General features: G+C 38.6%; 2 protein-coding genes across 2 annotated transcripts; both read left to right on the top strand.

Moving 5' to 3' along the window:
- Window positions 1–17,761: 17,761 nt before the first annotated feature.
- Window positions 17,762–89,097, top strand: MYZAP (myocardial zonula adherens protein). Its single transcript, XM_075208059.1, has 16 exons — window positions 17,762–18,284; window positions 46,188–46,277; window positions 67,213–67,296; window positions 69,069–69,230; window positions 69,539–69,631; window positions 70,102–70,215; window positions 71,952–72,104; window positions 73,122–73,247; window positions 75,143–75,271; window positions 75,417–75,511; window positions 75,996–76,101; window positions 77,196–77,279; window positions 84,218–84,318; window positions 85,813–85,902; window positions 86,731–86,769; window positions 88,632–89,097. The coding sequence occupies exons 1-16, from the start codon at window positions 18,222–18,224 to the stop codon at window positions 88,735–88,737; spliced, it is 1,635 nt and encodes a 544-aa protein (XP_075064160.1). The 5' UTR covers window positions 17,762–18,221; the 3' UTR covers window positions 88,738–89,097.
- A 15,977-nt stretch (window positions 89,098–105,074) lies between these two features.
- POLR2M (RNA polymerase II subunit M) lies at window positions 105,075–115,531 on the top strand. The gene is made up of 4 exons (XM_075208060.1): window positions 105,075–105,270; window positions 109,251–109,811; window positions 110,437–110,647; window positions 112,784–115,531. Exons 1-4 carry the CDS (start codon window positions 105,158–105,160, stop codon window positions 112,919–112,921), a joined length of 1,023 nt encoding a protein of 340 aa, XP_075064161.1. The 5' UTR covers window positions 105,075–105,157; the 3' UTR covers window positions 112,922–115,531.
- The last annotated feature ends 15,730 nt before the right edge of the window (window positions 115,532–131,261 follow it).

The following is a 131,261-nucleotide window of genomic DNA, read 5'->3' on the forward strand; positions in this document are numbered from 1 at the left end:
GCTGACCTCCCTACCATCGCCTAGGAGGTGGCGTTTCCTGGTCTCTTGGGGCATAGAAAAAGAAGGTGTCCAGGCTCACCACAATAGAGACATAGCCGATTCTTCATGCATCTATCCCGTTCTTCAGGAGACAAGCGTGAACGGGCAATTTACAAGGGTTCTTCAGTGGGGAGTACAGAAGGTTGAAATTGAGGTACCAGATGAGGAAAAGAGCGGCAACCACAATCTCATTCCTGTGTGCGTTCATGGTGACGAATATCCACTTTAATACATAAAGAAATCAAGTTGTCCGGATTGGAAGGGAGATCACGTGACGCTAAATCATCATTAATTCGGTCGTTCAAGCCCTGCCAGAAGGTAGCGCTAAGCGCCTCATCATTCCAATGGAGTTTAGATGCCAAAGTCCGGAATTGTACCTCATACTGGCCCGCTGAGAGGGTACATTGGTGTAGGCTTAAAAGACCAGTGGCTGCAGAGGACACACGACCAGGCTCGTCGATTACCTTATGGAAACTTTCAATAAAAGCTGCAGAATTCTGGAGCAGCGGGTCATCACGTTCCCACAAAGGAGATGCCCAGGCGAAGACTTGACCCGAAAGGAGGGAAATAATGTATCCCACCTTAGTTCTGTGTGATGAAAAGTTCTCTGGTGCCAGTTCAAATTGTATGGCACACTGGTTGATGAACCCACTGTACCTTTTAGGATCTCCATTATATTTCTCCAGAGGAAGTATGCACAACCCTCGGGTGCTGGTAGAGCTGGTAGGAATGGTGGCAGCAGTGGTGGTTACTGTTCCAGTAGGAGCAATAGAACGTACTGATAGTGACCCCTTAAGAGAGTCCAGGCAGGAGACCACACCCTGAATACACTGCAAGAGCTGAGCCTCATTCATCTCTTGTTGGTCTACATGATGGGCCAGCTGTAGAAGAAGGTCCCGGGCCGAAGACTCATCCTGTGTACTCATGGCCAGAGTATTCTGCTACGTTAATGACACTATAGAAGCTACTGACTGGTGTTGGCGCAATGAAACAGGGAGGTGCGGAGTCTAACGTATGGACTTGGCTGCGTGAGGTGCGCAGGTCACGGTTAGTTACCAGTGCAATGGATGAAGTACAGGGATGGTCATATAGTCCAGGTCAGATACCAAACGATGGTGCGTTACTCAGAGAGGATCCAGAAGAATGGTCAGAGACAAGCCAGAGGTCAGAATCCAGACAGTGAGCAGTACCAAAAAAGCAGGGCACAAGAATGGTCAGGAACACGCCAGAAGTCAGAACCAAACAACGGTAACAGGAACAGGGAGCAGGAGGCAGGAACGCTGGAGCTGGTGAACCAATACTCTGGCACCAGACTGGTGTAAGGAAAAGCCTAATATAATGTTGGCCAGCCTCTGATAGGACACCGTTATTTTCGGCGGTCAGATGCACCTGACCGTCGATAACAGAAGAGGAGAGCGTCCCGTTGCCCAGCAATGGGACGCGACTTCACCGCGCATAATGGAATACAGACGTCCGTCCCCGGCACCTACGGACAGTGCGGGGACGGCACCTGACATCTACTCTGTGAAAATCCTTTTTGACATTTGATGATGTGAAATAGATGGGGTAGTTTAATGTGAAGCTTCAAGTCGATGTCCTTTGTAGTATTATCGCCTCAGGCACAATACCCACCTGGTCAGTGTGCACAAGACTTGATAAGACCAGTTTCAACTGGTTTGCAAGAAGTTTAACATATAAAGTATCACAACCACATTGAATAATGATATTGGCCTCTAACTGGGACACTGGGACAGATTCTTCCCTTCTTTATATGTGATGATGAGGTGTGCCTCTAGGGACTGTCTTGAGAAGCTTGGTCAGACATTGAATTGAAGGCTTTGAGCATCAAAGGTGCTAGTTTATCTTTAAAAGTTTTACAACAGAGGTGTTCAAACCCAGTCCTCAAGAGTTACTGACGGGTCACGCTTTTCAGGATTTCTGTCTGTAGATACAGATAGGATGATTACTGACTCAGAAAAATAAATGAACTCTCTTGTGCATGATTAAAGAAATCCTGAAAACATGAACTGTTGGTAGCTCTTGAGGAATGAGTTTGAGCACGAATGCTTTTTAGTATTAGGCATGCACTTAGGTGAGTTTTCCAATTGCCCAGGAACCTCCTATGCTCGGTTCACCACCTCCTGATGCTAGCTGCCAGGGGAATTTTTTTTAATGAAAAGGATGGCCCCTTTAGTCACTTCCCCTTCAGTCACTGCTGTGAAGATAAGGGGCTGTCATGAAGCCTACTACTGCAGTACCCAGTCCTGCTACTGACAGGTAGTGGAGGAACCACCATTTCCTCCGTAACAAGGAGCTGCCTGTATTCAATTATTGCAGAAACCAGTGACTGGAGATTATGATACGGGAGAGCAATTGAGTGGCAGCTGCATTAGGTGTACCGCTTTGGCAGCATAAGCGATCAGAATGATCCTGTAGAACACAAAGCATCAATTATGCTTTTGTTCCATTTATTTTTACTACTTTGCTATTCCTTAAATGTCCTAACTTATTAAAAAATATATATTAATAATAAGTTTCCATATTTTGCAAAAAATTTAGTTGGCAATAGTTTTTATTAAAGGAGAGTAGAGTATCAGAAGTATCTGTACCTCCTCCCCTTCTCTGGTTTCTTGTCTAGAAGCCCCCAGCTTCTGGCTTATTTAGCTATTTCTACTCATTCACAGGGGCACACCGAGGGTTTCCTCAGTAGGCTGGTGGCCCCCATGATGGTATCGGACCACTTAATGAGGTTTACTGTTATGTCTTCAGATTAATTTGCAATGCATACACTTTAGCTTGTACTAAACCATAATTAATGTAAACCAGGCGGTAACTCAATATGAAAATAAATATATTGTGTTTGACTAGTTGTACCAAGTCAATAATGGATGTACAAATATACACATCCTTTCATTTAATTCAGACCATGCATACTCATTTTCGGGTCTTAAGGACACATGAAGGGCCTGAGTCATTAAGGAGAGTAAGGAAAAAAAAAGGAGTAAATTTGATCCTGGACAAACCATGACCTTTTTGTCATGTAGCACACAAATACTTGATAACTTTATTTTTACACTGAAAGATAAAGTTGATCTAGGACATGCCCTACCCCAACTATAATTCTATCCCCACATTTTAAATTTACCTCCCCCTTTAAAGCAACATAGTTTTGCCAAGGTGCAAAGTTACTCCTTTTGCTTGCTTCGCTCTCCATACCTAATGTTGGTAAAACAAATATACAGGTCAAAAATTACAGAAACAGTATCAGTGGAATCAGAATTTATATTAATAGTAGGTATACGATATTATGTTTGTTATTTACTTCAAAGAAAAGAAAACAATCATCATTACTTTTACAAAAGTAATTGCAAGTGTAAAATAATAACATGCCTTTCTGAATCAACCTTATTACTGAATGAACATATGGATCCCTCCACAGAAAATAGCATTATTAGGGCTGTATTACAGTAGGGGGTAAATTTATCAAGCTGCGGGTTTCAAAAAGCAGAGATGTTGCCTATAGCAACCAATCAGATTCAAGTTATCATTTCTTTAGTACATTCTACAAAATGACAGCTAGAATCTGATTGGTTGCTATAGGCAACATCTCCACTTTTTCAAACCCACAGCTTGATAAATTTACCACAAGGTCTGTACTGGATACTTTTTTTTTGTTCCCATTGAATACCACGAGGAACCATGAGAAACCAGGTATAGGCACCCATGTTTTAAAATGTTTGGAGTGCTCATTTTACGCGCTCCCCCTCCCTCACTCCGATCCCCATGTGACTGAAAAATGGCTAGTGGCTGAGGCAGCTGACTCCTATGGTGCCTGGTACTTTCATTAAAGTAAAAGGGGGTATGAGTTGAGTGCAGATAGAAATTTCTTAAATGAATTTATTCTGTGAGGAGTGGTAGCCTAACCCACCAAGCTTCCTCTGTTTCTGTGGCCAGGTGCAAGAGGCCGTGAGGTGGTTCTTTTTCTGCAGTGGATGTCTTATGGTTTATCATGAGGAAGTGGTGAAAAGAAGTTGCTGCTCTTGGGCCTGTATGAGGTAATTGGACATAGTATAGCTTAGGCTTTATCGATTTAAACCTGCCCCTGCAGGTTAGCAAAGAGAGGAAGTTGGGATGGAATAAAAGTGACAGAAACAAACATTCTTGCTGGAACAATTCTTGGTTAACATTACAAATTCTGAAATCATGCAATACCCAAATCCTACCTTGGATTTTATGTTTCAATATGAAGTAATTTCTTTAAAAACAGATCTGCATTAGAAAAGGTGAGGAACTTGTACTCACCATTGTTTAAATAATTTAAGTTTACAGTTTGTAAATGGTCCTTAACTGTACCTTTAATGGTGTTTCTATTTTTGTGGGAATGAAACTTGAAACAGAACTCTTTTATATATGTGTTATATACATCAACTGGGTGCCCGGTTGATGTATATAACACATATATAAAAAAGTTATTTTCTAACAGTCGGGAACAGTGAAACCCCACATATATATTACAGACTGCCATGCTGATTATAGAGCACTCTAAAGTAATTTTTCCTCTTGGTCTGAACTATGGAAACAGCAAAGTACAACTTTGCAGACAAGATCTTTGGATCTATTGAATTATCTTCTCCTTTATCATGTCATATATATATATATATATATATATATATATACATATATATATATATATATATATATATATATATATATATATATAATATAAATGCCTAGTGGCGTGTGTTAGTCTGTCTGTGTGTGTGTGTGTGTAAAAAATAAAACCAAGCTGCAGCGCCACCTGCTGGGCGGAGTTATACACTGACCTACTAAATTCTTAGTGTGTGTGGAAAAAAAACCTCAGAAAGGGCTGAAATTTGGTATACTAAGATGTTTTTAATTTGTTAATTTAATTTGTTAATTGTTAAAAGTGTTTATAAAGATTTAAAAAAAAAATATATATATTTCTTGAAGGAGAAGTGACAGTTGGGAGTGGTTGGTGGTTGCCGGGGGTGACAGTGGGGAGTGGTTGGTGGTTGCCGGGGTTGACAGAGTGAGAGGAGTGTGATACTCAGGACCGCTGAGAGAGATCCCTGTGTCTGGATAGACATCTGGATAGATGTGGCGATGAAAATGAAGGATGAGGTGATGGAGAAGAATGATGAGGTGGTGACATGTGGACAAAACCACGTTAAAAAAGGGCGCTTGCGTCGGGAAGTAACGCTCTTCCCCTGAGGAGGCCTGGGCTAGGCCCAAATGCATGACAAGAACCTTTTTAACACCTTAAGTAGCTTGATTTGACTAGAATGCATGAGTATCATGCACGGGTTAACTTGTCTACTATATAAATCCCTAGTGGCGTGTGTGAAAAAAAAAAACAAGCTGCAGCGCCACCTGCTGGGCAGAGTTATACACTGACCTATATATTTCTTGAAGGAGAAGTTACAGTTGGGAGTGGTTGGTGGTTGCCAGGGGTGACAGTGGGGAGTTTTTAACACCTTAAGTAGCTTGATGAAGGATGTGGCGATGAAGATGAAGGATGAGGTGATGGAGAAAAATGATGAGGTGGTGACATGTGGACAAAACCACGTTAAAAAAGGGCGCTTGCGTCGAGAAGTAACGCTCTTCCCCTGAGGAGGCCTGGGCTAGGCCCAAATGCATGACAAGAAGCTTTTTAACACCTTAAGTAGCTTGATTTGACTAGAATGCATGAGTATCATGCACGGGTTAACTTGTGTATATATATATATATATATATATATATAGTGACAAAGGGAGTGGTCTAAGAGAGGAATTAGATACAGTGCACCTAGTTCAGTGAAACACAGGTGGAGGACATACGTTGAAGCATCTTTTCCACAGTCAACGACAAGCTAACAAGGTATGTCTGCAGTGAGAGTAATTAAGCAGAACTTCTGCAGAGAACTCGTTTTTAAAGGCAAAGTGGGAGTGTCACCTGTCCATCTGTAAGGGACTTACCTGCTCCACGCTCCTCCTCCTGTCTCGCTTGTGCTCATGCTGCCTGACTTCCGGGCAAACAGCTCTCCTGTGCTGCAGTTGTGTGACCACTAGTTGGGATTTCAAATGCCTTTGCTATTTAATGCAGCTCTGACACAGAATACTTGTCAGAGCACCATGTTTTTCTAGGCGTCTGACTCCAATTGTACCCTTACTTGTTCCCAGTGAATTCATTGTGCCTGGTGCTATTACTAGTCCTCCTGTGGATGACCTTCGCTGCCTGACTACGTTTTTGGATTATCCTTGATACCGTGCCTTATTGTTTGACCTCCTTCATTTGACCTTGGCCATTCTTCCTGACTCTGGCTCCTGATATCCCTTCTTGTACTGTGCAGTCCAATAGTAAACCAGACCATGGCTACTCTGACTACGGCTTTGGATTTCCCTTCTGTACTGCACTGCCAGAAAATATCCAACACATTGCCAAAATAATCATCAAATCCGCATAGCTCTGCATTGCACAGCTCTTACTTTACTGCTGTGTCCAGCGGAGGAGGATTCTAAGGGCTACTCACAGTCTTTTCACAGTAGCTCACACAGGTACTGCATCCACAATCGCTCAGACCTCTTTACATGCCCATCGGATCTCCCCATGTGCCACTTAAATGCACATCAGCTTCTCCACATGCCATCAAATCTAACCGCATGCCCAAGAAATGCTGGTCTGATATTCCTATATGCCCGTCAGACCACTCCAAATGCTCATCAGATCTCTCCACATGCCACCAGACCTCCCCACATGTCCCGTACATGCCCATCACACCTCCCCACCTGCCACCCGATTTCACCACATTCCCCTTACATGCCATCAGACTTTCCCACATAACCCTTATATGCCATCAAACCTCCCATATGCCTCTCCACATGCCCCTTAAATGCCATCATATCACCCCACATGCAAATCAAACTCTTCACATGCTAACAGATCTCACATGCCCCTTAGTTACCTCTACCACCTCCCACCTGGAGCCCACACAAAGGAGGAAGAGCACACTACACTCTCTTCTCCCCATTCCCTGATTTGATTGTCTGTGACACTGTGACCTCCCTGCATTGTGCAAAGGAGGTGAAAAGACGTGGCTGTATTCGGTCAGTCGAGCAACAGAATGTTTTCCACTCTGCTCCTTCCGATTCCTGGGGCACTATATTTCATTAATGCTCTTGGCCAGGAGCCACATTTCAAAGCTCAAAGAGCTGCATGTAGTTCTAGAGCAAAGTGTAGACCACCACAGCTCTAGTGTCTACATTCTGGCAAGGTCTCTCTGACTGAATTAAAGATAAACTAGCTGCCCGAGAACTACCAGCTTCTTGGATGCTCTCATTTCCATTTGTAATCAGATTGACATTTGTTTCAGGGAGTCGAAAAAGAGCACTCCCGTTGGACTGGTCCTTGTCTGGCTCCTCAGTTTCAAAATCCCATGATTCCCGCAGATAAACCCATTCAACTGGGCCCATCTCGTCTCTCCTCGGAAGAAAAGGAGAGACGGTTCATGAATAATCTTTGTCTATACTGTGGAGAATGGGTCAAATCCTTGTAAACTGCCTTAAATGGCCAGGAAATTGCAAAGCTTAACTGGCTGTGGAGAGGCCAGGTTAGGTGCTGCTGCTTCATCTCCGTTCAACTCTAATTTTTCTATCAATGTGCTCCTCCAGCATTCCAAGTATCAGACCCTTCTCGATTCAGGTGCAGCCAGGAATTTTATTTCTGCTGCCACAGTAGCGAGGTTCTCTTTACCAACTGTTCCTCTGGACCAGCCCATTGCCATCACAGCCATTGATGGTAGTAAGATTGATGGTAGATCCATCAAGAATCGCACCATGTACCTATCATTATAGACTGGGTTCTACATAGAGAAACCATCTCCCTTCTGGAAATTCCCTTCCAGAGGCCGTAAATCCCTTAGTCCTGTGATTTCCTGGCTCAGAGTCCACTCTCCAGGTCTGGACTGGCATACAACACAAGTTCTCCCCTGGGGACCGAACTGCCATCTTCACTGCCTACAGAAAGTTCCCTTGTCTAGGAGGGATCCCCCTTCCGCTTCCATGGTGTCCTTTGACATTCCTACCTAGTACACTACCTTCGCTGACGTATTTTCCGAACAGGAGGCCTCCAAGTTATTTCCTCATCGAGCCTGGAATTGTGGCATTAAGCTGCTTCCTCGGGGACAAGTCTATTCCTTATCTCTACCCGAGACACAGAACATGGCATCTTACATAGATTACAATTTAAAACGTGGATTCATCAGAAAGTCTTCCTCCCCCACTGGCACAGTTTTCATCTAATTAGATTTCAGAAGCGCATATAATCAGATCCGTATCAAGAAGGGGGAAGAATGGAAAACAGCCTTTAATACACGGGATGGGCACTTTGAGTATTTGGTTATGCCCCTTGGGCTATGTAATGCCACAGCTGTTTTTCAAAACTTCAATGACGTTTTCCAAGACATCCTTTATCAATTTGTAATCATTTATTTGGATGATATTCTTATATTTTCCCATGATCTCCCCTCTCATCAGGAACATGTATCTGTAGGCCTTACTTGACTTCGGTACCATTAATTATACTGTAAATTGGAAAAATGTCTCTTTGTGAAGAGCCAACTTCTCTTTCTAGGTTATGTGATATTGGGACAATGTTGAAATCACTTTAAGACAAAGCTGTTTATATATATATATATATATATATATATATATATATATATATATATATTTGTATTTGCTTCATCACAACTGTATTTCTATATTAAGTGTATATATGTTTAAATGACTCATACTGATATTGGTGTGCAACTTTAAGTTGGTTATATTAGTCAAACAAATGTTTTAGTAGCGTAAAAGAGGTGCCTCTTAGCTGTAGGATACTAGAGAGACTGGAAGACATCTGTATGGATAGGTGTATCTGTATAGGTGTTGGATAGGATTGTTTATCTATTATATGAAATTGTCCGCTGAAAATACAAAATATTTTTGATACAAAATACCAGAAAATCCCTTTAGACGCTTAAGCCTCATCAATAAATGTGCCAATGTAGCTTTTAAAAATCAGTTCCATGTAATACTACTAATTTGTGTCTGCTTGTGGTCCAGTGAAGGGGAGCAGAGGGTTCCTTGGTGTTGCTACAAACATGATATCACACAACAAAGACCCTTCAGTAACCAGACCAAGGTGGATGCTCCACGCGACTCGAAATACAAAGTACTGGTTCTTGTATTGTCCTGGTAATGAATTCATTTGAAGCCCGCACACACAAATTGATACCAACATCCTTACCTGGAAAAGGGGTGTTACATGTATATATTGAGGTAATCAGACCTGGGTTACTGTCTTCTGGGGTAGATGGCTGCACATCAGACAGACCAGCCAAGGATATCGCTCCAGTCAATTGTCTTGGTTTGACTAGCCACGCTAGTTTTAGCTTCCAGTAATAAAAATCAACAAACAGAAACAAAATCCCTGCCTGTCCGACACAAAATAAACATATAAGAACACTCTCTCACAAATGAGGGACCTGGGGTTTTAGAGCATACAAGACAGAAAGCCTAGGGCCCATACCTGTGCCATTCACTACTTGCCCAGTGCAATATATATATTGTGGAAAAAAGGGTGGTGTGTCACAGGCTGTTACGGAAGATACATCTTTTCTCTGGGAGTCTGCAGGCTCATGTCGAAGACAGGGATAATTTTCCAGACTTCTCTACACACAGAACACAGGTTCTCAGGTGGAGCACATAGGTTTGATTGATTTGTAATATAGCTAGTTAGTGCTGGGGAGGAAGCATAAATAGCTGGGTTTGTGTTGTGAGCAGGCAGCCGAGGTCAGATAGTGAGCACTGTCCATTGAGGAAACTGGATGTTTAGCCAGAAGCAGGGTCGCGGGAAACTCAAAAATACTTTTGATTACATCAGTGAATATAGTGCAGCAAAGTGGTTCAGCAAAACCTGTGTAAGCATCATCTGTTACTGTACATGTCACAAGTCGTGACTAATATTTCGTCACGACCTGTGACATGCATGGTAACAGATGATGCTTACACAGGTTTTGCTGAACGATGTTTTGTTTTCCATATACACACACACACACACACACACACATATATATATATATAGTCATGGCCAAAAGTTTTGAAAATGGCACAAATGTTAGGTTTCACAAAATTTGCTGCTTCAGCGTATTTAGACCTTATTGTCAGATGTTGCTGTGGTATACTGAAGTAAAATTACAAGCATTTCATAAGTGTCAAAGGCTTTCATTGACAATTACTTTAAGTTTATGCAAAGAGTTAATATTTGCAGTGTTGGCCCTTTTTTTTTGAAGACCTCTACAATTAGCCCTGGCATGCTGTCAATCAACTTCTGGACCACATACTGACTGAAGACCACCCATTCTTGCCTAATCAATGCTCAGAGTTTGTCAGAATTCGTGGTTTTTGTTTGTCCACCCGCCTCTTGAGGATTGACCACAAGTTCTTAATGGGATTAAAGTCTGGGGAGTTTCCTGGCCATGGACCCAAAATGTCGATGTTTTGACCACTGAGCCACTTAGTTATCACTTTTGCCTTATGGCAAGGTGCTCCATCATGCTGGAAAATGCATTGTTCATCACCAAACTGTTCTTGGATGATTGGGAGAAGTTGCTCTTGGTGGATGTTTTGGTACCATTCTTAATTCATGGCTGTGTTCTTAGGCAAAATTGTGAGTGAGCCCACTCCCTTGGCTGAGAAGCAACCCCACACATGAATGGTCTCAGGATGCTTTACTGTTGGCATGACACAGATGGAAATTAATTAACATCACAAAAGGTTTTCGTAACCATTGCATCCATTATCGTTTAGGCTTCCCTTTTCCCCTCCAAGTAACCCAGGAAGGTACAAGGCACAGGATAAGGACCCCAGAGGACGGCCTCACCATGCTTGAAATTGGGAGTCCCCCTGTTTCACCCAGCTTCATCAGAGTTTCTTTCCGCACCAACTCGCCTCCTACTCCTGATTGATCCAATGCTTAGTAACCAGGTTGGGCTCCTTGCCATCTCTTCTCTGGTGCTACCAGAAGCCTCTACACATCAACATTATTTATATATTTATATATATTTATATAGCGCCACTAATTCCACAGCGCTGTACAGAGAACTCACGCACATCAGTCTCTGCCCCGTTGGAGCTTACAGTCTAAATTCCCTGCCCTATTGGAGCTTACAGTCTAAATTCCCTAACACACACACAGACAGAGAGTGGCTAGGGTCAAATTGAGAGCAGCCAATTAATCTACTGTTTTTGAAGTGTGGAAGGAAATGGAGCACTCAGAGAAAATCCATTCAAACACGAGGAGAACACACAGATAAGGCCATGGTTGGGAACTAAACTCATTACCCCAGTGCTGAGACAGAAGTGCTAACCACTAGGCCACCGTGCTGCCACTACAGTGATAGTCTCTTTCAGACAGTAACCTCCCAATCTAACTCTAACCTTCACTTGTTACAAAATGTTTTTGTTAGACTCTATTACAATATATTATAGGAACATTTCCACCCCCCTCCCTTGGTGCGGACCCTGCCCTCCCCTTCCCCTTCTACTCAATGCTATGACATCTTATTTCAATTGCTTAATGTGTTTTAAAAGGTAGGTGACCTTGCTCTTGGACTTCATATTTACGCCCCCACTTGGTCCATGAATTGGCTGTTAGTAACGTCCATTGCAGCCCCCTGACACACAGGATGTGCCACTCCAAATGCTTTGGACTTGAGTACTGCTCGCTGGTCTCTTGTCCTCTACTCACCCCTTCAGTCCACCCATACTAACATTCCCAACCCCCCCCCCCCCCCCCCCCCCGATCTCTTTGGCAATCACTATCTCAATCCACAAGTTCACTGGCATCCCGGGATTGGACACCAACCCCACTGTCCCTCAACGTGAATGGGCTTAACAATCCACAGAAGCGTACAATAGCGTTACAGCTCTTTTGACGCCTAAAAAGCCCATGTAGTCTTATTACAAGAAGCCCATTCATACCCGGGTCTCACTAATAAAACCTACACACAAGCTTTTATTCCACCTCAGCCAGCAAAACATGTGGTATGACCATCCTAACATACCACTCAGTTCCCCTCACTGTGTGCTCCCCAATCTTAGATGATCAGGGAAGGGTCGTAATTATGACAGGTACTCTATCCCAGACCCCAGTCACTGTAGCCACGCTTTACACTTCAAACAGAGGACAAGGTTCCTTTTTTGACAATTTCTTTTCTAAGCTTTTTCAGTCTGCCAGGGGACACATTGTACTTGATGGGGATATCAATGCCATTTCAGATGTGAAATTGCACCAATCCCTTTCTCCCCAAAATCTTGTGAGGCCCTATACGGAATCACGTAAGCTCTCTTCACTGCTTAAATTGCATGACTTTTATGACACCTGGAGAGTCCTAAACTTTTCCCCATCAGCTTACACATATTTCTCCCCCCCCTGCACTACACCATCTAAAGTATTGACATGATACTGGTCAATAGATTGGCCACTTCCTCCCTATGCTCTTCTGATATTCTGGCCCACCTCCAGGTCAGACCACTCTGCAGTCTTGCTACATCTAGACCTAGGAACAATTACTCCTCCCCCCCTCGCTTCTCCTGGCACCTTAGTGATAGCCTCCTCTCTAAAAAGGACTATTAAAGTAATTCTATCATTTTCAAATAAGCATTGCCCAAGTGATTGTATTGTTTCCAACGCACAAAGTAATTTATTTTAGCAGATGCAAAGTTTAACAGTTCAATACATTATAATATAATACAGTACAGCCAATACCAAAAGATACATACATACCGCGCTCGCATTGCACTCGCTGCGCTCCCACGGGTACCAGTAAACAGTAGTTCACTCTAGAATACTGTGGTGAGAGAATGACTGACTCTAGTGGGAGCACAGCTATGATTATATAAATTCAGTGTTACAGAGAGAACAATACAGATTACGTGGCTTGCTTCTATAGGTCCAGACTTCAGGTGGGTCCAGTGTAAACAGGTCATAGGCTAGTTCAAACAACCCCCTCAAAGGCTGAGGGTCAACATTCCAGATTCTCCCGCCCAGAAACCAGTTACAACTAGTCCATTAGCATATTACAGTTGGTATCACTCTGACTATTTATTCCCTAACATCAATAACTAGAGTATGCAATATGCGATCTCTTCGGCAAATGAACCGGACAGCTGCTGATGAATAGAGGATTAAAATGATATCAGACATGACACATTTCCTATAACCTGAACCTTAAATAACACTGAAGTGTACATAGAATCATAATATATAAACTAATAATAAACTAAATACTATCTGCTCATAAATCACTGTGGAATGGAATCAATATAAATATGAAATATATAAATAACTAAATGTAATGTGAGTGTGTGCGTGCGTATTTTATTAAATTAGGCCTCACTCCAGTCCCAACATTAAAATAATAGTATTCCCATTTAATAAATAAATCTATTTCCCTCCCTCTGAACAACCTCAGCAAGAAATTAAATAGCTTTTATGTTTAATAAAAATAACCATTTCCCACAACCATCCCAGGCATTAAATAATTCATAATCACATTTAATAAATATACCTAATTTTCCCCAAACAGCCCCACATTCACTTAATAGCACACATTATAGTTATATACTGTCCCCCACACACATTGGGCATTTTTATTTTCCCCCTCCTACAGCCATTGCCCCCCCCGCAGACATTTTCAATCACCCCCTCTTCCCCCTGCAGACATTTTCAATCACCCCCTCTTCCCCCTGCACACATATTCCGTTTATCTCCCCCCGCCGACCGAAAAAACCGAAAACAAAAAAACGAGAGAGAGCTGCTGCATCGTCAGCTCTGTCCTATACAGCAGCCGCGGCGCTAAGAAGCGTCCGCGGCGGTGCTGTATACAATACAGCACCGCCGCGGACGCTTCTTTGTCAGCGCCGCGGCTGCTGTATAGGACAGTGGCCACTTAGTTAGCGCAGGGGGGGGGGGGTTCTAGAGACTCAGAAACCCCCCCTGCGTGCGCCACTGCCCTCCCTGCACACATATTCCGTTTATCTGCCCCCCTCCCTGCACACATATTCCGTTTATCTGCCCCCCCCTCCCTGCACACATATTCTGTTTATCTGACCCCCCTCCCTGCACACATATTCCGTTTATCTGCCCCCCATCCCTGCTCACATATTCCATTTATCTGCCCCCCCTCCCTGCACACATATTCCGTTTATCTGCCCCCCTCCCTGCACACATATTCCGTTTATCTGCCCCCCCCCTCCCTGCACACATATTCTGTTTATCTGACCCCCTCCCTGCACACATATTCCGTTTATCTGCCCCCCATCTCTGCTCACATATTCCATTTATCTGCCCCCCCTCCCTGCACACATATTCCGTTTATCTGCCCCCCCCCTGCACACATATTCCGTTTATCTGCCACCCTCCCTGCACACATATTCCGTTTATCTGCCCGCCCCCTCCCTGCACACATATTCTGCTTATCTGACCCCCCTCCCTGCACACATATTCCGTTTATCTGCCCCCCTCCCTGCACACATATTCCGTTTATCTGCCCCCCTCCCTGCACACATATTAACTTTTTCTACACTTACCTCAGCACTGACAGCAGCCTCCACTGCAGCTAGCCCTACGTGGCCGGGAACTTGAAGCACGGGAACCGGGCCGGGGCACAGAGCCGTCATGACGTGTGACTTCATGACGGCTACATACAAAAAAAATAAAAATATTTTTTATTCAATCGGGGGATCGCAGGGAACCGGACCGGCCCACACTGCCATCGGCCCTTCCGGCATTTGCCAGAAGTGCCAGATGGCCAGTCCGGCCCTGCTGTATAGTCTACTGTTTGTACGGTGTACAGCGCCGCGGAAAACTTGTGGCGCCTAACAAATAAATGATGATACTAATAATAATAATAATAATCTTTTCGGAGTTTCTTAAATTGATGAGGACCTCGGACCCCATAGAAAATGATGGGGACTGCGATACACAACGGTAATTGCCTTAATGGAGGAGATTCCTGCGATATATTTATATATACATTTTTACATTAGACAGGTGATGCATACATTTCCAGCATGTTTCTGCATTAATTCGGGAGAGACATGCTGGAAATTACACCATCCTGTGATATATTAGCACAACAAAAGATATACCAACATGGTTTGCTCTGCGAACAAACCACCTGATGGAGCACATTGTAGTCTGTCACTTATTGTCACTATCATCATCATCATCATCAGTTATTTATATAGCGCCAACATATTCCGTAGCGCTTTACAATTGGGGACAAACGTAATAAACTAATAAACAAACTGGGTAAAACAGACAAAGAGGTGAGAAGGCCCTGCTCGCAAGCTTACAATCTATGGGACAATGGGAGATTGACACAAGAGGTTAAGTATACATTTTGCATCTTGGCCCAGCCAGACTGCAAAGGTAGGGTGACTCATAAGCTAAATGATCCTGTCACACAATAATGTTGGTCCGGGGGTAGTTGTCTTGTGTGAAATTGTGTAACAGGCTAAAGGTAGTGAGGTTAAGATGGTGGTTGAGGAATATTATACGCTTGTCTGAATAGGTAGGTTTTCAGAGAACGCTTGAAAGTTTGTAGAACAGAGGAGAGTCTTATTGTGCGAGGGAGAGAGTTCCATAGAGTGGGTGCAGCCCGAAAAAAGTCCTGTAACCGGGAATGGGAGGATGTAATGAGGGTGGATGAGAGACGCAGATCTTTTGCAGAACGGAGTTGCCGAGTTGGGAGATATTTTGAGACAAGAGAGGAGATGTATGTTGGTGCAGCTTTGTTGATGGCCTTGAAGGTTAGTAAAAGTATTTTATATTGGATTCGGTAGAAGACAGGCAGCCAGTGTAGAGACATACAGAGTGATTCAACAGAGGAATAGCTATTTGCAAGAAAAATCAGTCTTGCCGAAGCATGCAAAATAGATTTTAGGGGTTTGAGTCTGTTTTTGGGAAGACCAGTAAGGAGGGAATTGCAATAGTCAATGCGGGAGATGATTAGTGCATGAATTAAGGTTTTAGCAGTGTCTTGTGTGAGATATGTGCGGATTCTGGAAATGTTCTTTAGATGTATGTAACATGATTTAGATATAGAGTCAATGTGGGGAACAAAGGATAGGCGTGAATCAAGGATTACACCTAGGCAGCGAGCTTGTGGGGTGGGATTTATGGTCATGTTATCAACAGAGATAGAAATGTCAGGTATGCTCTTGTTGGCGGGTGGGAATATTATTAACTCTGTTTTAGAAAGATTAAGTTTGAGTTGACGAGAGGACATCCAAGATGAAATGGCAGAAAGACAGTCAGTTACACGGGACAACACAGATGTCGAGATATCAGGAGAGGATAGATAGATTTGGGTATCATCCGCATAGAGATGATACTGAAAGCCAAAGGAACTTATTAGATTTCCAAGAGAAGCGGTATAGATAGAGAACAGCAGAGGACCTAGCACCGAGCCTTGTGGTACTCCAACTGATAGGGGAAGCGGAGCAGATGTGGCTCCAGAGAAATTAACAGTGAAAGAGCGATTAGAGAGGTAAGATGAGAACCAGGATAGAACTGTGTCTTGAAGACCTAGGGATTGCAGCGTTTGTATGAGAAGAGAGTGGTCAACTGTGTCAAATGCAGCCGAGAGATCAAGGAGAATTAGGAGAGAGTAATGGCGTTCAGTCTTAGCAGTGATCAGATCATTAACAACCTTGGTCAGCGCAGTCTCTGTGGAGTGTTGAGAACGAAAGCCTGACTGAAGAGGATCCAACAGGTTGTTTGCGGAAAGAAAGCGTGATATTATTATGTAATGTATGTCATTACAATAAGTGCTCTGTTTCCTTATTTGGTGAAACATCTCTTCTTCTTAAGTACATTGTTAATTATGCCAGGAATTCAACAATTAAATAGGAATGACATAAGCTATACAATGCTCTGGTTTCTGCCAGATGAAGGGATTACTGCTTCCCTGTGTCAGCTATGGTGAACACTCCTCCCTGTGTGGAGAGGAAGGGCGCAGTAACAGGAGCTGACTGCACTATCAGCTGTCAATGTGTATTGTTTTGTGTTTGCTCTTTAGTGCTGCATGCATGCTCAGTATCCTATGTCAATAACTTCTATAAGGGTGTGTATGTTTAACCTGTTGCCTATTAGAGGGAGCATGTGATGCTTCAAAAGATAGTTTTGTTGATACACCTTAACCAATTTGATATAGATTAACCAAGTTAACATATAATATTAAAAATATTGAAAAAATAATATTATATAATAAAAAAAATACTTTGTGTTTTAGGTTATTTCCGGCAAATAATATACATTTGTTTAATAAATATATAGAGGTATGTATATAACAGATTCATATTCATATATACACACAATAAATCCATATTCTTTGCTGTAAACAGCCAGTTTCCAAATATATAGACGCATAAAATGACCTTGAGAAATGACTGACCAATACTGATAATAAATTAGAATCGCAGAGGTATACCCAATATTGGTTTCCTACGCTTGCTGGGACTTTTAGGTTCATCACAGCTATAAAGCTCACTTTTGATTAAACCTAGATTAGACTTTCAAACAGACAGTATATGGCACTGAAAGTGTTAATAAATATGAACGATCTACATGGCATGGTCCCACCCTCATACTAGGCGGGTGTTGTCTGACTTCTCCTTGCGTTTGTTCAGGTAAGCGGCGAAACATCTGCCATGAATGCCGTCTGACAAGTCGAGTGGGAAACTACACGTGAGATGACCTGGGGAATAAAAGAACACATACATGTTTCTCGGCAACACTTAAGTGGTCAGTGCAGCCACTCACAAGTCACTGTCCTGTAGCTGTCAAAGGAATTGTATGTCAGGCATTACGTGGGTTAAAGGGCAGACACTTGTGTACTGAGGATTACTTGTCGAGGACATCTGAAGCAGCAGGAAAGGGGTGGGGAAGAATTAACAGGACTTCCACTGATCAGTGCTAAAGCCTTTTCTCAGCCTGGATGTGGAACTCTTGGACATGCTTACAAATGTGGAATCTTGTCTGAAGATCACTTTGCTTCAAGACACTGAGTACTTGTGTTGAACAACAGGAGCAGACATTTGTGTAATATTTTTTTGTCTATCGGGTGCCAAACAAGATGATGAGATACACAACAGGATCGACTGTCACAAGCTCAGAGACTGCCACTTCCCAGAAATCTGTGAGTATAAGGTGGAAAACTGCTGTTATATTCCCAAATTGTATGGGACTAACGTTAAGTACCATCTAAAATAATCACAGAGCATTAGGATGCAGCCAGTAGCCAGATATTCAATTTTATTTATTCACATTTAAGTTTCTAATCATGTCTGCAGATTAAAAAACTATTTATGTGATTACTTATTTATTTAATTTGTGTTGCTTTTAAAGGGGCAGTATATTAGTGTATTATTTCTAAAACAATACGTTTTTTGCAAATATCTTCTAAGTAAATTATACATTTATATCTGGGAAATGTTTAATTCAAAAGTTATTGCGTTGTAGTTTTACTATTGTTTTGGATACTGCTGTCCTATTTAGGCATATAACCAAAATTTAGTCTCTTTTGCATTTTCCATTATAGATGTGATCACACAAAACTATGTTGAAATGTTGGTGTCCATAAAAAATATTGATTCATAGGATCACTATACTGAAACCAGACTTCCTGTTTCCACTTCAATGTGGCTTAAATGAACCATAAGTTAAATAGCAAATGCTAAATTTTCAGTGTGATTTTGTTTCACCTAATATAATGTGCATAGACGTGGGCTTTAAGCCAGCATTGCCTCTGTGCTGCAGTTCAAGTTTTGTTGAACAAAACAATGCCACTAAAATAGAAATTTAGGACTTGTTACACACTGGCGTTGTGTTAATGCCAATGACTCCGCTTGTCAAACGCAGTCCCGTTTGCGATGCGGTGGTAATGAGTGCTAGTACTTATGGCTAGGATGTCAGTGTTGGTCACCCCAATGCATTTATTTGCAGTGAATGTAAGTATATGGAGCATGCAGTGTATAAAAGGCCTCTGCATGAGTGCAAATGCATTTCACACCTGTGGATAAGGGAGCTAAATTGCGATCACAGATCTCTAATGGTGTTTGCACGTCCATTCACATTGCCAATTGGGCTACACAAAGTTAATGCTTGTCAAAGCATAGATACAAAAAAGACTGCATAGTGGAAATAGTCCCTATGATCAACTCAGGGATCTATGATCCATTATTGAAGTCTAAAGATTATCTTCCCTGAGCTCTGTGCCCTGCTCTGTTAGTCTGTCTGGCAGCTTCTGTTCACCCACTCCATTTCTCACCAGACAGGCTTAGTATAAGGAGGAGCTAGCAGTAAGTCCATTCTCAAAATCAAATACAATTATACTAACGTGCACTCAAATATAGTGCACGCTTGCCAACTTTTTTGACTTGTCATCAAGGAGACCCAAGAGGACAGGTTATGTGACAGGGGTAGACACCACGCCTCCCCCCCTCCTCCACAAGGATCCAGGAGATTGCCTAATCTCCTGGGAGTTCCGGGAGGACTCCCCTAAATTCAGGAGAGTAGGCAACTATGATATAGTGTGAGGTATACTCCATACCTGCCAATTTAGACTCCCGGATTCTGGGTATGTTTCCCAGACTTCTGGAAGAGTATGGCAGCCTCCCTCATCTGCCCACTTCGTAGTGAAATGGGCCAGAATTAGATCCAAAATACCGCGATTCTCTGGGAATCGCAGCATTTGACCCTGCCCCCCGCTGTAAAATGACGCATTTGCGTCATGTTGCGGGGGAGGGTCAAAATGAACAATTTTCTGAGCCCCGCCCCCGTACGCCCACCACTGCGTGGGAGCACCCGGATGCCTACCTCGAGAAGTCGGCAAGTATGGTATACTCTAATAATTTTACTGATCATCATATCAGTAGGCATTTTAAACAAGAGTTACAAGCTATAACAAACAAATAAGACAATAAAGCAGGAATGTGCTAAGGGCCACAGATCAAGGCTCGGAGGGCCACCTGTTGCCCATCACTGTGTACTACAAATATATCATCACACAAACTTAGAACATAAAATTGAGTATTAACTGGCCCTCCGACCCTGTACAAAAGTGTATCCCTAAATACTGAGCACATGTAACATCATGCAGTTTGCACTACATTAACATAAACATAGACATTTGCATACACTTACAGAGGCAGGAACACAGAACTGCACACACAAACAATGAAAGATTCTTTCAATTTTATCAATAAAAATGTCATACCAAACATTGCCTGGGTCATTAGCAATAGCAGCATCAACAGTCTAAAAATGAAGAGTGCAAAGAAAATGGTGTGTTTTGTTTTTTTTGTTTGGAATATGTTGACAGTGGTATTGAAAGAACGAGAACAAAGGATATGGGTACTTGGGTCTTAATGTTGGAATGTCTCTCAAATAGAGATTGAATTAAGGTTGATTTCAGCAACCAATTACCTATCTGCATCGGGCAGGTATTTGGATGTAAAGGAATGAGTGTTGTAGTTTCTGCAATTTCAGGAGTTTATAGTTGCAGGGCTTTTACTGAGAATTTAGAGTGAACTTTTCACACCTTTACAAAGGTCTCACTAACATTGCTTTGTAAACCTCTTCTCAAGAGGCAACAGTTGAAACACAGATTAGTTCCCCTGTGCTCTACCGAGGATATTGACAAAACATGTGCCTAAGGAAAGTATGATAACCAGTTTTATTAGTGGCCACACATACTGAATATGTTGACAATTTGACCACACATGTAAAGGTAATATTTTCGCAGATCTTATTGCTCTTTGGGAAGACCACATGACAAGATCAAAAGTGACACAATTTTATCAGCCATTTGCGGCGCAGACACTGACCGTTGCTGTCATTGTCAGACCAGATTAACCATTCTTCATAAGCAAACTCGCATTTGATCTTTTTCACACTCTAAACAGACCACATAATTGTTTTGGGCCTACTCACATGGTGGTTTTAAACTAATTTGGTCTAAATTTATGCTACCTAAGGGTCAAATTGGATAAATAATCTGTTTAAAATCTCCAAGTAACATATACACTTTTACACTATGCATGTATACTCTCCCACCATTCTGTCTGTATATTGCTTTGAAATTATACAGTATCGGTTGGTTTGCATAAATCTTTTAGCTATCTTTATTTACTTAACGCTTTGAAGCTGAACCTTTAATATCTTAACTGTGGCCCATGTGCATTACAGGGTCGACAGATCTAAAGTAATATACACATGTGGAATGATTCCTATTTAATCCAGAATACTGCAATTCATTTACTGTAAATTCATCCGATCAACTCTTGTAACTTTCTAGACAGAATTAACCAACACAGTAATCCTTTGTCTTGTACCATTAGTTTTCAAATGAGTTCAAGGACAATGTTAGATAATTTGTAATGTTATTCATGCTAGGGGAATATTCAAATGTCTGCAAGAGGAGAAGAGACAACTGGGAAATTGCATTTACATTTCTTGGAGAGGCTTGTTTGAATATTTTTTGTTGGGGAGTATTGCCTGGAAAGCTTTGTATCATCATTGTTCATTGTTCTTGTGAGGCTGCTTTTTCAGCTCTTAACACTGCTAATGAGAGCTAACTGCCCTGCACTGAGAAGGCCAAAGCACTCAAAATCGATGTCTGCAGGTGAATGGTCTTTGTGATTTGCTATCATGCTCTAAAATGGGTGAGCCAGTGACTCGCTGAGATAGAAAGATAGAATTTGACAGCATATAATGGGTTTCCTGCCGGTGCTCCGGTTTCCTCCCACACTCCAAAAAACATACTAGTAGGTTAATTGGCTGCTATCAAAATTGACCCTAGTCTGTCTCTCTCTCTCTCTCTGTGTCTCTGTGTCTCTGTGTCTCTGTGTCTCTGTCTCTCTGTCTCTCTGTCTCTCTGTCTCTCTGTCTCTCTGTCTCTCTGTGTATGTTAGGGAATTTAGACTGTAAGCTCCAATGGGGCAGGGACTGATGTGAGTGAGTTCTCTGTACAGCGCTGCGGAATTAGTGGTGCTATATAAATAAATGGTGGTGATGATGATATAAGAACACTTGGCCCATCTAATATGCCCGTTTTTTAACCTATGGTAACTTAAAATCCTATTTGATCCTTTATTCTTTCTAAGAATCTCCTTATGTCTATCCCAAGCATGTTTAAATTGTATTAGCCTCTACCACCTCTGATGGGAGATATTCCACTTATCCACCACCCTTTCTGTGAAGTAATTTTTCCTCAATTTTCTCTGAAACTACTTCCCTCCAGTGTCAGTTCATGTCCTTGTTTTCTAATACTTCTCTTCCTTTGAAGAATGTTTCCCTTCTTTACCTTGTTAAAACCCAAGATATATTTAAAAGTTTCTATCATGTCCCTCTTTCCCTTCTCTGCTCTAAATGATACATATTAAGATCTTTTAGGGCTGCCATGCAAATGCCATTTTCTCCTTTTGGAAAGGCTTATTTGAATATTTTTCCCAAAGTGCATTGCCTAAAAGTCTAGCTATTTCTACTCATTGTTCTAGTGAGGCCCATGTAGGGAGAAAATTTAAAGGGACGGTATTAATATAATTATATATATATATATATATATATATATATATATATATAATGTGTATTTTATAGAGTCTGGATGGTACAAATACCACAGGAAACAGGAGTTACTATTATCAGGAGATCCCAGTTTAATTTTTATCTCATATTTCTTTTTTTTTTTTTTTTACTTTTACAATGGATAAAAGATGTATGGTTGTATTCCGGAGACAAAACAAAGGTATAGAATTCCTGTTGCTGGGATTAGTGTCAGAGTGCATACCTTTGTATACTATGTGTTTTATCCAATCGGATCATTGGAATGTTCACATCAGCAGGAGATGAGTGTGCTTAACTTGTTAAAGCCAACTATTAAGTCATAGAGAGTCAATACAATAATATGCAGGAATATAAATTAAAAGGATATGACATACAATTATTTGTTTCTTTGGTTTGGATACCAATAAACAGAATCACAACAGTAATGCTGCAAACCACGTCAATGGGGAAGTTGTGTATTAAGTTACCCTAATATAGCTCATGAAAGATGTATAAATGACAGTTGGGGGAAATTGTTGGGTAAAGAGCTCAAATCCAATTTCAAGAACTATGTAATATTGTTGAATAAGATAAAGGGTTTGTAAATGGAGTAGCGGAAGAATAGGAAAGATGTATAAAAGTCCACCACCAAGCCTACCCTCACCAACACCTACATTGTTGGGCTCTTAACGAGCCTGGGACAACCACGGTGCCCACACTACTTGGTATTGCCATACCTCTTGTGATAGGAAGTCCTGTATGCCGTTCATTGACGCCATCCATCAAATTTAAGCTTGTATTTCCTCCATATCAAGTAGAGTTGCGTTTTTGGGCCAAATGGTATGTAATGACAAGGCATATTTGGAATATTAGTTTAAATGTACTTCTTGCCATTACACATGGTTCGCAGTTGAGGAGAGTGGGCCAGATATTTTACTAATAAACATCTCTGCCTCTTTCTAAAGGGATTGAACCTGCATTACCAGAATATATGATATAAATTTCCAATTTCTCTACAGTCTTTTCTGCACTTGCATTATACACAGTTAAATACAAATCCATCATCCATTTATATGCATTTACTTTATCTGTGATATAAATAGAGGACTTGCCAATAATTCCAAGTAACAAAGTCTGTTCTTCAGTACTAAGTTTTGCTGCTAACCTCCGCACCTTGAGTTTATCACATGAATGAACTGTGTTTGTTCCTTGTGTGTGAGTGAAAGTAAGGCTATAAAGGGGAAATAAGGGCTCTTCCTCCTGATGCATAATATGTAATAGCCCCTCCATGTATGCTCTTGGCATAAAGGAGTATTTATTTATGTAGTACAAATATTGTCTTGTTGTCTGGATTGAAAAAAATAGGAGTCAAATGGTGTTCTGGAGATTTAAGTCCATGCTGTGTGAGAGGAAAGTCCCAGACCAAGAGGAAATGCTGGATGGAGTGTAGGGTTTGTTTGCCAACTAGAGGTTTTCATTTCCACCCAACAATAGTCCATGGGTCATTCATGCCATCGTGTGCAGTGGAAGTATCCAATCATCTAAGGCACTAACAATCCTTAATTTTATATGCACCTAAACATGACTCGTATTTTATTCCATGGTGTTTCTCTACCTATATAAAGTTCAAAATACAGCAGTGAAATGTTATATTATATTAATAAATTGATAATCCACACACATGTGAATTCACCATAAAAGTTACACAAGACAATAGCATCATACATCATGTTTCTATCTGTTATTGGTATGAGGAAATTAAGCTAATTACACCATAATCATATTAGTTTTTTTATTTGGGTTCACTAGAACAGATGAGGAGGATTGGTGTAAAAGGTGTAGGATTAGTTTATCTGTGAAGTGATTAGGGGAAGCCATAGATTTGTTGAGAAGGAAAACATAAGGATCCACCAATATGCTTACTCTTGTTTAACCTTGGGACAGGCCTACCATATTTTTAAATGGTATGCCCCCAATTTTTCCAACAGGTATTTGGGTACATAAGCATGTAGGGTATTAGGCACCAAATACCATCTGGTGTATATTGTGTAGGCATTCTGTTTTTTTTTTGTTTTTTTTTTAATCTTCTTTTTTTTTTTATTATAAATACTGACTGAGAGGCACGTCCAAAAATAGTCAAACATTTTTATATTTTTTTTTTTTTTAAGCGTGGCAAATCGTGGTGTATATTTTGCTTCATGAACTGGTGGTGTTAGATTTAACTCCCAGATATTTAAAATGTGAATGCTTCCACTTACAGTTTACATTAATTCCAAAAGCTGTGCCTCATGTTTCAAGGTGTGGACAGCTGAGGGCTTCTAATTTACTGACATTGTATCATTCTAAATGACCATGCTTAACTAGCACTTTAATTGGTTAAGAACAAAGAGACAACGTTATTAAATAGAACTTTTAAAATGGCAGACTAGCCACAATGCTTAACAATATACAAAGGATATCAAAACGATCATGTCAAACTGTTTCTTAAAATAAAGGGATAAAATGCAGGAGCAGAAGAGCGTATTCCATTTCTTATCTCTGTTGCAGGAGAACGCAAAAATATGGTTCATAACTCCAATTGGATTGGTCTCTGGTTAAAATGAACAAAGATGTTTAGCCCTCGTTGTGGTTTTAATATTTCATTGTCCTCCTTTCAAGCCCCTTACCTCCTAAGATCACTCAGAAAGCCAGTTTATAAGCTAACAGGAGGGAACTGTACACCTGGTCGTGAAGCACAGTATATTCATGAATAGTTGGACATTTTTATACAGATCATAAGTTTCCTCTCAAACATCACAGAATCGTAATGCATGCAATCAACAGAGCATACATGTACGTGTAGATATGAAAAGTCACTATATCATATAAATCTATCATGGAGATATCAGTTTACTGTGGCTTCCCTTGTAGCATCTCGTATGCATTTGACATATGGGCTGTGCCTTGTTACACTGATCATGCAGTTGTATAGTGACTTTCACAAATGCGAAGGATAAAAGAAATTGCTTTGATGTATACATTTCCTTACTAATAAATAGTAAAGCCTTCTGGCCATGTGTTCTGAAGACAAATACACTCTTATCTGGGAGAGCTGGTGCTGAATCTGGGGTCTTCTAAACAAATACCCCTGATGTTCCTGCACCAAGTTACTTCATGGCTGTCCCTCTCATGAGGGAGTGAACATTTTTCTATTAACTGGTGGTTAGACCATAATCGCAATAAGAGGGAATATTGGACTCTCCTGTTTCGTTCCATTGGCTGCACAAAAAGAGGCAGAAGCATATCCACTTGAAATTGCTCTTGTTGTAGATTCTTTATATTGGGTAGTCATTGCCCAGACAAATGGTGTTGGGAGCCCAAGTTGATTGAGAGTAGTGTCCATACACCTCCAATTAAAACTGTCATATGCTTTCTCAGCATCTAGAGTCGGAACCATAAAAGGTACTATATAGATATCTTCTTGCATGCTCCTTTGAGGTATAAATTGGAAACCTAGACTAGATTGAGAAGATTAGACAAGAATTTTGAATTGATCTTAATATCATAATTGATCAATGAAATAGGGCAATGGAACATGTGGTGTATGTGTGTGTGTTTTTTGTTTTTTTTTGTTTTGTTTTTTACCTGGCTTGGGTAAGGCTCTAATATAAATCTAGGGTGTAAAGTGGAAGAGGCAGAAAGGATTAAGTGAAGTGGGGTATTAGTTGAGTGTTAGCATTAAAGCTAACTATCTTGGTGCTTTTTAAGTTATGACCATCTTTGGGAGCAACCAAGGTCTGACTGAGACTGTGGTGGGTGGTTAGGTTTATGTTTTAGTTAAATCTCATAAGTCTAGTACTAACTTGCTGGCAGAACGTCACGGCCAGATGTTTTACATTATTTAAGGGTTTGAGTAACCTCCTGGGGGTATATTTACTAAACTGTGGGTAGTAGAGATGCTGCCTATAGCAACTAATCAGATTCTAGTTGTCATTTTGTAGAATGTACTAAATAAATGACGGCTAGAATCTGATTGGTTGCTATAGGCAACATCTCCACTTTTTCAAATCCGCAGTTTAGTAAATATACCCCTAGGTCTTCTTGAGAGATTTCCTTGGTCGAAAAGAAACTTTTTTTTTTGTTAAGAAAGTCTGTGACATGAGTCATGATAGTCTATTTTCTGTCCATTGTACAATTTGGTATTATACTTGGCAAAACATGCCATGATTTCTTTTGAGAATTGAATGTATTATCTGGAGGGTAATCAGACCGAAGAAATCATGGTCATTTGTGATCTGGGGTTAATCTTTCTAACAAGCGTTGTATCAGGTTTATTGCAATAAGATTTTAGTAAATCTCATACTCTTCTCTGTTTTATTCCTTAGCAGCAGGGTGAGTTGACCTCTGAGGGTTGTAAATTCTAGAAGTAAGTTAGGATGGAATGTGGTTCTATGTTTCCATCACTGCAATCCGACTGGCAAGGTCTGTTGTTTGTTGTAATCGTGTTTTTTTCACATGTGCCCCAGAGTTGTTGCATTAGTAGTCTATGGTTGCAGTTGTATATGCTGTCTAGATTATTGTGATATGGACCTCTTTATTTGAATTGGTTTCAAAGTATTTTTCAATTTATTTAATGTCCATAATCTTCAGGGGACTAGAGGGTAATTTCTACCATCCAATGATCTCACCATATCATCATCATCAGGTATTTATATAGCACTATATGATAGGGTGAATTGTGTTCTTTTGGGGCAAAGATATTCCAGCTGTGTTAGTAGTCTATACGTAGTCTATACGAGTCATATGGATATGAAAAGTAAACTCTCGTGTCCTGGTGCTGAACTGTTATCGTGGATGGGGCAAGAGGATCTATCCAGTAGTAGATTAAGATGTTAGATTAAATCGCTCCACACCCCTAGAACTAGAGGAGCTGTTGGTTTTAGATCCACCCTGAGTTGTAGGAGAGCACCTTATGATGTATGAGTGAGTGTCACACCTTTAGCTGCATAGAGAGACAGTTTGTGGAGCCTTTGTGTACAGAAAATGTCACTCGCATGATAAATGCAAATTGCACTCTGATGGATTGTCATACAGAAGCCAACTGTCCAATCAGCTTTATTCCGACACTATGGAAGAGTGCAGTTTGCATTTATAATCCTTCCTGTAGATAAAACCATTTCATGCCAGCTAGGGTGATGGGTGTTTAGCACTAAAACTTATTCTCTGCCTTGGGATCCTTTTTTTTTAAGTTTTGACCATCCTTAGGAACAATCAAGGTGTGACCGAGACTGTGTTGAGTTGTTGAATTTATGTTTTACTTAAACCTTTGAATCGCAGGACAAATTCTATAAATTATCTCATTCAGCCAAGAATGTATTAGGTTTTCACTGTATTTCAGTGGTTATGGTTGGTAATTTTATGTAGAGTTGCCAGCTTCGTTAATGACTGTATATCATCTTGTTTACAATCATAACTAATGGAGTAATTACAAGCGATCTCTCATTAAAATATATACTTCAAAAGGCACCAATTACCGATAATCAAACTGTGTAAATGTTCTTGGAAATTTAAACTTTAGGTTTTGAACGTGCAAAACATCAAACCACATCTGTTAAATATAAACAGAACAAGACTTGTTATTGTTGATCAAATGATTTGAAAGTCAGCTGCTGTGATCATTTGGTCTGTACTTTCTCTATTTCAATTTTTTTTTTTTTTTTTAGGCAGACAGAGTTCCATTTAGCTTAATGAGTGCCTCGATTGTCTGCAAATTGTTTCTTGAAGTAATTCATGACGCTTATTCAATCTTGTGATGGAAATGACATTAAGACAGCAATTGAAATATTTAGGTCAGTTTGCTGTTTCTTACATCAACTAGGACACCCATGATTTTATTTGTCTAGGTTGCGAAGCTTTACATGTTATATAACTTATATACTACAATAAACCTTGCAAGCTGTGTCTTTATCTATATTGATATCATCATTACAATGGCTCCTGTCAAGGAATAGGATATATTGGGCAACAAGTGAGCATTCAGTTCTTGAAGTTGATGTGTTGGGAGCAGGAAAAATGGGCTAGTGTAAGGATCTGAGAAATTTTGACAAGAGCCAAATTGTGATGGCTAGATGACTGGGTCAGACACATCTCCAAAACAGCAATTCTTGTGGGGTGTTCCCGGTATTCAGTGGTTAGTACCTACCAAAGGTGGTCCAAGGAAGGACAACCAATAAACTGGCGACAGGGCCATGAGCACCCAAGGCTTATTGATGCGCGTGGGAAGCAAAGGCTAGCAGGTCTGTTCCAGTCCCACAGAAGAGCTATTGTAGCACAAATTGCTGAAAAAGTTAATGCTGGCTATGATAGAAAGGTGTCGGAACACACAGTGCATCGCAGCTGGCTGCCTAACTGCAGACAGGTCAGCTTGCCCATGCTGACCCGCTTCCACTGCCGAAAGCACCTGCAATGGGCACGAGAGCACGTGCCTTCTTGGTGACAGCAGCTGCCTACTAACATGGAGAACAACTCTCCTGGCTCTTTTTCCAGAAGGGAGCATAACACACCGTTACCCCAAACTGATAGATAACCACAGGAGAATAGAGGGGAAAAAAGCAAAAGTGTCCTCCTAGAATCAGTAGGGGAACGATGCTCGGTTAAATAAATAGTAAAGGGGTTTTTCCAATAGCTTATAAGATTTCTACAGTGACTGGTTCATATTTCTTGTCTCCACCTTCTGCTGTCTCCTTGCTCCAATTGTAGACCACCGGTAGGTACACAAATGCCCACCACCAATGGCTGCTTTATTATTGGAGCCTGATAATACTGCCTAATAATCTTTGCAAATCATTCACTGTGCGATCTAGTTGGACATAATAACAGTATTCTTAATTTCTCTAGTAATGTAAAAATTGCTGCAAGGCTGATATAAATATATACAGCATATAGAAAATTATTATCAAAATATCCATTATTAAAATAAATGGTTGATGTATGATCATCCCCCCTCCCCTTGGAGCAGCGTGGTGGCCTGGGTGATTGAGGGGAGGGTGGTCAGTTGAATAATATTGTGAGAATGAGAAGAGTTTAATGGCAAATTATGATGAAATGGGGCTATTGATAAATATTGGAGGGTTAGTGATGGAGGATGAGGGTGTAAAAGATTGATGAATGAAGGTCCGGCTTAAATTTGGTGCACACCAGAATGAAATGTACTGCACGGATTTCTGGTTTAAGTACAGACAGAGCGCTATGTGTGACCCCAAAGGCAGGGGTCACACTTGGGAGAGCAGAGCAATTACAGCTTTGCTTTAACGTGCAGCCATGTTTCTGTGCTTGGGATAGGAGCCCTTTCGACATCAGATGATCCAGTAATTGATCTAAACTCCCTGCTGAAACTTGTAGTTGCTCACCAAGCTCAGACCTTCTATGCAACAGTAAACCCAGGTAAGTGAATCTTTAGAAAACTAGTTGAGAACCAAACACAGAGTACATGCTTAATCTGCATATAAACACCTCTCCTGCAGCCCCCAGTATAACTGAAATCCTTCCCAAACTCTTCACCTCACTACAAGGCTTCACCTATTTCCTGTGCCACTGACTGAATGCTCTATATGTACCAGAATCCTCCAACTTCCCCTTAACATCGCACATCCAGCCTCCCTCATCTCTGTTCTTCTCACAGTCTCCTCATGCTTACGTGTGTGCTGTGTAAGATGAGAAAGACACTAATGTTGCTATTGGTCTCTCCCTTTGCTCACATCACAGGCACAGCAAACAACCCACTCCGTATACCAGTGTACATATGTAGGCTGGAACTGAGTAAGCAGGCAACAGCATCTGCTATGTGAGCAGTGGAGAAGGACTGATATCATACTTGCCAACTTGTAGATTCTGCCCTCTGGGAGATCCCGGAGTCGAGGTCAGGTGGAAAGTGTAAGAGGGGGTGCGATGACGCCATTGTGTGTCAGTTGTCCCATCCCCTGTTGTGATTTGTATTTTTGCTCTGCCATTAAGCCCTGTCTCCCTCAGGATCCGGAAGGGTGCCTGCTCTGCCCTCCATGAAATTCGGGAAGCCTCACGGAAATTCCGGAAGAGTAGACAAGAATGATTAATATTGATATTACTCTGCCTCCACTCTCACAGCAGACGACAACATGCTGTCTGGGGGTCTCTATGTGGGCTGTAACTAGTCTCTGTGCTCAGTGTGCTAGCATTAATCTCTGTGGCTGTCTGTAGTATTCCATCACACAACTAAAGAAAAACATGGATGAACTTATTAGTACATACTGTATGCAGAATATATATATATATATATATATATATATATATATATATATATATATATATATATATATAATTAGAATATATGTATTGCAGTGTAAGGCAAAAATGGACTTTAAAGGAGCAGAATTTGATCCAGGAACATTTGCGCAACTGTGTTTACGTATTGGCAGATGTGACAATAGTCACCCAGCATGTATGTGTTTGTTTCATAACTGTGATGTATGTGTACTGTCCTCATGGAAGTGTACAAGGGAAGTAGGCACTGGGATTTCCTGTATGTAAACAGCACAAAGGATCAAAGTAAGAGAGATTGTGTGGTAAGCTAATGATCACAGGCATTATGTTACGATAAGCACATGTTTATGGCTAAATAAACATTTATATTAAAATAAAATACTATTTTTAAATCCTGCCTGCCCTACTGTTTAATATGGAAATTTTGTATTATCTATAGTGAACACTTAAAGCACTTGTCGTAAAGGAACTTACAATACAAGCTACTTGTAATATAACCATCTACCAAGAAGTAGAGGTATTGCATATTGTGCCCATACAGTTAAATGCCTAATGGGAAGGGAAGACTGATCTAAAGTTTCTTAATAGGGTGTTTGGTCACCTTGAACCACCAGAACAGCTTTACTAGGCATAGAGCTAGGAAAATCCCGGACAATTCCACTCCCATCAAAATATACATATTTAACCATAGGATGAAGGTGTAAATAATTTGCAAATAATTTTGCTTTTATTTGCCTTTACCTAGCCCACTAATTGAATAGCTAAATCTACTCCACAATATAATAGGGCCACCAAAGCCCCTTCCCATGGACCAAAAAAAAAAAAAAGCACTAAAGTCTATTGGCTTCTTTTGGCATATGCCAAACATGTACTCATTTCATTGTTGAGAACAGGATGAAGTGATGACTAGAACAGATCTCCAATATTTAGTAGACCACTGCCTGTGTCCATTAGCAAAAGTATAGTTTGAGTGTATTAAATGTTTTATGCACTGCAATCAAACAATAGTATGTGTCTCAGAAGTTCTAGACTGATTGTACTTGATGATTCTGCTTCCTCACCAATTATACTGACGTGTGTATTTAACTCATTCAGAGTTGCTCATTGTTTTGCCTTTTAAGTCAAACTAGTGCATGGACATCATTATTGGGGAATATGCACTTGTATCCACTAGTTGACACCAACATCTCCATAGCAAGTGACATGTTAGCAAATCGAACCTTCTTCACTGTAGCTTCAGCCAACATGTCACAATCGCCTATTTTCTCACAGTCACTGAGGTCTCTTTCTCTACCCTTGGCAGTCGATATATTGGGCAACTGGAACTGCTTAGCATACATGACTCTATGAATGATGGAATGTTAATTGCTTAATTAACTCAACCACACATACATGGAGGAACATGTTTTATATATAATGTGTGTCCATTACTTATTGAAATATTTCATCTATTATTTGGCAGTGTGCTACAAATTGTCACCTTTTCGGAGGGACTGTCGCGGTTTTGTTCCAAATAATCCAGGACCGTTTTTTCCTAAAATTGTCCTTCTATACTAAATATATTGCTCCTATATAAACTCCCAAAAATATTTTGGCACATTATTTTTTTTTTTAAAATGTTGCTTACAAATAAAAGTTAATAGATATTAATGAACAATATTTATTACATTATTAAAAGTTAACTTGCAGTCGCTTGGTGATCTCTACTATTGGTGTGACCCATAATTGCTGTGGATTTTCACAGAAGTGCTTGTTAACTACCAGACAACATCAACAGCACTGAGTAGTAGTGATGCTCATTAATGTAAAAGACAGTAGTTGAAATGGCCAAAAATATGTACAACATTAGTAGTAATGCTTAGTAATATATTAACAGTAAGAGTAATGCCCATTAGTAAGCTTTCTGTAGTAGTTAAGGTCAATAATATGTCAATAGCAATAGTAAATCACATCATACAGTAATATTAATCATGAGTTTGAGTTCTGTGGTGCTGTTGAATTGGTGTTTGTTTTAGTATTTTTTGGTGCAAGATGCTTCTTAGTGCAGTCTGTAGAATATATATTTCTAAAATGTCAGTAGTGTGCTCATAGTTCTTATATAGAAATGGGGGTGGAAATATAATGAATAACAATTTATATATAATATCCCTATTGGGTACATCTGTGCTCACTTGTGCTCTTGTAGGGGTGGGGATGGCATTGTATGTGGAAGCTGTCCTGTATTGAGAATGTATACTGCTAGAACTAGGGAAGGCGCAAATAAAATGTGTATGTATGTGTGTATATATATATATATATATATCAGCAGATATAATAAATAATGGCGCTCAGACACCAAATAAGTGAGTAGAAAACAATATAGTCCAATAGAAATAAACACTTGTTTCATAAAAAAGGCAGCCTTCCTCCCAAATATCGGATGGTACTCTGATCAATAGATCATCAATATTGGGCTACATGTCAGAAGGACTCTGCTTTGAAATACTGTTTGCCCTTTTTAAAGATGGCCGTCGCTATCTATTATCATTACAAGTATTTGCCCTCTTCCATCACTGACAAAAACAAACAAAGAGGAAGAAAAGGCGGCTGGCGGCGCTGTGTGCATGCGCGGTGACGTCATTTGCCCGCAAGTTTAGCGCAAAATGGCGCTACACACCCCTATATAAAGGGGCAGAATTTTTAATATCACCTAATCCCTCCTGATGAAGTTCAAACTGAACGAAACGCGTTGAGGCTGTTCACTATCACCCACTCCTGGTACATTTGAGGCTATACTGTCTTCCTGATCTTTGAGAGTGATCCCTTTGAGAACTTCTGTGTGGAGCCCATTGGTGTTTACCTCATGAAATATCCAGAGATCTACACTGTTAAGCAGTATTCCCTTTATCCCAGGATTACAGATAAGCTTTTAAACTTTATATACATTGTGAGTGTGCATTTTTTATATGCTGAATAAATTATTTGTATATAAATACTACACTATATGGCTCTTTCCTCTTATAATACATCGGCTGAGTGGAGTTTGTGAGCTGTGACTGTGCTGTGACCGTTGATCCAGTTATATCCACGCAAGCTATCTATACATCTGTTCCTGACCTACTAGGCTGTTTGGAGGCCACGTTCAGGCATTCCAGATACAGATAAGCTGTTTATTTATACCTGTTTGGTACGCTGCCACCTATTACTTTTTATTATATTTCACGGGTGCCTTTGACATTCTTTCTTTTGCTTTTCTCTGTCTCGGTTTCGGTATATGGTTGGAATCTATTGGAAACTGGACGATATTGATCTTGCCAGCTAGACATATATTGAAGTCTGCATTTCCGTTATACTACAGTACTTATTGTCTGTCTGGGTGATTTATACCAGCTAACACTGCTCTATTTGGTGCCACTATTCCTCCTACCTTTGTGTGTGTATATGTATATATGTATATATATATATATATATATATATATATATATATATATATATATATATATATATATATATATATATTAGTGTGTGGATATATATTTAGAAAGTTGCCAGTGACTGTATGTGTATGATATACTTATATCTTTTATATACACACACTCACAAGCAACTTTCTAACTGTCACGCATGGTTACAAAAAATATCCTCTTTATTTAGACTTCGCAAAGACAGGGGGGGGGATTGTATTTTAATATATACAAAACATACTGAAGAACATGATTCTGTTTCAAACTATGAGTTGTCACTTGCAGATTTGCAAGTCAAAGTATAATGTCCAGGATCGAATTACCAGTGCAGAAATAGTTTTTTATTCAACATGGGTAAATCATTCAATGATAACTAACTGAAAGCGAGGTATGACCCAATTCCTGGTGCTATATAAATTGATGATGATGATGGGTTGATAATTAAAGATACGAATCTCCACACTGCACAGCAAATACAATGCTATTCCCAAATAGTTTTACACTTCTAGACACAGGCCCCTTTTTTTTTTTTTTAACCACACAGCCTGTGGCTGTCACATACGAAGTGGAAAACGACAAAGGTGCATTAAAAAAAAAGTATTTGGAGCTGTGTACCTTGGTTTGCCCAGACGTGCCTAGATTTCTGCCAAAGCGCATTGCATTGAAGAGCACGATGGAGTTGTCAGAGGAGCAGACGTTTGCACCAGATGGTGGGTGGATTGAGTACATTCCTTGCTACAGGGTAGATGCTCTTGTGCACCTAGCTTTATAACCATGCAAAAAGAAGTTTTCATTTTGTGGCGTGAGATTATTGAACAGAGATAAAGGGGTGGCGAGGGTGCATTTTTCTGGGCATTCCTTGCTATGTGAAAGGAGATGCAGCCATTTCCGTTTCACAAACTTACTCAGACCTATAGGAGCCTGAGTCTTTGTGTCCCTGTTTCAATTCTAAGCCACTTTGCACCTTCCAGTTACACTTAGGCAGAGAAGCTGATTTATAGGCACATTTTGCCGCAAAAGAAAAAATAATTTCAGACACACACAAGTACCATGTGCTAAAGACCGTCCCGATAGCTTCTCTCCATTTATTTTAAGCCTTAACTGGGGCTAAATTGAGCAGTATTTGGGGGGGGGGGGGGAGGGGGGCTGTGACGAAAACCATTTAGTTAATGAAAGAAGATGGTAGGAGATTAGACTTTGTTATATTTACATGTTTGGATAGTGCTTTGTCACATTAATTAAACATTTCCAATTTGAAACACAAGATTATATAATTACACAGAAATAGTTAATGGAGGCTACGTTATTTCCCGTTAAAGAACATGTTGTTCAACACCCGCTGCTTCGACTACAATATATCCATATCTATTTGCTGCAAATATTTGAAAACTTTGAAAGACTATGAAAGGAATGAAAAGCTAAGCAGCTTTTTCTGTATGAATGTGCCAGAGCCTGTGGCTTAGTAAGGTTACCCTGTCTGCTCTCGGACAAAGTGTACTGTTATCCTGACATTTTCCTGTGAGATCTGGGTTGGATGAATATCCTGTAATGATTCGATAGACTTGAAAAATACAAAATCTGCAGTCAAGCAAAATACATGAGCCATACTGTGTTTCAAACAAATATATTGTTTTATTTTCTGTCGCCTACAATAAGCCATTAATAATCATTACTATAACTGTGACTCTCCCCCTAATACAGTGGAGAATACAGCAACATGGGTTCTGGGTGTTCCTCAAGTCCTACACTTCATTTCTGTCCCTGATCAGTCACTGAAATATCATAATTCTTTAATATTCACTGTGGATCACATATTAATATGCTCAGTAAATCTCCATATCCTACCTTGTTACACTATAAACGGCAATCACATCTACCCTTGTTCATTGGAATATAAAAAATCTCCTCACACCAAGCTAGCTCTTGTCAATTATACTTATGGCAGAACATGCGGTTAGAATGGGAAAGATCTGGGTTCTGAGCTGCCTCCCATATAATCCTCCACTGGGATAGGGGGCACCATTATCATGCGAAAGTCCTGTATGTAATATGTGCCATCAATACAGTCAAGTCTAATGAAGCCACGTACAAGTTTAGCCCTTTTTTAAGCGTTTACCATCAAAAGTGAATGTGAGCAATCAAAACGCGTTCACTACAATGTGAAAGCTAAAAATGAACGAAAACACAGCAACATTTTTCACAAATCGAGTTTTGGTGCTGAATTCATGAATTCACAGTTTTGCTGTGGTATGTGAAGTTCTGGTGTTAGAATCGTCATGTTTATCTTTTAGTTTGTGCTGCATGAAATGTCATGCCACATTGTGTTTGTAGATTTGTATTTTGACACAATAGAATATGAGTACAGCTAGGGCGACAACTGTCAATTATTTCTGCTGTGTGATGTGGTTGGCGTTGGACTGTGTACACTTACAGCCAAATTCTGACAGCAATATGTGTGAAATTTTGCTACCAAGTGCTGAATGAGGTAAATATTTAGCAAAACACAGATTAATATTTAAACCATTAATGTTCTTTTAAAACACAGGGAACTATGTATTAAAATAACTCTTATTGTGGAGATAAGTGTGATACAATTTATAGTTACTGGTCAGGAGGCCCCCACATTGGTCTACTGAGCATGTGCAGAGGTCTAGTGCATGTGTTCAACTGGAAGCCCAGATTTGAGCTTCCAATTCCAGTGCTATTAAACATTTAAAAAAATGTAATAAAAATGTGTTCTTCAACTGTCTCCTTGCTTTAACAGAATAGACAATGCAGAGGTACATGCACTTTACATTGGTGGGTTATTTGTTATTGCTGTAATGCTATAACTTTTATATAAAGTGAATTGAGAACAAGCGCTATCTCTATTGTCGGATGAAGCACCTCTATTCGACCTGTTGATAAATTGGCTCCAAAGTGTGTTAAAAAATAATATATATATTAATATAACATGGGAGATTTTCACTTTTTTATATTTCTTTAAATGTGTGTTCCCACGTTTGACATGGGTTGATATAAAAAGGTGTACTGACTGAATCAGGCTATAAGAATGTTTTCAGCAGCACAGAGTATTTCTGCAGCTGAGTGAGCTGACCTTGTGGGAGGAAGTGACCTGTTCACTCCTGTAATTGTAGAGACATGCATCTGGTGGGCAGTGTACAAAGCATACAAAACACACCTTGAAATGAAACAAAGTTCATACATCGTACATATTATTTCTTTGGAATGGCCAAAAAGAAATGCTTGTGCTGGTTTCCGCCTCTGACTAAAGTTTAATTATTAGAAACCCATCCTTTGTAATGGACGTATGTGAATAGAGCCATTCTGGCAACATGAAAACATGCTCATTACTAGAAAAAGGCTCATAGGAACATCCCTTATAAATGGGGACTTAAATAATGATATTGTGATTCTTATCCCTTTAAGAATGTTGAATAAATACTGGGATTTTATTGGCTGTGATGTCACAGCAGTCTGCATGACCTAATAAAAGGCAGAAAAATTCCTGCAGTCACTGACTAAAGTTAGTTTGCAGTTTGGTTAATTGCTAAACCTACAATACAAACTTCTCTATAAAAAGAGCTACTAACAGCAGTCACAAACATACGTAAAAATTCTCATACCTTGAAAGTACTTGGTATAATTGACATACTATTATAATTTATTCTGCAGCTATATACACACTAGTATTCACTGTTATGGACCATGTACCTACTCAAATAGCCTGTTATGTCCTCCATAGGTACCCTGAAAGAAAGAGAAACAAAAGATAAGGAAGTGTTCCCCAGCAGTGACAACATTATCTCAAGTATATTAATTTTTAATAAGCTCATGGAAATTTAATATATGTATTTCTGAATGTGATATGCAGCATTTATATATAAGGCAAGGTGAATATTAGGTATTTGGTCTTTTGCGATCCAATCCCTCTAACATTAAGCAATTTTCTAGGCTTCAAAAGTGCGGGTGAAACCTAACCGAAAGGGAAAATAGAATAATACGTAGTTAGAAAGCATAGTTACCACAAATGTTAACAATGACTTGCAGTGTATTGGTGAATGTGAATAACAGACAGCCTAGTTTATTGTAGTCTTGAGTATAGCACATTCCAGCTTATGCATTTTTTTTCCTTTAAACATACCTGTCCTAATCTGTATTAATCATCTGTGGCATGCTGCACTTGGAACTCCCTTCACACCCTGGAATGTCCCTGTTACATAAGACTTGTGGCAGACTACATTTCTTCTTTCGATCTCCAAGTTGTACGTGATCTGTTTACAGAGGTTTAGGGGTTTAAGTCGCCACCAGTAAAATGGTTGTGAGAATTATATTCTTATAATCGTGTTTGTTTGAAAAGCTAATAATGGGTGCCCAGTTCCAATTTGAAATGAATATACTTATTTGTTAACATTAATATTTGCTTTAGTGTTAAGCTACTGTACAATAGACAGTGAACTATGTAAATGTACAAAGATATTGGTTACACAATGTGAATCTATGAGCAAGGTATTTATATAGAAGTGCGCAATTGATTTTGAAACTACAAGATTGTGCTCTTTTTTTACATTATAGAATCTCAAGATGACACCATATGTCAAAAGTTGTCTTAATGACAAATTTGGACTTTTGTGGTATAACAAATTTAAAGTAAAAATGTACTCATACATTTGCACCACTCCTCATGTATCGTAGAGAATGTGTTTGTCTGAGTTGCAGATTTTTTGTTCTTTTTCTAGAACTGATAAGATTGTCACTGTGAGAGGAGGTTCTGCAATAAGTCTGCACCAGTTATTATATGGGTTGAACGGCTAAAGTAAGAGGGCTGTACCTATGAATTGCTGGTTTGCAGTGTTGGCCTTTGTTGCAAGACGATCTGTGCTGAAAATGCCCTATTAATTTTTAATGTGAGATATACGCCAATAAAAACAATATATGAAACTACAAGGCTCTGCCTTAGCATACAACCGTTTCATTGCATGCACTTGCCCAGGTCTGTAACTTTGAGGGTGAGGCTGCAAGACTTCTGCAATGTCCACCCCCTACTCCAAGTCACTGTATAAATAAATTAATACGTACTTGGATACACACATGCAGTGAGGAATAAAAACAATAGTACAAAGTATTATAAATTCCTGAGTTGTTAGCAGTGAACCATTGCAATTCAGTTCGGGTCATTTTATAAATAATTAATGAACATGGGCCCACACTGTTTTACTTGTAAATATGAGGGTCTAAATGTTCCCCCAAGCACATGTTAATGTACATGCCTAACTCCCAATCTTTGCTAACATCTCTCTAAAATGGGGATACACATACTTAGACACATGACCTCACAAAAGAGCATTCGCCCTGCACTTCTATAAATTACCCTCTTGGTCAAAGTCAATATAAAGTAATTTTTGTAAGTGTATTTTTACTTTAAAGGCAGTTACTGCAGATATTCTGCTTGCATATCATGAACAAAAAAGTATCCTAAATTAGGGCCTAACTATATGGTGTGTGGCGGCTACTGGGCCTGGAGGTGAGAGGGCCCAGCAAAGCCAGGTTGACTCGCCCCGATTTGCTCTCAAAAGCGCAAAGCGGAGACCTCTTCTGACCGCACGTGCTTAGAGGAGGACCTCCGCTCTGCTCTACTGAGAGCAGGTAAGTGGCCCAGGAGGCGAGAGCCGCATTCCCAGCCCCATAGCAAAATTTTTTACTACTGTCTAAAATCCTTGTTTTTAACAATAAATATTAACTTAAACTTAGAAAGTAAACAGATGTTGTTGTTGTTAATACTTTTTATTTATTTTATTTTTTTGCAAAATAAACACTTTCAGGAATAAGTATTGTAACATTTTGATTAACATTGTCTGTCATTTTGTATTAAGAGTTATTATTAGTATTATTAGTTGGATATAGTATTATTCTACTATTACTTTCCTCATGTTTGAGGTCCTTTCCAATTATGTTTCGAAGAAGATCATAACATTTATTTTAAACTTTGTATCCCCCAGTTGATTTGCAAACCATTGTTATTATTTTCACGGCATCCTGGTGTTTGAAAAACAGCATCTGAAATTCTTGGCAGCATTAATGGTTAACTGATTCAATAATGTTTTTTGTTGGTTGGGAAAGGGATCGCTGCCTACCAAGGTCTGTTGTAGTGAATGACCCAGAGATAAAATACCCATAAATGGCACAATTATTTCTATAAATATGACAGATTTCCGATTGTTTCTGATAATATTGTCCATGTCGCATTTTGTACAGTTAATTAACGAACAATAATCTGTTGCCATCTGTTTGTCCCATGTTAGAGTGAGATTATATTGTAAGTGAGCAATATTCATAAAGTACACACTTCTATATCTCAGTTGTTTATAGTGTGTTTTTCTTTTTTTTTTTTTTTTTTTTTTAAAAATGATCATATAAACTTTGGTGAAATTGGGTTTCATACCCTTCAATAATCTGCCCTGTTCTTGATTTGTAATTTAGATTAAAAATGACCATTTTGTATTGTATGCGTGCACAGGAAGACGTCTAGACTCATTTCAGGCCAGCTAATTCATGCTTCATTATCCTCATCAGCTATTTTTATAGCGCCACTAATTCTGCAGTGCTGTACAGAGAACTCACTCACATCATTCCCTGCCCAAGTGGAGCTTACATTCCATTAATTCCATTTCATGTATTCCAAATAATTCAGTTACATATGTGTATTATGTGCTTTATTTCCACCATTAAGGCAGAATAATAATAATTGCAGGAATTTAAATACAGGGGTTCCACAGGACCTAGGCAATGGTGAATTCTTGCTGGATTGTCCAGGATTAAAGTAGATGCAGATGTAGGTGAAACAAGAGGTTGAAGAGGAATTTGTGCACAGTGTCCCAGAATTGGAACACAACTGAATTATACCATTTTATTTATAAGATATTTTTGCACATCACAATTAAGCATAGGTCATAATAAACAGAAAGGGGCATATTCAATTGTTGGTGGTTTCCGTTGGGGAAAAAGTATTACCGTTATTATGGTAATACTAAGCCGGATTTCAGCTCGCAGCTACCTGAGCCGCGAGCTGAAATCCAGCGAAAAAAGTACCGTAATGACGGTAATAGTGCGCGGGGCGCGTTACTTTAGGCAGTAACGCCAACAATTGAATATGCCCCAAAATATGTGAATAGCATACAAATCTAGTAGTCAGAGTTACATACTAAGGCACAAATGGAAATATATAGGGCTTCATGTACCTAATGAGGTGAAAATAAAGTGTATAGAAATGCCTTCCAATAATGTGAACGTATGGTGTGAAATCAGTTTATTGTAAGACTTTTCAACTGACCTAAACAGATGGCAAAGATGTATAATCAAAGGGTCTTTGGGTAGCTGTATGTTCGTAATCTGGATGATCAACTGTTATACATCATCCCTAAATCACTATATTATTGTACAATCCCGCCACATATTCAAGAAGGTTTCAATTTGCCCAAAATTCCTTCATCTATATATATATATATATATATATATATATATATATAGCTGGCAGTTTGGTTGTGGCCATATACCATTAGGTATACATTTTGTAAGTATTTTCTTTGACAGCTGTGTTAATTGATGACTTCGCTACGTTTTGGCAAATGAGCGACCATCCTTCCTGATCTTGAATGAAGCTTTTCAATTGAATGTAGTAGAACTAAAGTGTGTTTGAGAGATTATATATTTCACACATGTCAGCAAAGGAGTTTGGGGCAAATTCACGCATATGATTGAAGCCGTATAAGCCTTTTGAAATCCAAGTTCGTTGAAAGGCTGTCGTACAACCCAGGGGGAAGAGTGGATGCTTCTAGAGGGAAGTTAGTGGAGATGGGTATGGTGCTAACTGTAGTTGTTTATTGAGTTTGTCCCAGACCTCCAGTGTGAAGTGAACCGATGGGATAGTGTAGGCTGAGCCTGGGTTAAGTCTGCTAGGGAGCAAAAAGTGAACCCCCTGGCCCTAAGACAAGGTGTCCTCAATGTCAACTCACTTGTTAACACCCAGGCCAAATTGCCAGGAAAGACTGACTCAGTTGGATGGTGTGGTAGTATTTTTTTGAAAATTGGGATGCAGAGTCCTCCAATATGGAGGGGTTTGGCAAGACTGACTTTTTTCTATTTCTTGTTGTGTGTTTTTTTTTTTTTTTTTGCTTTTGTTTTTACCGTTCCAGATAAATGTACCACTTAATGACTGGAGGTAGTGAAGGGAATGGATTGAGACTTTTACTGGGAGGGTTTTAAATAAATAGAATAGCCTGGATAAAACATTCATTTTTATAGTATTGATCCTCCCGAACCATGAGATGTACAAGGTCCCCAATTGGCCTAATCATATTTAATGGTGGAGCATAGAGGAGGATAGTTGGCCTGAAAAAGTTGACTATAATTTTTGATGAGTGATGCCTAAGTACCACATGGCCAGGGGATGCCATTGGAAGTTGAAGTTTAGCTTCTAACCGTTTCTCAGTCTGTGGGGGGGAAGGTGAAAAGAGCAAGAGCTTCAGATGTAGAGCTGTTTACTTAGCTTTGGATCCTGGTACTGTGCCATACTTGTCGAGTTCCACAAATAAATTGGAAAGCGAAGATTGGGGTGAGATCAAGAGAACATTGTAGAGATTATTCCAAATTTGAATCCCCTTTACACCTGGCTTCTGTCTGACTCTTGTGACATGGGGCCCGATACATAAGGCATAGTTTAGAGTAAAAAGAGGACAGTCTGTGATTTTTTTATTTTTTTTTACATTTTAATTTTTTTGTTATGTTTAGTAGTTGTTGATAAGCAACTAGGAAGTTGCTATAAAGTGTATACTGGCTTCCAAGTGGTGTTGACCTAGGGAGGGTTGTGAGACACAAGAAGTTTCATATATTAGAAAATGCATAAAAGATTGGATCTGATAGAGCTAGGTTAACTTTGGGAGTTAGGCAGTTACAGCATTTAAATATGCTCTTTAAAAATAAATAAATAGCTGTTTGTTGATTGGAAGGTGTGGGGCTGAGGGTGATTTGAACTGGAGGACCGTCAGATAAACTACCATCATAGTCAACCAATTCTGACACTGTAATGCTGCCAAAACATTAATTATTACAATTATAATGGATCCCCTGGCTCCCGACATAGCAGTCTCAGTTGCGCCAGTTTTACATATAATAGTATGATGACAGTGAGTGACTGTCATGCCCAAGGCTAGCCTTTGGAAATGCGAGGACCTGTGTGATACCCATTATTGCTCCCCCATACCACTGGAGGAGTATTATGAATTCTCGCATTTTCGTTATCGCTCTTGTTTTTACGTTGTTTCCCTTTCTTTATTTTCTTTTTTACTTAAATGTTACATCTCTCCCTCTCTACAGTTTAAGTTAGTGTTTGTTTTGATGTTATCTCTTTGAGAATTTCTTTCTCTCTTCTCTGAGAAGTCCAAAGCATAGGCAAGTATGTTTCAACATTTTCTGATAGTTCAGAGCATAGAGGTAGCAGCACTAACACACAGAGTGCAGTGTAGAACTGGATTGCAGTCGTCTTTCAGGCAGTGTTGCTAGCTGTTCAGCCTGGAAGGGGGAGGAGTAGGGTGAGAAAGGAAGTGATGCCACTAACCATTTTCTCATTCACTCCAATTATCCACAGCTCTATGACTGGTGGGGTTTAATTCTGAATTTGATTTTAGGGAAGGGAGGGTTGGACAATGGGGTGTTTAGATGAAGCAGAACATTTATGTTTCTGCTTTTTTAACTCCATTTTTTTAACGTTCTCTTTGTACTCAACCCCTACATAATGTCTTTTTTTTTTTTTTTTTTACACATTTTACAGTGCTCTCCCTCTATTGTAATTGAGATGGGCGTTTTCTTCAAAAGATGAGAAATTAGATGATTGGCCACTTTAACTCTCTTCTGGGATCCTCTCTTTCTGCAGCCTTTGTATTCTTCTCGACCATTTCTTCCCTTCCCTTGGTATAGGAAGCTGTTGCGTGCAATCATTCAACACAAAACCTCTTCTTGGCTTGTGATTACCACTATTGGCAGGGTTGAGCAAGCTTTGGGGGGACCACAGGGCAGCTCAAAATTACTCCCTAGGCTTTCGGATTACCACTATCTGCAAATCGGAAAGTGGTTATCTTCTGAGCATTGCACGCAACCACTTCCTATACTGAAGCCATGAGGGCAGTACAGAAGGCCCTGGGGTCACAAAATTTAAATTTAGAGAGCTGCCGATGTTTCCAATAGTCTAGCCTCCTAACGTCTTCAAGGTTTGAAGAAAGCACACCACCCTTAATTACAGTAGAAGAGGGGCACTGTGAAAACTGCTGCACATAGAGCTAGGAGCTTTAAAGACAAATCGCATACATTCTACTGGTGAGGTGCCCCTGTAGAATCTAATTGGGGGAGCTGAAAGTGTCAAAGCAGCGTTGGTGCAGGGCAAGAGATGGGTTGGAGTTAACAGTTTGTTCTGTCTTGTATTACTAAAAGACTGTACTAAACTTTGCGGGGATTTTCATTAGATCCCAGTGAGTGATTGCTTTCCCCTAAGTTTGGTTGAGTGCCTCTTGATTTCTATATAGTTTATCTTCCCTGAGATTTAGACCTATTCCTTTTAAATCACTTTAACCTCCTTCTTTTATAATCAAGAAATTACCATGAAAAAATGCTACATTATTTATATAGCACAGGTAAAAGTATCGGTCAAGGGCACCATCTATGGGGAAGATTATTATTTACTGTAAAATCTAATATTTTGTGTTACAAATATATGTGAGTGCTGATATATACGGTCACTGTAGAGGTGCAGAGGTGCATGAAAATACTAAAAACTGTTTAATGCAGCAATCCCACATAGAAGTTATTTTTTTCTAATAGCAAGTTAAGTATCCTTTTAAGCATGAATCATACCTGTCCTACAAATCATTACCTCCTGTTCAAAGTTTTCTAGAGGGCAGACTAACATGGCTGTGAGTCATACACCTATAGACACGCAGCTCTCAGCATATCATGTGAGGGGAGAGGATTTTACAGTGCAGGAGCAGACTGAGCTCAAAAAGGCGCTCCAAAGCCCCTCTGCTCACTACATCGTGTGCAGTAATCGCATGACACTGTGGGAACTCTGCAGAGTTATAAATCAGTAACAGCACATTTACCAGCTTTGTAGGTGAAGAGTGAGGGCGGGGTGGGGCAAATCGATATTTATGTATGTGTGTGTGTGTATATAAATATATATATATATATAAATACAAGTTTACCCGTGCATGACACTCATGCATTCTAGTCAAATCAAGCTACTTAAGGTGTTAAAAAAGTTCTTGTCATGCATTTGGGCCTAGCCCAGGCCTCCTCAGGGGAAGAGCGTTACTTCCCGACGCAAGTGCCCTTTTTTAACGTGGTTTTTTCCACATGTCACCACCTCATCATTTTTCTCCATCACCTCATCCATCATCTTCATCGCCACATCCTTCATCATGCTACTTTAGGTGTTAAAAACTCCCCACTGTCACCCCCGGCAACCACCAACCGCTCCCAACTGTCACTTCTCCTTCAAGAAATATATAGGTCAGGTGGCGCTGCAGCTTGGTTTTTGTTTTTTTTTCACACACGCCACTAGGCATTTATATAGTAGATATATATATATATATATATATAAATATATGTGTGTGTATATGTATATATTGTGTATATTATCATTACATTTTAACAATATATCTGTCAAAAGCAGCTTCAGCTCTGCTCTCAGATGCATGGTGTTATAACGTATTATTCTCTGTGATTGACAGGGTAACATTTGCCGACTGCGTCTCACTTTACCTGCAGATCGCACTTCACGTTCGGAGCAGAAAGACTTCAAGAATGAAAAACAAATTAATGTAAGTAAATAAATAACACAGTAAAACATTTCTTTAACCAATCACCTAGGAGTGCTGGATTGTTTGTTGTAGAATTCTTCAACCAATATTTAGGACTGGACACCAGTTTGCATTATAGCTACTGCTGGAAACCATCTCCTGTATTAGTAAGGGGCACAGAGGGTAGAGGTATTGGTTTCACAATACTTTGCTTTCCCAAAAGTACGGTTGTGGAGTTTCTAGGTGTATCATAGTGGTCATGGCTCTTAACCCTTTAAGTTATTATTTGACTACTTTGGAAACATTTACTGACTGCTACCAATTTTTACTTATACACTATTGATGTCTGTGTGAAAGAGCATTGAGAGCACAGTGTACTTGATAAGCGTTCCCATACAACTCCATTATATTCTACTGAGCATGAACACCTATGATCACTGCAGACACAAGAAGAAGCGGTCGATTGTCAGAAACTGTGTGTACAGATCCATTCACTTGTATCTTTTTAGTTTTTTTTTTGACCATCAGCCTTTAAGAACTTGCATTGAATATATGAACACATCCTAAAAAATACATTTTTGAAAAAAAGTACATGGAGAATCAGAAATTGAAAATAGTGGATAAATAATTCTACTCGGTCCCATGTCACTTGTTTGGTGCATCCCAAGTGTAATTTTGTAGTGTCGGAAGGATATTATATTTTTATTACAGATGGACAAAATAAGATCTAGGGGTATATTTACTAAACTGCGGGTTTGAAAAAGTGGAGATGTTGCCTGTAGCAACCAATCAGATTCTACCTGTCATTTTGCGGAGTGCACTAAATAAATGACAGCTAGAATCTGATTGGTTGCTATAGGCAACATCTCCACCCTTTTCAAACCCGCAGTTTAGTAAATCTAGTCTTTATTGACAGTGGGTAAATGATGATAGATATATAATACCATCTATTTTCAGTGCAGAATAACAATATATATGCTCTAAGACAGTGATGAGCAACATCATATACTACTTCCTCCAACTTCCAAAAGGGCAGCACATTATCCTTAATTTTAAATAACATTGGCACCCCTACATCACTCATCCCAAAATGCACCTTCATGCCCACCTTGTCACAAAATGCCCCCAGAGACCTCTTCACACATCCCCACAGATCCATGGGCTGCCTGTTATCCACCACTGCTGCTGTTAAACCTTCAGATGTGTATACTAGACATTGCACCTCTATTCACCTGCTCTTTGTATAGGTTTTCATCTAGTGTAAATGGAAGTCATCAGTTATCATGAAATATGCACATTAAGTCACAGTTTTACAATGGAATTATGACAAACAGGCATTTAACTGATGGTTAAGCTAAGTGCAAGGTGAAACTCAACCGCAAAACAGTCCGATCTCATAGATCAAATATGCAGTTTAGCCTGGTTGTAATTATACCGCTTTTCAATATGTGTCAGCATATACTGTAAAATAATTACTAAACGCATTCCTTTATGTTGTCAGCTCTTTTATTGAAATATAAAATTTTGTATATACAATAAAGAGGTTTGTTGAATCATATGTTGCTGATGGTTCTCTAAATAATATAATTAGTACATTTCAAAATTAAAAGTAACAAAAGTGCAAAAATAGAAACCCAGTAAAAAGTCTGACACATTTCTAATAAACAAAGCTATAAAATATGAAAGTTTATTTTTTCATTTTCTTATTAGCACAGTTTTGCCAATTCCATTTTTCTGCTATATTTTGTTACTTAGTTTAGGTTATACTGAGTTTCAGCTTGATCTTGTGAACACACTAGTCATGGGTGACTGAGCGTCTTAAGTTCCTCTAATAACGATTGGGCTTTGTGTTTGAAATGTGTATAAATTGCATGTTAGTGTTTCAGTTGTCATTCCTGATAAAGGTAGATTGTCACCTCCAAAACGTCAGAGAACAAAAGCATATTGCTTAAACTAGCCCTGTGAGTATTTCATATTCTCTGGTTATCGCTTTCACTCGTTTTTATCTATCTTATTATAAATTACTTGCATTCAATAAAATATACTGGTTGTTATTTATCCTACATTTTTTAGCATGTATTAAATAGTCCCTAAATATTTTCTGGATTACTTAGACTGGCATTGTGTAACTGAACTTTATTATGCAAAAAGAGCTGCATACAAATAACCCTTTGTTTAATTTTTGGCTCCATGCTAAATGTTTGTTATTCTACACCGTTTTCTTCCTGTGAAATATTTACGTGTCCTTGCAGTGTTGTTTTATTATTGCCATTTATTATGTTTGATACATTACTACAAAGGGAGTAGAACAGACACAGATTTCCCTAAATAAGTAGGCTAGGGGGTATATTTACTATGCGGCGGTTACTCAGATCCGCCGATTCCCAGCGATTTGGAGTCATTTTCTTCAAACGGCAATTTTAAAAGCATCAAAATGACTTAAAAGCGCCGGATATCAGCGGTTCTATGGAACCGTCGCAAAGTACATATATATATAACCCTAAATCTCTTTAGGTTAACTAGCACAGTTTATAGAATTAACATCAAACCATAGGTTAGCATAGGGTATACATGAAAAATATTATGCTGTACTAAATGTAACATTTAATACAACGTAAAAATGTTATGTATATATGAGTAACACTTTTTGATAGTGCCTTTGCCACTTGGATAGTAATAGACTGTCTGTATTGATGTTCTTGAGTGAAATCATTCAGTATATCGCCACTATTTGTCTGTGAGATATGAACTGCGACAAATCTTGGGAAAGAAAACATATAATATATTATAATGCGTCACTACTATTGATTCGAAAGGCTTATCAGCATATTTGTGTGAAGAAATGTAACTGCTAGTTCAAGGAAATGAAATATAAATGTTTATCAGAAAGTTAAAGATCTGGTTCTTTCCAGTGTGGAAACTCAGCTTTGGCCATGAAATGATGTGAAAGGAAAACACACACTAGTTCTATTACTCCAACAGCTGTCACTTCCTGAAACCAGTAGTTAATGCTCCAGCCATGCTACATAGAGAAGCAGTGTTGTTCTTGGAAGCAGTTCAGATTATTTATGTATTCAGTGTCCCACATGTTATATACTATTTTTGTATTAATTATCACAGAAGTGCTGTGAATTGTTAGCGCACAATGTCCCTAATTTAGAAAGACTCCTGTATCTGCTAACCACTGTCACAAAGAGAGGGAGCTTTACAATTAGAAGTCCTGAGTCCTCCCAACATATGGGGGTAACCGTGATGTCTTCAGAGACCCTGGGCCCTGGTGTGGATTATAGCGCTGATACTTTTATCACTTCGCCACTGAATATGCTGCAAAGTAAAAGTATATTGTCCATGATAAAAAGTCTTCATACAGACTGCTGGGTTGGATTCTGGTGCAGCCACACCATAAATTCTTCATTCCACTGTCATCTACAATTGCATAATGGAGTTATGATCAGGAAACTGTGGATTCCTCTGGACTAATTATTAATTCGCTCTCATGCTCTAGGAATGATTCCTAAGGTGACCATTTTTCTTTGATATCATACATTGTCCATTGGATATCAGGGGTATTTCATGAATTTAGTGGGTGGGCCTGAGTGCAAAAGTAGTGCTTGGGCCCATATATGACATGAGTGAAAATACATTATCCACTCGTTACATGTGTCCCAAGCCTCCCGTCTCGGAGGTTCCTACCAGCTTCTCTAGTCTTCACCACCAGTGTTGCTCTATGTGAAAAAGAATTCTGAATAAAGCGCTAGTGACTTCCACTGATGTCACTAGCACTCTGCATAAAACATTGACATCGTGGAGCAGTAGCGAGAGCTGTGTAATACAGAGCAGCTTTCTGACCCATCCTTCACTTGACACCACAGCAGGGTAAGAGCTGCTGACAGTCAGTTTGGGAGAGCAGCATGAAACAAAACATACCTCCAGGCTGTCCCTGCAGTTGGGTGGGTGGAAGTCCCGATTTGTGAGGGCAGTTCACAAATATCCAGACCACCCCACCAGGATCGGGACATTTGGCAGACTCAGCTGCTGTTTGGTGTCTTCAGCTTTATTCATGCCCCACTGGGTCCTGGAATGTTGTTGTCCTAAATACCTTCAAGAAAGCCAAACCCTCTAGGCTTCCCTCTCCCTACCAGCCCAAACATTAGATCAATTATTAGGCCTCCTGCCCCCTCCCCCCCCCCCCCACACACACTATCTCCATCATTAAATAATTAATAACAACTGTTAATACCCCACATTGTATTTTTTAGCCCTTAAAATATTTAATTGCCAGACATCAATCCCGCATTGCATTAGTAGTCCCCACATTTAATAAAGAGACACCACTGTGATTCATTAAATGTGTAGCCCTCACACGACATAAATAGCCCCTACTAGCACTGATGTTACATTAATACCCCCTTAGCGTACATTTATAGCCCAACTATATAACCTAAATTGCACCCACTACATTATAGTAATCGCCACCACCAGCTACCACATTACATTAATAGCTCCTGCTCTTGGCTGACAGTTATGGAGTTGAACCAGTGAGGACAAGGGGCTGATACCTGCTGTAAGCAGGAATACATTTAATACTCTGACTGGTCCCTAGGGAGGACCAGTGTGTTTATTTTTAGACCTTCTTTTGTATCTGACATTAGTCACGTGACTAGTTGTTAGACCACAATATTCCCTAGTAGTTGAGTGTGACAACCACAGTTCACAAATTTGGTCTGTCACACTTGCTGGTCTACTTATCACTCAGACCGTGTGTGCACTCAGTGTATTGCAAACTAGTAGTCAGATGAAGACAGTTATATATATATATATATATATATATATATATATATATATATATATATATATATATATATATATATTCATACAATTTGATCTTTATTTTATTTACCAAAGGAATTACTATACTGGTTAGTAATTGTTGCCTACTGACTACCACACGTATTTATTACTGTGATAATTGCTCTGCCCGTCCCTTGTTCATGCAAATTTTATTATCTATTTTGTAATTCTAAATTGTGTGAAATTGGACAGTCCATGCTCACTGTTTCAGCAACATCTTCCAAAATATATTTGTATGCTCCCTTTTATGTGGGTTTCGTTCGAGTGCCCAAATTACCCCCCACTGTCCAAAAACATATTGGTAGGTTAATATTAGTGTGTGGTAGAGAATTTAGTCTGTACGCTCCACTTGATCAGGGGTTGATGTGAATGATTATAAAACATTTCTTGAAAAGTGCTTTATAATATGTTGACACTATATAAATAAAGGTTACTAATTAATAATAATATATCCTTTTGTTCTATTAATCATTTTAATTAAACAAGCCAAAAAAGTGAGAGAGTGCATAACATAGCTATTAGTGCAGCACTAACCTCTATTGTTAAATTTTATTAATCTTACCCTTATATTCCTTAAATGTAGTAGTTTTTCCCTCTGTTCTTTTCACAGCTCCAGCCCAAAAGTAAGCATGTTACTAAAATTTTACAGTAAGTGGTAGTGGAGTTTAAGGCAAGTACTTCCAAATAACTATCAAAATCAACATGCTACATAGCAAGTCACCTTGTGCGGGTGCCATGGACAGATTGGAATTACATCTTATTTTTTTCACACTATTATTCATGTAGATTTAGAATATTTATGATTTGCTAATATATCAGTAGTGCTCTTCTGAAAATGCATTAGTAAGGCTATATTAAATACCTATTTATTATTGTTAGTACTCTGTCCTATTTGGTATTAGGCCTACATTACCTCTGTGTCACAAGAGGTGCTGCTGTTATGACCTTGAACATTTTCACTTCACCTGTAGGAGTTAATCTTCTGCCCCTGATGGATCACCTGCACCTGCTTCCCTGACTATTTCTTCTGGCCCCTCACCATGCGCCTTGCTGGTCATTGTTGTTTTCCATATCCTGTGCCTTAGACATTCTGCATTCCAGTGTTTGGCTCTACGTGCTACTGCTATTCCTAACTCAGTTTACCTGCATTCCTCCTGCGTTTTGTTCTCAGCATTCCCGTCTAGTAATTATCTGCATTGTAAGTGTCGTCAGTCTTTTATTGCATTTACCTGCTGTTCAGTAAACATTCCAGAGACTGTACTTATCCAGCCACACTCGGTTGTGTTTTGTTTATATCCTGCAATACATGGACTGTGTATTGCTTATACCTTGTTATTTCTGGACTGTATTTTGTTTATTCATGCTCCATCTTTAACCTCAAGGCTCCATTATTTTTTACAACTGAATGTTTGTGCTTCAGTAAAACAGATATATCCTTCATTTACTGCTGACTCCTTTTGCATCACTCTAGGCACCCAGTTAATCATATTGGGCCAGATTCATTAAGGAACTTAGGCCATACTTGTCTACCTTTAAAAAATGAATTCTGGGAGACCCCGGCAGGGGTCGTGGTCGGAGGGAGGGAAAAGGCGGGGTGCGGTGAATCGCATCATTTTGGCCCCGCCCCACAACAAAATTATGTTTTTTGCTGTGGGATAGTAAGTTCCAGTATGTGGGATACTGGCCTGCTCTCCCGAGAGTCCGGGAGACCTACCCGAATTTCGGCAGTCTCCCGGACATTCCGGGAGAGTTTGCAAGTATGACTTAGGCAAGAAATTTCTTACTTCAGTCTCCTGGACAAAACCATGTTAAATTGCAAGGGGTGAAAATTTGTTTTCTATTTTGCACATAAGTTAAATACTGGCTGTTTTTTCATGTAGCACACAAATACATGATAGCTTATTTGCACACTGACATTTAAAGTTGATATTTGTGTGCTAAAAACATTTGAATTATTTTTTTAATTACATTGTAGAGATTGTGATATGATAATGGATCGGGTTATTTTTAAATCTTCTCCCAACTTGTTATTCCTAAGATATTCTCCCCTGTTCCCTAAGCATACAGTGATTCTCAAGTGGAAAGCATTTTTGGAGCTGGCATGCAGCTTCCGCTCTCAATACACTGGCACACAAGCCAACTTTGTATATATCACATACACTTATGTAAGGAATTTTCCATTACACAAGTTGGTAAAGCATGTCTCCACTCCCCACCAATCCAGGCTGCCAAATGGGACTTACAGGCATTGATTCAAATGTAGTTTTGCTGACTGTTTACAAGATCACTGCACTTTTTTAAAATTTTAAATCAATAGTTAGTGTTATATTTTACATTCCTAATAGGACATGGCAATTGGCAAACTAGTAGGTTTAGACTGAGAAAGAACTTTGATTTCACACCAGATAGTGTAACAGAGGCAGACGAGAGCAAATGTGGTGGCAGCATGCTGAAACTAGCTAGAACAAAGCGATTGTGTAACATCCAACACAAGATTATAATATAATGATGCACATCACGCTACAATCCCAAACAAAAAAAAAAAAAGAGGTACCAAATTTGCAGACTTGCCAGTGGTATAATTGTATCAACAGACTCACAATTATGAACTCCTGACAGTCCCCCAGTGATAGCCGAATCAGGGAGGGAAACCAAGAAAAGGACAGAGTTTAAATGGTGGCCAAGTCTAATGTCATCCAAAGTGAATCTCAATTGGATGAATAATCTTCAGATTCAGTAACAGTAGATGCAGACACAAAGCTACTCTGGTGCTTTTTAGAGGCCTTCAGGTGACCACCTGTGACTCCAACTGGTAGGGTTTGTCAGAGTGGTATACACACTAATGCCGGACAAAGTGGTACACATCCAGTTGCTTGAGACCTTTTGTATGATACTTTTACACAGATGTAACAACCAGTCGATGCCAGTACATACAAAGCATTGTTCATTCACCTGTCCGTCCAGGGCAAACGCACTATTCTCTCTATGATTCTTACTGTTGCTTCCTATCCCTCTTTGGTTATGTGCTCTCTCTGCTTGTGGTGGTGATCACTGTGGCATCTTTTGACATAGGACCCAGTTCACCACATCGGCACCTACGTCTAATGCGAAGTTGGGCATGTTGGGAGCTCATGCTCCTCTGACGTGTGGCTCATGCTCCTCTGACGTGAGCCTCTGATAAAGCAAAGGTGTCAAGGCCATTATAATACGACTCGACTGCATGTCAGCATGCATCCTGTAAAATTGTGGAAGATATTGGTACATCAATGTCCTTCCAAAGACCTGACCAGCAATAACTTGATTAATAAATACCAAGGTTTTCTTTACTTATGGATGTTCAGCAAACTTGGAGCTGTGGTCCCTAGAGTAGTTTAATATAAAATGTGGGAAGTGGCATAAGCAAGAATCCAGGTAGGGTCAGCACTCTTGGATTCATTACTGCCAAATGAATGAGAAAAGGCATCTGCTTTGTTTTTGGAACCAGGAAGTCCGCAAAAAATCAGACTGAAAAAAAGAAAAGTGTTTGTTGTGTTGCTTGGAGGCATTACAGATTCTTGTTAACTGTATAAATAGTGACAGGAAATACTATTGCTCTTTCTAACAGATGCCTCCATTCTTCTAATCGAATTTGAGAGTTGAGAGCTTCCGATCGCCGATGGCATAATTTTTCTCTGCAGTATGAATATTTTTTTAAAGAACAAGCCACCAGTATGGTATTCCAAGAGTTATGTGGAGACAATACTGCCTACCCCTAAGAAGAAGGGTCAAGAGGGATCTGTGTGATGTAGTACTGGGGCTGAAGAAACATCTGTTTTTATGAAAAGTAATGCAGAGTTGACTTTTGTGCGCCATCGGTTGGAGTTTGCACCTTTCTTGGTGAGAATGTTAATGGAAACAATCAAATAGGTTTTTGTTTTTGATGAATCGACAGCGATAATAATTGTCAGAGACAATGTTTTAGAGGCTGACTTACAGGCACATGGCAATTCAGCCAATTCAGGATAGCTGAAACCTTTTCAGGACAAATTTGAAGTCACGTTTTTTCTTATTTTGCATAAAGGTTGTTGACGTCGGCATTGTAGAACCTTCTCATTGTTTACAATAAGAGTAAAATCTGAGGCGAAAAGTTATTACATTGTTCAAGGAAACTATGACAATGAAAAATGTTGTTTAAGGTAATGTTAACAAAATTGAGACACTGCTATTGGGTTACAGAGGTAGAAGAGGTATCAACAGTGACAGGTCCAAGTATTGGAAGCGGTTTCCCACTCATCTTCTTACGTTATTCAGATTAAATTAAAATTGTAAGGTCCTCATTCCGCTTCACGGATTTGATCAAAAAGTTCAGATACCATGAGAAGGGGATAACTGTTTTTGATGGTGATTTTGTTGAGGCCTTGTTAGTCAATACAGTATCTAACAGTGGCAAAAGTCTGCACTGGTAGCAGAGAAAGATTTTCAGGTTTTGTTTCATATATGTAGACATTGCCTTGGTTTCAGGATGGAAAGGGTATAAACTTAGCCCCGAGATGGATAGGTAGTGGGAAGGAGATTGAAGGCATAAGTAAAGACAGTGAGATGATATGGTTGATGCATGTGTTTGGAAAATACATGATCTAATAATCGGGTCCTGTTAAACATTAAGGTAAAGAAAAAATAAGGTAATCAACAGGCGCTGGCTGAAATGAAAGGCTAATGCCTGTGAGCTTCAAGCTTATAGTTCAGTATCCTTAGAGGTGTCTGTTAAGGTAATGTATCGAGTCAGATGAACATGCTGTAATGCTCCACCTTTTTAAATGGCCCTTTTCTCTTGTGTTAATCTGTTTGGTTCTGTACTATGTACTGATTTGATGAGTTACTTTCATGGGTAACTGTTCTTTTCTTTATAGATTCTTGTTTTTAGTTGTAAGACTTTCATACTATAATTTGTGTTTTATTATTATTGAAAATTGCTATGATTTAAACTGAGAGACTGTATCTATGGAAGTTTGGATAATCCCTCCGTGCAATAATTCTCTGTCCTATCATTAGAACCCTATGTTCTTGTCTTTTTCCATCATTCTCTGTGTTGGGAATTATATCTTAGCACCACTGGGGCAGAAATCGATGTGAATTAATAAATGATCTGTACAGTATTACTTGTAAGTTGCTATTAGATCTGCATAACAAAATACCTAATAGTGTTAGGCTGGATACACACTACAGGGTTTTAAGCCGATTATCTGGCCAATCAAACGATAAACGACCGTTCGGCATGATATCTGATTAGTGTGTACGCTCCTATGATGACTGATTATCGTTCCAAAACACACTGTATCGTTTCATTTGATTTTAAACCGGACTAAAAATCTTGTTCAATTATGAAACGATGTTGTTCCAATTCTGCATTATGTATGCATTCATAACCAGCAGTGTCCAAAGATCTCTCTGGAGTGTGCAGTCACAATCTTTTCAGCCGATGGTTATGATAGCACAGATCTGAAGGTAGATCTTGTAAAACATGCTTACTGTGTACACATGAATCGACATGCTGATTGGGACCCCCCCTCCCTTTACCCCCCAGTTGTTGGTAAAATTGTTAATGATATTGCATCAGGGGAAATTTTGTGTAGTGTGCAGGGCCGCCGAGAGGGGGGGGGAGCGGGTACTAATTACCCGGGCCCGGCATGTCAGGGGGCCCGGCCCGGGCCCTTGCGCTGCTGATTTTTTTTAATGTTTTAATTTTTTTTTAAAACGTTTTTTTTTCCTTTCCTTTTTTTTTTTTTTTTTTTTTTGGCGGGGGGGGGGCTCGGTCGTTGGTGGGGGGAGCAGGCTAGTTTAAAAAAAAAAAAAAACATACTCACCTGATCGCGGAGCCGGCATCCCTCCTCTCTGCTGCTCTGTGCTCTATTCAGACTGTCTGAATGCTGGGTGTGATGTCATCATGTCATGCCCAGCATTCAGTCAGTCTGGAACAATGGAGCACAGAGCAGCAGAGAAGACCAAGAGAGGAGAAAAGGTAAGTGAAGGGAGGAAAACGAGGGGGGCACAGAGGGGTTAAAAAACGGGGGGGGGGCAGCATGACAGAGGGGTTAAAAAATGAGGGGGCACAAAGGGGTTAAAAAACGGGGGGGCAGCATGACAGAGGGGTTAAAAAATAAGGGGGGGCACAGAGGGGTTAAAAAACGGGGAAGCAGCATGTCAGAGGGGTTAAAAAATTAGGGGGAGCACAGAGGGGTTAAAAAACGGGAAAGCAGCATGTCAAAGGGGTTAAAAACGGGGAAGCAGCATGTCAGAGGGGTTAAAAAATGAGGGGGAGCACAGAGGGGTTAAAAAATGGGAAAGCAGCATGTCAGAGGGGTTAAAAAATGAGTGGGGGCACAGAGGGGTTAAAAAATGGGAAAGCAGCATGTCAGAGGGGTTAAAAATTGAGGGGGGAGCACAGAGGGGTTAAAAAACGGGAAAGCAGCATGTCAGAGGGGTTAAAAAATGAGAGGGGCACAGATGGGTTAAAAAATGGGAAAGCAGCATGTCAGAGGGGTTAAAAATTGAGGGGGGAGCACAGAGGGGTTAAAAAATGGGAAAGCAGCATGACAGAGGGGGTGAAAAAATGAGAGGGGCACAGATGGGTTAAAAAACGGGGCAGTATGGCACAGTGGGGTTAATAAACAGGGGTCAGCATGGCACAGTGGGGTTAAAAAATGGTGGGCAGCATGACACAGTGGGGTTACAAAGGGGGGGGGGAGGCATGGCACAGTGGGATTGAAAAAGGGGGGGAGCAGCATAGTATAGTCTGATGAAGGGGAGCCAGATGAAGGGGGCAAAAACAGCATGGAGGGCACAGTGTGATCATAAGGCATGGCGATGATGAAGGGGCACATTATTGTAATATTGGAGCTGGAGGAAGGCCTAATTATTAATCGTGGGTGCTATTGATTTAACGCTGGGGCTGGCTGTAATTTTCTAAATGTAGCCATTTTTTTTTCAAAATAGGTCCTTCAACATTTCTGGATCCGGACAAGCCACAACTAAAGAAAGCAGCAGCCACAGGTGGAGAAAGTGGAGAAGAACAGGTAGGAGAGAGCAGCACAGTGTGTGAAATGTTGTGATTCTAGTAGGGACAATACCAATTTTTGGTGAATGTTGTGTCCAATGTAAGGTGTAGGCCAAGACTGAACTGTTTGTGTACACACTGCATTGTTTGTATACTACCCTGTGGTGGTAGATGTCCTGAAAGTCAGGAGTGCTTAAACATATGTGACGCTCCGGCGAATTGAGAGCCTAGTGGTTTTTATGTTAGCCACGCCCCAATGGCACGTTTGCCACGCCCCCAAATGCATGACCGCACCTCCCAAAATTTTTGCACTGCCGTTTGGCTAGCCACGCCCCTGAATATATGACCATATACCTAATCTTTTTTGCGCCGCCGTAAGGCGGCGCAAAAAAATTTTGGGGCTTACTTCACTATGAGGGGGGCCCCATGAATTTGTTGTACCCGGGCCCTGAATTCTTCTTGGCAGCCCTGGTAGTGTGTACCCAGCCTTAGTTTGCAGTGGAGATTCACCAGACCCTCCTCTCACTTTATTATAAAATGTACTTAAGTGGATTAAGAAATAACTTTTATTTCCTGTGAAACAGACACATCAACAAAATATGAACATTGGTCTGTTTTTGCTGGTGGGGGAACCATCCTGTCATGAAGTAAAATAGTAATTTGGGATTTCTCAGTTAAAATAATAATCTCACCAGTTTTATTTCTCTGTGGTTCTATTGCCCCATGTTTTAAATAGTATGACAAAGTGTGTAGCTATCCAGTGCAGGTTAAGTGAAGATTTTCTAAACTTTCTGTTTACCAATGGCTGGCTTGTCCTTTCATATCTTATCACTGAGCAAACAAAGTAAGTTCCCTATAATGCAGTAATACAGCAAAGTAATGGAGTCCACCCTGATCTTGGTCATATATCAATAAAAACGTCAGTGTGATTTAAAGGAGCACTGTTTATTTTTTTGCAATTTATATACAATGTGGTATCTTCCAGTAATAGAATGTCTACAAAATGCTTGTCCCAGTCTTTATTAATTTAGAATCCAGCGTTCCTGGTTGGTAAAGCAGGACATTCTAGGCTACACTCGTGACTCACCCAGGTGCAGCCACATCCACACCAATTATAACTCCATCTTATGGGACAGCTTCCCTCAACTTATGAGACCCTAACCCATTTTAAACAAAAAGAAACTAACCTGTTCCAAGCAGGACTGCTGGGGTATGTGCCAGACATACTAACAAAGTAAAGGCCTTGCACATCGGTCCGATACCATTTCTTCTTTATTTTCTTCACAATTGGTCTGCAAATACAATTGTTTCTTTGGCACTCTTGCTTGGGTTTGAAAACTTTAATTGGAGTTCTCCTACTTAACATGTACCACAATGGCAGGCTATGTTAACTCTACTTGCCTACTGTTTGGAACACCCCTACGGAAAATCCTGGAGAGTAGGTCCCAAAGCCATCACCGCCTTGCTCCCAGCTGTGCAATTTTGCGATTTGGTAATTGTGCAGTGAGGGGCGGGGCCATGATGGTGCAAATTCAGTAATTCAGGCCCCACTGTCTCTTTACAGTGTTAGCCTACTCTTCCAGAAGTCTTGTAGAACTCCCCGAAGTTCAATTATGATATTAACTAGATAGTATTATTTGATAAAGAGTCTGCAGAGCTCTACTTGTGGACACTGGAATATTTATCAGTAGGTCCTGAATATGCTGATAAGTAGGAAATCTCTTCTCTCCTGTATTTATCAAAAAATCATCAACAAGGCATCCGAGTGATATACAGCTGCATTGGCGATACTGGACCAAAAGTTGAGTTTACTTACCCCTTCGTTGGGCTAGTCTCTGAGTGTGTGAGCCAGCATTTATTTGCCAGGCAATGACTTTATTTGTAAATGCCAAGATATTGTAGAGGTCCAAATTGGGACAAAATGTGTGCTTTTCAGTGGTGTGCAAATAAAGAGGTGTGGTTACACCATGATTGGGGCGTGTCATGTCCTCAGGGTATATGTGTAGTGCTATACCGACCCCATCTCCTCTTCCCTCTCTAAATAGACATTGAGGTAGTTGCACATGGCACCAATGTGTGCAGGGACATACCTGCCAACTTCCTGACAGTGGTGGGGGGGCAAAGGTTCCTACTAGTGGGACAGAGGGACAATTCCAGTTTTAGGGACAGTTGGAAGTGTCAGATCACAATCCAAGCTCCTATCACTACAAGGCCACCACTTTAAGTGACTAAAACTTGTGTTTTTTTTCTCCTAAAATACTACTTGTTTTAATCTTCATTCATTTTATTTTTTTATTATTAATGATGAGTGAGGCGACAACAGGATGGTTTTTATTACATGTGACTTTTCTGTGTGTGCCTGTAAAGCATATTACTTGGCGTGCACCTAGATATGTGCAATATGGAGCCCATTAAAAATGTATGCGGAAAATCTAAATTGGTAGAAATGTACTTTGCAGAGTGGAAATGGTTTTGTGCCCTTCTACACATCAAGGAACACTTTTCTAAAAATGCACCTTTTTATCTTATTTCAAGAAATAAAAGTGCGGTGCCTTCTCCAAGCTTAGCATAAAATATCCTTACTGTGATCAACTCCTCCCCTCTGTTATGCAAACCTCTGGGCCTGTTCAAACACCACCATTGTCCATACCTATGTGCTTGGAAGGAAATCTAGGAGCAACTCGTAAACCATACTTCTCAACTGTCCTGATTTTGGCACGACGCCCAGCTTTGCAAACTGCAAACGGGGTTTGGCTTAATAAAAACTGGATGGGGTTTACCAAACTTTTAATATTTTTGGAACAGGGGCGGGATCTAATTTTGGCCCAAATGATATTAAATGTTCCAAAGTATGCACAAACCAAGGCACATGGTGTTTCGTAAGTAACCACCACTTTGTTTAATTTAACTGTAGCTTTTTCACAAGAAATCAGAACCCCCTTATGTACATACATGTAGAATGTGCCTAAGATCTGCAGATATGTTTGATAGTTTTGAATAAGTTAATCATGTTAAGTTGCTATAAGTAAAATAATCCTGAGCCTTTTTATAGGGAAGAACTGCGTGGACTGGTAAAACAGGTTGTCGAATTATATAAATAGGAGAGCGATTTACCACTTAGAAGTACTGGGTTCATCATCTATAAATGTTGTATGACTGTAATTATCTCATTTTAGACATCCAAAGGTAATCCCAGACAACTATATACAAGCTTGTATTGCGGTACAGCAGTTCTGTGATGGAAGTTTGGGAATTGAGAAACAGACAACTGCTTTCTTCCTGGTGTTCTAGCTTGTTGTTCCTAAAACATCTCTCTACCCAAATATTCTATTTCTCTCCATTCCAGGAGACTCTATGTCCTTTGGACCTCATTTTCTAAATTGCCACATTAAGAACCCAATTTCCATTACATTAGGTGGACGACCCTGCAGGGGTTGGAGCAACAATTTACACTTCTACTGAAACCCCCTTAGAGTTTTGGTTCCGTAGACTGGAGGAATAAAAAAATGTCTGGGTCTCTCTGGAGTATATACCAGAGGAGGGGGTATGGGAATGTGTCACTGTCTTAAGAGGTGAGGACGTCCTAAAGTGGTATCGCCTTAAAGAGAGCTATGTGCTTTCCAGTGTAATAAACCATCCAGTAACTGTGTCATGAAAAACATTCTTGTTAAACTTTGAAACATCCTTAACATGCCTTTCATACCAAAGAGTGAGACTTGTTTGTGTAAACTGCCATACTTTCGACAGCGTTTGCGAACACGCTCATGTACCTCTGCAGCCTTTGTATACAACTTGACATAATAAGTGGATGCTCTTGCAATGCATTTAGATTCCAGAAAGACATTTTATTGGAACCAGTGGAAGAGATTATAGGTTATATGTACATGTCTAATTTTCTATGTATCCGATACAGAAGAGGGGAAAAGTAAATGGGAGGAGTGCCACAAGCTGTATCGCTGCCTGACACTCTGTGTAGTGTTGTGACACTACTCAGGAAAAGACGGATTATACTCTTATCCAGCATATTACAGCATTACTAATAATAGATGTATAACCAGGGCATGCACTTGGCTTGGTCGTTAAATTCAGTTTCACCGAGATGGAAATCTGGTATTAGGTCTATAAATAGTACATAGATTACTGTAATTAGAGTATTACATAACATTATATAATACAATAGGTTCATTTTGTTTTATTATGTGTTGTGGTTTTTTTTTTTAAACTATTTCTTCCTAGTATTTATGTACCATGATTCAAGCGTATATTCAGGTGTTTCTGAAACATCAAAATGTATGAGTGAGTGGCAATTATCATTGTCACTTATGTTGCATCAGTAATATTATTACTACTATTAAGTCTGCGTCTAATGCTTGTTGACTAATGCTGTTTCTATGAAAATACTGGAAGACCTGCCAACTGGAACATATTTTTCACAGTATGATTCTTGTGCATAAATCAACATGATTATGTAAAATGAGTTACATGAATGAGTTGCATCATAGAAATTGTTGCCTAGTACACTCATGCTGTGGCAAAATGGTTATGCTTTTTGATGTGCATGCATAGTACAGTGAAAACATACAGTATATACCTGACATGCTTGGTATGGCAAAAAAATATCTATTTAAAGAATAGTTCCACTTTTTTGGACTTATGGGTAAAAGTGCGAAATATACAAAATGTCTATTTTAAAAATGCATCCCCTATCTTATGTGTAATCATTTGCTAGATGCATGCTCTGTAAGATGGAACCTAACCAGATTCTAAAGGTGTGGAGTAATGTACCTTAATGATCAGAATCTCTAAAGCGTGCTGGAAAGGCAACGCGTGAACGTTTTTTTGTTTTGTTTTGTTGTTTTTTTTGTCGTTCCCAAACCCCCCCCCATTTTCCCTTCTAAATGCATTGGTGTAAAATACCAGTGGAGTAGACTCTTTCTACACAGATTACCGCATCATTCCAAAGACTTTTCCTAGTTGTCTCAGATAGTATTATTTGTAGATCCACCCCCAGCTATCCACGTATGGATATCTTAAAGTGGTGTTTGGCCTAGATAAAGGAAGGTGTATACTAGGAGAGGTGGCATGGCATAGTGATTCAGAATATGTAAGGATAGCTCCATTTATGTGATAAAATTGAAGAAGTACTGTGAGTTGGGAAAGGGGAGCAGTTTATAGTAACATGAGAAAAGGATAAGTCAGAAATGGTTTAAATATAATGGAAAACAAATGTCTGTCATGAGTGGTGAATAAAGGTAAGAGATTAACTTCCTGTGGAGAGTAACAGAATTCCAAAAGGTGATCGCCTGGTTTGACGTTAAAAGAACACTCCTCTTAGAATGGTAATATCAAGAGGCCGTGCCCCATCAAAGTAATTTGAACTGAGCGGGCATTGTATACACTATAAATGCCTGTGAAAAAAGCTATTTAGGAGGTTTAGTACCTTCAACAGTGGGACATATAAAGCCAGCTTAGATAATAACATGCCCTTTGGGCATCAAGAGAAATCAGCATCAACAGTATTTTTGTGGAATTGATGACTGATCAGATTAATAACCTTCCTAGCATTATCAGAGGACTGATGGCCGCGGACAAAGCCTTCTAGACCTGGATGACTAAATATAGGTAGAATAGGAGGAGCCAAATCATGTTTGCTGCTTAAACAGAAAAAAAGCAAAACCTTTTTTTATTTAAATGACTAAACACCCTATGATTATTATAAAACTACCTTCATTGCCCATGCAACTTTCTTTGACTATAGGTTAAGATACTACCACTTTCTTTCTAGTAGACAAAATAATGCTAATCCTTTCTTTAATTCCACCAGCAGTGGCTAGACACATGAAACACCTTTCCCATTGGCAGGGATAACCTCCTGCATATTTTAAAACAGGCCTGTCCAACCTGCGGCCCTCCAGGTGTTGTGAAACTACAAGCCCCAGCATGCCTTGCCAATAGACAACCTGTTGATAGCTGGAGGGGCATGCTGGGACTTGTAGTTTCACAACATCTGGAGGGCCGCAGGTTGGACAGGCCTGTTCTAAAACATAATGCTTTACATTTTAAAGATGTTTAGTTAAATATTTTGAAATAACCAATAGACATAAGATATTTTCCCATGTATTCCTCGTGCCAAACAGGTTTCTGGAACCTAAATAGGCTTCCGCCCACTAGTAGAATGTCTTTAATAGCCAGTCCAAGTCTGCCTTAGATACTCTTAAAAGTCTATCTTACTGCTACAGTGTGCAGCCAGTTGATACACAATATAAACCTCTTACGTGTCTCTGCATAACTTCGGATGAAAGTTTTTAATTATAAACTTCAGTGATCTTAAAACTGCAGCTCCACAGTACAATTAAAACTACCGCTCTGCTGTTTAATTTTAATATGTTCTCTGTGTTTTGCTTCATTTATGGTATGTCTCATTCTCCTTGCATGAATTATTCCATTGTACCACCCCGAATTAGATGTTTTTCATAGTTACTAATGCTCTGACAAAGTGGTCAAACAGATAAAAAAAAGGTAACTTACTAACTGTAGTAGAATATGCACAAATCCATTTCTTTGAAGGACAAGGACATCACAACTAGCCCTCGTGTGACCATGTGTGTGTCCAGATGTGGGTAAGTACCAGGAAGAGACAGTACACCACAAAGTCCTTCTTAAAAATTTAGGTGGGACAGCCCTGATTTGAGGGGCCTGTTCCATCATTGGGCATATTTGTCCGAACTCACAGGAAGTTGAGAAGTGAGTGGGTGCTACGCACACCAGAGGCATGGTAGTTCAAGGGTGTTTTTGGGGGGAGAGAAGGGGATGGGGTTTGGAGGTGGAATAGCACCTAGTAGAATATAGAGAGATCAGGACAATATCTTGTGGTATTTATAGTTTGTGTATATACCAAGAACTGGGATTGTAATAAAAAATGTAGCCAGGTTGGTGAGATTGCATTGGAGGCCAAGTCTGACATTACTTACAGGTCATGCCAAACTAAGCAGCATATTCTATATCTGGAAACGTTCAGCCTTCTGCTGGCTCTGGTTCTTAGGGCATTGTTATGACATATGGCTACTGCTATTTAATGTGTGCACATTTTGCTTACGTTGAATTTCAGGGCTGCAAAGTGTCTTGGAGATGATTGTATAATTGAGGTCATCAATATGCCAGATAAATATATATGCATAGTTGCAATATTTTAATATATTTTCCAGCGACACTTTGCTGCTGAGTCAGTGCATCCAAGCAGGTTACATGTCATACTGTTACAGCGGAGCTTACAATCCCCATCACGTCATGTTTATTATTTGATAATATTGTTTTTTTTGTGTATTTTAAATACAACTTCTCAGAAAGTATGAACTTATTAAATCTTGAGAGTAAGAATACATGGTAAGAAGTACATCTAATGTACAGGATGCAAGGGATGTTATTGTGCAGTTGGTCAATAATGGAAACTAGGGGCATTCCAAGGAACAAACATTTCCCAGGACAACTTGGGACTATCCACAGAAATAAGGAACAATTGGCAACTATGTGCATGTTGTAGCATGCGATATGGGACATAGAAAGCTGTCTAGTTTATTAGAAGTTACTAAGGATCCCTATGACCATAGGCTGAGTGCTTTTATACAAGTAACGGAACGCCAATGTAACTGCTGATATGCGTAATAATAAAGTAGAGAGTATTAGTCTTTAGAAATAACAACACGGACATAGTGTGAGCCTAAGTGTCAGACCTAACAAGAATAAATATCTCAGATGTTGATTTGCAATGTATTTTTCTACAAGTTTCAGACTAGTAGAAAAAAAAAAAAAATCACCTATAAATACTTCTAAATACCTCCTGCTTTATGTGTAATATAAATATACTGAACTGTTTATTTGACCTCCTGAAACGTGGTATATTGGAAAAGAGGCGGGTGAACGTTTACTCGGTGCACTTAGGACAATGTAAGACAAAAAAATAATGCTTCTATTGGGAGAACTACGCTCTATAAAACCTTTGCTTTATCTTTTTACACAATGAAGTATTTGGTAAATGTTAAACATCAAAACACAGACACTCCTTGTCTTTCACATCACTATTCTTTGTTCAGCGTTATTTTATGTCAACACAAATGAGCATTTAACTGTATTTTCAGTCAATGCACCATATACAAGTCTGGGAGCTGTTTAAAGCATCACTTCTGGTATTTAGCAAATGCTCTATATTCTAGTTAAACATATCCTTTGTAAAGAATGGAGTAGGCGCGCAGGGCTATTATAGTCACTGTTCCACAGGATGCAGCAGAAAAGACTAGGTGGATCGCAAAGCCTGAATTAGTCACACACCCATTGTGAGGAACAGGGCTATCAACTTGGAAGAGGAACATATTGTACAGTGACTGAGCAATGTGAAATCAAGTTTCTCCAACTGTTTTGCTTTTTAGGCTGTGTGTTTACATCTTAGTAGTCAGAACCATCAGTTATATGACCAGTTTGGGAGCCCTCTCTTGCTTACATGAAATGTCAATGTTTTATGGTGGAGTACATAATAGCCACAAATGGACGTAAACACCACTTTCACATCGCAAATTCTAAATAAACCTACCCATTCAAAGTTCATTGAGTGGCACTGACTTCCTTACAGCAATGTTGATGAAGTTAACCATTGCAGGAAATAACATACCATAGACCATGTTTTTATTAAAATCTAAATCCAAACTTCAGCCACCAAACTAATGACTTTAAGCCCTGGACTATTCTTATTGAGCTAAAAAAAACACAATTTGTCTTTGGTGTTAAAAATAACAACCCACCACACCTGGAAAATGTAGATAAGAATGATATAGTTAATGCTGTTAATCTTTATTGTTCATTTATTGGTTGTTCTGTCTGGTCTCAAAAAAAGACAGTGGTGGATAACAGTTTGCACATGTGCAGTAACACACAGCAACAAATCACATCTGCTTTGATTGTCTAAACTGCACGACATCAGCCAAAGTTAATTGTGTTATTAAACTTCCAATGCCTGATAACTAATTTTGCAGTCTGCATTTCTTAATAAAGATATTTTTTCACCTTTTTCTTTTTCTTAAGGTTGATACGAAAAATACACAAGAAAGGAGAAGGAAAAGAAATGGCTTTATTTCTGAAAAAGACACATCGGAGCCACCAACTCTTGTAAGACTTCTAACGTTGAACTGTATAGTTCAACGCTATTTCAGCAATTAATTGCACAACCTTTAGTTATGATACTGCAATAAGCATAACATAGTAGCCATATATAGGACAGCTATATTCTAATAATTGATAGTCGTTGGTACAAACATACCATGCAGAATTATGAAAATAAAAGTGTACCACAATAAAAAATATTGCCAAACTGCCACATGACAGGGTTCCTGCTCCATCAAGCTTAAACGTGTATTAATAGTTTACCATTTTTAATCTTTTAATCATAAATTTGTGTAACGATAAATACAGCTTTGTATTCAGGCCCACACATGAGGCCTGACATATAGTGAACTGCGGCTTATTTGTCCTGCAGTGGTGGCACTTGAGTGGAAACAACATTATTGGTTTAAGAGAAGGAAGGATCTAGTGCATTATAGGGAGACAACCTTTACAAAGTGAGTCAACAGTATCAAACAGGCTAGTTAAAGAAAAGACTTGAGGGTACTGGCCTTGTTAAAACTAGCAGTTGACTTCTGGTGTAGCTCATTAGCTTTAAAATAGTGTTTAGTAATGATTCCACTAATTGTGTGTTATTGTAGAATGTGAAGAATTGCCCAAAAATATATATTATTGTCTACCTTTTTTGTTTTTTCTTTTATAGTTAAACAGAGCTTTTCTCTCCAGCTCTAGCTTTAGATAGGCTTGCTCCAAAAGTGGATCCGGATAGCTATGTTCTCTGAATCTCTGTAGGAAATTGATTATAGCTTAAACATATCAAATTCTGTGCAATTCCTGTCTCTTGTGAAAATCGAATATTACACTTCCAGCTATCCTGATGACAACACTTAAATTTCAGATGGCTATTGCTATCCACCACCTTCAAAATAAAAATAGATAATATATATATAGCTATCTATCTATCTATCTATCTATCTATCCATGATATTCGTTTTAGAAATAGCCGATTAAAGATAATTTTTCGTACCATTCTAACTAATATCATCAAAATATCACTTATACAAAATAACATTTTGTCTAAATGGATTGTTATCATAAATATGGGGTTTTCTCCCAGTTTGCCCATATATACATTTGTATGATATGGCACAAAAATACTGCCCATTGCTGTGCTACATATTTGATAATGAAATATAAGCATTATAAAGTAATAGTGCCCCAGCAAAAAGTATATTTTCTAAAATAAAATAAAAAAAATTCTTTAATGGGGCAATTTTGAATCATTCTTTAAAAATACACCAATTTCCTCAATTCCCTTTTCTTGAGGAATTGAGGTATAAAGGGATTGTGCATCAATTGTACACCACACATAGCTCCCTTTCCGTTAAAAAAAATATTCTAAAATTTGTAAAACCTATGTAGAATCTTTTTTTTTTTTTTGTTTATATTTTGTTTAACATTGTGCAATGAAAAACTTAACTAGCAATTAAATAGCTGTGACACATTCACCTATTCCTCCTCTGATTGGTCAGAGCAGGGGTGCTTTGACTATACTTGCTATTGATCTGTTTGAAGTCCTCTAAGTTCTTACAGCTGGTGTAAATGTCAGGGTGATGGTGTACAAAGCTGTTTTGATACTATTATCTACTACAAAACTTTACATACAAAGAAGGGTTGTTAATAAAGCATTGTATGACCTGTATATAATATTTCACCTATAAGTGGGATAACTTGAAGGAAAGGAGAGGAGGGACAGTTAGGAGGTATGTAAAGTATTCCTCTTTGTTGGGCTTAATTATGTCTTATCATGTTTTTTACAGCACCTCTATTCTGTACCCAAAGACAATCCACCATCAGGAGTGAGTTCCCATGGAGTGGTTTATGGTGTTGTGCAAAGGGCTGAAAACAGCCATAAGAATGAGGTTGTTGTATATGAATGGTCATCTCATCAACTGAAGGAAGAAATGAATTATATTAAAGATGTAAGTAAATTATACATGGTTGTGTCAACATTTTGTACTCTGTTTAGTGTAACAAATGCTAGGTCGTGCTGGTATTGTTCTAGTATTAAAACTAGACCCAATGTCTAAACCACGACAATGGTAATATCTAATAATGTCTGTCTGCATTGTTTCATGTACAGTGCAGAAAAACCTCCCAATGATGTGGTAATAGTGGCATGGATAAGCATCCTTAACCAATAGATGTTGAGGATAGATAGAACATACAAATTCAGGAATAAAAATTCTACTATTGCTGACATGTATATACAATTCTTGTCACTCTACAGGTAAGAGTAACATTGGAAAAAATAAGAGAGAGAATGTTTGGAGAATATGATGATATGAAAGAGAAAATAAAACATCTAACACAAGAAATGAAAGTAAGTATTTGTTTTATTTACTGATTAGTTTCTCTTAAAGGAAAGTGGTTAATTAGTAAATTAGCATTGACTCATTAAAGCATTATATCAAGAATATATGTCAAATGAAGGTGTAAATGTGATTCATTTATTGGACAATCAAGTGTCAAACTTTCTAACTCTGTTTTCTCCACTCAAATTGAATATTAAATATTCAGTTCTCCTATATAAAATACAAAATTAATAAACCTTTCTCCACACAATAACGGCAGATGTAAATGTTCTTCCATATGCCATAATGTCTTTTAGCCATGTTATTGCATGCATATGTAGAAAGTATATTTTAATGACTTTCTCCTGCAACGTTTTAGCAATCCCACCCAAGCAAGTGTCATATTTTCTACAATATCCCCCCAATATATCTCTATCTAACACATGCCGATGAGCAACAAACTAGCATATTTTTAAATCGCCGTTTTACCTGTTTTCAGGTTTCATCTGCGCAGCAAGAGTATTTGGAGAACCACTCCCAGGCACAAGCTTCAGCCTTGGACAGCTTTGGAGCAATTAATAGTTCTCTGAATGCTGCATCAATAGAAACACAGGTATGGAATGTTAATGTAAGAGGTAGTATAACCATTCCAGCATATATGAAAGAAGGTGATATGTACTATGACTATAGTGTAAACTATATGGTATGACTGCTGTGTGTCTCTGTTTTTGCAAGTCCATCTCAGGTTTGTAATGCTAATAATCTTTAACTAAAATTTAAATATTCCCTTAAGAGACGTACCCAATTCCATAGATATTGACAGCTTTAATGATATATAGACCCCTTTTCAGACTACCTTGCAATATATATGGAATAAGTTAGCCATTAAAAAATGTTCGTTATAATTATATTCATCTTTTGTGGCTTCTTCTGTGAAATTAATGCACTGCCCAACATGGTCGCCTAATGGTAGTGTAAATTGGCTAGTGGGAGCCTAAACCACTGAATGAGTGACACTCGGCGTCATTATAACTTTGCCCCCAAAAGGCCTGGTATTTGTATTAGGAGCATGGCCACTCCATTTGGCTTGGTCAGAGATGGTGTCTAGATAGGTCATGGATGGGCCATAGTTTGTTCATTATTTTTTTTATTTTTGATTGTTGGAATTATAGGGGTTTTTATGTTTCAGATGACTCTGTCAAGTTTACTAGATATATAAATCTAGTAAAGGAGTTGGAAAATAAATGAACAAACACTTCATATACTGAATAGGGTGTCTGCTTGCCATGAAAATGTTCTGCAGTTACAGAACATCTAAATGGCATTATATACTGTAGTAATGTAGTTACAAAAGTTTCAAGTACTAAAACTACGGATCTCCTTTTTGTTTATATATATATATATATATATATATATATATATATATATATATATATATATATATATATATATATATATATATATATATATATATATATTTCACTGACTAATACAGCATCAAAGTTCAACCTAATAAAAGTTATAAATGGGAATATATAATGTGGCAAAATGCATACGCTACAGTGCAAGCCCTCTTTAGATGACAGGACATTCTTATGTTTCCCAGAAAGCTTGAAATGAAGGTAATGTTTTATGCCAACTGATGGAGACTACAAAGGCTGAAACGGGTGTATATGGGTAGAAATAATGGTTTCTAATTACTTCTGTAGTGTTCCTATAGTTTGCATGAAATACACCATGAAGCTAAAGGCAGAATGTGTTCATTTTCAGGTCCCCGCTCTACCCCATAGTTTAAGGTTTCTCCTATATACAAGTTTTATGTGGGAACAACTTTCTATCTTGCTGGGAAATATTTGCACTTTTTAAAATGCTGAAGGTGCCAAAATAATTTATATCGCCTCCTAGCTATAAATAGGGGTTATTTTCCATTTAAACAGAAACTAATAAAAATGAACAGAAATATTTAGCACAATGTGTCAGGGCACCTTCTTGTTATATGTATCACAAGAATTTAGGTGTTCTATGAGAAATGTTTTAAAAACTGAAATATGTAATGGCATACCTGCCTACTTTTTGGATTAGCCCTCCAGGAGACCTCAGAGGGGTGGTCCAAGGCACAAGTGTGGGGCTTGAATGACAATGTGATTTGCATCATAACTGGCTATCCACAATAACAATTGTGTCATCAGGAAGAGTGGGCCAGGTCATCATGACGCCACTTACACTGCAACATTTCAGGACTAAGTAAGCGGGATCCAGGAGGACTACTGTCACAACATCAATAACGTTAGCTGTATGATTAGTCTTAAGTCCCAGCAGAATTATTGCCTGTCTTCATTTCTGTTCTAGAAAACACTAGTGGATATGACCCTGGAACACTGCAACATGAAGGATGAAGTGAAGAACTTGCAAAATTCCTACAGCGAGTCCTTGGATAAATTGAAAGAAAAACAGTGTTTGTTGGAAGCTGCACAAGCTGAAAACCAGTCATTAAAAATTAAGGTAAATACAGGTGCCTGCTGGGTAATAAACTTTAATGTGTGGTGTAGGTGCTCTAGTAAAATATGCTGAAGTTTACTTTATCCCTGTGAACATCAAAGAGGTTTCCTTATGATTGCGGAGACATTGATATATTGTAAGCATAACCTATCCAAACTGAAACCAGTTGCACAAACAGGGTTCCCTCTGGTCACCATTTTCAAGCCTGAAAAACAATACACAGGAATCGCTTCACATAAGGCTAACACTGCATATGAATACAATTAATCAGTTATCACCCATATTAGTGATCTCTTGATAATATTTTGCAGTTCACTTTTGAAATTTCCACTGCGGAATTATCCCTATTATTTTTATTCTGCATGATCTACTCCCTTATTATAACCTAACCACACCACAGAGTGAAATGAATTAACTCCACAATCGCCTGAACATTTCATTGAGCGTGTGTGTATGTCTGAGTGTGTGTGTGTGTCTGTATGTGTATATATAATGTATTTAATGTATCTTTGCAAACATATGTATAGCTGTTTTTGTTTTTTACACGTGTTATAATATGCTATGTATATCGCACTTATATGTTTGAGATGATTGCTATACTATTTTATTTAAAGCTGCCCAACCATGCACAAGTAATTGGCTCCTTCCCCTCCATGGAACCCAGGGGTTGCTTCTAGCAACTGTTTTTCACAGGGCTCCGTGGTTAGTGTCTCAGCCTCCACTGAAAAAACAGGGCTGTGTGATGCTGCATATGGGTGGAGAGGAGTGGGTAGGAGGACCAATGAGAAGATACAATCACAGATATTGAGGCTTCTGATTGGTGGTTCTTCTTGCGCCTACTTTCTGCAGCCATTTTAAAGTGGTGAACAGAATGTTTCACTTTATGTTGCTATAGAGCTTTCATCTCTCCTCATATTCTCCTCATAATAGCGAAGTTTAAAGCATCCAGGAGTCCTTTTCCTGAGAATTTAGAAATGATCCTAATGGGGTTTTTTTTCTCCTTTTAATTTTCCTTATTAGATCGAATCTTCTCAGGAGGCCAACGCTAATGTCATGAGAGAGATGACACGAAAACTCTACAGTCAGTACGAAGAGAAAATACAGCAAGAGGAGCTTAAATATACTGCAGAAAAAGAAGTTCTCATTGTATGAATCTTAATAAGCAATTAAATATGTCTGTATTTAACTGTTTCTTCATTGCTAGAAACATGTTTTCCTGATATCACCAATAGGAAAGTTTTTCGCACTATGTAGTCTAATTAAAAATTCCTTTTGCACCGAAAAGTATAATTTCATGTAATTAAAAAATAGCTTTTTTACTGCAATTAACAAAGCAGGTATTGCAGCAGTATAAGTCACTTGTGATACTTGATAAATAAGCTCCCCCATGCAAAATAATTCAGATATTTAACAATAGCAAGGTTATTGCTGTCGATAATGGGTTATATGAGGTGTAACTTTGTATATATGTATGTATATTTGATACATTGGTCCCTATATTCTTCTGTTTATTTCATTACAGTAACATTGTTCTATACTTATTCCAATTGTGAGTGAAATGTGTTAAACGCCACATATATATGTAGATATATAGTGACTCTGACAAGACCTCTGGCATGCCTTGTATAAAACAACCAAGGCAAAAATCGCAAATAGTGTGAGGTTGAGACCGAGATCGAGGAAGAATAACTGTGAGTGTAATATAGGTAGAGGCCTCTCATAAGAAGTATTGTTCTCATTTACCCTGTGTCACGAAAGTCCAGCCTGTCCCAGAAACAGCAATCTGAACAGCTGTCCGTGATTGGCGTCACCTTAGTCACTTAGCAATGAATACACCTTTTCTGCCACCATGAAGGATTTACTATGGTGTCCTTATGTTCACCAAAACCACTTATTAATGTTTCACACTTAAATCACATACACATGTAGCATGAGCCTCACTGGGCTTCATAAGTTCACAGAGAACACACTAGATTAAATGTATTTAATCTGAAATATGTTTCCAAGGCTTAGTTACAAAAAAGTTAATAAGACATACAATAAGTTGCACAAATGAGTTTCAGAAATAAAATAGCAAATAAAACCAGTCACTCCTTATTAGTTAAGACTTGGTGTGTGTGTGTGTGTGTGGGAGCACAATTGAGAAATATGGGACATTTCAGTTTTTATAGACCCCCTTATGAAAATGCACAATGTAATGTCTAAAGCAGAATATTTTAACCCCTTCCCACATAGCTCTTCATCACCACCTTAGGAATGACATTTTCAATTAAATCAGATTGATCAGAAAATGACACAGAGCTTTCAAAGTAAATTATCTATCACGAAGATATATGTTGGCACCTCAGAGGATCTTTCACCTCTGCTTCTGCTTGAGTGGCTAGATGGTTTACAACTTTGGGGCTTCAAAACTCCTCCGAGATGCTTAACTATCCATAGGCCTGGCTAATTTCAAAAGACTCTTGGTCAATTGCACAGGTCACTTAGGTCAGTCAGCAAAGCATTCTTCGAGAGGTAACATAAAATATTCACATTGTCATACATGCATTCAACAGAAAATAATTAGTCATTAGATATACTACATAATCGTCATTTCTGGTGTCATTTCATTCATACTTGCCTACATTCTGGTAGGCTCCTAAACTTTGGGTATTTCTCCCAGACTGCTGGCAGAGCATACCATTCTCCTGAATCCTGCCTAGTGAAGTGGGTGGAACTGGGGCTTCAATGAAGCATTTACGCCATTTTGGCTACTCTCCCGCATTTCAGGTTTTTGGCTCAGGTGTGGGGCCAATGTGACTCAATTTACAGTGCCATGTCCCCATACACTTGCTTCATGATCTCCCAGAGGGGAGATAATAAAAGTTGGCAAATATTATTTTATTGCTATGCATAGATCCACTTGGGCAGCCAGATTAAACTAAGTCTATATTTCCTAGACCACACTCCCAAAGGACACATTCAATTTTCCACACCTGTGTGTTTCCAGTCTGTGTATGTTACCCATTATAAAACATCATTGATATGTTGTTTATTTAAAGGGACAAACACAACAGTACCTGAAAGCTATTGAAGATGCTAGTGAGACGGTTCGAATTGCAGAAACTAAGATAGAAGAAAGAGATGCAAAGATTGTAGAACTTGACAACCTGGTCCAGCGGATGCAACAGGTACCAGCATTAATATTCCTAAACCCTATTCACATACTGCATACATTTCACTGTGTTTGTCATGCTTTTATATGTACATACATAAATGATATGTACTGTGAAGTGTATACTGCAAACAAATGTCACAATATAGTATTGTTTGCAGGAACGAGAACAACTTCAAGTACAACTAACAAGACATGAAGAGCGAATACAGAGACTTGATGCAAAGATGGAGATAACCTCATCTGAGAGGGCAAGGTAAATATTTGTACTTCTATATTGTCATTTAGGGTAAATTCAGTTAATTTGTGTCAGCATGTTTTTCCAGTTATATAGCTCTTTTTTTATTTTTTAGTACAGCAGTGTATTCTGTATGTTTGCCCTAATTTTGGATTGTTTCCTTTTTGTACACTATTTAGACTGGGAAAACCAAACCATGCATCATGTAACGACCGCTTAAGTTCCACATTAATAATAGAGTGCGATTTATTCTCCAAGAAAATGTATTATTGTATTACACAATATATACCAATTGTCATGGTACCTTGTGCATATCAAGTGTCCTAAAGAGAAATGCTGTATATAAAATGTGTGTTTGCAATAGATACATATTGTAGCCAGAAACATTAATAACAGAAATACCTAGTCACTGTATAAATGTATAGATCTGAAAACACCTAGATAATACCTGGTTATTTTATTCTCATTTAAGTATTTAATTTGTTCTTCTTGCTTCTCTCAGGACCCAGAATTTAGAGGAAACTGCAAACAATTTACGAGAGCGCATTAAGCATCTAGATGATATGGTTCATTGCCAGCAGAAGAAGGTGAAGCATATGATTGAAGAGGTGAGAGTTACCAGAATACAAGTATATGAGACACATCTGAGATAAAGAGAATCTAGTTGGAGGGTTGTCAGCCTTTTGGTTATTGGGGACTTGATTTTGATGCTCTGACAAACAGGGTGCTATTCTGCACTTCAATATTTCTTGTGACCATTCGTGTAGATTATTGGTTAAAATGTTGTTGGAAAGTCTCTGCTACCTATAGGACACTGATCTCTTACATTCAGCAGACTTCATACCTATATGGTGATCAATGCCAGGGAAGGCCCGGTTTAACATTTGTGGTATCTGTATAAAAGCATGTAGCAAATAAAATGGATAATGTATATTCTCTGCTGCCAAGTTTGTGTACTCCAGGAGAAGAGCAAGCACACAAAACATTAGAACATTAAAAATCTTAGATGATGCACTGCTGTCAGGAACTTAATGGCGGCATACTGCCTGAAGCCCAAGGCTGTGTAATCTTTCCACCAGTTGACAGAGTGCAGTAATATGGAGTATAGAATACATGGCTAAGATTATACCACATTTCATGTTGGCGTTGCAGCAAAAGTGAATTTCCACCCATATGAAGAGCCCTATACATCTTAAGATACATCCGCCCCAGCATCAGAGGAATATGTGCATGGTTTTCAACAAGTCATCAGCGAGTATTTGCACCTGCCCTATAGCAGGTACAAAGATGTACCTCCTAACAGGCGTATATGAATGTTTCTTGTGTAAACACTTCTTTACTGTACTTGAGCAACATTAGAATGTTGACGGGCTTAAGTTCCAGAACTGAGTAAGTCTACATAAGGGCATAGCTCGCGCCTCCATTCTGGGTATGCCCAGAGCAATTTCACTTAAGATATTCTACACAAACTGGCGTATGTTCCACTCTCCATCAGCTCCAATATGCGCATATGAAGCGCCATTGGAAAAGTCATCGTTCTCCACATCAACAACAAAACTGAACCCGCTAAACAAGAAACATTGTACTGTAACATCTATTGTGAATATATTAATAAGATTTTCTATTGGGCAATGCTGTTAAGGGGTTTTATAAAACAAAGCAGAAAACATCAAGTTATCAAAGTCTGTTTCTTTTATTTTAGATTGAGCTTTTAAGGAAAAAGGTCCACTACAAGGACTTACTTATTCAACAGCTTCTGGAAAGGACAGCGATTCTGGAAGGAGAGGTAAGAAGAAAACTACCTTTCATATGCAACGTGTACATATTAATAGAATGTGGATGGTAAATATACCCTAAATGTGTAGAGAATATGAAAGCTATTCTTTATATTGTTTGGCAAAATGTATTCATTTTTTATTTTATTGCATCTTAAAATATGCATAGCAATAAAAACAAGTAAACGGAGTTAATACCCCTATTCTGAACATTTTACTCCTAGTCCCTGTTACCAATTTGCTCATTTATGAATGCAATGCAAGCTGTATTTTATGTATTAACATAAGTTATTGCATCTAACAAAGTGATTAATGTCACCCTCAGTAATGATTTATAATGTATACTAGAAAAGTATGACTTTGTGTTATCAATCACCCCCTCCTCCGATTTCTACTCGCTGATCTGACGTTCAGCCTTGAAAGTATTGAGGAAGTAAATGTTATCAGTGGGAAAAGCGCTGTTTACATTGGCGATGTTCAGGGCCGGTGCTAGGGTTCTCAGCGCCCTAGGCAAAATTTCAAAATTTAATTTTCAAGCTATGTGGGAGAAAAATTAATATTATTTGTAACTTCATGCTCTATCTTTGATTTAAAAACTATGGTGGATAAAATAATTATTTTATTGGTACGTCATGCTCTATTATTGACTTGAAGCAAGTCAAATATAGAGCATGAGGTGCAATAAAATAATTATTTTATGCACCATAGTTTTTAAGTCAAACATAAGGCATTAAGTGCAAAAAAAATCAAATACCACCCCCAACATTTTTTTTTACTCCACACTTGGGCTTTGGGTACCCCATTTTTTAGAAAATAAAATTAATAATACCCAAAAAAAAATAAAATTAAATATACTTACCGTTTTTGATGCTGAAGGCTGGTCAGATGCAGGGAGCCTCTTCCTTAATGGCTGCCCACCGCTCCTCGTCGTCTTTACAGCAAAGGAGAGGGGTGGAGCAGCCGGGTGCATGCTGGGAAGGGAGGGAGGTGTTGGGTAAACTTTATTCACACTGTCTGTCTGTGACAGACAGTGTGATACTACAGCACAGCAGGCGCCGCCGGGTAAACACATGTCACCTGATCACTGACGTCAGTGATCAGGTGTACAGCCCGGGCGCCTCTTAAAATAAAAATTGACAGTCGCGGCGGCCATTGAAAAAACAGCGGCGGCACCCCGCCGCCGCTGTACCTCTCGCCCACTTCTCTCCGCTGACTAGATTTTCAAATCTAGTCAGCGGCGTCCTGCAGGACCCGGCGCCCTAGGCAACTGCCTAAGGTTGCCTAATGGGAGCGCCGGGCCTGGTGATATTACAAGGCAAAATTACACAAATGGACACACATCCTATTCAGATTCTAGAACGTGAACATCCCAGTTTCATTAGTGTAACTTGTAAACAAATCAGAACTCCTTTTTTTTTTATAATTCTGTTCATTTCTGTTATACACTTCTATGTTTGCATACTTCTTTAACACTTTTAATACAGTTTTTTGTTTGTTAAATCTTTGGCTTTGTCCTTTGCATTTGGCTCAGCAATGTGGGTGAGCAAACACAAGTCTCAGTTCTAGATCCCAGTGTGTAATCAAATAATGAGTAAAATACTACAATAAAGTCATATTTGATTATGGCTAAAGCATGCACATCTGTTTAGCTTATATATGATACCAAAACATTAAATACGTATGTCCCCGTTCTCTGAGATTTTTAGATACTGGCACTTTCTCATAGTAGCTAAGAATTAGCAAAACTATAAATTCTCTGAAATTTGCTTTATTTAGATTGCATTGCTCGGCCTTTCCAATATAGGTAGCATTGTATGTTTAGGTTTGTCACAGTCCATCTACACTTTTATCTAACAATTAGTCATCTAGACGACCGAAAGGTTGTATCTTGTACTACAGAACACAAGGACATCTTAGCGATGACTGTGATTTATATCATATGAGCTAACGGGTCATTTAGCAGTATTTGAATCGTTGTAAAGATGGTTATTAACTTTTCTTTACAATTATTAACCCCACTTAATTTGTTCCTGAGATTCCTTCCGTTACTAACCCCAATAAGGTACTAAACCCACAAGAAGTGTGGTTATAAGTTGTAGAGGATTCTGATCTCTACGTTGTGGTTTACCTTCAATGTCACAATTGTTCTGTACTTACCAAATCTTTCTCTGTTAAAATTTGTGAGACCACATCTTAAGCCACTGACTTGCAGGAATATATAATCTGCCCTTTTAGCGCCAGTGTATGTTATCACCAAACTTTATAAAACCTCCTTTGCCTGTGTAATTCTCACACTGTCCAAAAAAAAAGACATAGGGAAAAGCATTCCCATCATCAAAGAACTTTCCTGATATTCCGCAGATATAATACAGTGCTACCGCTTGCTATACTAGAAAGGTGAAAATTGTTGTAATTCAGTATTTCACTTATATGTATAAGTGCCTTGTACATTGTTTACTTCAACTGTATATTAAGACTTTATGCATCAGGCCAGGTGACTGAACCACCAGTCATACTAATTGAAAGAGAGAGGGAAGTGGTTTCATTTTCCAATACAAAGGGTCTTTTCAGCTTGTCCAATCCTCAAGGAGAGCGTGCTACTGATGACTGGCCTAAGTGCAAGCAAATAGTGCTGGATATAAGAATTCCACTTGACTGCATCCCTTTCCCATAACCCATCACTGAAGTCAGCCAATACTCTCACTGCAGATTCATTATCCTACAGTGAGGGGTGCTGGCTGATATTGGTCTCTGCCATCATGGAGGAGAAAGGTTTTGAATAAAGTGAGAGCCATGTGCGCCAGGTACTGTGCTGCACTCCATGGTAAACAGAGGGTGGTACAGGAAAGGATTAGTATTGAATTGGTGGATTTCAGCTATGGTCCAAGAGAGAAACCAGAGATTTCTTTTAATTTTTTTTTTTTTTTTTAGTTTCTAGGGAGCAATTTTACACTGATGATCCCAAGGGCAACGGAGGCCATTGATATATGCAATGTGTTTTTATTAAGCAATGAAATCATTATGGATATGGATAAGGAAATAGAGCAAGCTGAAATCATAGACACTGACCGTCCTACATTTATAATCCACCAACATCCAATGTTCCTCATGTTCCCTACAGCTGTTATAATAATCATCATGTATCCAATTATTAGTGAGACATTGATTAGGTCTTAGGTGTTGCACAGCAGGATATTAAATGGCTCTAGAGAGCTAATTAGGATACTATTAAAGGGATACATACATCTCGTATGCTTACATTCACAAGGTATAATTTAGGTTTTTCGAGCCATTTCTAGCTTTTAAAAATACCGGCGAGTGACCCATCACAACTCAAAACTAGGCTGTATTTTACATTCCCCTTTCCCCTTCCCCACAGCACAAATGGCAAATTTTAGAGTTTGACAAATTTTGCGCACAAATTTAGGCATAAAAATATAGTCATAAAAGTTTCATTACCCTATTCATACACAAAATAACGTACTGAAGTGGCACATACATGAGACAGTGTTATTAATGAATACAAGTTGCATTTCCCATATGAAATGTATTGAAATACAACCCCCCCCCCCCCCCTCCACCCACATCTGCGGCAGTCCAAATGTAACAAGGCTGTGACTGTAATGAATGAAGTATTTTGAGCTGAGGGGTCAAAGCAGCCAGTCATAAGTGGCTTGATAGCGCCAGTGCTGTCATTATCATCAGCACGTATCATTACACCAGGCCTCCAGTACCCCCAATAGATCCACTTCCTAAGAAGAGTACCTGGGAATGTATCCACAGAAATGGACCCCTGTCCAACTCTATATGGGGCACAAAATGTTTTTCCAAGATGCACATTTTGCACATGGTAGCTGGAATTGCTTCTAACTCTAAATTGGCCTCAATGAGAGTACAAAACCGTAATCTCTCACATGATGGACCTTGACACCGTTTTGTACTACTGGATTTTGTCTTCTGTGCCAGTCTTGACCAATATAAAAAATATTTGTTCTGTAGTGTTGATGTACACACACAAGCTAGGTTTTGGAGATGAATCGCCTCTCTAAATCCAAGAACTGCAAAAGACTGCTGTGACTCTTCCAGTCAGCTTTATTAGCAGAACTGCATGGGTCCCAGACATGTCAGACAGAGACTTTTCTAACAGGTTTAAAGGCTAACAAAAAACAAAATTGAAATGTATATACATGTAAATAATGGACGCTATTCACACTTGACTAGCCATCGGAGGTTTTTTTTTTTTTTAAATAAATTAAATTACTATGGAGTATTTTCTCCTCATTTATTACAAATGAAAAAACACCACAGCTCTTAGCTCAGTGATGGCTAACCTGTGACACTCCAGGTGTTGTGCAACTAAAAGTCCCAGCATGCTTTGCAAATAGATAACTAGTTGATAGCTGGCAAAGCATGCTGGGGCTTGTAGTTTCACAACATCTGGAGTGTCACAGGTTAGCCATCACTGTCTTAGCCGATGTACAAGATGTCCAAATAGCAAAAGGATGTTGGCTTTTTTTTTTCTATGAAACAGATATGATAATTGCTCTAGGGTCACATGTTTTTAGTGGAAGAGAGGGACTTAATTTGGCAATTCATTATTATCAGGCCCATATTTACATTTGTTTGCTCACTAAAGCCACTATTTGTGCCACCTCACATCCTCAACCCCTCTCAGGTATAGTTAGCCATAGTTACCTCAACTGTATCCTATGTGAATGACTAAATAAAAACATTTATTCAGATCATAGTTAAATATTTATAATATGGAAATAATATTCATATATACACAGTAGTGATGTGCAAGTGGGCAGAGTGCGGCTCGTGCTGCCCTAAGCACGTGGCCTATACAGTCTTTCCACAAATCCGGCACTGATTTATCATGTTATTTTTAGAACACCACTAATTCCGCAGCGCTGTACAGAGAACTCGCACCAGTCTCTGCCCCATTGGAGCTTACAGTCTAAATTCACCACACACACAGACTAGGGTCAATTTGATTGCAGCCAATTAACCTACCAGTATGTTTTTGGAGTGTGGGAGGAAACCGGAGCACCCGGAGGAAACCCACGCAAACACGGAGAGAACATACAAACTCCAGACGGATATGGCCATGGTTTATGTATTAATATTTGTATGTATAAGATTTATGTATTAAATGGTCACTATGAATATATAACCTGTGCAGCTGGTGACTGTAATTAGGTCTCTGAGTCCCTTACCAGCAGTCACACAAAAGATTTCCAGGGGAGGAAATTCCAGATTTTCTTTAGACAGGAATTGGGCACAGCATGACTATCCTGGAGGAGTACATAGCTAGCAGCTTAATTGCTACATCTGCTTTTGTTCAGATATATTCCTGTTAACGTATATATGTGTGAATATGGCAGCTGCATTCTAGGCCACTGACTTGTGACATTACCAATCATCCACCAATCATTGGGTATACTTCTTTGTACGAATTCAACAGTCCTCTACATGGCAAATATGTTAACTGGGGGACTGCAAGCACTTAGAATCAGGCAGCTGAATTGCCCATGAATGATGTAAAATAAATAAATGACTCATTCTTGCCTAATCAGCATTTTTGAAGCTGAAAGCTGTGCATAGACAAATATGATATTAGATTTTGCACGTATAAACACTAAAATTATTTATCTGCACTTCCACTGCAACCTGCAAAATAAACTATTCTTGTAACTGCAACTTTTACAGTCTAAAGTGATGCAAATATAGGACAAAAAGCTCAAATGACAAAGCATACCACACCAATTATATTTTATGCCACACATTGTGTGTGAATCTACCAATCTGCACTGTATGCAGAATATTTCTGTAAGCATAATAATGAATGGTAGACTCTGGCAGCAGGTTTAGTAATACTTTTATAAAAACACATAAAGACCAACCATATTTATTTGTTGAAACAAAAGATTACCACTGCACAAGGTAATTGCTACTCCAAATTATCGACTATGATTGGAAGGATAGCTATCGCCTAAATAATATTTGTCAGACAGTGCACCCACACATTGTAATACAATTGTATATAATGATAAAAAGAAGAAAGAAATAAAAATGTCCTTAATTGGGGCACTCAGTGATTCCAATTATATTTCTTTATTGTTCAAATTAAAAATAAAACCTACATATTTCCTACCTGCATAGCCAATTGTTAGCGAAATATTTAAAATAAATATACAGTGACTAAAGTGCATAAGTGAATTAAAATAGCAATAGAGAATTTCTATGCCTCGCTACTATGTATGAAATACATTACTCCAATATAATACAATATTGTGTCTCTCGTTGATCGCATTTATAATGAACTACTCCAATATTAACTGACTTCCTTATTATTCATAAACGTGAAAGATTATCATATAATAGCTTTTTATTGCGGGTATAGTTCTATAATACGGCAATAAACCTCTAATACTGGGGACATAGTAACGGAGTACTGAATTACTGTATTAGAATTATTTTAAAGAATACATATCCACTCTCCCAGAACTTGGATTAATATACATCCAGCCCACCTTGATAATAGGTATCACTTCTAGTATAATGCTTTGATAACATTTTTTTTGTAATATAATACTAATCCTTTTATACAGGTTTTAAAAAAAGTAAAGGATTAGTATTGAATTGCTGGATTTCAGCTATGGTCCAAGAGAGAAGCCAGAGGTTTTATTGCTGCTGGACCCGAAAAGCCCTGGCAGTGAGTGGCTGGAATCTAATGACAATTGGGGTCCCCAAGATGCACATAGGGAAGTGTTACAAAGTAGCAGGAAATAAATAGAACTGCACGTATAGTAGAATACATTACTTGTGCAATCAGAATAATAACGTGTACTTCATATTATTTTCAATATCAGATAATGTACTGTATGTAAGTTTTAAAATAAAAAAAAATGGATCCCATCCTGAACTGTTTGACATTCCTTTTCAGAATACAGAATTACAAGACAAGATGGACTACTTGATGGCAAACCAGCCAAAGGATAGCACAGAAACTAAAGATGTTGCAACATCATATGAACTTCCACATGAGTATGTGACGTGTTTCTTAAATGTTCCGTAAAGCTTACTATCCATTTACAACCTAGTTAACTAGAATAAACCACTGCTTCATATCAGAAAAGTAGATATAGGTTGACACTATCAATGATTATATTGGCTGCCTGGCTAATTGCCTAGGTTAAGTGAGTATGCACTTCTAAATAAGTCTTAGGAGCATATTCAATTGTTGGCATTACAGCCAAAATTAACGCGCCCTGCGCACTATTACCGTCATTACGGTAATATTGCGTGTAAATACCGGTATTACGGTACTTTTCTCGCTGGATTCCAGCTCGCGGCTCAGGGAGCTGTGAGCTGAAATCCAGCTTACTATTACCGTAATACCGGTAATAGTTTTTCCGCAGCGGAAACCGCAGACAATTGAATATGCACCTTAATGTGCTAAAGTTCCAGATTGGTTGCAGTGTGTTATTAATCCATATAATGATCGCATTTTGCACTGTAATTAAGGTTAGCAGCCCCACAAGAACAATGAGAAAAGATAAGGCATGTAGTCTGAAAATATATCTAAGAACTACATGTAAAAAAGTATCCAAAAATAAAAAGGGCATCTGGGTAGTTGCATACATATGGCAACCCTGTAAGACAATGCACACACTCTAGGTGCTTAGAACATCCACTTACAGTTGCATATAGACCCATATAAGTAACCTCACTAGAACAATAAAGGAGTACGGTTAGCTGAAACTGGTCATACTGGCTTTACATAGAACTGAAATATGTTATCTGTTTATTGCATTCCTTTCATTTTACAATTGAGTGTTATGCCAGTAAACAATTATAAATAGCATTTATTTTATTGCAGATGTCATATTTGATTAGAACAGACCTGGAAAAGCATGCTCAACCAGAGAGTTCGGAGTGGCACAAAAAAGTGCCTCTAGTGTACGAACAAATGTGTAGCTCATCAGTGTGCGCTAGAGGCCATTGATATATACTGTATATTTTAGTTTTCAGTAAAGACTAGGGGCCTGATTCATTAAGGAAAGGAAAGCAAAAAAATGAGTAACTTTGCACCTTGGCAAAACCATGTTGCGTTGAAGGGGGAGGTAAATTTAAAATGTAGGGACAGATTTATAGTTGGGGTAAGGCATGTCCTAGATCAACTTTAAATGTCAGTGTAAAAATAAAGCTATCAAGTATTTGTATGCTACATGAAAAAACAGGCAGTATTCAACTTATGTGCAAAATAATAAACTAATTTGCAGCCCATTGCATTGCATTTTTTTTGCTTTACTTTCCTTAATGAATCAGGCCCCAGATCTAATATTACTATTTATATAACAATGGTAACAAATAACACTTAAGAGGTGATATCAACATCTGTGTTACATAAAATGAAAATATTATTACTAAACACTTCCTATATTTTATTATTTCTCTGCAACTTAATTTGCAGGCTTTTAAAAAATGTTTGTGTTGTAAATGCCACTGATTTGAACCTCTTTTTACCTTGTTGCACAGGGAAAATGTCCAGCCCCAACAACCATGGATATTATTGGCAAGTACTCAGTGCAGTAAGAGACTGTATAACTTCAATCCTGGGGTAGGCAGGTAAGGATTACCATGGTTCAAACACTATACTACCTGCATAGGATGCATTGTTTGAAAATGCTGAGGTGGACATGCTATTAGATTTAAATCTAATCTTAGAAGTATAGTATTTTAAGTTATTAACGATTAGTTCAGTTTTAGCACACAGATGTGTGAATGCATGTTTTTGTGTGCCATGTTCTAGGAGTGCTCTGAAAAAGGTTTTAGACTACTACCTATATAATACTAGCTGTTACTAAACCCACCCTTAAGTGTTATTCATTACCATCAGTTTGGTTTTTTAGATGTATGCAGCAGTACTGGTAAAGTTATTAATGTTTTAGTTAGTGACGGTCAAAAGAACACAGCATAAGGGTAATTCTGGGGGTGTATAAACCTTATTGTCTTACACCTTAGCACAGTTCCTGTATGTAAACCATGCATATGTGAACCCTTTGTTTCAGGACCCCTGGGTATTGTTGTACAGTAAGAACAACATCCTGTTCACTTTACTCTAGTAAGCAACATTAACAAAGGTTCCACCCAAAACTGCTTTACATGTGTTTCCTTCTTCAGATTGCTAATGCATGTTTTCCCTTTCATTGGTGAAAGTAAGCGAAGAGAACATGTACTATGTTGTGTGTGTGTATATATAAGAAATAAAATTGGCTTGATTTGTTAGTTCTTTAATCCAATTTCTAAACATTTATTTTAGAAATGAGGATCATATGTTTCAATGTGTGTTAGAACTATATAAATGCAAATGGTGATCTGTGTGTCAGTACCTATCCAGTCTATATGTATGGAAAAATCTGATATTTTTCATTGACCAGTGCTCTTTCTTCACAGTGAACCAACAGATGCAACCTCAAGTCCAGCCACATCAGAGTAAGTTTATTTAGATAAGCTACATAAAAGGCGTCTCTGCAGCGCTGAGACGTCAAGCACCTACTTTTGCACAGTCCATTTTTCTGTTGCTAGCTATTTTGGCATTCCCACCTTGGGCCTAGTTCTAAAGACAATGGCTGTGCTACTTACTGTGTGCTTGGTGGTCAAAATTAAATCTGATGTGCCTTTTGCAAGTTTTGTGATTAGTAAATATCCAAAAAGTGTAGTCATAACCAATATTAGTTTGTCTCCATTTCAAAAGGGATTACAGTGTTCAAGATTCACCCCTAATTAAAACCCATAACATTTTGCACTGGTCTCGGACCTGGTGATGATGATCACATTATATTATTTAGACTATTTGAATTGGATTGCGTACGAGTAGTTGTCGTTGCAAATACATTGAATATATTAAATCTGTCGGTATATGCTATATTTATAAATTAGCTATATATTTATATGTGGTGGATGTGTTAACCCTCAGTATTAGACTGTAAATAATTAACAGTATTTGAATGGATTAATCAGTCCTCTGGAATTTAAATAATAAAAATCTAAAGCTACTTCCTGAGAACTAAATCATAATGAAATTGTGACTTATTTCAGGGATCAGTAGTGTCTTATTGCAAATGATGTCATTATTTTCATTTATATATTTGATATATTTTACATTTACATCATATTCCTAGTAAGAGGAAAAAAGTAAAAAGAAAAATCTGAAATTAATTTCAATTTAGCCAAATTGGATTTAGTTTTTTACATTGAATGTTAGATTTTTTTATTTATTTATAGTATTGTGTTTCTGAAGGAATCATTTGTTAATATCTAACACACAGTAGGAGGGCCATCAAGAGAAATCTGGGGCCTGGTGTGCCACTACCTTGTACCTGCCCTGCCGCCTTCTTCTTAGTGCCGCTGCACAGTATGGCTAATTCATTCTGTGCAGGAGGAAGATACACCAACATTGCTCAGATGTGCAAGTCTGCACTCAGAGCATAGCAACCAATGAGACATTTGCTTTCATTGTCTAACTGGCACAAGACTGCTAAAAGCAAACTGCTGGTTTGATGCTTAGAGTTTGTGTCTAGTACGCGTTAAAATTAAATTGCAAAAATTGCGAACTTCCATGTGTACATTCAAATTAAACATTGTGGTTTTTCAATGTCCGCCATACAAATGCTTATACTTGCGCCACATTATAGCGTAGACATGCTGTTTTGAAAGTTGTTAGTAAATGTGAGAGGCATTTACTAATACTACTTACAAAAGAGTCATTACCCTATTGTACAATATATAATAATTTAGTGGAATGTCATATACAAAGTTTCTTGACCGTGTTTTTAATAAATGTAAAAGACGCATTTTCCATATAAAATGTAATGAAATACTAATGTTAATGATTGAAGTATTGTTAGCTGAAGAAGTCAATACTCAAACAGCCAATCAGGAGTGGCTAAATAATGTTGCTGGTATAAATTATGGTGATTACCTTTACACCAGTCCTCAGGTACCCAAAAGTACGTTTGTAAGAAGTGTATCTGGGGATGTCTAAATCTAATGAAGTCGCATCTACAGGGCAGTGTACAACACCTACTGTACTTAAGCTTGCCCGTCCCCATACCGCCTCTCCAGGTTTAACCACAGATCTAAGACACACACAAATCTAAATACAAGTGCATTTTGGTATGAATGTGCTGTATGCAATAGTGAATATATATGCCACAAAATTGGACTTATCTTGAACGCCAAATGAGCCCCTATGTTTTAATGGTAATTTGCACCTATTGAGTGATGTTAGTAAGTTTGTGTCTATGGCCCATGTAAAATAATAGTGAACTAACAACCATTCTCTATTTTAATAGTACTACTGATTGCGGAGAAAACAGCCATGAAAGTGACACCAAACGACCTGCTCAGAGATCATATACCCCTTACATGAGAGTCTTACAATTAAATACGAATAATTAGATGTCCTAAACTGGAGACCACTGAAGATGAAAAACATTACTCTGCAAATCACTTACCTTCTTTCAAAAAGGACTGTTTCATAAGACGCAACAAATAATTCAGGTGTATCGCTGATGGAGAAACTTCCAAAAAGAAAAAGGCTTTAAAGTCCACAGTATAATAGGCTGTGGTTTGCATCATGGTGCCAAATTCAAATGGAAAACCTTGAAACATTCAAAGCTTCTAAGCTTATTACCTATTGGTTTGTATATTGCCAGACATAGTTTAACAACCATGGAACACCGCTATGCCACATCTTAGGTGATACATCTGTCAACACTGATTTATGCAAATAAAAGCACCTCATTATGAGACACATTATCTATTGCTGCACTATATATTATTTTTCTATACTTCTGCTTTATAGGTCCTAATAAGGTAGCTCTCTGGCTTACCGCACATCTGTCCCCAAATCAAGAGAAAGCGCCACGTCTTCCTCTCTGTGTGACATAAGAACATGGAATATTGTATGTCATTGCTGCTGGTTGGGATTCATTGATTGAAATGTATACAAAATGTCTATACTGGTTTTGAATATTTCTCTCTCCAACACTTTTTTGGATGTTTTGTTGTCATGGAAGAGTCAGATGTGCCTTATTGATGCTGACATTTTAATGGTGTAGTGTAAGATTATGCAATAGTATTGATTCCTGACTTATGAGAGTCCTAAACATAAAACACTGACAGAAAAAGTATTGTTTGCTGCCTGAAATCTTCTAATAACACAGCACTTGCATTTATGAAAGACGCAATGACTCGGGCTACACAGATGTCTTATTCTGGTTTACAAAGTATGACGAAGATAACCGTGGACTCCTGGCGATTTCCCCCTATGCACCACCGGATAGGGGAAGAATCTAGAGGGCATATTCAACTAGTGCCTCCGTAACGGGCGTGAAGGCACTCCGCGTTACCGCAACATCGCAGATTTCCCTTTGCCTCCCCCTCATGGGGTTGCGAAGGGAAATTGCGGTACTGTATTACCATAGAAAATGCACAGCCACGATGTTCATCCAAACATCGCAGCTAATTGAATATGCTCCTAGGACTTTTCTGCTTCTAAGTAGCAAGTTCCCTGGGCAGCTACTTTACTCTCAGTAAATCAATAGATCACAAGTGTCCAAAGATAAAGATATGTTCGCAGGCTCTCAGAACTGATGTGACCAGCATACAAGAGAGCTTGATGTACACTGAATCTACCACTGCCCCTAAGAGGAGTGTATAGGCAGGTGCAGGAGAGCCTGGTGGCAGAGTAGGAGCTTGCACTGTGCAGTGTCCCTGTCCAGTGTATGTGAGCACTGGCAGTGTACTTTGTATAAGTAGCCCACCTCAAGCACACAATGGCAGAGATTGTAATATGAACTCTGGTATCCCACAGTTTCCAATTAAAAAATAGGCTACAGTACAGTGTTGTCAAATTGCGAATGATAGCTAATGATCAATGATTAATGAAGCAGTATATTAAGAAATGTTAGCAACTGTCTATTGGTGGTGTATAATGTAATCTATAACTACCAATGTGTATATAATGATACATGGAAAAGACTACTGGTACACAACACAGCAAATAATTGCTACAAAGAGTTTTATATATACATATTCTAAAGGGGTTTGTGAACTTTTACTAAGTATTGTGTATGTATGTGTCCAAGCTTCCTTCCAGGGTTTCCTGCCTCCCTAGTACACTAATGTGCTAACTTGATCACACATTATAGTGTAGTTAACTGAACTACTATCTAATATAGCAGATTACTGTTTATTAAGAGATAGACTCATCACATCCATGCAGCTGGAGGGCTGAGCAATGTACAGTGTATTTATACTGCTCAATCAAAACGTATAATTTAATAGGAGAAATCCTTTCATTAATAAACTGTAACAAAAAATGTTTTAAGCAAGATAAGACAACATTGGCTCAGAAGTTTATATTTTCAGGAATCCTAAGTAAATCAAAACTGGGTTACCTCTGGGTGCTCCGGTTTCCTCCCACACTCCAAAAACATACTGGTAGGTTCATTGGCAGCTATTTAATTGCCCTTAGTCTCTCTCGGTCTGTGTGTATGTATGTTAGGGGATTTAGATTGTAAGCTCCATTGGGGCAGGGACTGATGTGAATGAGTTCTATGTGCAGCGCTGCGGAATTAGTGGTGCTATATATATAAATAAATAAATAGATGATGATGATAAACTGTTTTCACACAAATTAAAACTTGCTTTTGGAGTGTTGCCTGAAAGCCTGAGCAGTTTGTCCCATTGTTGTTTAACCTGTCCCAATCAGTTTGTCTCTCGCTGTAACTTACTTTAGCAGAAGCTGGGTGAGCTGAAATGTAATGCAGTTTAAAGTGTACCTATTGCCCACAAAGTGAGTCATGCACCAGCAATGTCACTAGCTCATTGATAGACTACATTATTATAACTTTGATTCAACTAACTAAATGGCTGCCTCCACTGAGCATAGGCGATGGGTACAATTGAAGTATTACTGTTATGCTTCTCAATTAGTTGTCTGCTGATTACCAGGAATTTTAGTTGCTATTAAGTGCAATGACAAGTGTATGTTGTAAAACTGGTAAGGGTAGTAGAACTTTACCCTTCTTTATTGTTTACTAATTGTTTTTGAGCCATAGATGACTAAAATGACTGGTCAAGTTGGTCTTGTCACCCTACATTCATTAGGGTGATGCCACATGTGAGTGGAGCTATATACAGAATAAACCTGTATGTGTGTGGAGTTGTATAAACTGACTGGCAGATGTGTGTTTTGCTTTCTGACTGACATTCATGTTATGTCATATGAGAGATCATGCAGAATATACTTAACACAAAATGTCAATGTAAAAAAGTATTTTTTTATAAACATTATGAGCTTAAATACTGCTTCTGTACAATGATTGCAATATGTCTATTCTGCCATGGCAATGATATTCATGATCTGTGAATTATTGTGTTGTGCTTTTTACTACCACTGTCATTTATTAAAGGGTTTGTATGCATATTTTCTTTAATTGTTTAAACAGCCCTTGATGGTACCATTAGTCTTGATCTATCTGCTTTATCTTGGTCAACAAGGTAATTGGATCTTTTTTTATTGATGAGCGTGAAGAATGTTGTTAAGTTAGGCCAGGTACACACTACAGTGTTTTCACCCAATTATCAGGCCATTCACCCGATAAATGACTGTTTAGCACGATATTGCATTAGTGTGTACACTAAGGCTAGGTATACACTGGAGGTTTTTCACCCAATCATTGTGCTAATCAACCCTCATACGACCATTCGGTCAAAAATCGCCTTAGTGCGTATAGTTACATTATAAATGATAGTCTTTTCATTTGGTTGGTCGTACGGTTTAATAATCTCGTTCTAATCACCTTCCGAACATATAGTATGTATGAGTTCATGACCGATTCGACGACCAACTGCCGATAGGTCCTCAAAATGCGTCGCCTTTCAGTGAGTGTAAATTTCTGATGTTCTTACCTCTCAAACATGATGCAGTGTCCGCACATCAGTAAAATGGCAATTAGGTGCTTCTAACGGAAAAGCAATAGTAGCTGTGTATTGCATTGATGTGTATAGCATTGCCTAATTGCTTGCCTAATTATTCACAGTCTACAAGAAAGGCACATACATTTGAAATACTAAAGATGTGTATTGGATATGTCTACTTTCATAATTAAACACCTGTGTACATCTAGTCTAGAAGAAAATCACACAGCAATGTATTTTATAGATGTGTACATCCAGTCATATCGGCATATTGCTGCAGGGAGCCCATATGTTGTTTCATTGTGTACGAAATCAAAAACGTTTAAGAGGACAATATGGCTATCAAAAGTCGCTGCCCGGACGATTGGTCTTCCACAAATCGTCTAAAACGTGTCTAGTGTACGCATGAATTGCCCGATTGATCGGACCTTCAGTTGCAGGTACAATCATTGGTTGGAAAATTCTCCAGTGTGTTCTCCAGTGTTTACCTAGCTTTAGATGATGAATATAATTAGTCATTCCAAAACACAGACCATCATTTGATTTGATTGTTCAGCAGAACTATAAATCTCGTTCAGCTATGGAACGACATACTTCCAATCCTGCAGTGTACAGTTTAGAGTCATGGGAGTATATTTACTAAACTGCGGGTTTAAAAAAGTGTAGATGTTGCCTATAGCAACCAATCAGATTCTAGTTATGATTTATTTAGTGCATTCTACAAAATGACAGCTAGAATCTGGTTGCTATAGGCAACATCTCCCCTTTTGCAAACCCACAGTTTAGTAAATATACCCCATGATTGTTTCAGCCGACTGTTATGACCGTTAAAGAACACAGATCTGAGGGTAAATCTTTTAAAACATGTATAGTACGTACACATGAATCTGCATGCTGCTCAGGACTTTTTTTTCAGTTGTTGGTAAAATCGTTATAGATTGGTCAGAAAGTTCTATAGTGTGTACCCAGCCTTAGGGGCATATTCAATTGTTTGAATATCCCGCGACGTTAAAACTATTACCGTTATTACGGTAATAGTAAGCCGGATTTCAGCTCGCAGCTCCCTGAGCTGAAATCCAGCTAGAAAAGTACCGTAATAACGGTATTTACGTGCACTATTATCGTAATAACGGTAATAGTGCGCGCGCCGCAAAATTTTAGGCTGTAACGCCAACAATTGAATATGCCCCTAAGTGTGTTATCCACATGCAGTCTCTGCAAATTTTTATGTTACCAAAGATTGTTTTTAACTATTTTTTTTTTTTTTTTATGAAACAATTCCCTAAAATTCCTGTAAATTAGCCTTTTATTGAATGAAATGCCCACTGCCTACTTGTGGATATATATAACATACTTATAGACTTGTATAGTTCTGCCCCCTCACATGAGTGGTTATATTGAGACTTATATCAAGAGTTGGTGGGTTGTATTATAAACCAGTTCTAGATATCTGTATGTTTTATAATACTGTAAAGGACCACTAAACCAAAAATACACAATTTTATAAAAGCGTTACTAATGACATTCACAAGTTTCAGAACTGAAAATCTTCCTATAACCAGAGACTGTTTAAACTTCTTTTTTTTTTTTTTTTTTTAAGAACTACTGCCTCTCCTCCCAAACCCCACGGGAGACATTGAGTCACCTAACACACCCAATAGGGCTTCACTAGTTACAGAGCTTATACATCCAATGCAAGTTGGATCTAAGAGTAACCAATACAGTATTTGCTATGCAATCCATTTTGCAAAGATCTATTGGTATTGCTTTACATTGGAGTCCTGATTCGTGTCTCCAGTGCATTTGACAGTCTTTCTAATTTGCATAGAAACCCCTGTGACATCATAGGGATTTATTTTTCCAAATGTAGAAGTGCTTAACATTTTGGGATTTAACACATATGGACATACTTACTAAACTGCGGGTTTGAAAAAGTTGAGATGTTGCCTAGGCAGCACGGTGGCGTAGTGGTTAGCACATCTGCCTTGCAGCACTGGGGTCATGAGTTCAATTCCCAACCATGGCCTTATCTGTGAAGAGTTTGTATGTTCTCCCCGTGTTTGCGTGGGTTTCCTCCGGGTGCTCCGGTTTCCTCCCACACTCCAAAAAACATACTAGAAGGTTAATTGGCTGCTAACAAATTGACCCTAGTCTGTGTCTGTCTGTGTGTGTGTGTGTGTCTCTCTTTGTCTGTGTGTGTGTGTTAGGGATTTTAGACTGTAAGCTCCAATGGGGCAGGGACTGATGTGAATGAGTACAGCGCTGCGGGATTAGTGGCGCTATATAAATAAATGATGATGATAGTAACCAATCAGATTCTAGCTGTCATTTTGTAGAATGTATTAAATAAATAACTAGAATATGGTTACTATAGGCAACATTTGCACTTTTTTAAACCCGCAGTTTAGTAAATATAGCCCATGATGTTCACTTTGAACGTTGTCATGACTGTGGGGCCAGAAACCAATTGATAAGGCTATTAATCCCATTATCAGATTCCCAGCTGTTATAGCCATTAAAAGATGTTGCAACCATCATTTTAAAGTCACATATAGTATAAGAATGTTATTAGTACGTCTTTTATATACTTGTATTTTAGGTGTAGTAATATAAGTATTTGACGGGTATCCATCGCTTTTATCTGTGCCTTTTTGATGTACTATATTTATTTAAAACCATATTAATATACTGTTTTTTTGCTTGGTATAAACATGTATGTAACAATTTTCACAAAGGATAAAGAATAATTGAATAAAATCATACTGCCATGTGCCTTAAGCTACAATGTTCTTAGTGTTTAAAACCTCTTTACAATAAACTTTTAGTCAAGTGTTTTACAAATATATTGTTCCTTTCCTCTGTAATCTGCAAATTAAAAATATTTTGGTAAATGAAATGCAAAAGTACTTTGATTTGTATTGGAAAACTAATAACTGCAAATTATCTACAAAACATCTGACTTGTGCACAGAAAGCAGCCTTTTGCACTGTACATATCATTATATTGTGGCAACAATTTATTTTTGGGGAACGGATCGGTCATGTACACACAATCATTGTAAAATAAAGCTCAATGAGGCATAAGTAATTTGACCTCACTCTAGGTGAGCTGCAGCATAGTCTACATAGTGCTTTGACAGGCATTTCCATGTTAGAATTGCAAAGCAAACGTGTATGTGTATAGGTTTATTTGATCACATAAAATTTGTATCCCTGTGTTACTAATACCCCTTTCACACAGAGGCATGTACCCGGGAATAACCCAGGTCGTGTGTCTGTGAATGGGGTGACCAGAGTTATTCCCGGGTTGAAGCCGGATACGCTGCTGTTTGAAAGGTGTTCCCTAAAAGCAACTCATCGGAGGGGCTAAACTTGAAAATGTAGGGCAGACATAAATCCAGTGTAAAAGGCAGCGACCTGGAATATACCTGGGACCAAAGTGCAGTGTGAATGGTTGCAACACTGGTTGAAATCATGTTCATTATCCCGTCTGACCCGGGATTTTGGTGTGAAAGGGGTATTGCTAGGCTTTGCTGGTGTGAAAGGGGTATTGTTAGGCTTTGCTGGTGTGAAAGGGGTATTACTAGGCTTTGCTGGTGTGAAAGGGGTATTACTAGGCTTTGCTGGTGTGAAAGGGGTATTGCTAGGCTTTGCTGACACACATTGAACGTCTGATTTTAAGACCTGTGTGTGAGTTTGTCGATTTAAAATAATGACTCCTGCTTGTATGAAGACATCTAAAGTTGTCTAAAGAGAGAGGGCAATATTTTTATCCTCTGTCACAGTTGATTTGAAACTTCTGTGTGGAAGTTGGAAGAATAATGAAATTTAAGAAACGGGTAAACTTTATGAATGTACAAATGCAAAAAGAAATGCAGTGTTCTTCTTTGCAATATCCGCTCTCTAAGGCTGAGTTACTAGCAAAGTGTGTTGTGCCACTAGGGAGATGCACATCTTTAAAGGCCCATTGACTATGCTATGAAGCTTGTCAACCGATCATGAGGCTCCCTAGGGGCATTCTAACTAGTGGTGCTCACAGCATTTCTCATGAGAGAATTACATTTTACAGTGTCTATAACATTGGGGAACTACTTCACAGCACTGCAAGTTTAGACCAGATTTTGTGATTCCCAGGGAGCCAATGCAGGGAATATCACAGTGACCCAGCATTTGCTGCCATTCACTTCAATTAACACTAACAACGTATAACGGTAAGAATGTAGAACTCTACTGGCTTACACTTAATCTTTAGGAAGAATTGCCTTGATCATGCTTGTTCTTAAAAAAAAAAAAAAAATCTCCTATAAAGTGCACTGGCCATGCATGGAAATAAAGAGAAACCGTATCATGAAGATAACACGTGTACAAAGTGTGATTTCTGGTCACTTTTCATTGTACTCTGTTATCACAAAAGGAATGAAAGTGTGAGGAAATCTCATGCACAGGCTTCCTCCCTGAGGAAGGAAGAGAGGTCCAGTGTGATACTTGGTAAAATTGAATGAGTGCGGTAGTGCAGAGAAAGTAGACAAAAGAGGGGAATCCTATGTATAGTAATAAAGTGGGGGAAGGCTGTTAATAATTTGTCTCTAATATTGCATTTTGCAGCACAAGGGGGAATACCAATTTGTTGGTTTTCATGAAGAAAAATGAAAATAAGAAATAGTCTGATCAATTTAGTTTTATAGTGTAATAGCTGTGTTCTATTTATTTTATTCTGGTATTGGGTGCTACTTTATCATTTTTGTGAAATACCATTAGTGGTTCCAGTAAATACTTGAATTCAGTTAATAGCCAACAGGCAGTGAAAAAGTAATGCCAATCTACTTCATTTGTGCCTGTGCCCAAATGTATGGGGCTCCCCTAGACAAGTCTTTATTTTTTTCTTTTATTTTTTTTTCTTACCATACAGTGCTTATTTCCTCATAACTCAGAGTCACAATGCATCCAAATTAAAATGGGAATAGAGCATAGAGATGAATGAACTGAATTATATATTTTTTTATCTTATTGGGACAAAAGATAGTATGTGGGGGGGGTCATCCTCCGCAAACTTCAGGTCACATGGATGTTCCAGATTTTCATTTAATAATTATGGAAGCCCTACTCCTGTATATGAAGGATACATTAAGCTGGTTCACCCACTTCTTAGATCCCTAAAAGCAAGGTGACAAGTTGGCAAAACATTTAACTTGTATTAGTTATGAGACACAGACGTAGTTGGCTACAGCTATGAAACAATCTGACATGAAAAATATATGGCATGTAGTACAAGTTCTTTCTCGTGTTAAAATTTTCTCAAGGCTCTGCAGAACCCAAACATTTCGTTTTTACAAAATGTCTAACACTGGGCACTCGTGAAGAGATCAGACTGGTATATGGTAGTTTTTAACCAGTTGCTATATTATCGCTCAGTTTGTTTGGCCAGACAGACTGAACAGGGTGGGTCAGATTTTTATTAGGCTCAAACTGCTTGTGTATGCAGTCATCAGCATCAAGGCTCCATTTAGATCAGTGAACAAAATTGCTTTAAAATTTCACAAAAACAAGTTCGTAGCGGAGCATAGTTCCCACTATACAATCTTCAAGCTTCACCATTCAGTGCTGTGTTTGTAAATTCACATTTTGTGAAATTTATAGTATTTGAATAGAACCGCGATGATGGCGGTCAATTCATTTTGCTGTGTGTTGAGTTTTAGATAGGACTGTCATGCACCTTCTCGAAAATCCATGTGTATTCCTTTCTATTCACAATATATCTACACTAATATGGTGTTTTTATTTTCAACAAGATCCTTTAGAATCAGTGGTTCTCTACATGACTCCTGTTACCTGTCTGAATTCTGATGCTCAAAATAATATCCGTTGGGTAACACCTGTACACTTAAGCTCATACAAGCTACTTTATTTTTCATCAAGCAAGTCAAACTTTCTGCATCTTCTAACCTTGCTTGTCTTACTAATATTATTTTGAGTATTCTTCTCCATTCAGTACAGAGATGAATGATCCTCATTTTCGGATCAGTTTTATACATGTGTTTCAGAAGGATAGAGAGAGAGTACAGTCATCACTGTACATATCCACAGTCAATTGGAATAGCCCACCAGCATAATTATATTTCAAAAGAGTGATATAGGCCTAACCTATTTAATGATAAATTGGTATATTCTCTCCCTAAACTGTTTCAAAGGAGATGTATCTATGGACACGCCTGCTTTGAATATACAATATATGCAGTTTGCTACTAAGTAAGCTGCATATATTGTTGGTTTGGGACACATTAAAGGTAGAAAAAAATGTGTAGTATAGATTACCAACTGTCAGTATACATAACATAAGATATGCAGTTCTTTTTTTTGTTTAAATATGTTGCATTTACCCAACAGTGTATGTCAACTCATGTCTCCATTCTAAGCAAATACTGCAATCCTTACAATTCTGTGGAGTAACAGCACCACCTTGTGAGTATACTGAATAGGACATACACGAGGAGACGCCTTTTCACGTAATGTTTATCGCAACTGACTGCTCTGTACAGTTTACAAGCTATTGTATGTAAGACATTAAACTTGATAAAAGAAAATAAATACTTTGAATGAGCAGTTCTAAAATGACAATTCGAGTCAAATGTTAGTGAAGTTTTAAGTCTGTCTTTCACTTGAGAAGTAAAATTTCTACAATTATGTCAAGAGGTCTCAAACTGAGAGAAGCAGAGTACGCTGCTCACCTCCAATGTGTTTTGAATGGATGTTGGGCACATTTAGAGACACCAATTACATAAACAGGATGTCCATTCATAGACATTTGCCCCTCCCCTAATATAAGGAAGCATATTCATCGGCTGGAGCCATGCCGCTCACTGTACATGTCCTGCTAAGACCGCTGCTGCATATATACCCTTTAATACTGAAGTAGGATAATACAACCCCATTATCAACATTTACTGTGTTGCTTGTAAATAATAAAATATAATTTCTAATCAAACCTAAGGTCTTGACAGACATTTTACTCTTAACTCCCCTTTACACACACACACACATCCTCCCTGTCTGCTTTATCTTTTCTACAAGAGTTAAGTTCCCCACTCGGTCAGCTATATCGGATGGGTCTGTTTGTCAACTCAACTTAAGGAGTAACATTTATTTAGGTGTGATAAATGTGTCAAACACTTCAAGCAGTGATGACAAACTGGCTGTGGAACCACCGAAGGAGACAAATAATAGCAAAAATGTGTCCTCCCCTTCAATAAAAGTGCACCAACAATGCAGTGCTTACTCTACCAACACCACAGGTTCAATTATATATTTGGGTTCAGCTAAAAGACAATCAGTAGGATGTGCATAACAATGAGGTAGCGTATCTTTACACATTTATACCAAATACAAAAACATTCATGCTTTAGTATTAATGTAAAGTAAAGGCATTAGCGACCAGTTAGATTAGTTAAGGTGGAGGCTACAAATGAAGAAAGAGGCATACAATCAATTTAATAAGACCCAAGTGTACGAAGGGAAATATGTGTCAGAAAAACTTGGGCAACAAGATGGGAAGAGGGGGTGGGAAGTGGGTCCTGCAACTCAGATAATACTAGGACAGAGGGAAATGATATGCTGTATGTATACAAGGAATGGGTAAGTGAGGGAGGGTGAGATTGAGGGCAACACATGATTAGGTGATTCAAGTTATGCCCTGATGCAATAAGGGAGGAGTTAGCAAAAAACAACAACCCAGAGAGGTTACGAAAGGCATGTGAATAGGCTAGTGGTTAGCACTTCTGCCTCACAACACTGGGGTCATGAGTTTGATTCCCGACTATGGCCTTATCTGTGTGGAGTTTGTGTGGGTTTCCTCCGGGTGCTCTGGTTTCCTCCCACACTCCAAAAACACACTGGTAGGTTAATTGGCTGCAATCAAAAATTTACCCTAGTCTCTCCCTATCTGTCTATGTGTCTATAGTAGGGAATTTAGACTGTAAGCTCCAATGAGGCAGGGACTGATGTGAATGAGTTCTCTGTACAGCGCTGCGGAATTAGAGGCGCTATATAAATAAATGATGATGATGTGAATATGCTAGGGTCATTGGAAGCAGTTGCAGGCTTATGTAATGTATTTTAAGTATAAGCACTTAAACACAGGAGAGTAAAGGAAAAAAATTAGTACGTTTTCTCCTGGACAAAACCATGTTACAATACAAGGGGTGCAAATTAGTTTATTATTTTGCACATAATATATATATATATATATATATATATATACTGGCTGTTTTTTTCATGTTGCACACAAACACTTGATAGCTTTATATTTACACTGAAATTTAAAGTTTATCTATATATCTGCCATTAAATTTTAAAATTTGCCTCCCCCTCTAATGCAACATGGTTTTGCCAAAGTGCAAAGCTACTCTTTTTTTGGCTTTCCTTTCCTTAATGAAACCATGTGAGCCATGACCACACAATTAGAGTCTGTGTGCACAAACTCTCAGTTATTATTTAGAGACATGATAAAAATTATAGGTGAACATGCAAAATAACAAATTAGGTTGTTAGGGAAAGAAAATGCACACAACCAGAAATGATCTAAAATATTTGATGTACCAGTGGTAAAAGAAAAAAGTATATCCTACATTTTAATACTTTAATTTACAATCCATATTTTCCTAGAATGTCTGTATTTTTTTTTAGATTCTTCACTCACAAACAGTCTAAATTGCCTGACTTGACAAAAGATGTGAAGCAGGAGCTGGCTGGAAAATTTTAGCCCAGGGGATGAGACTCAGCTCAGCAACCTATTAAGAACATGTTAAAGGGGAAAAAATGCAGGTAGCCCACTATGGGACTGGCCTGGGCAGTGGTGGATCCAGGGAGAAGGGGGCAATTGGGGAAATCCCCCCCCTCAACCAGCAGGGGGCTTCCAGCGGCAGCTCACTAATGTTCCCGGTGGCTGACAGCGTGGCTGAGCAGCACCATCTGCTTACCTGTCAGCTGCCAGGAACAAGAGTATAGTGAGCTGCTGCTGGAAGCCCCGTGCTTCTAATAGTAAAAAAGGAGTTGGGGTACAAACCCAAAAAAAATCTAGGTCCGCCCTTGGGACTGGGGGGCAGATGCCCCCTGCCCAGCCAGCCCCTCAAGTGAAGATAAACTGTGTATGTTTAAAGAATAAAGAAAACATTCATGCCAACAGTGACGGCCAATTGATTAATCACCACTTCCCTAATCTCCAGCAACAGTTGCCTTCTACGGTTACTGGATGTGTAGATCGTTATGTTTTATTGAATAGCACTTAAAAATAATTATAGGGTGTCTTTTAAATTACATGGCAAATGCTGTCTTTTCATCAGGTTCTGTTTTGGCAACAAGTCATATTGCTTCCACAGATAAATATGTCACATTAGTGTTTCATCGTTAAACGCTGTGTGAACGGGCTCATTTTTACTTCGACTGACTGATTTCTAAACTAAACTTCTGGAGATAAATTTGGTGGCGCTAATAGACAGATGGAGTAAGAAAATGGTGTTTTAAAATAGCATGTATAAAAAAAAAAAGGAAACCCACACTAATTATATATATATATATATATATATATATATATATATATTTATATATATATACTTCCTTTTTTTTTTATACATACTATTTTAAAATCAGTTTCATACTCCATCTGTGATATATATATATGTATAAAGTTAACCCGTGCATGATACTCATGCATTCTAGTCAAATCAAGCTACTTAAGGTGTTAAAAAGGTTCTTGTCATGCATTTGGGCCCTAGCCCAGGCCTCCTCAGGGGAAGAGCGTTACTTCCCGACGCAAGCGCCCTTTTTTAACGTGGTTTTGTCCACATGTCATCACCTCATCATTTTTCTCCATCACCTCTCATCCTTCATCTTCATCGCCACATCCTTCATCACATCAAGCTACTTAAGGTGTTAAAAACTCCCCACTGTCACCCCCGGCAACCACCAACCACTCCCAACTCTCACTTCTCCTTCAAGAAATATATAGGTCAGTGTATAACTCTGCCCAGCAGGTGGCGCTGCAGCTTGTTTTTTTTTTTCCACACACGCCACTAGGCATTTATATAGTAGATATTTATATATATATATATATATATATATATATATATATATATATACACACACATATATAAACCATGCAAGGCCGAAATAAAGGTGCTGTGAAATTAATTGCACCCCATATGAGATTATCATCACATAAATATACAATAATTGATTATGCTAATAAGAATATATTCATTTAATCCAATAAAACAAAATAGTACACTGAATCCTCGTAAACCTACATAAAAAAACACAGAAATTCCATAGAAGGATCAAAAATAAATCATAAAACAATCGTATAACATATAAATCCTACATACACACACTACAAACAAGAAAATAAAAAAAATCCTAAAAATATAAATATATATATATATATATATATATATATATATATGTCAAAATGATACATAGGGGCTCCAATATATGTCCCAGCACCTTAGAATTTGTTACAACGTCCAAAAATAAGAACTCCACAGAGCATGGACATAAAGAAAAACTCTCCTTGGGAATCCTGTTTTCAATTCTTTAGGGAGAAATATCCCAACTATATTCAATTGAACTCTGTAAACGGATCCCACTTTCCACATAAGAGAGTATACACACTTTCCTATTCAGTGTTATCGTCCTTAGTGAAGCTTTCACATAAACATCTCCTCTTTTCAACAGCTTGTGTGAAGGTCAAATAATTGGATGAAGTAAACCAAATTAATTAATATTGTTTTACAATGCAATTGCAATTAGTGCGCCACGTATTATGATGCAATCGCACAGATTAATAACACACACATCTACATTTGCACTTACACGTGTAAATAATACACATTTATTAAGGTTCCAATCCACATTTATTTATTAGGAAAATGTATTAGAGATTGTTTATACATAAATGATAATATATTAAAGGTATCTAAGGATCAGGATATAGGAAATGTATCATGTTTAGTGTCATTTTGATCTATACATTACCATGATAAATCTGCTATCGTCGAAGCGATCGCTAGTTATGGAAGATAAAGGATTAATGCTCAAAATTATATTGTGTTTAGAATGCAAATAGGTTTGTAAAAACTGGTTTAGGCCAGTTACCTTAAGCACAACATGTGCTCAGCTGTTGGGAGTGAGCTGGCCACTCCTTATCAGAGGAATCCTTTGACCTGACCTATGACCAGCAGACAACTGAAACATTAACGTTACCTCTGGACCAATGAAGTGCTCTCTAAGTGTTATCTGTGTACATAGTGTACAGCGCTGCGGAATCAGTGGCGCTAAATAAACGGTGGTGATGATAGTGACATCATCAGTGGGGGTTTTTTGTTAACAGAAGCTGCATATAAGCAAGCTTCTCTGGGCCATTCCCCCCCCCTCCCCCTCTCTTCCTGACAACAGACAACATGACTGTATCTTCATCTGGGCCCAGGGGAAGCGCAAACAAAAATTTAATATATTCAGTGTTTTTATACTTTCCTGCTTTATTGTAAAATCTTTTATGCATTATGATGGCTTACTGTAAATCCTGCTATATTTTGCAATCAAATATCTTTTTGTGTTGGAACTACAATAATCGCATGTTTATTGGTGAGTGACAAAATGAACTTAATACTTGAAAATACATCCAGAATCAATAGATAATAAAAGACAGACTTCTAACCGATTTGAAGTAATGGTTTACACTCCGGAGTGATTAAGAAATGGTGCACATTGTATCTATACTTCTAGGCACAATCGCAGACACGTGGGTATAGTTTTATTTCATCACTCACAGTCACGTCCAGTAGGTGTCATTTTTAAGATTCTGGTGGATATGAGGGAAATGTATAATAGTTCCGCTTAAATGAAGGTGCTTGCAGTGCAAAACATAGACGCCCACAACTCTGATAAACAGCTAACGCATTTCGTCCTGTCAGTCCCAGGACTTTCTCAAAGCTGATCTATTTCAGGACACAGCCCCTATTTAAAGGGCCTATGGGTGTGGTTTATTATAACGCTAACATAAAATATGAAAGGACCCTCCTCTTAAATACAGGAATATATAATACATATATTATTACCATAATAAATCCATACATCAATCAGAATTACAAATTTAAAAACATATAATATAAAGTTATACAAAGGCATAACTAAACTACTTATCCATATATGAAAAAATATATACATTTCCTTTATATACGCACACATATTTACATGCATGCAAATGTGCACAATAATGAGTAAATGAGATGGTTGTTTTATTTATCTGACCAGAACCAATCTTATCCACCTATATTTTCTTTCATGATTTTGCCGTGCTGATAGATGTCAATTAAAAAACGTATCCTGTTTCCTCATGCATATGCTAATGACTCCAACCTTTTCCAATCTTCCAAAAAATCTAATGATCCAAATAATAAAATAAATATATTTTCTATTTAACACAACGCAAAAAAAGATATGCCAAAAATGTGCATACGCATGTGCTTACATACACACATATATAACCATATTAAATAAAATATATTATAGAATATATATAACCTGGACAGTAATAATCTCCCAAAAATTATCGCAGCCTGCGATAGCTTGGAAATGTGCACATTGATATATTTCCGTTTATCTTACCGATTGCACTATGTTAATGCATGGAAATACTCATTTTCGGGTACTGCAGATGCTCTACTGCACACACGTTCTACCTGCAGTTGTTAGAGTTGACACATGCGTGTTTTGTTACTTTGCCTCTCTATGAATAAAGTTTTGGTGTTTTGAACGTGACGCGCTGTCATGGCGATGCTCAGTGTGTCGCTTTAGTAATAATGTATCTTATATGCTTTAGGACAAGAGTACAGTGAAATATCATGTCTGCTCCGGTAGATCGCGGGAAGTCAGGCTCCGTGGGCGAGCTTCACGGGAGGAGCATTGAGGAACTGATGGAGATCCTGGAGAGACAGGAGAAGCTGCTGGATAATAAGTAAGATGTGTTGTAACTGAGGGACTGGAAGACGGCAATAGACTAGAAACCTCACTGGTTGTTATGGTTAACAATAGCTTTTTTTGTCTCTAGTTCTCATATCTATCTATCTATCTATCTCCCCCCCCCCAGATGTTTATGTACATCTTACTGACATTACTGGTTACTAAAAGGTTCTATGAACATTAAGCACAAGGCTACAGGCCGAGTGTATTTGCACAGGTCACAGAAATCGGTCTGTGTCTAATATCTCTATTAACTGTCATTTTGGAGTGTTCTTTTATTTTATGAACCATGTTTCCCTTATGAACAAGGAAGTGATGACATTGTCACTGTTCTACAGATATTATTTACAGGGGTTTTTATATACTTAACTTGTTTATTAGAAATAACCCCAGCATTGAGTGAGCTCATAGTATTTTAAGAATCTGTTAATCATTTAAAAAAATATCTACACATCCCTTTTATTTTACAAATTAAGCTCCCTCATCCCACCCAAGTGACATGACTTTTGTAGGTCCATATCCAGGTCCTTTGCATTTCCAGAGAATCTCCTCTCTCTTTGTATTGGCAGAGGTCCCTTGTCCAGTGCCAACGTCCTGGAGGAGTTTAAATGACTACTTCTCAGAGTAATAGATCGTTAAACCTGATTGGAGGAGCCATGGCAGCTATTCAATCAGCTTTAATCAATACATTGCAATAAGCATCATATTCTTTCAAATCTCCAAAGTGTAAGTTAAGAAGACTCAACGTTTTCCAGTTCCTGTGGAAATGAGTTTCTCCAGAACTTGACAGTTCTGTGTTAGTCATTGTTAATGTAAAATACACATTTTGTATGGACATCTTTTACTTTCAGGTACAGATATTTTCGTCTTTCATACATACAGGGGAATTCAGTTCCCCGCTATGTTCCACGCTATGTTCCACGCAGTGCCTCCATAATCGTGAAGGTGCTCTGCAGCGGTGTAACATCATAGATTTTTCCTCTCATACCATATAGGTGCACAAGAATATCTGTGATGTTCGGGTACCGTATTATTTGGAAATGAGTGAAGCCGTGATGTCTAGTGAATTGATTTTCTCCCATAGAGTCTTAAAAAAGATTCTCGCCTCCCTGCTCCAGATTTACCTGTGCTATGATTGGCTCCTTCTGCATAGGTGAAAACCAAAGAGTATACGGAAGAACGCCAGAGATAGTAGAAAGCACATGAACATATTTGCACTATTGTGTTCAGCTTCAAGTATTTCTGCTCTCCTTTGGTTTTGTTTTTTAATTTCACTTCATTTGTTCTAATTTTAACAATTGTAAGTGATATTTTTTTCTTGTAAGGGCTACATCACTATATACATATACATAGGTGTGTGTGCGCCATGCACCTATCGTATTTTCAGCCTTAGCTGTGCGCACCGCATCTTTATTGGTTGGTAAATAATATCTTTTTATCTATAAGGTTCCACATGGTGTGTGCAGTGCCCTAAATATGGGGTTAGAACACAACAAAACTCACAGATAAAAACAACGTATACAGATAACCAGAATAATAAATGCATGGATGTATTGCACAGTATACAAAACAACTTAGCATAAGTCAAAACAGGGACAGAGATTGGGAGACATGAGACAAAAAGTACATACATAATATATAGGGTGGAGGACTCTGCTTGTTACAGCTTACATTCTTAAGGACAGGGATGGTGAGAGGCAAAATGAGCAAATGGGAAAAAAAGCATAGTGGGCTCACTATGGTGCAGAGGTCTGCAAGATACTGAGGCCATAATGTAGAGGCCTAGATGTGACCATGATATTGCAGGGGCCTAGATAGTACGGAGTCCTGGTGGGTCCAGATGGTGCTGAGGTGTATTTGGGTAATGTCCAGATGGTGCAGGGGGGTCATGGTGGTGTCTGGGCCTAGGTAGTGTTGAAGGATTGTGACAAGGAAGGTATAACCGTGCCAATGTAATCAGTAATTAGCAATGCGATAAGTGGTAAAAAAATTACAGTAAGTTACGTTAGTTACGGAATGTTTGGTAGAACGGTGCAAAAGCAATGCAGTTCAATAATGGTAGAGATTGGAGAGGGGATTATTATCATCATCATTTATTTATATAGCCACACTGATTCCGCAGCTCTGTACAGAGAACTCATTCACAACAGTCCCTGCCCCATTGGAGCTTACAGTCTAAATTCCCTAACATACACAGACAGAGAGAGAGACTAGTGTCAATTTTGATAGCAGCCAATTAACCTACTAGTATGTTTTTGAAGTGTGGGAGGAAACCGGAGCACCCAGAGGAAACTCACGCAAACATGGGGAGAACATACAAACTCCACACAGATAAGGCCATGGTCAGGAATTGAACTCGTGACCCCAGTGCTGTGAAGCAGAAGTGCTAACCACTTAGCCACCATGCTGGCCATGAATTCTTGACAGGGACGGGAGTAAAGTAGGGATGTGCACCGGCCACTTTTGGTGTCTCGTGTTTTGGATTCGGATTTGCTTGAGGTTTTGGGTTCGGATTTGTTTTGCAAAACGCCTGATTAAAGGTTTTGGTTCAGATTTAAGGTTTTGGATTCGGATTTATTTAGAAAAAAACATAAAAAGTGCTAAAAACCAGTTTTGTGGGTTTTTTTTCCACTCCTACGCTATTATTAACCTCAATAACATTCAATAACAATCATTTCCACTAATTTCCAGTCTATTCTGAACACCTCACAATATTGTTTTTAGGCCAAAAGGTTGCACCGAGTTAGCTTGAGCACATAATGCCAAAAAAAGAGGTACAAGATGGAATTGTTCTGGGCCCTCCCTCCCACCCCTCGCGAGACTTGGACGACAGAGCCTCGTTTTCAATTTTTTGCCCGCCGGAAATATCCGAACAGTGCTCGGATCCGCACTGTTCGGGTGGGCTCGGATTAGCGGAATCCGAGCCCGCTCATCTCTAGGGTAAAGTAGGGAAATAGAGAAAACAATTTGTCTGTAGTTCAACTTTGTCATTTAACTGTGCCTTTCTTAAACCTTGTGAGGAAAACTCTAAGTACATTGTTGGGTTGAATACAAGCTAGTTACATCTCTGCTAATTTACTAACAGCTTCCTTGACCCTTTCCTTTATTTCTGTCCTCTCAATCACTCGTTTTGCCCTACTGTTCTTTATTACAATGCCAGGGACCTTATGTGAGCTCTCTACATCATCACTACCCATTCCCCTCCCCCTCCCTCCTCTTGGTTGGTTTATCCTTTTTTGCTATGTTGTTTTTTTTTGTCTCTTTGTGCAATTTCAGTTAAGAATGTAATATAAATTATTTAGAAGAAAAAAAAGTCCTCTTAGTTTTAGTAAGCCTAGATGAGAACCAGGCCAGAATGATGTCATAAACTATGCTTCACTGATCAGCAGCCTAACACCGGTTAGAACAATAGATACAAAATTCCTGTTCGATATGTTTAAAAAAAAAACAGTTTGCACAGTTGTGAAGCACAAGTTACAATGAGATGAGGTTCAGATTAGGAGCGAGAGTAGTAGCAGCTGATTTAATATGGATAATTCACTCCTCTGGTAAGTACCCTCTCATTTCACTCTGAAATGCAGCGCATAGCTTGTAGTGACAGGTGTTTGTAAAAGTGTTCATGTATGCTAACAGTGCATTTTTTATAGGGATTGAGGATCCCTATATTAGCTGCTGCTCAAGCTTCATTGAATGCAGCTTAAGTGAATATACAGCAATAGCATAACAAGTGCCTTGTGTATGAATGATCAAGTATTTGTTGTAAGGATGACAGAATGCTAGACAAAATCATCCTGAAACCTTACGTGCTGGGCAAAAACTGTACACTTTACAACCCTAGTCTATGATGGTTCAAGATCACACAAAATAATTACCTACTGGTATTTTTTTCTTTGACAATTTCTTTGAGTAGTATTATATATTTTATTTATCACTTGCAACATCATATGCATTATGTTTGTATTTTTCTTTTTGTAGAAAATTTATTGCTAAATTGCCAGACCGAGGAAAAAAGATTTTGGATTATACTGAAAAAGTCAGAATTGCTATTGCCGAACATAACCGATTAAAAAACAGGACAGATCTACTTTCAGCATTCGCTTTAGAATTTCAAGAAAAGCAACGTAATACAAAAGAGAGCACCCACATTACAGCAGTGTCCCAGGATAAGATGGCACAGGCGCCAACAGCTGTGACTTGGCACACTGAAAGTACAAGCATTGGTGCTAACGCTGCTGAAACAAACCATACACATGAAATAAGTAGCTCTTCCGTACCACTGAACACAAATCAAGAGACTTGTAAAATTGACTCTGATACAGCTGAGAATACAACCAATGATTTGGTAAATAGCTTAAAGATGATCAGTATTACAGACAGTGGGGAAGAGATAAATAAAGGCACTTCAGAGACTTCTGCTAAAGAAAAAAACAGTTCCTACATTGTCACCACTGCATCAAAGAAATCTCATTACATTGAAGTTGTAGAGAGGAGGGAGAAAAACCCAATTCAGAAAAATGAAAAATTCAGAACCAACAGGTATAAATATTATTTAAATACAAGACTGTTGTATAAGTCAGATGTGTTATTGATTGTTGAATGTAGTATTACATTTGTGGAAAAGTGGCTGCTGCTTGCACTTATACTAATAAGTTGATACCCAATCACTTCCTTTTTAGACAAGAATGGTAAATAGTATAAGCACAGATTGAAATACGTGTTGACCTTGTAGTTTTGATTAGCAGAAGGAGCTATGTGAAATAAACTTCCATTACATATAATATAGTGGTTAGCACTGTGCCTCACAGCACTGTGGTCGTGAGTTCGAATCCCAAGCAGGGTCTTATCTGTGTGCCAGTATGTTCTGCTGTGTTTGCTTGGGTTTCCTCAGGGTGCTCTGGTTTCCTCTTACACTCCAAAAACATACTGATAGGTTAATTGGTTGCTGACAAAATTAACCCTAGCCTGTGTGTGTTAGGGAATTTAGACTGTAAGCTCCAATGGGTCAGGGACCAATGTGAATGACAAATATTCTCTGTACAGCGCTGCTTAGTTGGTGGTGCTATATAAATAAATGGTAATGATGATAGTGTAACAAGAGGTTATTTGATTTTCCACAATAGACCATTTAGTATATGTCACCCAGTTTTATTTTCATTTTCAGGTTTGCATCGAACTCAAACGGCTCAACTCCTAATCAGTCACCAGGAGAGAGCGCACTTAGAATGTCTGTGGAAGAGAGAAGGATATATGATAGGAAGCATCTGGATGATATCACAGCAGCTAGACTTCCACCACTTCATCACTTACCAGCCCAGTTACTACCACTTGAGGAATCCCTATGTCTTCAGATTGCACAGAAGCAAAGTTATGAAGTAAGCCAAGCTTTTTATAATGAGCACATATATGTGAACATCAAGCACAGTGTGTTGAGACACTATTCAGGGAAATGGAACCCTAAAATAAATTGGTGCTGGTCTTATAAAGCAGGTTAATTATGCCATGGCTTACCTGTCAAATTGGGCCACTTGGGCTAAGAGTTAGTGACTGTCTTTGTCATTTGGACTTGTAGTGGGGGAATTCAATTGACCGCGCGGGTTTTGACCCGCTGGTGCGACTGTTTTTAGCTACCGCCACGTACAAAATCGTGCAATTCAATTCTAAAACAGGTAAGTCAGCCCCCGCGCATTAATCACTGGTGCTTGCATCATCTAGAATAAAAAATAATGCCTTGGCATACATTTGTTTTGCACTACACAACCTTTCTATTTTATAATATCTACATATAGTACTTTTTTTTTTTTTTTTTTGCTATATTGTTTTATTTAACTTTTTTTTACTATACCATGACAAAACACATTAGTACATCCATATTAGTACATATAACATACATAAATATATTAGTGATTAGTGTGTTTATTTTATGAAATTTTTTGCATGCTTTTTGTAAAAGAAAATCACCTTTCTTATGTTATACATTACTGATAAATTATGTTTTTTTTTTTTACATTATTACATGATTTCAAATAGTTTTCTTATGATTTAAATTTTTTGCACAGCCATGAGAGGTGCGAGATAAAACTGGAGATTAACAGTTTACCGCGCGGTGTTAAAAAACAATTGAATAGCTTTAACGCTTCTCCCTCCCTCGCTGTACTTTCAATGGATATTCTATTTGTCCGCAATAGGACTGTATGTGCAAAAAAAAATGGTGCGTTAAAAATTTATTTGAATATCTGGTAAAGTTAACCTGCTCTAAAATTAGTGAAAACCGCTGTCAATTGAATTCCCCCCGTAATGTCCTACTGATTTAAAATAATTTTTTATATTGAATTTTATTTACTGATGGATTTACCGTATATACTCGAGTATAAGTCGACCCGAATATAAGCCGAGGCACCTAATTTTACTACATAAAACTGGGAGTATAAGCCTAGGGTGGAAAAGAGCGCTAATTTAAAAACCTAAATAAAAATGATAGGTTCAATCTATGAAATCATTTTTAGCTAAACCATAAATAACAGTAGATGACAAGGAACATTCATAAATGATTATAAAATCATTGGCATTGGGTACAACCTAACCTAAATAAAGGGGTATATAAGGGGTAGGGATATAAATGTATGAACATGGTGGCTGTATTGTTTGTTCATTATGTAATTGCACTGTAAATTAAAAAAAAAGGAGAGAGAGGGAGAGAGAGAGACGCTTACCCGGCAGTGGAACGACAACAGGAAGTTCGGCATTTCGAACGCAAGTTTGCGTTCCAAATGCCCAACTTTTTGTGTTGGAACGCATATGCAGAAGTTGAAGCCGAGGGACCGGACACGGTAACTTCACCCGTGTATAAGCCGAGTGCCCTTTTTCAGCATACAAAAGTATGCTGAAAAACTCGGCTTATACACGAGTATATACGGTAAATGTGTTTCAAAAAGTTTAAGTTCTCCAATATTGTCCGTGTTTTCTAAAGAAGACATTATTAGTTAAAGAAGTTATCTTGAGCTATTAGTTCGCAGAAACTGATCTATCACAGCACAATTTGGTAAACTATATTCTAATTTTTCATTTCGGTCACGCTCAACGCAGTGTTACTTGTATTACCATTAATACGGTCATTTTAACCCTGATTTCTGTTCACGGCTCCATGAGCTGCAAGCAAGAACCAGCGTTAAAGGTTACTGTATTAACGGTAATAATGTGCACTATTACTGTAATATCGGTAATAGTGCGCAGGCCGTGTTACTACCTATGTGTAAATTATATTAAGATGAATTGGATAGATGATTTTGGGATAACTTCTGCTCCGTTTGCAGCTTTATCAGACAGATTTTGGTGTTAGTGTAGCAATACATGTGAAGGAAGAGTGGTATTTGTAGCTTGTTTCAAGAGGTAGATTATTTAATGTTTGAAATATTAACTGCAGTAATCTGGTGGCTGTTGGCACATTGTCAGTTAGTTTAGTGCAGTGTTTGCTGTTTTGGTAAATAACTCTCCCATTCTTATATTCTCAGGAAACACAAGGTAAACTGGCAGCACAAAAACTACTTGAGAAACATAACATTAAAATGGGAACATTCAATCCTGAGGGAGACTCCTACATCAAGATCAGAGATCAGAGAGATGATGGAAATCATGATGCTGAAGAGTAAGCAGCAGGGGGACTTTGTTGTGATATCTGCTATGAAGATCCTGTATTGTGTATTTCACAACTAGCAGCAGCACGTTTACCAGCTTCACCTTATAAGCTACAAGCTGAGCTGTGATAACACAGCTGTTTACAGTCGTGATCTTACATTGTGAGTTACCACTAAGGAGATGGAAGTTTACTGGATCTGCATTGACTGCCTGAGCAACATTAAGATGTAATATTTTTTAGACTACTTAGGTCTTTTTGCCAAATACAGATGTGTTCTTGAAAGCTTGCAATCTTCCCTTGCTCTTTTACTCTGTACAAGTGTTCCATGAACATAGGTTTTCACCAAGACATATGGATAAAATTGCAATTACAGAAAGAGAAATGGCAAATGACACTTAGGGATAAATGTATTAAGCTCCGGGTTCTTCAACACCCGCGAGTTCGGCGTCTTCGGCGTTTAAATTTAAAGCGGCGCTGCCTTGTAAAGGGAAGTTTCCCTTTACAAGGCAGCGCGCTTTAAATTTAAACGCCGAAGACTCCAAACTCGCGGGTGTTGAAGAACCCGGAGCTTAATACATTTACCCCTTACTGTTTTATGTTTAAATCTTGGTTTTTGGACGTTTTCATGTTGAATCAAAAGCTAGTGGGATATGCCCGAAATGTTAAACACGACTGTGGGTAAAAAAGAATGCATGAAAGCCAAGTAGCGTCATCTCCCAATTCATATTTATTTATGTAAGTAAAAACATTTTAGAATTGTACATACCCCAGTAAATAATTGTTAGCCCTATGTCATAGAGAGATTTTGTTCAAATTTGTTGATTTTCAAATGTACACTGCTAATTCTATCATTACCTTGATAATCAATGTTTATGGCTGATAGGTAATACAACTTTGGTTGACCAAGACCCATTTAGATTCTTACTGACAAATAGCCAAAAAACAAAATAAATTTAAAAAAAAGCAACTAGGTTCAGGGTAACACATTGCCCTATTCTTTGCTTAAATATTTTGAGAAGACATTGAATGAAAACGATTGTGATAATTTTTCTATCAAGTATTTGCATGTTATTTAACAATAATATCTGCTTTGCTGGAAGATTATGTATTGGTGAATGGTGGGAATTACGGATGAAAACAGCAAAAGAGAATGAACTGGGGCCTAGGGCAAGCCAAATACGTGATGGAATACCATTTTGGACAACATAGACAAGTAAGAAACCGTATATTATATGGTACTCCTAGATATTCATATGTTCCTCATTATATTTTAATATACAGTATATTTTGGCCTTTTTTTAAAATTAATATATAAATGGAGCTTCCATTGTTGAATTTCAATAGAACAGTAGAATCTCCTGCAAGTCCCAATCATCAGATGTAATTGTTACATTGGTTCACTGGGCGATGCACTTGTTTTATTTCTTGATGTTCACAAATGTAGGATGTGGATTTCAGGGGGCTGTTTTTTAGATCTCCTCAATGCACCATGTTCCCATAAAAAGAGCATGTTTTGAGGAAACATACCTTGTGGAATATAGAGCAAGGCTAAATAGTTTACTGTTGTAATTTGTTTATGAAGCAAAAAAACAGAATACAATACAATCAAATATCACATTATAAGTCCACACGAGTCAATGTCAAAACCAACATTAAGGTGACTTTTGCCGAAAGCAGCAATGTTAATGGGCTATGTGATGGACCTGTTGGCTTTGGATGATGCTTGGCTGTTGTGGAAGTCTCTTGTGTGTTTTGAACCAATATGATTTTTTTTGTTTGTTTTAAAGACATTATATGACAATGCTGCATTGTATTTACTTGATTAAAGAATACAACACAAATGGAGTTGCTCCCCTAAGCTATCCTCCCCATTGGATAGAGGTCTGGAGAGCATCTTACCTTATCTTGCGGTTACAGTGTAAGGAGAAGACTGAGCTGCAGGATAAAATTCAGTCTGTTTTCAATGTAAAAATGTGTTTTTTAAACGGGCAACTCCACGTTTCCTGCACCTTCAGGGCTCAGAGTGTGGCAGCCACTGATTCTCTTGAAGCAGCCATTACAAAGTAAAGGAAAGGGTCCCGGGAGAGGCCTTCTAGTTTAGGAATGAAACTCCATTGTGAGGGCTTCCTGAAACCCTGCTCTTTATGGTAACACTGTGCATTGGTAGGAGCTATACGAACAGCCACCTGAAGCTCACATATTTTATTTGTGACCAGGAAGGAATAATTTACGTGTATTACACAGTGAACCTATGACTCTGGCTCCACAGTGTATATGAAAATACCATGACGAACACCTGGGAATGCTGTGTAATATACTGTGTATAATTTTGGGTGTTTAACTGAATTTCAGGTAATTGAAACTTGCATTCTCATAATTTTAAAGTAATTATGTTTTCATTTGCTAATTAAAAAAAAAATATATATATATATTATACACATGCGCACAAAATATATATGGCTACAGATACCTTCAAACCTTTTCAATTGTACTTCCCACATTCTTTATTTCTTGTATTTACTGGATTTTCTTGTTTTATCTTTGGGTGTTCGTTTTCTACATAACATTTGAAAATATATTTTAATGACTCTACATTTCAATAAACTATTTTTTTCTATGTAAAGTGAAAAGGACTCTTGCTGTTTTAAGTGTCAGAAATGCAGTGGTGTCCAATCTATTTTCACCAGCACTCCAAAGGTTGCTCTATCTTGGAACTCTATGTATGTGGAAATCATTAGTGCAGGGTGCATAGTACACACAAGCAAAAAAAAAAAATGTCACGGCCCTTTTATTACACCAACATTGTGCATCCATTGATAGTACTAGCAGTCCTGCTCCCTTTGATTATAGCAGCACTATGCATCCATTTATATTACTTGCTGTCTGATTGACTTGTTTGATTATAAGAGCACTGTGCGCTGTACCCATAGAATGCATCTAGGTAAACTCTATGAGCCCACTCCGTGTAGCAACATTCATCTCTGTGTCCCTGTGATCTGTGTCTTGCTGTCATTTATGTGAACTAGCAGCATAAAATTGATTGCACTCGAAATTTTAATTTGTTTTTTAACGTCCAATGTGGTCTACTATTGATTGATGCCAGTTTACATTTATATACAACCAAAATATGTCCCAGGTGCTTTGTAAGTTTTCAGATATTGCTGGACTACCTTACATACTTGCACATCATTTTTCAGTTAGCATATTTAATGAAACCTGCCCAAGGAAATAAAAGAAACTTTATTTTCAGTAAAACTGCAACATTTTTAGTTGGATGTATTGATTAATTTGTTCCCATCCATGGCGCATAGAGCTTTACTCATGGTCAAATTTCATTAACATCAGCAGGGAATGGTACCCATGCAGTGCAGTACATTGTGCTACTACAACTGAACTGAAAACAGTGGTTCCTAGCCATACAATCACAGCGCGTGAAATGTAAAGTGATTGCTGTGTACCACTCTGCAGGATCCTGCACTTTCATGTTAGTAGAAGGAAGTCCTATGCCACCATTAATGGTTTCCCAGAGTAGTGACCTGTAGGAGAGACCTAATCCTGGTCTGTCATCACAAATTGTTCTAGCTTATCTTGTATATAACAGTGTATCTCCTGCATATTTTGTTAGATCCTGATTAAACTGAATTCACCAATGCTGGAATCAGAGAAACCAGAAACACTATCCCCTGATAAAATTGCCTTTCGTTTGGTCTCTGCTCCATTGAACTGACTGTTTACTTTGCTAAATAATTGTTAAGTATCAAACATCTGCTTTTATTGAAAGCTGCCTATGTAAATGTGCTATGTACTGCACCATGCCACCGCTCGGGTCATTCCACATCAAATCATCACCATTTTAGAAAAAAATCTACCTTGCATTCTCTAATTTCAATTAAATTTGGTATACTATTATTTATTTATAAGGCGCCACAGATACCGTAGCGCCGGATACAGAAGCAAGTAACAAAGAGATGAGGTAATACATATCAGTAGCACATATGAGTGTGAGTAAAGCTATGGGGACTCACACAGTGCAGCAGTGTGCAAAAATTTAGATGACAGACGAGGAAGAGTAGGTGATGGATAGAATGGTTAGGAGGTGGTAGGATAGGTGAGCTTGAATAGTTGAGTTATGAGAGCATTTGAAGGACCGGAGGTTGGAGAGTCGAGTGAGACGGGGTAGGGAGTTCCAAAGATTAGGGCAACATGGCAGAAGTCTTGGAAGCGAGCAATGGAGGAGGCAACAAGAGGTGAATTGAGGCAGAGGTCAGAGGCTGGAGCAAAGTGCCCAGGTAGGTATGTAGCACAAGACAAGGTCGGAGATGTAAGGGGGGGAGAAGGTTGTAAGTGAGTGTAAAGAGCTTAAACTAAATTCTGAAACAGATAGGTAGCTAATGAATGGATTTTACGCAGAGGAAAAGAGAAAGTGGTGCGGTTGGAGAGGACGATAAGCCTAGCTACAGCATTCTGTATGGATTTAAGGTCAGTAGTGCGAGAATGAGGAAGGCCAGTGAGAAGGACGTTGCAATAGTCGAGACAAGAAATGATGAGTGAATTGACCGGATTGTGGTTGCTTCCTGAGAGAGGAGGAAGGGATGGATTTTTGTAGTGTTACGGAGGCAGAAGTGGCAAGATTTGGTAAGGGACTGGATATGAGGTATAAAGCTGAGGGCTGAGTCAAGGGTGACTCCAAGCCAGCGGGCTTGGGTGACAGGAGAAAGAGTGATGTTGTCAACCAAGAGGGAGATATTGGGAGTGATGGAAACATCAGCAGGAGGAAAGATGATGAGCTCAGATTTGGAGATGTTGAGTTTCAGGAAGCATTGTGACATCCAGGTAGTTACAGCAGAGAGATAGTTAGATACCTGGGTTTGGACGGCGGGAGAGAGGTTAGGGGAGGAAAGATAGATTTGCGTGTCATCAGTATAAAGGTAGTATTGGAGGCCAAATGATTGAAGGAGTTCACCAAGAGAGGTGGTGTAGAGAGAGAAGAGCAGAGATCCATGGGCAGAGCCTTGTGGGACTCCAACAGAAAGGGGAAGAGGGGGGAGGAAAAGTCAGAAGCAGACACGCTAAAAGAGCGGCCAGAGAGGTAGGAGGCAAACCAGGAGAGAGCTGTTTCGCAAAGACCTAGGGAGTGAAGAGTGGTGAGGAGAAGAGAATGATCGACAGTGTCAAAAGCAGCAGAGAAGTATGAGAAGGGATAAGTCATTTGTTACTTTTAGTGAGGGCAGTTTCAGTCAGTGGCGGATCCAGAGGGGGGCGATCGGGGCGATCGCCCCCCAATACCAGGAGCTTGCTGCTGCCGACAGCTGCACTCTGTGCAGGTCCGTTCAGCTGCTCTGTTTAAAACACAATCAGAGCAGCTGGGCAGCACACTGGCACTGCTGAACGGACCTGCACATGCTGTGCAGCCGCCGGCAGCCCTAGACATCAGAAAGGGGGCGGGGCCTAAATCGTCCCCCCTAAAATCGCCCTGGGTAGGACAAATGTCTAGATCCGCCCCTGGTTTCAGTTGAGTGAAGGGGATGGAAGCCAGACCGGAGAGGGTCAAAAAGAGAGTGGGAAGAGCGGGTCAGACGATTTAAAAACAAGTCATTTGAGAATTTTAGAAGCAAAGGGAAGCAGAGATATGGAGCAATAGTTGGAGAAAGAGGATGGGTCAAGTTAAGGTTTATTGAGAATAGGAGAGATGAGAGCATGCTTGAAGGCCAAGGGGAAGATGCCAGTGGAGAGAGAGAGAGGTTAAAGAGGTGAGCAAGGTGACAACAGCCATTGGAAGAGAGGGAGCGGAGGAACTTGGAGGGGACAAGAGGACAGGTTGTATAAGAAGGAGAGAAGATAGAGGATATCGGGCAGAGTAACAAGAGGGTAGGAGCCAAGGGTGGCAGAGTGAGTGATAGAGAGGACAAGTAGGGGGAGGCAAGTCTGGCGAGAACAGATATCATTGTTGTGGCTGGATCACTTATAAATAACTTATGGTATAAATTTAAAGGAAATAGCGCAGGGCGCTTATTTATATAATTTAAAATGTACTACTTTTTTTTATATTGTGTGTATTTTGGTATAGGAAATGTCTTTATTTCTGAGACAAAGGGAGGAAATTCGTTTTTTGTTTTAACCTTCCTAGAGGAAACCCCAATTAGGCATATGTGGGGAGGGATTCTGTTTTGCTGACAGCAGGAAATGCTTTTGATATGAAGTGTCAAATGCATGCCCTGGCCTGAAGGCCCGGCAAGGAGTCGTTACCTGAATCCTGGTTAAAGTGAAAGGAAATCTCTGATCAGTGTGATTTAGGATATCACAGATTACTGCAAATTTCGTTAAATATAAAATGCATTTAAAATCCATGTTTAAAGAACATCTCACATCCTGATTTTAATCTTTGAATTAAATATTGCAGTCTATGTGGAGCCATCTGATCAGGGGGCTGGCTTACCCCCAGCCAAGACTAGTATCTAAAACTACAGAAAGAGAGCCCTTGTACACTGAAATGTATCATTATTGTTTCTTCTGAACTGATCACTGCTTCCTTCAACCAGTGTGAACTGTCCTTGTTAGGGCTACTGGAGCCAAATAAATATCACTTGCTTCAAAGACCCGCTTGACAACTTCTTCCATTCTGAAATTCCTGTGACCTACAGATTACACCCGACTCTATACCGTTTCCGGCTTTTCTGAGGTTCGGACCCAGCTTTCAGATACCACTACTCTGCCCACTACACAGCAGCTCTGGCCAGTGTGATAGATCCCCACCTGATTCATCCACAGCAACTCTGATCCATAGGAAGAGGTCAGGTGTACCAGCAATGGGGTACACTAGCAGCGACAGTTACCAAGAAGGAGCGCAGTTCTGGATGCCGTTAAGGAGTCCAGTGGTGGCAGCAGTTAAGTCTCTCCTACTGTGGTTAGAGGGCGCATTTGGGATAAAGAAAGGGAACAGTGGCAAAGTAAGCCCAGCCGGTTCCCAGCAGCAACAGACAGGGTGGCATAGGCGGTCGGTCCATCCTGTCACAATTGTGCATAGAGTCAATTTTGCCTTTGAAATAGGTAGCAAAACCCATAAACAGAGGTTTAAAATGAGACCTTGCCCAACTCTCTAGCTCTATTAGGTGAGCTACAAATGCAATTTAAAAAATGCAGCTTTAAAGGCATATAACTTCAAAAGTCAGTGTACATATGAGCCTAAGATTTGCGGGTTTTCTTTACACATATGGCAGCATTTATTATATACCACATTTCATTACAATCTGAAACAGTCAGTTTGTAACCCCTTGTTGATTTGATGTGAAATGACACGCTCCTGAAAAAGGGGAAACACACTGGGGGTGTGGCTTGGCGCAAATTTTAGATTCATTATTGTGTGCGGCTTCTGCCTGTATGCTTGGACACCTGGAAAGCTCTTATAGCAATCGGTGTTTAGATAAATTGTATGATCTAATACACCTGGTACATGTATTTATGCATCTTTTAAATACAATAAAAGAAGGTTTTACACCATGAAAGCACCTACTGTGTATTTTATTTAAGAGATTGCCTGGCCCATGGATATCAGGTTATTGAGGAGAAGCCACAGACTGAAAATACGTCATCATCTGAATAAACCTTGGTTTGGAAGCTACTGTGAGATCAACAATCACTTTGAAACCCAGTTGAGTTCAGTAGCTGAATGTCTTCTCATGAGTAGTGATTAGCAATCTTGTCAGAATTAAAGTAAAAATGAATGGACTAAAGTACATAAAAATACAAGGGAACTTATTTCACTCTTCTAAAAAGAAGCTTGAAATTTAGAATTATTGTCCTTGAAGGCAAAAAAAAAATTTGTCACAAACACAGGGACAAATAAACATTGGTTCAGGTCGAGAATGTCCTTGACTAGCCCATTCAAAGTCCTAGGGGTAAATTTATCAAGCTGCGGTTTTGAAAAAGTTGAGATGTTGCCTATAGCAACCAATCAGATTCTACTTATCAGTTAGTACATTCTTCGAAATGATGTCAGGAGCCGCGGCTCTCCTCCTCTCTGTTCCAACGTCCCGGTCGTCTCCATGACGGCCAAGGTGTCACTTCCTGTTTTGCAGCCACGACCGTTGCCAAGGCAACGGTCAGACGCCGAATACCATAAACAGCACCCCCCAGCATTTCAGAGCAGCCGGGCGCATGCGCTGCAACTAGCACAGCCTGGGGGCTGTTCAAACTAATTAATTAGGGCCTTACCTACTCAGATGGTTTGTTACAGGGCAAAGCCCTGATTGGTCAATGTCACTATTTAAGGCAGGGTGGGCTTAGCCTCCCTGCTGGTTATAGCATCCTAGTTGTATACTTTTGCTGACCTGCTCTGGATACTCTGATTGCTGGATACCCGTTGTGATCTTCTGCCTGTTTACTGGACCTTGCCTACTTGCCTGTGACCCTGACTTTTGGCCCGTACCTTGTATTCTGCTGTTCTGCTTGTGACCCTGAGCTTTGGCGTGTTTTCTGACTATTCTACTCTGCATATGACCCCTGACCTTGGCTTTCATCTGACCATCCATCACCATCTCCGCTGTCTCCGGGCCTGCGCCTCCGCCTATCAGTTCTGCAGGTTCATTATCTGACAAACAGCCTAACAAATGACAGGTAGAATCTGATTGGTTGCTATAGGCAACAGCTCCACTTTTTCAAACCTAGAACTTGATAAATTTACCCCCTAACTTCAAACAATACTCTTGAGAAACTGGCACAATTTGTAGTTCGCAAGTGTTGTGCAAGAAACTTGAAGTAACTGGAGAAAAGTGTGCTGGGTGGAATGAGTAAAACCACTCCTGTGCAAAACTAGTAGACACCTACCCCAATATAAAAGCTATTTTTGGTAAGTGTTATAAAATGTGGTTTAACCACACATTAACACATTTTTTTATTATTATTTTTAAAGATCTGAGAAATATCCGTTTTTCTGTTTTATCATGTTTTCAGTAAAAACACTGATCAGGAAAAAATTGTAATTCAGGCATTTTTGCCCTTTAGCTTATTTCCTCAATCCTGTAGGCATTGTGCTTCATATTAAGTTGATTCTGTAGCTTGTCCTATATTAGTTTTCTTGCCAGAGTCTATATGCTTATTTGCCCCTATGAACTGCATTCCTGACTTATACCTCACAGGTTGTTAACAAAATTGTATCCCAGTGGTATAATAATCTTTGGTCCCTAAAGCATCCTACAGAACACTTTATTTCCCAGTACACACAAATAGTGTCCAAATCAAACCATGGTCCTAGTGCTGTGAGGAACTAATGCTTGATGCCCCACTGTGCCACTTAATCCTTAAATTAGTTGTAAATGTTAAGGTTTGGCTTTGTGGTCGGATCATTCAAGGAAACGTCTGTATCTATCTTTGCTATGCACATGTTTGGCCAGATTGTAAAAATTGTTCAATGGGGACGCCAAACAGTTGGATCCAGAACTAGAAGCACTGAAGCAGTGATGAAAAAATCCCATATTTTCCCTTCAATGAAGTTGAGCCTCGGGTTTTTCTAATTCTACTATTTGAATTCCATGTTTGGGTCCTAACCATCAGAAAATATGCTCTTTTATAAGGCGTTATACCTTATGCACCTGATACATATGTTTCTTTCTGGATGCCATGGGACCACATTAGTGCAAACGTGTACTTACTGTGCATAGATAATGATTGTGGACACCTGCCAAATGCATTTTCTTAAAAATATGATTAAAATCCAATGGGTTTAATTGTTCTCCATCATTGTTGGTGATCTGTGAATGCCTACACATATGGTGATTTGGCATTAAATCAACCAAACTTGTCAGCTAATTGCCACTTATTTAGACAACTTTAGCTATGGTGCACCATTTATTGTATTCTTTTTGTAATGCAAGGCGGAGATGTGTGTGAAAATGGATCACACAGACAACAGGCTGTATAATTATGATTCGCTGTCTTTTGTGACATGTGATGTCAAGCTCTGAGTGTTATTGGAAAAGCAGCTTTAGCCTATCTGTGTAGTCGCTGTAAATTATATTGTCTGTTTTTCTAGCTAGCATTTAGCCATTTTTAGTATGCTTTCACAGTCTGAGATTTGGCAGTTGATTAAACAATTATAAAAAAAATCAGTTATTTAAATAAAAACTTATGGTAGGACATTTCAGGAATGTTTTTCCCACGCTATACCTTTACTTTTATAGTACCAAAATATTATGCAGGGCTTTACAGAGAATGTTTTATCATTTAAAATCACTCCTTGCCCCAGTTGAGCTTTGAGTCAAAATTCTCTAGTGTTGATTTCATTAAAAGACAATTAATTTGTGCAAACATTTGGAGAACATACAATTGCCATACAGATATTTCCGAGGTCAGAATAGAACCCAGCATTGTGAGGCACCGTTGCTAAGCTGTGTGCCACCAAATATATAATATAGTTTGCACATAGTTTATTTACCTGACTGTTATTTTCTTTTTAGCCATTTTGGCCTTTTAGCTTATAGTAATTTATTATTTTCAACAGACTTACATTCGGGGTGTAATATATTTTTCTTGTAGATATTTGCATATATATATTTATAACAATGTGCATTTTATGTATACTGTTCTTCACATATCACAAAGTTTTGATAAATGTATCCCAGACAGGATGCAAGTCCATCGATGTTCTTATTTTACAGTCAGAACTTATAAACGCTCTCTCTGATAAGGGTAGGAGGGCAAAGCATTTCAAAGTCATATGTTTAATCAATGTTATCGGCTCCTAAATACGCTCTAGACAAGTTAATGGTCATATTTCCTGCCAAACTATAGATTGCCCTCTATGATGATTATTAAATTATTTTATTTATTTCTAATGCCAAAATATCTTTCTGTTTGTACTACCACATGTAAAATCCCCCACAAAAAAAAAACAGAAATCCCCTTCATGTCCCTGGAGACACCTTTTCACTTTTTTGGCTGACAGAAAATAATAAAGTTGCTGTCAGGCATTTAACTACAACAGCGTGTCCCACTATCGCTTGCAGGATCAAATCTAGATAAGAGAGACTTCATTTCTTTTTATTGGTCTTAAACGTAAACTGTGTGTACTTGGACATCATGGGATTTCATTGAATCATGCACCCCATACATTGCTGTTTAACATTGTAAAGTAGTTAATCTGCTATGACAATAATAAACTTGCCTAATTACCTGTTGGCATTCTCTGTACCAACACTTTTCTTTGGTGCCAACACTTTCTTAAAGTGGTTGACTGAAATGTATTTTAATGCTTTAGGGCAGGGGTGTCAAACTCACGGCCCAAACGCATAGTTCTTTGATTTCTCCTGCCATAAGCTCTTCATGCAGTTGGCATTGGCCATTTTATGGAGAAAACTACTGTTTTCTCCGTTTTAATGGCTCGTTGTACTTTAATGCATAGACACCACAAGGTGTTGCAGCATAGGAGACTAAACTTATACATGCCCTGCAGAACATGCAGGATGTGGAGGAAAGGAGGACCCGGCCATAATAATAATTATGTACCTGTGTAAATTTTTTGTCTCCCTAATAGGGACACAACAATTTTGTATTTATTTTAACAGAACAAAAACTGAGATGATAAGTGATGATATGTGATTAGGCTGACCTCCTCCCCACCTTGTGGAAAACTAAGTTGTGACATATGATGGAAGCAACACTATCATACTAATGCTAAAATTATTCCCATCCGTTCCATTCACAACTCAAGCCCCCTGTTCTCTTGTGCCCATTGAACCACTTAATGTATTTGTAACACGTTAACCTACATTCAAGCTTTTTTATGTACGGGTTCCTCTACCTCCAAATGTCTTCTCTTTCATACCCACAAACCTCAAACTCTGGCTGCCTGTTTTACACATTTGACTTTTAACCCAACTGTTTAACCCAACTCCACCTGCCCCAACAGCATTTAGTGCTCAATACATTGTTGCTTACTTGAAATAGAAAAATCAACACAAGCAGACATAATATTGCATTGCATCAGATATCCCACACACATCACCACTTCTGCACCTAAATGCAATTCCATCCTCGACTCTTACAGCTCAGTAACTGAATAAGCTGCCACACTTCTTTTACCCCCTCAACTCACAGCCTGTCCATTTGATCTGATCCCTTATGACTTAGTGCACACTCACTCCACCACACTGTTGTCTGGCTACACCAAATTATTCATTCTTACCGCCCTCTATAGGTATTTTACCAGTTAAACATGCAATAATCATTCCCTTTTTCATGAATTCTTCACTTGATTTCTGTCTTCTAGCTACTGGCTATTTTCTCTACTTCTATTTTCCTTAAAACTATTGGAATGTCTTATGTACAATAGACTCATTATTTTTCTCACCTATGACACCCTACTTAACCCTCTTCTATCTGGCTTTTATCCAACGCACTCTACAGAAACTGCGCTCACAATATAGCCAATTGTCTCCTTGCAGCCAAATAAAAAAGTGAATATTCCCTCCTACTTTGCCTGGATCTCTCTTTTGCACTGTTGACCACCCACTACTCCATCTCCCAAATGCTCCTTTCCTTTGTCATTCACGATACTGTCCTGGGTTTCATCATATTTATTTATATATGGTTTACTTTCATGCAACCTTATCTCCCCCCAACCCTTCTTCTGTTGGATAGATAGTCAGTCCATTACTGTTACTCTCTTTTGGTAAACTTATACATAAATGACACCAGTAGCGGATCCAGGGGGCATGCTCCCGGCGGCTGCACACTGTGTGTAGGTTAGTGTCGCTGTCGGCACATACAGGCAGAGAACCCTGCCCGGCTGGTCTGATTGTGTTTTAAACACAGAGCAGCTGGTCAGCATACTCTGACTGCCTTTCTGTCTGCCGGCAGCGACACCAACCTGCACTAGTGTACAACCGCCGGGAGAAGTTAACTGGTCAGAAGTTAAAAGGGGCGGGGCCTAAATTGCCCCCCTAAGAAAGCAATCTAGATCGGCTCCTGTATGTAACCATGGAGGTTTACCCTGTATATCACCTGCTACATGTCACATCTTAATATATACTGTACAGCATCATAGATAAGTAGTCAGACAGTGCAGTATCACATAATTCGTTAAGGGTTTTCTTCACCTCTTACCGCTGCTATTCCTCCTCAAATTCAGCGATTGCAGGTGGTCCCCTCCTTCGCTGGTGTCTTTCTCTATTGCGTCTTCTTCTCGATCGAGGCCTCCAAGATGTTAAAGTGCCTCTCACAAGTAGGTAGATCTCCATCATTAGTATGTCCATGTTCTCCCACAACTCTCTGACATTATCAGCCATCCTTACTTTGCACTGTCACCTTGGTCCAGGTAAAAGTAACTGAGGCCCTGGGCAGGGAGGCAGCAACTTATACCCTGGCAGGTGTGACGTCATAATGCAGAACATGGATGACATCACAGCTGATAGCTATGTTACCATGACGCTGTACCTTTATATCACACAAGCAGGGTCACCCGGCATTGATTTGTAATGTTTAGCAGTTTTTATATATTAGCAAAGTATTTGGTAAATAGGCCAAAAATGCTATTTAGAAAATATACAAAAGCTCTGGTTAGAGAAATAAAATAAAATTTTAACTAAACAAAATTTTATTTCAGTAAAATTCAACTCATTTTTTTTTTTTAAATAAATTTTATTCACTTTTTTTCAAAAAGAAACATTACAGCATATGCTATAATAATACAACTCATAACAGTGATGACATCAAGAGTTTGTAATACAGGTAGGGTATAGAAACTGGAACCACTACAGAAGGAATGGCCATTGTAAGTAGTAAAACATGGGCAAACGTGAATTAAAAATATAATAGTTATGAGATATCCGGAGTACCGTAAAGGGAAGGAGGAGAAGAGGAAATATCAGAAGCTGAAAACAGAGAGGAGAAGGATGGGGGGAAGGGAAGGAGGGTATGTTAGTAGAGGGAAAAACAGAGAAGAAGTAAGAAGAAGGGAAAACAGATCAACGTGAGACTCAGATTAAGACATTAATAAATTATCTATGTATTCATTTTTTAAGAAAAGGAGTGTGTAGCGGCGAAGTAATCCAGCCAACTATGCCATATGGAGAGAAATTTGTTAGGGCGATCATTAACTACACTAGTCATGTGCTCTAGGTTATATATATGCCAAACATTCTGAATTAGTTCGGGACAAGAAGGGCTCCCTGGTTCTTTCCATTTTCTGGCTATTAAGCATCTGGCTCCGGTCAGAATATGGCCCGGGAGTTTCCAAATTATATTGTGGGTGTCAGAAGGAAGTCGAGGGAGAAGAAAGTAAGATAGATGGAATGGGGACCTTAGATTAGTTATCTTATAAATAAGGTCAGCGACTTAATTCCAGAAAGGGATGATTTTTGGGCAACTCCACCAAATATGGGACATGGAGCCTCGATGGCCACATTTGCGCCAGCAGAGGTCAGAGATTGTTGAATAAATTGTTTTCAGTTTGGATGGGACTAAATACCAATGGAATAAGAGTTTGTAAGAATTTTCTTTTATCTGTGTACAGATAGAGGATTTGGCAACTGCCTACAATTCAACTAATTTTATTGCGACTATGATTTAAAAATTATCTTTCTGTGTGACATACATATAGATTTTATTTTAAATTTATACTTTCACTTAATAAATGCAATTGTCACGAGATTTGTTGCTTTGTTGCGTTGTTGTTATGTTGTGTTGTGGTGAGGTTTCCTTCCAGCAGTCACATAATTGTTTACAACCAAAAAATTATGTTTTCAATATTTGTGGCTCTGGTATTCTTTTGCGTTGTCACTATGTGGTCTAATAGCTTCCTTTCTCGATACTAAATAACTATTTGGCAGCTTTTTCTCCTCGAGAGCTGTGGAAGATATTCGCTAACAAACAAGCAAACAAACAAACTTCTTTTATATATATATATATATATATATATATATATATATATATATAGAGAGAGAGAGAGAGAAATATATATATATATATATATATATATATATATATATATATATATATATATATATATATATATATATATATCTAGAGAGTGAGAAAGAGAGATAAAGCAACTTATATAAGTTATACTGATCTGCTGAGATTAGTTGTAGAGGAGCAACACTGTATCACTGAGCCACGTAGCAAAATACCTGTTTTGGAAATTTGCAATTTGTAGTATTATTATTATCTTTTAATTTATAAAGTGCTGACATATTACACGGCGCTGTACATGACACAGGGATCAGGACATGACAGTAAAAAGTTACATGCAATGACAAGAAACAGAAGGTAAAGATGGGCCTGCCAAATGAGTTTGCAATTTAAGAGGTGTAGGGAACACATGATACCTAAGGTAGAGGTAGTATAATTGTATATAATAATAGTTCATCAAGAAAAGCAATGTACCTGTATCTTTTTTATCATTGTCTGGAGAAATATTTAGCTAATTACAGATAAAGTGGGAGGACATTTTCTGCTGAGCTTGCGTTGTGCCCAGTCCCGGATCTTCCTCCTCCAAGACCCCATCGATGCAGTACCCCGACCTTCATCATGTCCCAGACACCATGGGCCTGAGTCATTAAGGAGAGAGTAAAGCATAAAAATGGAATAGCTTTGCACCTGGGCAAAACCATTTTGCATTGGAGGGGGAGGTAAATTTAAAATGTGGGCACACAGATTTATAGCTGAGATAGGGCATGTCCTAGATCAACTTTAAATTTCAGTGTAAAAATAAAGCTATCAAGTATTTGTGTGCTACATGAAAAAAACAGCCAGTATTTAACCTGTGTGCAAAATAGAAAGCTAATTTCCACCCCTTGCATTGTAACATGGTTTTGTCCAGGAGACTACTTACTCAATTTTTTTAACTTAACTTTCCTTAATGAATCAGGCCCTATGTGTCGCTGACGACACATACAGGCAGACAGAGAACCCTGCCCGACTGCTTTGATTGTGTTTTAAACACAGTCAGAGCAGCCGGTCAGGATACTCTGACTGCCTGTATGTGCTGACAGCGTCACTAACCTGCATATAGTGTACAGCCGCTGGGAGCCCATGGTGAGAAGTTAAAAAAGGGGGCAGAGCCTAAATCCCCCCTTTCCCTAAGAAACCAATCTAGATCCGCCCCTGAATGGCACCCAGATATACAGCACTGTGCAAAACTTAAGCAGGAGTGGAAAAATGCTGCAAAGTAAGAATGCTTTAAAAATGGAAGTGTTAATAGTTTATTTTTATCAATTGACAAAATGCAAAATTAATGAACAGACGAGAAATCTAAATCAAATCAATATTTGGTGTGACCACACTTTGCCTTGAAAACATCATCAATGCATCAATTCTTCTAGGCACACTTGCACACGGTTTTTGATGAAAGATAGTTCTTTATGTCATTGACTGTATGTTTTGGGTTCTTGACCTTCTGCAGAATAAATTTGGAGCCAATCAGACGCCTCCCTTATGGTATTACCTGATGGATAAGGACCTGCCTGTATTTCTCAGCATTGAGGACACCATTAATTCTGAACAAATCCCCAACTCCATTTGCTGAAATTCATCCCCAAACTTGTAAGGAACCTCAACCATGCATCACTGTTGTTTGCAGACAATCATTATTGTACCGCTCTCCAGCCCTTCGACTCAGAACTGGAAATAACAGTGGGACCCAGGTACATCCATCTACTATTCGGAGAAGTCTGGCCAGTCTGGAAGAATTGTGGCCAAAAAGCCAGCCTTCAACGTGGAAACAAGGCCAAGCGCCTCAACTATGCACGAAAACATAGGAACTGGGGTGCAGAAATATTGCAGTAGGTGCTCTGGACTAATGAGTCAAAATTTTAAATATTTGGTTGTAACAGAAGGCAGTTTGTTTGCCAAAGGGCTGGAGAGCGATACAATAATGAGTCTCTGCAGACAACAGTGTAGCATGGTGGAGGTTCCTTGATAGTTTTAGTTTCAAAAGTTTAACATTTTGGAGATAAACTCCTAGATTGGGTCCCAAAATGTGTGTATGACTAAAGTATAGTAGCATTTATTTTGTATAGTTGTATATTGCTTGAGTCAACACATTGTCTATTTAAATATGTTACAGTTTTAACCATTTAATAAAAAATCTAGGTAAATTAAAGTTTTTTTCGCCAAAGTATATCTAAACTACTTCAACTACATTTCAAAACTGACCCCATTGTTGTTGATTGCAGCACTTAGTAAGTTATAATATTAAAACTTAAATTTTAGTGTTCCTAAATTTTATTACTCTTTTATTCTTAAACGAGTTATAACATATGTTATTTCATCCAAAAAAATTTAAAAAAAACCTGAATTAATTTGAACGTGGTACATGACTGACTAGAAGCATTGCAAGTTGTCTAGATACTATAGGTCTAATGTAAAAAACATAAATATAAAATGTGAAAGGGCTAGAGGTCATATTTCACACAATAAATAAAATAAAACTCATTGGACAAAATAAAAGCTTAAGACTGAAAATAATAAACATAAAATATTATAAACAATATGTAAAAAATTAAAAAAATGTAAACAATAAGGATCCTGGTACTTTCCTTGCTACAGTGATAATTGTTCCATGGACTTCAACATCCCATTTGACGTCAATGATAGTACTTTCTGCTTAGAAAGTAATGGATAATGCATGACCTGACATTATCTGTGGTCTATTGCGGCATTAGAAGCACGCCACAAATATGATCAATGTTCCTCTCGAATTGATTTCACCTTCTGTCTTCAACAAAGACATTGGGCTGTTAAAATTGTATAGGTTAATTAGGGCAATATGCCTTTTCTGCCAGAAACCACGAAACACTTTGGACCTTTTTATTTGTTTTTCCTTGTTCATTTAAATATGTTTACAAAATAATTTCTAATGTTATTTTATTTTTCGCAAATTGAGCCTGTAATATATTATGCCTTCATTTTACTAAAACATGTTTTTAACATTTTTAACTATTTGTTTAATTTTTTTTTAGCTCCATGTTCCCTGGAAAATACCAATTTATCTTCACTCTAAAATGGGACAATTAGCTTTTACGATAAGCACTCTTTACTATTTTCACAACACATTTATATCAACTGAAGACTAATACTTTGTGACTTTAGGCTTCACATTTTAATGGGAAACACCTTCAAAGATTCAGAGGTAATCAGAATATTATCCGAGGAAGATACAACTGTGATGCTCCCTGATAACCTTTGTTAATTGGCATTGGAACTATGTGGGGGCAATTTAAACAAACATCTGGACACTGCATTTAGACATTCTCATTGAGAAACACCAGACAAATCCTCAGGACTTGCAATAATAAATATTTCAGCACAATCTAAATTAACTGATCTCAAATCCTGTTTTCAATTATTTGAGTTTTAAA

The sequence above is a fragment of the Mixophyes fleayi genome, chromosome 4 (genome assembly GCF_038048845.1).
Source record: "Mixophyes fleayi isolate aMixFle1 chromosome 4, aMixFle1.hap1, whole genome shotgun sequence".
Lineage (NCBI taxonomy): Eukaryota > Metazoa > Chordata > Amphibia > Anura > Limnodynastidae > Mixophyes > Mixophyes fleayi.

Coding starts and splice junctions, on each gene's coding strand:
- MYZAP (XM_075208059.1), top strand. CDS start 18,222: ATGATGAGATACACAACAGGATCGACTGTCACAAGCTCAGAGACTGCC. Junction 72,105..73,121: donor ACCAGTCATTAAAAATTAAG/GTAAATACAGGT, acceptor TTTCCTTATTAG/ATCGAATCTTCTCAGGAGGC. Junction 75,272..75,416: donor TGGTCCAGCGGATGCAACAG/GTACCAGCATTA, acceptor TATTGTTTGCAG/GAACGAGAACAACTTCAAGT.
- POLR2M (XM_075208060.1), top strand. CDS start 105,158: ATGTCTGCTCCGGTAGATCGCGGGAAGTCAGGCTCCGTGGGCGAGCTT. Junction 109,812..110,436: donor GAAAAATTCAGAACCAACAG/GTATAAATATTA, acceptor TTTCATTTTCAG/GTTTGCATCGAACTCAAACG. Junction 110,648..112,783: donor CACAGAAGCAAAGTTATGAA/GTAAGCCAAGCT, acceptor TTATATTCTCAG/GAAACACAAGGTAAACTGGC.